The sequence below is a fragment of the Manis pentadactyla genome, chromosome X (genome assembly GCF_030020395.1).
Source record: "Manis pentadactyla isolate mManPen7 chromosome X, mManPen7.hap1, whole genome shotgun sequence".
In the NCBI taxonomy this organism is placed as follows: Eukaryota; Metazoa; Chordata; class Mammalia; order Pholidota; family Manidae; genus Manis; species Manis pentadactyla.
The window spans coordinates 41,142,573-41,264,468 of NC_080038.1; the positions used below are offsets into that span (position 1 = coordinate 41,142,573).

A 121,896-nucleotide genomic window follows, 5' to 3' on the forward strand; every position below is an offset into this window, starting at 1 on the left:
TCAGTGGTTGCATAGGGATTAGAGATGGAAATAAGGGGATATGATATCTGTCAAAATTCACTGAATTACACACTTTTGATAGGTATAGTTTATTGTACCTAATAAAGTAGCTTTTAACAAATCTACTGCTATTACCAGTAATGCTGAATAACCTTAATGTATGTGGCCATTCTCTCATCTCCACCTGTTTTTTTCTCAATTAGTTATTATGATTTCACAGTATTTAATTTTGATTCCTTTTGAAAAGAATGATTTAGGTACAAAATCCGAAAAGATACTCATTTCATTTAGTTATTCATTTGTTTTTCATCTGTCTCCCTACTCCCAGAAGAGAATGGGACCCTTGTCTATTTCATTCACCACCTTATCTCCAGAACACAGAATGGTATTCAATACAGAGTAGGTGTTCAATAAAATTTCGGTTTTATTCAAAGAGCATTTAAATGTATATTTTCAGGCTTCAATACTAGGGATTCTGATTTAGTATGTATGTAATAGGTTCTGGGAATCTATACTTTTAATAAGCTCCCCAAGGCAATTCTGCTTTGTCAGCCAGGTTTAGAACAATGCTCTAATTCAGGCCACCCAAGTTCTCTAATCCAGGTAACTGCAGCAGCCTTCTTTCTCCTTCCTGCTGGCCACACCCCTTAAAATATTGCAGCATTATGCGAGGTTGTTTTCAAAGAGTGCAAAAACAATCCCTTCCCTCCTGAAGGCCTTTCTCAATGCGATTTTTTCAGCTCCTCCTATAAAGAGGCGGAGCCTATTTTTCTTGCCTTAAATCTGGTCTGGTTTTGTAACTTGCTTTGATCAAAAGAATGTAATGGAAATGATAACAGTTCAAGCAAGGCCTAAGCCCTAAGAGGCCTTGTGGTCTCCATTTATTGCTCTGTTGGAAGCTATGTGGGGGGAGAACTGAGGCACCCAGCCAAAAGCATCCATCAACACCTCAGACATATGAGGGAAGCCATGTAGGATCCTTCGGCCCTTGTGTGGTCATCCCAGCTAACTCCACACAGACAGGAGTCCAGCTGCCCCTGCCACGTTTTGCCCAAATTCCTACCCAACAGAATTGTGAGCAATTAAAGGGTACTTGTTTTGAGCCCCTAATTTTTGGAGTGGATTGTTAGTTATAGAGCACTGTAATGTAATGTAAAAGCAAATGTTATTACATTTGCTTTCAGGATAAAGTCCAAAGTCCTTAAAGGGCTTGAAAGGCCTGTGATGATCTGACCCCTGATCATCTATCCAACCTCACCTCCTGCTAACTAATGTGCCCCAATGCAGCAAACCTTACCTAAGCCCCTAGGCTTCAGTGGCTGTTTCACTGGGCTCCCGACTTTGGAGTAAGATAGCCCTGGGATTGTCCGAATTTTATGACCTTGGTTAAGTTACCAAAATGCTTTTGGTTTTATTTTTTATTTTATTTTTCCTGGTTTTATTTTTCTCATCTTTGAAATAAGACTAATAATAACACTCTTCACAAGGCACAAGACTGTTGTGTGAATTCACCAAGGTAAAGCATGACAAGCATTTAGGATAGCACCTAGCATATAGACAACACACAACATGTTAGTAATAATAGCTATATTGTCTTGTAACTCTGTTTATGTGTTTTCCCCTGTAGACTATAAGCTCTGTGAGGACAGCAGAGACCATTCTTTGTCCATTCTTATATCCCCAGTGTCAATAAATAATTGTTGGAAACATGAATGAAAGAATCAGCAATAGAGTAGATAAACTTATTTTTGATATGATATAAATGACCGAAACTGCTAAACATATGTCGATTGTTTAGCAATTGTTTAGCGACCTCTCATTCCTTAAAAACAGAGTTACAGGTGTTACCTAATGCTACAATGGTAATCCCTACACAATATTATATATCAATTATATCTCAAAGCTGGAAAAAAATTTAAAGAGAAGAACAGAGCTTCAGGCATTTGTTAGCTCTGCTTACTATAAAAATGTGGTGAAGTTGTCTCAGGATCCCAATTAGATAGGCTCATAGAGAATGCTGAACTTGATTCTTTGATAGTGGGGGTTTTTGTTCTGACTTCTCCTTCAGCATAAATGCTATAGGTGGGATCTCAGTTAATTCTTCCTCTGAAGGGGCCACACAAATCTCTTTATTTTGTTGTTTGTAAGGGCTTTGTCTTTAATGTGTATTATTTATCTGTTTATAATAAATTGAATTGTTGTGATTGGGGGGAAGGCACTTTAGTGGGGTTTTTTGTTTGCTTTTCGCAGTGGAAAAGCAACTTTCTCTTTAACATTTCTGCTTTACGCTTCTGCAAGGCTCTTCATTTTTGTTTTTGACGACCAGCAGGAACAACTGCTGGTCGTCAAGGAGATAGGCTCATTACTGCAATCTGAGAACTGAAAACATTCAGATGTGTCACATTATTAATTAATCTGCTGCATTATTTTTCCATCTTCTGTTCATACACAGTCTCTTGCTACCCTGGTTATTAACAAGTAGTATAATTTGTCCCTCAGAGGCCCTCAGAGGGACATAATGGTATTATTAAAAACAGAATTACAAAACAAGGCAGGAAAATATCATATATTTTATAACATCAGAGCCTACTTATAAAGTTAAATAATCCAGTGTTTTACGGCAATTTAATGGCAACTTACAACTTATTATGTAAAATGAAAAAAAATCCTATGAGATGGAAATTATTGTTTTTGTTTTTATGAAAAGAATCTTAACTTTTCCCACACTATAATCATTGTTCTCACTTCCTCTCCCTCTAATTTCTCTTGAACACACTTCTGTCCCTATTTCTATACCAAAAGTGTCCATCTAAGTCTCTGGTGGCCTCCATGTAACCAAATCCCTGTGGTCACTTCATTCCACATGAAAGACTCTCCCTTTGGCCTCTGGATTCTTTTCCTACCTCTCTGGTTATTCCTTATTAGTTTTTTTTTAATTTTTAATTTTGAAAAAAGTTAGGATTCACAAGAAGTTGCAAAAATACTATAGAGAGGATGCATGTACCTTTCATACTTTTCCCAAAGACAGCATCTGACATAACCATAGTATATAATCAAAACCAGGAATCTGACACTGGTATAATGAAACTACAGACATTATTTGGAATTCGCCAGTTTAGATGTGTTTATTTTGAAGGGTGGGTTATTGTATAGATTTACATAACCACCAACACAATCAGGACACAGAACTACTTTATGGCCACAAAGAAAATCCTCCCTTCATAGCCATACCTTATGCCTAGCCCTTGACAGCCAGTAATCTTTATTCATCACTGGAGTTTTGTATTTCGAGAGTATTACATAAATGGAATCTTTTGAGACTAGCATTTTTTCCTTTAGCATAGTACCCTCGTAACACGGATTGGGGGGAAATTTCAAGCTGTTATGTATATCAAGAGTACATTCCTTCTTCTGGATAAGCAGCATTCCATTGAATGGATATACCACAGTTTGCTGATCTACTTGCCTATTAAAAGGCTTTGGCTTTTTAGTGTTTTTGACAATTAGAAATAAAGTTGCTATGAATGTTACCTATAGGTAGTGTGTTGTCTCTCTATGGATGCTTTCGAGATTTTTTCCTTGTCATTAGTTTTCAGAAATTTGATTATGATGTGTCTGATTATGAATTTCTTTGGGTTTATCCTGTTAGGATTTGCTCAGCTTCTTGAATTTTTAGGTTTATGTCTTTTACTAAATTTTGTTACTGTCTTCAAGGTCCCTAATGCTTTGTTCATTATTTTTCAATCTGTTTTCTCTATCTTGTTTATATTGGATAATTTCTTTTGATCTGTTTTTATGTTCACTGGTTCATTTTTCTGAAATTTCGATTCTGCTATTGAGCCCATTGAGTGAGTTCTTAACTTCAGTTATTTTATTGTACAGTTCTAAACTTTCCATTTGGTTCATTTCTATATATTTCATTTTTTGCCGAGACTTCCTATTTTTTCACTTGTTTCAAGGGTATTCATGATTGCTTGTTAGAGCACATTTATGAGAGCTGCTTTAAAACTGTCAAATAATTTCAACATCTGTATTATGTCAGTGGTGGAAACTGTTGTATCTTCTCTTTCCAGTTGAAATTTTTATGGAGCTTGGTGTGATGTGTAATTTTTGCCATATACTGTACATTTTGAGTATTATTTTACGAGACTCTGGCTCCTATTCATATCTTCTATTGTAGCAAGCAATGAACTTGTTTAGGTTAAGACACACATCTTGACCTACTTTTGTGGGTTGTGGTCCAAATATTCAACTAGTTTCAAAGCCTTTGTAGGACTGTGTTGGTCTGCTCATGTGTGTGCTAACCAGAGGTCACTCTGAAAGCTGGGTAGTATTCCAGACAGTGTTTAAATCTGAAACTTTTTTCTGTGTTGTTTCTGGCAAGTTTCATGAATGGGCTGCTCAGAGGTCTGTCCAGGATTTAATAATTTTTTAAATAATTTTCTTTAGTTCCCTTCTATCAGTAATCCTTCTTCTACTTTCTAGTTGGGAGGGGAAAGGGTGTGCCTTTATTGTGGTGCTCACCTGGAATCAAGCAGGTGTCATCAAAATGTTTCTGTTCTGTTGAGCCACCCATTTCCTGGTCCTTTGTCAAGAGAGAATGAGCTTTATTTGGGGTCTTTTTTGTCCATTAACATTTCTGGATTACGGGCCTCTCCAGTGCCCAGGCCATGATACATAGGAGATAAAATTAAAAAGACCCACAGAAATCACCACTGGATTGCTTCTTAGGTCCTGAGGTTCCCAATCGTCTACCTTCTTTTCTCTACCTTTCAGAGTCTTTTAATTGTTGCTTTACCAATTTTTTCCAGGCTTTTTTAAAACTAATTGCTTGAATAGGGTATAAGTTGCTTACTCCATCTTGTCTGAAATGGAAAGCCCATTATCAGTTTTTGTTGCTGGTTCTTCCTCATATTCCCCAAGGCTCCCTCTTCAGACCTTTCTTTTCTAGATCCTTGGTTAATCTCATCAAATACTGTGACTTTAATTACTATAACAAGTCACTCTCAAATAAATACCTGCAAACATGAGTGCTCTCCTGAACCCCATATTCACATATTCAAGCACCTTAGATGTGTTAATAGATACCTCAAACCAAGCATCACTAGAACCAAATTCATTATTTTTCTGTCTGAACTTACTCCATCCTCATTCTTCCCCATCTTAGTAAATAGCAACCTTATTCTGTCAGGTACTTAGATAACCTTTGATTCCTCTCTCTTTCTCTACCTCAGTCTAATCCATCAGTCCATCTTGTTGACTCTACCTTTATAATGAAACAAAAACCCAACTCATTATTTCCACAGCTACCTTCCTGGTCCAACCCAATATCACCTCTTACCTAGATGATTGGAATAGCCTTCTAACTAGTTGTCCTGCTTCCATTCTTGCCTTCCCTACATCATTCTGTTCTCCACTCCAAAGTAACCCTTTTTACATGTAAATGAGATCATGTCACACCTCTGCTCAAAACTTCCTGAGTCAAACTCAAAGCCCATATCATGTTCCTACCTGATCTGGTGCTGCCTTCCTTCTTGCCTAGACCTCCTGCCAATCTTCTTACTGTACTCTACCCACACTTGCTTTTGTGCCATTCTGAGAATGTGCCAAACATTCCCCTGCCTTTGGGCGCCAGCATTTGCTGTTTCATCTGCCTGGAATGCATATTTGTTTTGGAAAATCAGATGGTCTGGCCCCTCACTGCCCTCAGGTTTCTGCTCAAGTGTCTCCTTATCAGGGAGCCACTCCCTGATCACCCTGTCTAAAATACTACCCCTGCCTCTCCCTGTCTGTTTGCCCTGACTTATTTTATTCTCCTGAGCATTTGTCACAGTTATCTATTGCACAGCAAACCACCCCAAAGTTTAGTGGCTTAAAACAACAACCACTTTATTTTTCACAGTTTTGTGGGATGGCTATCCAAGCATTCTGGAGCCTCAGCTGGGATGGACATAATGGCTTGGAGCTTGTCTCATATGTATAGGACGTCACTTCTTGCTGTTATCTGGGTTCCTCTGTTTCTCCTCCATAATGGACTTGCCATGTGGCTAGCTTGGGATTCCTCAGAAAGGTGATCTCAGGGGAGTTGGATTTCTTACATGTGGCTATCTTTTCCCTTAGATAAAGGAGAAATTGCCAGGATTTGTAAAAGCTAGACCCAGAACTGATATGACAACACTTCTGCAACATACTCTTGGTCAAGGAAAGGAACAAGGCCAGCCCAGATAGGAGAGAGAAAATAGACTCCACCATTTGGTGGGAAGAACAGCATGCCTGTATAGGGAGGGCATGAATTGATGATGTCCATGGCTATATTAGAAGGTTATTTACCACAGCACTTATCACCACCTAACATTATTCATATTTGTTTACACCTCTAGGGTGTAAGCTCCATTAGAACAAGAAGTTGTCTGTTAAGTTCACTATTATATCCCCAGTGCCCAAAACAGTACCTGGCATATAGTAGATACTCAATAATTATTTTGTTAGTTAATTATGTTCAAGAGCTTAAGTTAGGTGACTCCTTACTCAAAAAAAAAAGAAAACAGAATTACTAGCCCTATAATGCTAAGGTCTTCTGATACCTGGTCCAACATTTTACTATATATCTTTAATTACAAACTCACAACACAAAGGGAAGTCTACAGATTTTACCTGTAGTGAAAACATATACCCTGTAACAGAGGTGGTGTTCTCAGAGGTCCATGGACCTGGAAAGAGCACTCTACTGCCCATGCCAAAGCTTTAGGATATTACATGGTTGTTATATAAGCCTCCCCTTCATCAAAGTAACATCCAGAGTCAATGGGAACTTTTCCTGGCCTAGAAAATAAGCCAGTTATAGTCCCTACTCATTCTTAACCTTTCAAGAGGTCCCAGAGCTTCTAAGACAATTAAAGCCAAGGAAAGAGGCTATATAAGATATTTGTAGGTGAGATGGTAGGTGAACAGTAACTGAGTCAGCCAGTTAATTGAGTTCCAAGAGGCATGGGATTTTGTATACACATGCCAAGTGTACTGTGGATCCCGCCCACAGCTCTGACACAAGAAGCAGCCCTTGGGAAGGCACTATTCAGCCAGATGATGACCCACAAACCATATGTGTTTAGATAGAAGGCTAGGTACTCATCTGGCCCAAACACAACACATCAATAGATGGGCCAGCAATCTAGGGTTTCACGTGTCAAGAGAAGATTAGCTGGGTCATATTCCACTCAGAGGAATTTAAGTGGGAAATGTCAAAATAATTGGACTATTAATGGCTCTGATGGGTTGTGTATAAGGAGAAATGAGAAAGGAGAAATGAATAATGAAAGAAACTATGAGGTACTGAAAAATAAAGATTGAGGGGGAAAACTGGTAGTCAGATAGAAATAAGCAGACATGCAGAGAGTACCTTAAGCATAACAAGAGCAGAGCGCTAGGATGAAGGGCTACCAACTCCTGCTGTCCCTCCTGCCATCTTAGATTTCTCCCACCCTAACCTCCAATAGAAGCCTTAGGTTAATGCTTTAATACTGGGTTTGGAAGGAGCTTTTCCTATGTTCATAAACAATGCATGAGGAACTTTTTTGTTATTATGACTATGATAATTAATTCTGTGATCTTTTCTGCTTATTTTCTAACCCTGCTAAGAACCAGAAGAGGAGAAAAAAGGTTTATCCTCTTGGTATAGTTCCCAGGAGTTAGGAAAGAAAGTGCAAGTCAGACTGTATCCAGTAAACTTCAAGCCAACAAAGAGAAATATGGGATAAAAATAAAGTTTAGGCTTGTTGGATTATAGACAATTGTATTTACTTGATTCAGTTCTTCCCTTTTAGTGACTCTTAAGGTGATAATACCCCTACAGAGCTACAGAGGGAGAAAATACACTCCTTTCATAGGTGATATGAGAGGATTTTTCCCTGGCCATTCCACAAGAGAACTCTGGCTACCATTGTAACTGTAATGCCAATGGCCCAGAGGTCAAGCAGAGATGCTTTTGTGCATGGAATGCTGATTCCCAGAAGAGCTGGCTCTGGACTGGGATATGTGTACTCAGTTCCTCTTCCCTCAAACTTCCTCCTTTTGCAAACACCTCAGAGATGTTGGGAAAGGAGTGGCTATTAATCAGTGATGAACCCAAGTCTTCTGGGTCTTGTCACTCTGAATAACAGCATATTCTGCCTTTTGTTGATGCTCAAAATAAATCTACTAAGATTCAAAAGTTCAAAATCATTTTCAAACCTCAGCTTAGAAAACTGAGCAGGGAAAAATTCTCTATTTTATATCTACTAGAGAATGCTACAATATTATGGAGTAGAAATAGCTAATTGATCAATATACACCAGAAATCTAGGGTTTTCTAGAGTTATAAAGGCAGAGATGGGGATAAGACACAACTGTCAACAAGTATAGACACACACACACACACACACACACACACACACACACACACACCATAAAGCCGCTATGAGAGAAAGGTCTCTGTGGGGTCACTCAAACTGAGGTAGTCATCACAGGCCTCCCATTGCCAGCTCCCACTTCTGACACCCAGGACAAGAAAGTGGGAAGCTGGGAACAGGGAAGCTTCTGAGGCAACAAAGGTATGGGCTACCTGGCTCCAGGGCCCTCTTCCCATTTCTACCCACACTGCCCCTTGGGAATGCATGCCATCTTCTTGTGGTATCACCGTGCATCTTTTCCCTTGGGCATTAGTTTGCTGGGACTGCCATAATAGAATACCACAGAGTGGGTAGCTTAAACAACAGAGCTGTATTTTCTGATTTCTGGAGACTGGAAGTCCAAGATCAAGGAGTCAAGTGTCTCCTGAGGTCTCTCTCTTTGGCTTGCAGATGGCCACCTTCTCATTTTGCCCTCCCATGGTCTTTCTTCTGTGCAGGAACATGTCTGTATCCTAATCATCTCTTCTCATATGGAGACAGTCCTATTAGATTAGGGCCCACTAATACGACCTCATTTTACCTAATTACCTCTTTAAAAGCCCAATCTCCAAATAGAGTCAGATTCTAAGGTACTGGGATTTATGAGTTCAACATTATGAATTTAGGGGAGATGAAATTCAGCCCCTAACACGTTGCAGGAGTGTTTATTTCATGCAAGGATGTCAGAACCCTCCTGCTACCTACTTCTTGACTCAAGACCAGCAGCTTCCCAGCCCTGAAGCAAGAGTGTGAGGGGCCTTTTTGTGGTTTGTCAAAGTTAAAACCCTCTTAATTCTTGTTGATGTGTGGATCAAATTCAGCTTTGGCTCTCTGAATTGGATAATTGAGAACCTTGTTGTTCCAGACCTGGGTGACTCCAATTAAGAATTGCTTATGGGAAAGGACACCAATGATCCCAAGAAGGAACTACCTGGGAAAAAAAGGAGAAATTGGAATGAAAACTGGACCTACCACTACAAGGTAAAGTTCAGTGAGACTGAGGCTTGCAGGTGTAGTGTTCCATGGGGGAGAATGCTCACATGTGAATGTGAACCACTGGAGCCATAGACTTTGAGCCCATGGGGCAGACATCACTGAGGCCTGTACAGGGACCCACCCAAGTGTGAGCAGCCTTGCAGAGAGGATAAATGTCCACGTGACTGGGCCAGACCAGACATCAAAAGCCACTCTGGGGAACTTTGGAAACATGAGCAGCAGGAAATGGACTCTACTTTCCAGTTCTTTTCTGGAGGCATCTTATATCGTAGTTTAGAGCAAGCTCAGATCCCTCTTGCCAGGGGTCAAAGCCCAGCTTAGCCACTTACTATATAGCCTTGGACAGGTTATTCTCTGTACTTCAATTTCCTCATCTGCAAAATGGGGATAATAATAATAGTTCCTCCTCATAGAGTCTTCAGGAAGATTAAATCACTTAATAACTTGGAATTGTGTTTGGTATATTAAGAGTTCAATAGGTAATAGTTCTTATTACTATAACTGGTTTCATAGTTTTTATTATTTCTACCTAGGTTGTAGCACACAGGACAAATGCCCTTCGATCTGAGTAAGCTTCAGGATTCTTGAAAGAGGAGAGCCCAAAACTGGAATGCCTGCTTATAAGGACAGAGGAAAGTTCACTAAAGTAACTGAAAAATAATTTTAAGGTGTCATTTTGACTTAATCTGGTAAAGTAGATTATACCTATAATCCATACCCATTTTGACTTTGAAAAAAATAATAATAAAATAATAATCTCACAGATGGACCTACAGACATCTACAAAACTCTCCACCCAAAAGCAGCAGGATACACATTCTTCTCAAGTGCACATGGAACATTTTCCAGAATAGACCACATACTAGGTCACAAAAAGAGCATAAGTAAATTCATAAAGATTGAAAATGTACCAACCAGTTTCTCAGACCACAAAGGTATGAAACTAGAAATAAATTATGCAAAGAAAATGAAAAAGCCCACAAACTCATGGAGGCTTAACAACATGCTCCTAAATAATCAATGGATCAATGACCAAATTAAAACAGAGATCAAACAATATATGGAGACAAATGGCAACAATAATTCAACACCGCAAAATCTGTGGGATGCAGCAAAAGCCATGCTAAGAAGGAAGTATATTGCAAAACAAGTCTACCTCAAGAAAGAACAATCCAATATGAACAGTCTAAACTCACAATTAATGAAACTAGAAAAAGAAGAAGAAATGAGGCCCAAAGTCAGTAGAAGAAGGAACATAGTAAAGATTAGAGCAGAAAAATAAAATTGAGGAGAATTAAACAATAGAAAGAATCAATGAAAGCAGGAGCTGGTTCTTCGAGAAAATAAACAAAATAGATAAACCCCTAGCCAGAATTATGAAGAAAAAAAGAGAGTCTACACACATAAACAGAATAAAAATGAGAATGGAAAAATCACTATGGACACCACAAAGAATTATTAGAGAATAATGTGAAAAATTATATGCTAACAAACTGGATAACCTAGAAGAAATGAACACCTTTTTAGAAAAATAAAACCTTCCAAGGCTGACCCAAAAAGAAACAGAAAATCTGAACAGAACAATTACTAGCAATGAAATTGAATTTGTAATAAAAAAACTACCTAAGAACAAAACACCTGGACCAGATGACTTCACCACTGAACTTATCAAACATTTAGTGAAGACCTATTATCCATCCTTCTTAAAGTTTTCCAAAAAGTAGAAGAGGAGGGAAGAATTCCAAACTCTTTCTATGAGGCCAGCATCAATCTAATACCAAAAGCAGGCAAAGACACCACCAAAAAAGAAAATTACAGACCAATATCCCTGATGAAAATAGATGCAAAAATACTAAAAAAAAATTAGCAAACAGAGCCAAGATGGCAGCATGAGTAGGACAGCAGAAATCTCCTCCCAAAAACATATATATTTTTGAAAATACAACAAATACAACTATTCCTAAAAGAGAGACCAGAAGACACAGGAACAGCCAGGCTATATCTACACCTGCGAGAACCCAGCGCTTCACGAAGGGGATAAGATACAAGCTGTGGCCCAGCAGGCCCCAAGTGCCCCTCACACCAGCTCCCCAGTGGAAGGAGAGGAGTCAGAGTGGGGAGAGAGAGGGAGCCCAGGACTGCTGAATACCCAGCCCTAGCTATCCACACCAGGAGCACAGATACACAATGCATGGTGTGATGGATACTAGGGAAATGGGACAGTGAAATCTGTGAGTGAGTCCCCACAGCCGGCACCCCTGTAACAAAAGAAAAGCGAGTGCTTTTTGCAAGTCTTAAAGGGACAGGGGCCTCACAGCTGGATGGCAGCATGCTGGCGCACACAGCCCAGCAGCTGGGAAACCCAGGGAACTCCAGGTGCACAAACCCCATGGGCGGCAGCGCAGCTTGGAGGCCCCTCATGACAATAAACAGCCTCCTGACCATTCCCCTTCAGGCATGGCCCCACCATAGTGGAGCAGGAGCCTGAAAGCAGCAACTGCCACAGCAACCACGTGGAGCTCCACAGCGGCCCGGGCAAGAATCAGAGACCCCATCTGCACGCAACTGCCCAACACAAGCCGCGAGGGGTCACTGTTCTCCAAGGAGAGGAACCAAGGAGCAAACAGGAAGGGATTTTGTTCTCCCAGCTGACATACGTCCGATCTTCCCATCACTATGAAAGGGCAGAAGAATTTGATTCATACCAGAATAACACAGACATCCCCCCTGAGAGGGAACCTGGAGAGAGAGACCTAACCAATCTTCCTGAAAAAGAATTCAAAATAAAGGTCATAACCATGCTGATGGACTTGCAGAGAAATATGCAAGAGCTAAGGAGGGAGAATACAGAAATAAAACAATCTCTGGAAGGACTTAAAAGCAGAATGGATGACATGCAAGAGGCCATTGATGGAATAGAAATAAGAGAACAGGAACACAGAGAAGCTGATGCAGAGAGAGATAAAAGGATCTCCAAGAATGAAAGAATATTAAGAGAAATGTGTGACCAATCAAAATGAAACAATATTCGCATTATAGGGGTACCAGAAGAGGAAGAGAGAGAAAAGGGGATAGAAAGTGTCTTTGAAGAAATAATTGCTGAAAACTTCCCCAAACTGGGGGAGGAAACAGCCTCTCAGACCACAGAAGCACACAGAACTCCCAACACAAGGGACCCAAGGAGGACAACACCAAGACACATAATAATTAAAATGGCAAAGATCAAAGACAAAGAGTATTAAAGGCAGCCAGAGAGAGAAAAAAGGTCACCTACAAAGGAAAACCCATCAGGTTATCATCAGAGTTCTCAACAGAAACCTTACAGGCAAGAAGAGAATGGCATGGCATATTTAATACAATGAAACAGAAGGGCGCTGAACCAAGGATACTGTATCCAGCATGATTATCATTTAAATAAGAAGGAGAGATTAAATAATTCCCAGATGAGCAAAAGTTGAGGGAATTTGCCTCACACAAACCACCTCTACAGGGTATTTAGAGGGACTGCGCTATATGGAAGCACTCATCAAGCTGAACAGATGTCACCAGAGAAAATAAAATCACAGCAAAGAAAGCGGAACTATCAAATACTAACTAAAGGCAAAAATTAAAAACAACTACCCACAAAAAGAGTCAAAGTAAACAAAAAAGAGCACACACACACACACACAAAAAAAAAAAAAACACCTAACATATAAAGAATGGAGGAGGAGGAATACGAAGGGAGAGAAATAAAGAATCATCAGACAGTGTTTATAATAGCTCAATAAGCAAGTTAAGTTAGACAGTAAGATAGTAACGAAGCTAACCTTGAACCTTTGGTAAACATGAAGCTAAAGCCTGCAATGGCAATAAGTACATATCTTTCAATAATCACCATAAATATAAATGGACTGAATGTCCCAATCAAAAGGCACAGAGTAATAGAATGGATAAAAAAGCAAGACCCATCCATATGCTGCTTACAAGAGACTCACCTCAAACCCAAAGATATGCACAGACTAAAAGTCAAGGGATGGAAAAAGATATTTCATGCATACAACAAGGAGAAAAAAGCAGTGTTGCAGTACTAGTATCAGACAAAATAGACTTCAAAACAAAGAAAGTAACAAGAGATAAAGAAGGACATTATATACTGATAAAGGGGTCAATCCAACAAGAGGATATAACCATTATAAATATATATGCACCCAATACAGGAGCACCAACATATGTGAAACAAATACTAACAGAATTAAACGAGGAAATAGAATGCAATGCATTCATTTCAGGAGACTTCAACACACCTCTCACTCCAAAAGACAGACCAACCAGACAGAAAATAAGTAAGGACACAGAGGCACTGAACAACATACTAGAACAGATGGACCTAATAGACATCTACAGAACTCTACATCCAAAAGCAACAGGATGCACATTCTTCTCAAGTGCACATGGAACATTCTCCAGAATAGACCACATACTAGGCCACAAAAAGAGCCTCAGTAAATTCCAAAAGATTGAAATTCTACCAACCAACTTCTCAGACCACAAAAGTATAAAACTAGAAATAAATTGTACAAAGAAAGCAAAAAAGGCTCACAAACACATTGAGGCTTAACAACATGCTCCTAAATAATCAATGGATCAGTGACCAAATCAAAATAGAGATCAAGCAATATACGGAAACAGATGACAACAATAACATAAAGCCCCAACTTCTGTGGGATGCAACGAAAGCAGTTATAAGAGGAGAAAGTATATAGCAATCCACGCATATTTAAAGAAGGAAGAACAATTCCAAATGAATAGTCTAAAGACACAATTACTGAAATTGGAAAAAGAAGAACAAATGAGGCCTAAAGTCAGCAGAAGGAGGGACATAATAAAGATAAGAGAAGAAATAAATAAAATTGAGAAAAATGAAACAATAGAAAAATATCAATGAAACCAAGAGCTGGTTCTTTGAGAAAATAAACAAAACAGATAAGCTCCTAGCCAGACTTATAAAAAGAAAAAGACAATGTACACACATTAACAGAATCAGAAACGAGAAAGGAAAAATCATGACGGACCCCACAGAAATACAAAGAATTATTAGAGAATACCACAAACATCTATATGTTAACAAACTGGAAAACCTAGAAGAAATGGACAACTTCCTAGAAAAAAACAACCTTCCAAGACTGACCAAGGAAGAAACAGAAAAGCTAAACAGACCAATTACCAGCAAAGAAATTGAATCTGTAATAAAAAAACTACCCAAGAGCAAAACTCCGAGGCCAGATGGATTTACTGCAGAGTTTTATCAGACATACAGAGAATATATAATACCCATTCTCCTTAAAGATTTCCAAGAAATAGAAGAGGAGGGAATACTTCCAGACTCATTCTATGAAGGCAGCATCACCCTAATACCAAAACCAGGCAAAGACCCTATCAAAAAAGAAAATTACAGACCAATATCCCTGAAGAGCATAGATGCAAAAAAACTCAACAAAATATTAGCAAACTGAATTCAAAAATACATCAAGAGAATCATACACCATGATCAAGTGGGATTCATCTCAGGGATGCAAGGATGTTACAACATTCGAAAATCCATCAACATCATCCAACACAGAAACAAAAGGAAGGACAAAAATCACATGATCATCTCCATAGATGCTGAAAAAGCATTCAACAAAAGTCAACAGCCATTCATGATAAAAACTCGCAGCAAAATGTGTATAGAGGGCAAGTACCTCAACATAATAAAGACCATATATGAAAAACCCACAGCCAATATCATACTGAACAGCGAGAAGCTGAAAGCTTTTCCTCTAAGATCAGGGACAAGACAGGGATGCCCACTATCCCCACTGTTAATCAAGATAGTACTGGAGGTCCTAGCCATGGCAATTAGACACAACAAAGAAATACAAGGAATCCAGATTGGTAAAAAAGAAGAAAACTGTCACTATTTGTAGATGACATGATATTGCACATGAAAAACCCTAAAGACTCCACTCCAAAACTACTAGGGCTGATATCAGAATACAGCAAAGTTGCAGGATTCAAAATAAATACACAGAAATCTGAGGCCTTCCTATACACTAACAATGAACTAATAGAAAGAGAAACCAGGAAAACAATTCCATTCACAATTACATCAAAAAGAATAAAATACCTAGGAGTAAACCTAACCAGGGAAGTGAAAGACCTATACACCAAAAACTATAATACATTCTTAAGAGAAATTAAAGAGGACACTAATAAATGGAAACTCATCCAATGCTCTTAGCTAGGAAGAATTAATATTGTTAAATGGCCATCCTGCACAAAGCAATCTCCAGATTTAACGCAATTCCAATCAAATTACCAACAGCATTCTTCAACAAACTGGAACAAATAGTTCAAAAATTCACATAGAACCACCAAAGACCCCAAATAGCCAAAGCAATCCTGAGAAGGAGGAATAAAGTGGGAGGGATCTTGTACTCCAACTTCAAGCTCTGCTATAAAGCCACAGTAATCAAGACAATTTGGTACTGGCACAAGGGCAGAGCCACAGACCAATGGAACAGAACAGAGTCTCCAAACATTAACGCAAACATATATGGTCAATTAATATACAATAAAGGAGCCATGGACATACAATGGGGAAATGGCAGTCTCCTCAGCAGATGGTGCTGGCAAAACTGGACAGCTACATGTAAGAGAATGAAACTGTATCATTGTCTAACCCCATACACAAAAGTAAATTCAAAATGGATCAAAGACTTGAATGTCAGCCATGAAACCATAAAACTCTTAGAAAAAAACATAGGCAAAAATCTCTTGGACATAAACATGAGTGACTTCTTCATGAATATATCTCACTGGGCAAAGGAAACAAAAGCAAAAATGAACAAGTGGGACTACATCAAGCTGAAAGTCTTCTGTACATCAAAGAACACCATCAATAGAACAAAAAGGCATCCTACAGTATGGGAGAATATATTCATAAATGAAAGATCCGATAAAGGGTTGACATCCAAAATATATAAAGAGCTCATGCACCTCAACAAACAAAAAGCACACAATCCAATTAAAAAATGGGCAGAGGAGCTGAACAGACAGTTCTCCAAAGAAGAAATTCAGATAGCCAACAGACACATGAAAAGGTGTTCCACATTGCTAGTCTTCAGAGAAATGCAAATTAAAACCACAATGAGATATCACCTCACACCAGTAAGGATCCCCACCATCCAAAAGACAAACAACAACAAATGTTGGCGAGGTTGTGGAGAAAGGCGAACCCTCCTACACTGCTGGTAGGAATGTAAATTAGTTCAGCCATTGTGGAAAGCAGTATGGAGGTTCCTCAAAATGCTCAAAATAGAAATATCATTTGACCCAGGAATCCCACTTCTAGGAATTTACCCTAAGAATGCAGCAGCCCAATTTGAAAAAGACAGATGCACCCCTATGTTTATCGCAGCACTATTTACAATAGCCAAGAAATGGAAGCATCAGTAGATGAATGGTTAAAGAAGATGTGGTACATATACACAATGGAGTATTATTCAGCCATGAAAAGAAAACAAATCCTACCATTTGCAGCAACATGGATGGAGCTAGAGGGTATTATGCTCACTGAAATAAGCCAGGCAGAGAAAGACAAGTATCATATGATTTCACTCATCTGTGGAGTACCAGAACAAAGGAAAAACTGAAGGAAAAAAACAGCAGCAGAATCACAGAACCCAAGAATGGACTAATTGTTACCAAAGGGAAAGGGACTGGGGAGGATGGGTTGAAAGGGAGGGAGAAGGCCATTGAAGAAGAAAGGGGGCCTTATGATTAGCATGTATAATGTGGGGGAGGCATGGGGGGGAGGCTATGCAACACAGAGAAGACATGTAGTGACTTTACAGCATCTCACTATGCTGATGGACAGTGACTAATGGGGTATGTGGGGGGGACTTGGTGAAAGGGGAAGTCTCATAAACATAATATTCCTCATGTAACTGTAGATTAATGATACAAAAATAAAATAAAACCAAAAAAAAGGACCATGGGACTAGAAAAAAATACTTTGCTTTCTCTACTTAATACCTATCAAAAATAATTTGACCAGATATGCATGGGTCTATTTCTTTCCTCGCTATTCTGTAACATTGATGTATTTGTCCTTTTACCAATGTCACACTGTTTTGATTTCCTCAGCTTTATGGTAACACTTTTTTTCCAAGGTTATTTTGAGTGTTCTATGTGCTGTGTAGTTCCATAAAAATTTTGGGGTCAGCTTGTCAGTTTCCATAATAAAGCTTTCTTGAGATTTTGAAAAAAAAATAGCAAACGGAATTCAAAAATACATCAAAAAGATCATCCATCATGACCAAATAGAATTCATTCCAGGTATGCAAGGATGGTATAATATTACACAAACCATCAACATCATCCACCACATCAACAAAAAGAAGGACAAAAACCACATGATTATCTCCAAAAATGCTGAAAAAGCATTTGACAAAATTAAACATACATTCATGACAAAAGCTCTCAACAAAATGGGTATAGAAGGCAAATACCTCAACATAATAAAGGCCATATATGACAACCCACAGCCAACATCATATTTAACACTGCGAAGCTGAAAGCCATTCCTTTAACATCGGGAACAAGACAAGGATACACACTCTCTCCACTTTTATTCAGCATAGTTCTGGAGGTCTTCACCACAGCAATCAGACAACACAAAGAAATACAAGGCATCCAGATTGGTAAGGAAGAAGACAAACTGTCACTGTTTGCAAATGACATGATATTGTACATAAAAAAACCCCAAAGACTCCACTCCAAAACTACTAGATCTAATATCTGAATTCAGCAAAGTAGCAGGATACAAAATCAATACACAGAAATCTGTTGCATTCCTATACAGTAATGATGAACTGGGAGAGAGAGAAATCAGGAAAACAATTTCATTTACAATTGCACCAAAAAGAATAAATACCTAGGAATAAACCTAATGAAGGAAGTGAAAGACCTATACCCTGAAAACTACAAGACACTCCTAAGAGAAATTAAAGAAGATACCAATAAATGGAAAAACATCCTGTGCTCATGGATAGGAAGAATTAATATTGTCAAAATGGGCATCCTGCCTAAAGCAATCTACAGATTCAATGCAATCCCTATCAAAATACCAAAAGCATTCTTCAACCAACTAGAGAAAACAGTTCTACAATTCATATGGAACCGCAAAAGGCCCCAAATAGCCAAAGCAATCCTGACAAGAAAGAATAAAGCTGGGCAGATTATGCTCCCTGACTACAAGCTCTACTACAACTCCACAGTAATCAAGACAATTTGGTACTGGCACAAGAACAGACCCATAGACAGATGGAACAGACTATAGAGAGCCCAGATATAAACCCAAGCATATATAGTCAATTAATATATGATAAAGGAGTCATGGACATATAAGGGAGAAATGACAGCTGCTTCAACAACTGGCATTGGCAAAACTGGACAACTACATGCAAGAGAATGAAACTGGATTATTGTCTATCCCCATACACAAAAGTAAACTCGAAATGGATCAAAGACCTGAATGTAAGTCATGAAACCATAAAACTCTTAAAAGACAACATAGGCAAAAATCTCCCAAATATAAACATGAGCAACTTTTCTCTGAATGCATCTCCTTGAGCAAGGGAAACAAAAGCAAAAATGAATACATGGGACTACATCAAACTAAAAAGCTTCTGTACAGCAAAGAACACCATCAGCAGAACAAAAAGGCATCCTACAGTATGGGAAAATATATTTGTAAATGACATATCTGACAAGGGGTTAACTTCCAAAATATATAAAGAACTCACACGCCTCAACACCCAAAAGGCAAAGAACCTGATTAATAAATCGGCAGAGTATGTGAACAGACAATTCTTCAAAGAAGAAATTCAGATGGCCAACAGGCACATGAAAAGATGCTCCACATAACTATAAGGGAAACGCAAATAAAAAACGCAATGAGATATCACCTCACACCAGTTAGGATGGCCTGTATCTAAAAGACTAAGAACAACAAGTGCTGGCAAGGATGTGGAGAAAGGAGAAGCCTCCTACACTGCTGGTGGGAATGTAAGCTAGTTCAACCATTGTAAAGCAATATGGAGGTTTCTCAAAAAATGAAAAATAGAAATACAATTTGACCCAGGAATTCCACTCATAGGAATTTACCCAAAGAATATAATTTCTCAGATTCAAAAAGACATATGCACCCCTATGTTCATTGCAGCAGTATTTACAATAGCCAAGATATGGAAGCAACCTAAGTGTCCATCAGTAGATGAATGGCTAAAGAAGATGTGGCACATACACTCAATGGAATACTATTCAGCCATAAGAAACAAACAAATCCTACCATTTGCCAGAACATGGATGGAGCTGGAGGATATTATACTCAGTTAAATAAGCCAGGTGGAGAAAGACAAGTACCAAATGATTTCCCTCATTTGTGGAGTATAACAATGAAGCAAAACTCAAGGAACAAAACAGTAGCAGACTCATAAACCTCAAGAAGGGACTAGAGGTTACCAAAGGGGAGGGGTGGGTGAAGGTGGGTGGGGAGGGAGGCAGAAGGTGATTGAGGAGTATTATGATTGGCACACATGGTGTGGGGGGATCATGGGGAAGACAGTGTAGTACAGAGAAGGCATCTTACTATACTGTTGGGCAGTGACTGCAATGGGGTATAGGGGGACATGATAACATAGGTGAATGTAGTAACCGCACTGTTTTTTCATGTGAAACCTTCATAAGAGTGTATATCAATAATACCTTTAATAAATAAATATAAAAATAAAATAATAATCTCTACATTCCCACCATCCACAGACAACCAGTTAATATTTTAATATAGTTCCCTGTACATTTTTAAATTCTTATATGAATTTTACATTGATTTTTTTCGTGTCAATATGCAATTGCATTCTATTTATCACATCATGTGAGTATTTTCACAGACATCTTAAAAACTTTTGTCAACATAATTTAAAATACCTGAATAATATTCCATCAAATAGCTATGTCCTAATTTCCAATGATCTCAAGTTAGTGAACATTTAGTGTATCCATTTTCAATTATTGTAAAAAATATCACACTAAAAATTTTTGTTCATAAATCTTTATCCCCATTTCTGGTTATTTCCTCAAGTCAGATTCCTATAAATTAAGTTATTGGATCAAAGGGAATAGATGTTTTCAAAGCTCTGTTTACATATTGCAGGTGGTACCTAATTGCCCCCTCTCTATACTCTTGGCGGCATGTTTGTTGCCAAGCAGCTGCATCTAGGAAGGTCTCTCCCTGCATACTAGGTGAAACTTCAACCTTGATGAGGGAGGGCTCTTGACTCTGATCAGGAAAGAATTCCTTATCAGGACAAACAAGTGCCAGCAAGAAAGGAATTCATACAGCAAGAGCAGTAGCAAATGGCAGCAACCATGCAGGCAGTAGAAAGCAAGGAAGACCAGAGAGAGGAAAGGGAAGCTCACTGAACTGCTCAGCACGGGACAGATCCCTTGCCAACTCCTAAAGCCAGGGTCGCCTACCATCCAATGTCCTTGGTCTTAGGGTGCATTGAGGATATTAGGACTTCTCTTGAAGGAGGGTGGCACATTTAGGCTAGCCTGGCTAATGTGCTACCTGCCACATTTTTCATTATAAATGGAATGGAACAGGAGTTCATAAATTGAAGCACAATCCTTATTAGGTGTGTTTTGTTTGCAGCCCTGTTTCTTCCGAGCTAAAAGCCAGTGTTAAAATATGTTTCTTGTCCTCTGGGAAACTTTTCAAACCCAGCAGGCCAGTCTAAAAGGTCCCATGACTCATCTGTTGATAACTGGTACTACACCTACCACACAGGAAGATGTTGCATTCTGATCACAAGCCTGAACAAAATCAAATCATCATTCCACATGAGTGCAGAAAGAAATTTCTACAATCAGCCTGTATTGGTTTGCTAGGGCTGCCATGACAAAATACCACAGACTAGACTAGCGGGCTTAAACAACAGATGTATCATTTCATAGTTCTGGTGCCTAGACATCTCAGATCAAGGTGTTGGCAGGGCTGGTAGCTTCTGAGGGATGTGAGGAAAGAATCTGTTCAGGTCTCTCTCCTTGGTTTGTAGGTTGCCATCTTCTCCTTGTGTCTCTTCACATTGCCTTTTGTCTATGCATGTCTGTGTCCAAATTTCCCTTTCTTATAAAGACACTAATCATATTGAATTAGGATCCACCCTAATGACCTAACTTTGACTTGATTACCGCTGTAAAGACTATCTCCAAATAAGCTCACATTCTGAAGTACTAGAGGTTAGGACTTCAACGTACACATTTTGAGGTGACACAATTCAACCCATAACAGAGCCTAATATTGTATTGATTGTTCTGTCACCAGTTGATCAGTTTGGCTAATTTGGCAGTACACTCTTAGACCAAGAGGTCAGAACAATGAATCATAAAGGAACACATTTTTTGCAACTCTGAAACCCAAAGAAGAAAACCAACAAGGTTTCAAATCCCAGACCAAAATTCATGAGGGACACATTAATGCCAAACTTCAGATCTTCTGATTTAGCTGTAGATTGCTGGTAATCACATTGCCCTGGAATAATGTTAAGAAAAATTAGATGAAATTTAGAAATATGCAAAATTATTGCATGGCCTTCTAATGTGTTCTGGAGTACTGTCCAATAAGCCCAAATAAGATGCAGCTGACTCTCTAAGGGAATGTAACTTCTTTGACATACAACTAATATTGTACTGATTGTTCTGTCACCAGTTGCTCAGTTTAGCTAATTGGCAGTACACACTTAGATCAAGAGGTCAGAACAATGAATCATGTCTTGGTTAGGACTCAGATATTTTATAAGTTTGTAAAGTTAGAGGTTAACTTATAGGAAACTGGTAAAGTATGATGATTTTCTTTTCTGCCCAGTAGAAAAGATCCCAAAGCTTATGAGTTTTTTTTTGCCCTTAGGACATTAATCAGTTTGTATACATGGTAGCAATCTTATTTCAACATTCCTTTTTCTTCACTGACTATATAAAGCCCACTTCTTGTACCCTCTTTGAACAAGCTTGTGGACCTTTTGGCTCTCTTTAATGAATTCAGTCCATATTTGATACTGGGTCACTGTATAGGAATTACGTTTTTAATATTTTGTAAATTAAACATTGGTAATACACTTGTCAAGCAAAGGTTTCTTATCAATTAGGAAGCAACTGGGTAAGTAATTATAAAATAGAATGTTATCATCATTAAAACAAAAGGCTAGACAAAATATGTAGGAACTAAATTTATTTCTGCTAGCAAAGAAGAACAACATGACAGGTTTGATAACAGTTTACACTATCTCAACAGGAAGTTTAAGTATCTGAAGTATCTGTTTTATAAACAGTTAAAGAAAAGGAAATTTTATAGTCATACTAATTTAGAAGTTGAAACATTGGGCACACATATAAATGTCAAGATCCTAATTTATCTTTCTCATTGGAAAGTTTTAAAGAGTTTGGCCAAATTTTTACTTCTGGTCACCTGAATGTCTGGTTATGTAGTTGTCTCTGTGGGTTGTTAACAGGTCAGTACAGTTTGTATTAGGAATTTTGTCCTCTGCATAACTGACTGAAGTAGCTGATTCTTGATTGGTTTTCAGCAGCCTGCACATATTGGCTTCTCTGTTCTCACTGATGTTTTTCATAATTGTGCAAGATCTATGACATTGCCAAGAAAATATGTTCTTGATAGTCCTTTATATGTATAATGTACTGTCATATATGCATTCTGAAGCCAATTAGTAAATGAAAACTATGCAGTATGTGCAATTTTGGACCCTGACTGTCCAGGAAGAAATATCCCTAATGCCTTTGAACAAGCAGCTCATAGTATAGCTAGTGAAACATAAACTTTAGGACTTCTTCTTTTGCACAGGTCCTGTATATACCTCAGGAGGGAAACTAGAAATTTTGTATCTATAATCTTGTATTATTTTTCTTTAAAAAGGTCCAACCCAATATAAATTGGTATAGCTACTATGGAAAATGGTATGGAGGTTCCTCAAAAAGTTAAGAATAGAAATACCATAAGATTCATCAGAGACGGCTCAAGAAGGCAGAGTGAGTAGGGTGGTGGAAATCTCCTCCAAAAACCATATATATTGTTGAAAATACAGCAAATACAATTATTCCTAAAAGAGACACCAGAAGATACAGTACAACAGCCAGGCTATATCTACATCCATGAGAACTCAGCATCTCACGAAAGGGTAAGATATAAAGCCATGACCCAGTGGGACCAAGCACTCCCCCTACCAGAGCTCACTGGTGGGAGGAAAAGAATCAGAGTGGGGACAGAGTGAAAGCACAGGACTACTAAATAACCACCCCTAGTAATCTGCACTGGGAGCACAGACACACATTGCACGGTGTACTGGATATTAGAGAAATGGAAAAGTAAAATCCGAGATGGAGACTGCGAGCGGGTCCCCACAGCTGGCTCCCCTAGGAAAACAGAAAAGCAGGCACTTTTTAAAGGTCTTAAAGGGGCAAGGGATCAACAGTTGGACAAAATCATCCCGGCACACTCACCCCAGCAGGCTGGAAATCTTGAGGAACTTCAAGAACCCTAACTCCCTGGTGGGTAATGGAGCACCAAATCCCTCATGGTGATAAGCAGCCTGCCATTCATTCCCACTGGCTGGTGCTGCGAGCAAACCATCTGACCTGCCACAGCTGCCGAGCAACCGGAGTACAGCCCCGCCCACAGCAACCACACAGAGTCTCCTCCCAGCACGCAGCTAACCAGAACAGACAGAGGAAGCCAGGGAAAGGTCCGGAAGGCACGATGGGACGCTGTTCTCACAGGAGAACATGCCTGGTGTGGCTGTGACCCCCAGCAGTGTCCTTGGCCATACAGAGGGCCGTACCACCAACAGCAGCTCAGGAGATTATCCCAGAGATGGTTTCCAGTGTGTGGTAGCCAGCACAGGCAGCGGAAGCTGAAGAAAGGTCCAGAAGGCAAAAAAGGCACCGTTCTCACAGGAGAACATACATGGTTCAGCTGTGACACACACAATGTGCTAGATTAACATGAGGGCCCCCCACACATGGCAGCTCAGGAGATTATCCCAGAGACTGCTCCCAGTGTGCGGGTAAACGGAACAGGCAGTGGAAGGCAGAGCAAGGTCCGGAAGGCATGAAGGGGAGCCGTTCTTGCAGTAGAACACAACCAGTGCATCTGCAACACCCCGCAGTGTGCTAGGCTCTCCCAAGGGCATGCCGCCTACTGCAGCACAGGAAATTATTCCACAGCCTGCTGCCAGTGTGTGGGTAACCAGCACAGGCAGCGGAAGCCTGAGCAACCTCCAGAAGGCATGAAGGGGTGCCTTTCTCACAGGGGAACACACCCAGGAGAGCTGCGACCCCCTGCAGTGCACTAAGCTATTCTGAGGGGCACCCTGCCCATGGAAGATTATCCCAGGAGATTATCCCAGACACTGCTCCCAGTGTGCAGGTATATGGCACAGGCAGTGGAGAAGGGCAAGGCAACCAACAAGCAGGAAGGGACTTTGTTCTTCCAGCTGACACATGCACCACCTGCCTGCGAACACGTCTAACACCATGAAAAGGCAGAAGAATCTGGTCTAGTCAAAAATCACTCAGACAACCCCAGAGAGAGGCCCTGGTGAGATAGATAGAACCAATATTCCTTTATAGGAATAAACAAAATAGATAAAACCCTAGCCAGACTTATTAAGAGATAAAGAGAATGTACACACATAAACAATCCCAAAAAATTCAAAATAAAAGTCATAACCATGCTAATGGACCTGCAGAGAAATATGCAAGAGCTAAGGGAGGAAGTCCGGAGGGAGATAACATAAATGAAACTATTGATAGAAGGTCTTTAGAGCATACTGGACGAGGTGCAAGAGACTACTAATGGAATAGAAATCAGAAAACAGGAATACAGAGAAGCTGAGGGAAAGAAAGATAAAAGGATCTCCAGGAATGAAAGAATGTTAAGAGAACTGTGTGACCAATCCAAACGGAGCAATACTTGCATTATAGGTGTATCAGAAGAAGAAGAAGAGAAAAAAGGGGATAGAAAGGGTCTTTGAAGAAATAATTGCTCAAAACTTTCCCAAGCTGGGGAAGGAAATAGTCCCTCAGACCATGGAAGACCACAGATCTCCCAACACAAGGGACCCAAGGAGGACAACACCAAGACATGTAAGAATTAAAATGGCAAAGATCAAAGACAAGGACAGAGTAGTAAAGGCAGTCAGAGAGAGAAAAAAGATCACCTACAAAGGAAAACCCATCAGCCTATCATCAGACTTCTCAAAAGAAACCTTACAGGTCAGAAGAGAATGGCATGATATATATAATGCAATGAAACAGAAGGGCCTTAAACCAAGAATACTATATCCAGCATGATTATCATTTAAATTTGAAGGAGGGATTAAACAATTACCAGACAAGCAAAAGTTGAGGGATTTACATCCCACAAACCACCTCTACAGAGTATTTTAAAGGGACTGCTGTAGATGAAAGCACTCCTAAGGCTAAAAGATGTCACCAGAGAAAATAAAACCACAGCAAAGAAAGCAGACCAACCAAATACTAACTAAAGTCAAAAAATAAAATCAACTATTTTCAAAAGCAGTCAAAGGAAACAGAAAAGAGCAGAGAATAAAATACCTAACATATAAAGAATGTAGCAGGAAGAATAAGAAGGGAGAGAAATAAAGAATCATCAGACTGTGTTTATAATAGCTTAACAAGAGAGTTAAGTTAGACGGTTAGATAGTAAAGAAGCTATGCTTTGATCCTTTGGAAACCATGAATCCAAAGCCTGCAATGGCAATAAGTACATATCTATCGATAATCACGCTAAATGTAAATGGGCTGAATGCAGCAATCAAAAGACACAGAGTAATAGAATGGATAAAAAAGAAGACCCATCTATATGCTGCTTACAAGAGAATCAACTCAAACCCAAAGACATGGGCAGACTAAAAGTCAATGGATGGAAAAAGATATTTCATGTAAACAACAAGGAGAAAAAAGCAGGTGTAGCAGTACTAGTATCAGACAAAATAGACTTCAAAACAAAGAAAGTCACAAGAGATAAAGAAGGACATTATATAATGATAAAGGAGTCAATCCAACAAGAGGACATAACCATTATAAATATATATGCACCCAATACAGGAGCACTGACATATGTGAAACAAATACTAACAGAATTAAAGGAGGAAATAGAACTCAATGCATTCGTTTTAGGAGACTTCACAACACCACTCACTCCAAAGGACAGATCCACCAGACAGAAAATAAGTAAGGACACAGAGGCACTGAACAACACACTAGAACAGATGGACTGAACAGACAACTACAGAACACTACACCCAAAAGCAGCAGGATACACATACTTCTCAAGTGCACATGGAACATTTTCCAGAATATACCACATACTAGACCACAAAAAGAGCCTCAGTAAATTCAAAAAGATTGAAATTCTACCAACCAACTTCTCAGATCACAAAGGTATTAAACAAGAAATAAATTGTACAAAGAAAACAAAAAGGCTCACAAACACATGGAGGCTCAACAACATGCTCCTAAATAATCAATGGATCAATGACCAAATTAAAACAGAGATCAAGCAATATATGGAGACAAATGACAACAACAGCACAAAGCTCCAACTTCTGCGGGATGCAGTGAAGGCAGTTGTAGGAAGAAAGTATATAGCAATCCAGGTCTATTTGAAGAAGGAAGAGCAATCCCAAATGAATAGTCTTAAAGTCACAATTATTGAAATTGGAAAAAGAAGAAGAAATGAGATCCAAAGTCAGCAGAGGTAGGGACATAATAAACATCAGAGAAGAAATAAAATTGAGAAGAATAAAATAATAGAAAAAAATTAATGAAACCAAGAGCTGGTTCTTTGAGAAAATAAACAAAATAGATAAGTCCCTAGCCAGACTTATTTAGAGAAAAAGAGAATCTACACACATAAACAGAATCAGAAATGAGAAAGGAAAAATTATGACAGACCCCGCAAAAATACAAAGAATTATTAAAGAGTACTATGAAAATCTATATGCTCACAAGCTGGAAAACCTAGAGGAAACGGACAACTTCCTAGAAAAATACATCCTTCCAAGACTGACCAAGGAAGAAAGAGAAAATCTAAACAGACCAATTACCAGCAACGAAACTGAATCTGTAATCAAAAAACTACCCAAGAACAAAATCCCCAGGCCAGATGGATTCACTGCACAATTTTATCAGACATATAGAGAAGACGTAATACCCATTCTCCTTAAAGTTTTCCAAAAAATAGAAGAGGAGGGAATACTTCCAAACTCATTCTATGAAGTCAGCATCACTCTAGTACCAAAACCAGGCAAAGACACCACAAAAAAAGAAAATTACAGACGAATATCCCTGATGAACATACATGCAAAAATACTCAACAAAATATTAGCAAACCGAATTTTAAAATACATCAAAAGGATCATACACCATGATCAAGTGGGATTCATCTCAGGGATGCAAAGATGGGACAACATTTGAAAACCTATCAACATCATCCAACACAACAACAAAAAGAACGACGAAAATCACATGGTCATCTCCATAGATGCTGAAAAAGCATTTGACAAAATTCAACATCCATTGATGTTAAAAACTTTTAACAAAATGTGTACAGAGGGCAAGTACATCAACATAATAAAGGCCATATACGACAAACCCACAGCCAACATCATAATGAACAACGAGAAGCTGAAAGCTTTTCACGTAAGATCAGGAACAAGACAGGGATGCCCACTCTCCCCACTATTATTCAACATAGTGCTGGAGGTCCTAGCCACAGCAATCAGACAAAACAGAGAAATACAAGGACTCCAGATTGGTAAAGAAGTCAAACTGTCACTATTTGCAGATGACATGATATTGTACATAAAAAACCCTGAAGACTCCACTCCAAAACTACTAGAACTAATATCTGAATTCAGCAAAGTTGCAGGATACAAAATTAATACACAGAAATCTGTTCCTTTACTATACACTAATGATGAACTAGCAGAAAGAGAAATCAAGAAAACAATTCCTTTCACAATTGCATCAAAAAGAATAAAATACCTAGGAATAAACCTAACCAAGGAAGTGAAAGACCTATACCCTGAAAACTACAAGACACTCCTAAGAGAAATTTAAGAGGACACTTACAAATGGAAACTCATCCCATGCTCTTGGCTAGGAAGAATTAATATTGTGAAAATGGCCATCCTGACTAAAGCTATATGCAGACTCAATGCAATCCCTATCAAAATACCAACAGAATTCTTCAATGAACTGGAACAAATAGTTCTAAAATTCATATGGAAATGCAAAAGACCCCAAATAGCCAAAGCAATCCTGACAAGGAAGAATAAAGCAGGGGGGATCTCGCTTTCCAACTTCAAGCTCTACTACAAAGCCACAGTAATCAAGACAATTTGGTACTGGCACAAGAACACACCCACAGGCCAGTGGAACAGAATAGAGAGTCCAGATATTAACCCAAACATATATGGTCAGTTAATATATGATAAAGATGCCATGGATATACAATGGGGATGTGACAGCCTCTTCAACAGCTGGTGTTGGCAAAACTGAACAGCTACATGTAAGAGAATGAAACTGGATCACTGTCTAACCCCATACACAACTGTAAATTTGAAATGGATCAAAGACCTGAATGTAAGTCACGAAACCATAAAACTCTTAGAAAAACACATAGGCAAAAATCTCTTGGACATAAACATGAGCAACTTCTTCATGAACATATCTCCCCAGGCAAGGGAAACAAAAGCCAAAATGAACAAGTGGGACTATATCAAGCTGAAAAGCTTCTGTACAGCAAAGGACACCATCAATAGAACAAAAAGATATCCTACAGTATGGGAGAATATATTCATAAATGACAGATCCAATAAAGGGTTGACATCCAAAATATATAAAGAGCTCACGCACCTCAACAAAGAAAAAGCAAATAATCCAATTAAAAAATGGGCACAGGATCTAAACAGGCACTTCTCCAAAGAATAAATTCAGACAGCCAACAGGCACATGAAGAGATGCTCCACATTGCTAATGATCAGAGAAATGCAAATTAATACCACAATGAGATATCATCTCCCACCAGTAAGAATGGCCACCATCCAAAAGACAAACAACAACAAATGTTGGCGAGGTTGTGGAGAAAGGGGAACCTTCCTACACTGCTCGTGGGAATGCAAATTAGTTCAACCATTGTGGATAGCAATATGGAGGTTCCTCAAAAAGCTCAAAATAGAAATACCATTTGACCCACTCCTAATAATTTACCCTAAGAATGCAGCAGCCCAGTTTCAAAAAGATATGCACCCCTATGTTTATCACAGCACTATTTGCAATAGCCAAGAAATGGAAGCAACCTAAGTGCCCATCAGTAGATGAATGGATAAAGAAGATGTGGTACACATACACAATGGAATACTATTCAGCCATAAGAAGAAAACAAATCCTACCATTTGCAACAACATGGATGGAGCTAGAAGGTATTATGCTCAGTGAAAGAAGGCAGGCAGAAAAAGACAAGTATCAAATGATTTCACGCATCTGCAGAGTATAAGAACAAAGCACTATTTATAGACTTTCTATCGATTGTTTCATTTCTGTTATCTCCCTCCAGACTTCCTCCCTTAGCTCTTGCATATTTCTCTGCAGGTCCATCAGCATGGTTATGGCTTTTATTTTGAATTCTTTGGGATTGTTTATGTGTGTAGATTCTCTTTTTCTCTTAATATGTCTGGCTAGGAGTTTATCTATTTTGTTTATTCCTATAATGGAAGATTGGTTATATCTACCTCACCAGGGCCTCTCTCTGGGGTTGTCTGAGTGATTTTTGACTAGACCAGATTCTTCTGCCTTTTCATGGTGATAGAGGTGGTCACAGGCAGGTGGCGTGTGTGTCAGCTGGGAGAACAAAGTCCCTTCCTGCTTGTTGGTTGCCTTGCCCTTCTCTGCTGCCTGTGCCATCTACCTGCACACTGGGAGTAGTGCCTGGGATAATCTCCTGGGATTATCTTCCATGGGCGGGTCCACCCTCAGGATAGCCTCGAGCACTGCAGGGGGTCGCAGCCACATCACGTGTGTTCTCCTGTTAGACCGGCACCCCTTTTTGCCTTCTGGACCTTGCTCCAGCTTCTGCTGCCTGTGCCGGTTACCTGCATGTGAGGAGGCAGTCTCTGGGATAATTTCCTGAGCTGCCGTGTGTGGGGTGCAGGAGGGGGGATTCACGGCTGTGCTGGGTGTTTTCTCCTGCGAGAACAGCTCCCCTGCTGCATTCTTAGGGTAAATTCCTAGGAGTAGAATTACTGGGTCAAATGGTATTTCTATTTTGTGTTTTTTGAGGAACCTCCATACTGCTTTCCACAATGGTTGAACTAATTTACATTCCCAGCAGTGTAGGAGGGTTCCCCTTTCTCCACATCCTCGCCAGCATTTGTTGTTTGTCTTTTGGATGTTGGCCATCCTAACTGGTGTGAGGTGATACATCATTGTGGTTTTAATTTGCATTTCTCTGATGATTACCGATGTGGAGCATCTTTCAGTGTGCCTGTTGGCCACCTGAATTTTGGGTATTGAGTTGTGTGAGTTCTTTTTCTTTTTCTTTTCTTTTTTTTATTAAGGTATTATTGATATACACTCTTATGAAGGTTTCACATGAAAAAACAATGTGGTTACTACATTCCCCCATATTATCATATCCCCCCATACCCCATTGCAGTCACTGCTCATCAGTGTAGTAAGATGCCACAGAGTCACTATTTGCCTTCTCTGTACTACACTGTCTTCCCCATGATTGCCCCCTCACCATGTATGCCAATCATAATATCCCTCAATCCCCTTCCTCTCTCCCCATCTGCTCTCCCCGACCTGTCCCCTTTGGTAACTGCTAGTCCCTTCTTGGAGTCTGTGAGTCTGCTGCTGTTTTGTTCCTTCAGTTTTTGCTTTGTTCTTATACTCCACAGATGAGTGAAATCATTTGGTACTTGTCTTTCTCCACATCTAGTAGGGATGTGGTGTAGGGTTTGTCTGAAGATTTAAAAAATGCATACACACTAAATATTAACATTCATTATACTTGCGGGCTGAATTACCTACAGTACACATGGCTTATTTCACTGAGCATAATACCCTCTAGCTTCTTCCATGTTGTTGCAAATGGTAGGAATTGTTTTCTTCTTATGGCTAAATAATATTCCATTGTGTATATGTACCACCTCTTGTTTATCCATTCATCTACGGATGGACACTTAGGTTGCTTCCATTTCTTGGCTATTGTAAATAGTGCTGTGATAAACTTAGGGGTGCTAAACATAGGGGTGCATATGTCTTTTTGAAACTGGGCTGCTGCATTCTTAGGGTGAATTCCTAGGAGTGGAATTCCTTGGTCAAATGGTTTTCTATTTTTAGTTTTTTAAGGAACCTCCATACTGCTTTCCACTCTCGGTGCTTTCTTAATACTTCCAAAATCGCACAAGTACTTAGTAAAATAATTGTGTGTCCTCTCCCCATTGGAACTGTGAATTTATTGGAACCGAAGTGCCTAAAAGGGCATGTACTTTTGAATTGCCTAGGCTTGACCCGGTTCCCTACTAGATGTTCAATAAAACATCTGTCAGTTGATTGCACGAAGGAATGCTTGCACGCTAGTGAATGAAGCATTTATAAGCTTTTCCATATTCCTTCCCTAAGGAAATAACTGAAGTGTGTGTGGGATGAGGGGAGGATAGTTATGGTAAATGGGTTCTTCTCCTCATGGCATTTATAGCCTTGTTGAGGACATAATCATTGCCACATAAACAATCAGATCTGTTCTAAGTAAATGGTGTAGGGTTTGTCTGAAGATTTAAAAAATGCATACACACTAAATATTAACATTCATTATACTTGCGGGCTGAATTACCTACAGTACACATGTATTGCTTATGTAATAGAAAAGTTGTTGATTTAATTCTATGAGCACAGTATTTTGACATCTCTGAGGGACATCAAATGCAGATAAGTTCAAGCTCAAATTTGGTTGTCTTCTTAATTTCCCACACTTATTCACGTCTAGCGAATATCCTAAATGAGTCTCTGACTTAAAGTGAGCATTAAGAATGTTCCCTTTTTTACTTCCTGTCCTTTATTGCTCAATCAGGAAGAAAAGTACATGTGCTCAAGTATTAGAAATTACTGAAAATTTAAGTTCCAGGTCATAAGCAATAGGGTCTTTACCCAGTGCACATTTTTTTCTTCAGAGAAATGAAAGGTCTATGTGAAGATGTTTTAGATAAGAGCCTTAGAGATTTCATATTTATAGAATGTTAAAATTGTGACCACCATGTAGTACAGTGGAGGAAACTGGTCCACAGAGGTGGACACAATGAGAGCGGTTAACAAGGACTAGAAAACCCCAGAGCCTGCATTGTCCAGTGCTATCTCCTATGCTAAATTTGTTTGTCTCTGCTTCATCTGAAGTAAAAGAGTAAAGAAGTATGTGCTTAGGCCTTCTGATGCCTGTGGGAACTCTGTCCGACAGTCATGCTGTTCCTCCAAATGAAAAAACAACAAAATTAATTTTAGAATAACAGTCCCTAAAACTCATAGTTTTGAAGTATTCATTAATGAGAAACTCAAACCTAAAACAAAATCTATATCCAACAGTGATCCAGGGACACTGAAACAAACATAAAGTCCCCTTCTTGTTAAATTCCATCCCACCATAATCCCTGACCAAAAATAAAATAAAGGAAAATTGAATTAAATTTCAATTTAAAAACTGGGGGCCAGAAAGCTAATGAACAGAGCTAGTGCTACAGCTCTCTCAAGCTCTTTCATTCTTAGTCTTTCTTTCCTCTCTCCTCCTCTTTACTTTTCTCCTACCCTATGGGTTCTCATCACCACTATTTTTCTGCAAACCAGCTCTCTTTACTTACTCATTGACATATATATGGCTGAGAACAGCCATCCCACCCTGATTCCTCATGGCCTTTCTGTCCAAGTGCATGTTACAGTCTCTTTATATCATATTTCAGATTCTTAAGGGAGATAACCAGATCTAACTGCTTGCCAATCAATAATAGAATGGTTACCTATTGGTCAAGTGTACACTCTTAGTCTAACTGCGACAGCTTCAAGGATGAGTTCCATATTACAAACATGGGTGAGGAGCGGATCCTGAAAAGGGAACATGTGTTGGTGGCTCTAACTCCACACAGTCCAGGCAGAAATTGGTTGTTCTTTCTGCCTATACCTCTCCTGCTACTTACACTCTTGTGACTTCTTTTCTGTGGGAAGCTGCCCTTCATGTTCAGCTTGATAGATATATTTAATTATATTAAAAATTGGGGGAGGGGTTCAAGATGGCCACGTGAGTAGGGCAGCAGAAATCTCCTCCCAAAACCAAATATATTTTTGAAAATACAACAAATACACCTATTCCTAAAAGAGAGACCAGAAGATACAGTACAACAGCCAGGCTACATCTACATCTGTAGCACTCCCCACACTCTAGTACACCGGCAGGAGGAAAACAGTCAGAGTGGGGAGGGAGTGGAAACACAGGACTACTAAATAACCAGCCCTAGCAATCTGCACCAGGGGCAGACACACATTGCATGGTGTACTGGATATTAGAGAAAAGAAAAGTAAAATCCGGGACTGAGACTGCAAGTGGGTACCCACAGCTGGCTCCCCTGGGACAAAAGAAAAGGGGGCACTTTTTAAAAGTCTTAAAGGGACAAGGGCTCAACAGCTGAACAAAATCATCCCAGCACATTCAGCCCAGCAGGCTGGGAATCTAGAGGAACTTCGAACCCCCTAACTCCCTGGGGGGTAGCGATGAATAAGAATTTCAGGGCCCCTTTCCTTTGTCAGCAGCAATTCCTCCTCACATACCACTTGCATCATAAAACTGAAGTCCACTGTTTGACTGGCGACCCCTCCCACGCCTAAAACTTGGAAACTGAGAACCAAGGGCAAAAAGGTAGAACGGCCAAGCCGGGACTCTCTGCAGCTAGAACGCCCTAAGGAGTCCTAGGCGGGGCGGGGTCGACGGTGAGGGTGCCCGAGCCAGCGGGGGCCCGCTACTGGGGGCTTGCGCGGGAGCCGGGCATGGATTGGCTGTGTGCGTACGCCGACCTTTCTTCATAGGCCTCGCCAGGCTGCTCGCACGGCTTTGATTGGTTCACCGGGCCCTGAGCGGTCATTGGCTGCGGTGGGTCGTTAGGGCGACTGTGAGGAAAAGAAGAAAGGGTGCTGGGCCTGGCTGGCGAACCTAGGCTGCAGACGGCCAGGCAGTTCCGCAGGGCGGTGTCCGGAGAGTTGAGGGGCTCGGGCACCCGGGGTTCACAGTGCACGCCAGGACGTGCCGGAGTAAGCAGCCCGGCGAGGAGCAGCAGTCAGCGAGACCCGCAGGCTGGGACCATGGGCTGCTGCTTCTCCAAGAGGCGGAAGGCTGAGAAGGAGTCGCAGCCCGAGGGCGAGGAGGAGCGACCGAAGCAGTACAGCTGGGACCAGCGCGAAAAGGTAACCAAAGTCGCGTAGCCGCAGTTTTCAGCCCTCCCGAGTTGCTCCGTGAGGGACGCTGGCGGCCGGGAAGGGCTGACAAGGCAACTGCTGCTCGCGCGCGCGCTCTCCCGCGAGTAGTTAAAGTCAGGGGGAATGACTTTGGGGGAACAGCGCTAGAGACGGCGCCACGGAGGACTGTGAAGCGCTGGAAGGGGCCTTACAGCTAGCTCATTGTCCAGGTAGGTGGGCCCCTAGGGGCTTTTCCTCCGGTCCGAGGGTGAACTCGAGGAAAGGAAGAGCGGGAATGCCCTGAATGTCAAAACTGCTCATTTCACCAGCAGCGCCCAAGCAGGGTTTTGTCCAGTCTTCGAGTTACACACGGGACTGATTCTCATCTCTTTCTCGGCTCATGTTCTTTCTGTGGCTGTTTTCTCTTTTGTCTGCCGTAGCTGGTACATCTGTTTGGTGTCGAAGGGTGTATTCCACTGCTGAATTTACTGTTACGAAGTGGACTGCTTTAACGTACTGCTTGGCTTTCCCTTCTCTTCCACTTACCCTAAAGGAATCATGAAAATCCAATCGGACTTGAAAAGTGTATCAAGACTGTATGGTAAAAACAACCAGCACAAACCAGGCAATATCTTACTCTTGCTTTAAACGAATGAAAACGCCCTTATTTTTACTTTTGCATATAGCCAGAAAACTTTGAAAATGTCCACTAGCCTTGCACAAAACAGTCAAATTTCATAATGCTTCCTCTTTCTACTAAGTTCTCCTTTTGTGTTTAGTAAAATAATTTGATAGACTTACCAGTTGTTTCTCTTCCAAACAGAATGAGATTTTAAAAATGAAGGCTATGAACAGCTAACTCCTTGCTTAATGCAACAAATCTTTACCCATGAATACTTTATAGTAAATTTCTTATTAATGTTTTAATTTCATAGACCTTCCTGCATGATCTCCAATCCCCAGCAGAATTTATTCATGTAAATTCGGTTCTCCAACTTTCAGGTTTAAAAAATTGGAAGCTTTTTGCAGAATTCTTAGCCCCATTTTTCTGTCCCTGCTTGTTTCTTGGGTTGCCTGGTATACTTATTAATTCTCTCTTATCCATACTTGATAGCATCATTTTATTATGTAGGAATAGAAAATACTGTACTTCTGTTGTACAAGAATATCACACCTATCATTTAAAGTTACTCAGTGCACGGTTTTTAAAAGATTGGTTTCCTCAGCCTTAGTATTTTCTTTTTTTAATTTTTTATTAAGGTATTATTGATATACACTTCTATGAAGGTTTCACACGAAAAAACAATGTGGTTACTACATTTACTCATATTATCAAGTCCCCACCCATACCCCAATGCAGGCACTGTCCATCAGCGTAGTAAGATGCCACAGAGTCACTATTTGCCTTTTCTGTGCTACACTGTTTTCCCCGTGATCCCCCACAACATGTGTACTAAACATAATACCCCTCAATCCTCTTCTCCCTCCCTCCCCACCCGCCCTCCCACACCCCTCCCCTTTGGTAACCACTAGTCCCTTCTTGGAGTCTCTGAGTCTGCTGCTGTTTTGTTCCTTCAGTTTTGCTTTGTTGTTATATTCCACAAATGAGGGAAATCATTTGACACTTGTCTTTCTCCACCTGGCTTATTTCACTGAGCATAATGTCCTCCAGCTCCATCCATGTTGTTGCAAATGGTAGGATTTGTTTCTTTCTTATGTCAGCCTTAGTATTTTCTAACAATGCTTTTCACCTCAAACTTGTCTGCCATAGAGGAGGTTGTTGTGTATTTTTATTTTAGCTTTTTGGTTTGAAATCATAGGCTAAAACTAAGCTAAAATGCTTTTGCTTTTTATTCCAGGTAGTCTTAGTTGCCCTCTGACTCATTTCTTCTTAATAAATTGTCTTACAGTTAACCTTTATTAACAACGTTCAGGTTAGTTGAAATCTCCCATGTTAATCTTTCTCCTTTTTAAATAAATGGATGTGTTCTGTGTTTTTTTTTTTCTTTTGCTCTTTGGTTAAGTAAGCACATGAAAAATAGAATAGTGGACACAAATATCTAAGCTTTTTACCCCAAATGAGCATATAGTAAACTTTGAATTGTAGACATTGTTTGGTGTTTACAGGGAGCATTTTTGGGGAGCACTACTAGGTAGTTGTAGAAGTGGAAGAGATGTTACTAATTATTTAAAATAAGCTATGCTTCTGGGTATGTGTATAATGAAAGTTAAAATCTTGATCAACTCAACTAATCAAAATTTTTCTAATTAAAATGGGCGTTATATTTTGATAACAGCCCAGTTTTAAAATCTTTTGGACTATTAGAGTAAGAAAATTACCAGATTACATTTTGAGACAGTGGAGATACCATACCACATTTTCCAACACTGCATTTTCTTTTTGGAATTACTAGGAATTTACACTAGGAATTGCCTCATTTATGATAGCTTGCTAAATTTTGCATGATTTTAAAGTTTTTTTTCTAGTTCCTTCCTTACTTCTGATGAGGCACATATAGACTAGTGTACAAATGTTCTGTCAGTGCAGTGATGCTTTGCTTGCTGCTAGATTTTAGTTGTACCTTAAAAAGGAATAGAATGCAAATACAGCCAAAAGAACATAAATGAGATATGTTATGTGTATATTAATAGAATGGTTTGTATTAAAAATTCACACTTCTGTAATGTGATCATGAAGTGCAGCATATACAGTTTTAAAGTTACACAATTACCGTTCAACTTTTAAGATTTTAGGTGTAAAAACAAAATATATTGCCTGAAGTTTCCTTTTAACTTGGATAAGTGGTGTTTAAGTTTTTCCTTAGGTTGTGTAATCAGAATGTCTTTACAGAGAGGCACCCTCTGGGTTTTGGGTTTTGAGTTGTGTAATTGGGTCAGTCTTAGGGGACTGAAGCTGGGAGAAATTGTCTCAGAATGTCTGGGGACTAAGTGTTGTCATGGCAACTCATATACTGTAATCAACAGTGTAAAAAGCTCATTTTCTACTACTGCTGATTTTGAAGAAGAAAAAAGCTTACTGTACAATTACTACATTGACATGAGGAATATTTTTGGATTGTAAGATTTGTGTTTAAATCATTTGGAAAGAAATGCTTTTATCCTTATTATCTGTATGCTGCCTCCCATAGCTAGGCAAATTATTCAATATATATATACTCAAACACCAAGGAAGACTCAGAATTATAAGAATTATTCCTGCCCTTGTTGAACTGACTGGTTTTATTGAGTTAAAAAAGGAAATATTTAAGTACAAACAAGGGGAAGATAAGTGGTAGGAAAGGTAGTTTTCATTCTCCAGGTATTCATACCAATACTCTTTCTCCTAGGTGATAGAAATGAGGATTAGTCTTCTAAACAATGATGGCATAAATGTGAAAGTCAGGATTTTGAGTATGGACATTGCTCATATTTAATAGAAAATAATACTAAACAGAAGCTGTATACCAGAGATTCAAGTAACTGCATTTTATTCTGTGTCTGTTGTGTGACTTTGGGTAAAGCAGCCAACTTGTGTTTCAGGCTCCTTGGCTATAAAATGGGAGAATGCTAAAGATTTCTCTTCTATTTAGTAAGGTAAAAGCCTGCCCTGAGGAAGATCAGTCAGATAGTAATGATCACCTCTGAGGATAGAACTTAGACAAGATATTGGGCAGGACAGAACCGGTTTTAATATAGGGCACATTATAATTCCCAGAGTTCATCAGTGGAAGAGGTGGCTTCATGAGGAACTGATCTCCATGTCAGTCAAAACATTCTTATAGAGGTTGGATGGCACCCTACTAGAAAGAAGTGTCTGCATCGAGTAGGGGGCCAGGTGCTGTTTTTAGCCCTTTAAGTACATAAGGTGGGCTAGTTATCCATTGCAGCACGCCAAACCACCCCAAAACTTAATGGTGTAGAATATTGGCAAGTACTTATTTTGTTCACAACTCTGCAGTTTGTGTAGGGCTTAGCAAGGTTGGCTGCTTGGTGCTCTATGTGGCATCAGCTGCAGCAGCTTGACTAGGGGATGGAGGATCTGCTTTCACTATGGCTCAGTCGTCTGGCTGGCAAGTTGATGTTGACTTTCGGCTGGGAACTCAGCTGGGGCTGAGGGCCAGCGGCCTCTTCATGTAGCCCAACTTCTACACAGGATGATGGCTGAGTTCCAAGGGTGAGTGTCCTAAGAGAGACTGGCAGAAGCTGCATAGCTTTTTCTAACTAGCCTCTTAAGTGACATAGCATTACATCTGTCACATTCTGTTGGTTGAGGCAGTCACAAATGCCCACCGATGTTCAAGCGAAGGGGACCTCTTGATGGGAAGAGTATCAAAGAATTTGTCAACATGTTTTAAATTCTTCACATAAAGCTGTTGTTTTTTAAAGGAAATAACTAGTTCTTTGTTTATTCGTTTAAAAAATATCCTTATTGGGCTATAATTTGTATACCACACAATTCACTCATTTAAAGTGCACAATCAATAGTTTTAATAAGTTCACACACTTATGTTATCATCACTATGATCTAATTTTAGAACATTTTCATTCCCCACAAAAGAAACCCATGCCCATTAGTAGTTATGCCCCATTTCCTCCCCCCAGCCCTGGAAATCACAATTTTGCTTTTTATATCTATTGACCTGCCTATTTTGGACACTTTGTATCAATGGAATCATATAACATGTGGTCTTTTGTTACCGGCTTCTTTGATTTAGCATTTTTTGAGATTCATCCATATTGTAGCATGTATCAGTATGTTATTCCTTTTTATTGCTGAATAACATTCCATAGAATATTTTACTTATAAATATATTTTATTTATCCATTTATCAGTTGATGGACATTTGGGCTGTTTCTACATTTTGCCCAACACAAATAATACTGCTATGAATATTCATGTACGAGTTGTTATGTAGACATACGTTTTTATTTCTCTTGGGTATATATCTAGAAATGGAGTTCCTGGATCATATAGTAACTCTCTTTTTAACTTTTTGGGGATCCACCAAACTGTTCAAAATGTCTGTACCACTTTGTATTTCCACCAGCAGTGCCTGAGGGCTCCAATTTCTTCACTCATATAAATGGGGTTTTTTTAATCTTTTGTTTTTGAAGTGTAGTTGATCATACAAAGTTTTGATACAGGGAAAAAGCACAGGGAGTAGAAAGTGTATAGGACTGGGATTTTAATTTATATTCTGCACTCCATTCCACCTCACTGGTAAAGTCATTTAGCTTTTCCATCCCTCAGTTTCCTAAGATCCCCTCCAGTTCTCTAGTTCTTTTGAGTATCTCATGAGTGAAGGTAAGCATTGCTAGAAGCATCCAGTCAAATCTGGGTGAACAAAGGTAATATGATAGGATGTAAAATTAAGATTAGATTCGATGAGATGAGGTGGAAAATTCTTTCCAATCTAAAAATTTCATAATTCTATTTTGTGGTTATGTATATAGCAACACGGTGAGCTGATATAGAGGTAATACTTAATCTTCTCTCATCATCAAGGTATATATAGGTCAAGGTACTAGTATTTATTATTTCTATAATTACATGGCACTGCCATTTTCATTCATGAAGTAACCTTTCAGCTACATAGCTATGTAGTCCTGAAACTGACTTAACAATATTTAAATTTAAGTAATTTTATTTTAATTGAAGTATAATTTACATACAGTAAACCTTACCCTTTTTAACTGCACTTTTTTAAGTTTACCCTTCTTAAATGTACATTGACAAATGAATACAGTCATGTAACTGTCACGACAGTCAAGACAGAACAGTTCTATCATCCCAAGAAATTTCCTCATATTCCTTTTTAGTCACTTCTGCTCCCATTGTCTATCAGCTTTTTATCCCAATAGTTTTATCTTTTTTGAGAATGCCATATAAATAGAATCATATAGTATGTAGCCTTTTGAGTTAGCGTTCTTTTACTTAGCATGATACATATAAGATTTATCCATGTTGTTGCATGTATCAGGAGTTCCTTTTTATTGCTGAGTAATAGTCCATTATAAGGATGTACCACTTTGTTAACCCTTTCACCTGTTGGTGGGCATTTAGATTGTTTCCAATTTTGGTGATTTTGAATAAAGCTACCATAAAATATTTGCATAGAAGTGTTTGAGTGAACATACATTTTCATTTCACTTGGGTGAATACCTACCTATGAATGGGATTGTTGAATCATATTGAAATTGTATTTTAAACTTTATAAGAAACAGCCAAACTATTTTGCATCCCCACCAAAAATGTATGAGAGACCCAGTTGCTCTGCCACTGTTACTTGGTATGGTCAGTTTTCGTTTCTTTTTAGCCATTCTAATAGGTTTGTAGTGGTATTTTATTGTGGTTTATTTTACTAATGACTAGTGATGTTGAGCATCATTACATGTACTTATTTGCTATATCATTATATTTTCTTTGGTGACGTGTATATTGAAATCTTTTGCCCATTTTTTAGTGGGTTGTTTTCTTACTGTTAAGTTTTGAGAGTTCTTTGTATATCCTGGATACAAGTCCCCTATCATATGTGTGTTTTGCAGATCCCCACCACCACCTCCACTTAATGACTTGTCTTAACAGTGTCTTTTGAAGAACAAAAGTTTCTGATTTTGATAAAAGTCCAATTTTCAATTTTTTCTTTTATGAATTGTGTTTTTGGTTTCACATCTAGAAATCTTTGCCTAACCAAGATTATGGAAGTTTTCTCATCTGTTTTCTTCTAGAAGTTTTAGAATTTTTGGTTTTATACTTAGATTCTATGATCCGTTTTGAGTTAATTGTTATACAGGGAGGAAGATATGGGAGATTCTTTTTATTTATTTTTTTACATGTAGATGTCCAGTTGTTCCAGCCCCATTTGTTGAAAAGACTGTCCTTTCTCTATTGTCTTGCCTTTGCACCTATGCCAATACATATATAAGTCTATTTTTGAACTCTCTTCTATTGGTTTATATGCCTAGTAAACATTGGTTTCTGTTTGAATTGGTTAAATGTGAAGAAGTAGCGAAGAGAACATACTTAGGAGTCAGACTGCCTAGGTCTGAGACTCAGCTCAAGCACTCAGTAACTGTGTGTGACCTGGGCAAGTTATTTAACCTCTGGGATGTCTCCATTTTCTCATCTGTAAAGCAGAGATAATTACAATACACAACCCTCATAGGGGTTTTTATGAGGTTTGAGTGAATGATTATAAAGCACTTAGAATGGTGCCTGGTACCTATATAATGCTTCTTATACTCCTGAGTCTTATTTTAGGCTTTACACAGACCAGCTTTCCATTAAAATTAACAAAGGCCATTATTTCATCTCATATCATCATTATGAAAGTTTAACTGTGGAGATGAATTTTAATGAAAAATTTTCTCAGTAAAAGAATAAGATGTTCACTTTTGTTTTCTGTTAGGAAAATAATGCTTAATTTAGTTTAGTTAGCTGTATCAAGTGAATTCCAGCTCCAGAAATGTTTCTTTCATTTGAAAGTATATTCTCTACTTTTTATGGATTGTAGTAAGAAGTATAGCCTTAAACAAAGTTTACTTCACAAGTGGCTCTTGCAAAAAAGTTGTTTAAAACATGAACTTTCCATGTTGTTTTTAGGCACCTTATTTGAGAAGTAGAAACTTTCATAAAATTATCATGGTACTAAATTTTAGGTTATTATTTTTTGTTTTAAAGAACTTTCAGGAATTGTTGAGAAAGCACAGCAACATAAATCCCAAGTTTCTCCTTTGTAGAACATATTGACAGTCCATATAATTTTATACGACAGAACTCTTCAGCTATAAAATTTTTAACTATGGGATTAATTTCTCCCAATGAACTAGGAAAGCCAAGGTGTCTGGAGAAAATTTTTAGAAAAATAGTAAATTACATTTGAGTCCTTAGCATGGGTAGTTGTTAAGGATTGAATGTCCCCCCAGAAGTCATATGTTGAAGCCCTAACACCCAGTGTGGTTGTATTTGGTGATGGAGTCTCTAAGGAAGTAGTTAAGATTAAATGAGGTCATAAGGGTAGGGCCCTGATCTGATAGGATTAATATCCTTATAAGGAGAGATACCAGAGAACTTGTTCTGCACCTACCCAGGAAAGGCCATATGAAAATATTGTGGAAAGGCAGCTGTCTGCAAGCCAGGGAGAGAGATTTCACCAGAAACCAACCCCAGTGACACCTTGATCTGGGACTTCCCATCCTCCAGAACTGTGAGAACTGAATTTCTGTTGTTTAAGCCCTCAGTCTGTGTTATTTTGTTATGGCAACCAGTCTTAGTCGGCTGAGGCTGCTATAACAAAATACTGTAGACTGGGTGGCTTAAACAACAGAAATATATTTCTCAGAGTTCTAGAGGCTGGGAATCCAAGATCAAGGTGCCAGTGATGCTGGGGTTCTTGTTCACGAAGCCGAAGAATGAGCTTCACAAACACCCAAGGTAGGAGAGCCAGGGTAGAGGCTTTTATTTAGAAATAAGTGAGAGGAAAGAGCTCCTGGTTCATGCCAGAAGGGGACAAGAGAGCCCAGGGTGGTGCGTTGTCAAGGGGATTTCTAGGCAGTTGAGGATTTGGGGGAACTGAGGGCGTAGGGTGTGGACTTGTACCACCTGCCCTGCCCTCAAGGTAGGCTGGGTTGTTGTCTGTTTGCTAGGGCTGTTTACAGTGAAGTCAGGGGTTATGCTGAGATACCCTTACGGAACACTCAAACATTCCAGGCCAAGTTGCTCCTGGCCTTTGACCTTTAACTGATTTCAATGAAGATGTCTATATTCTTAGTCTGGTATCTTTACCCTAGAGAATTAGTGTAACCTTGACTTTGCATAATACTTAACAGTTTCAATAGGGACTTCTTTGCCCATTGTTACATTGCTCTGACTGTAAATATCCCATACAGCTTTTGCCGGAGGCCCTCACCCTACTCTGACTACACCCACAGTCCCTGTCTCACCAGCAGATAGAGTGGTGTCAAAGATAAATACAGCCAGACGTTAGTTCAATCGGTGAAAACAGATTTTATTCAGTAACTACTGACAGTAGGGGAAAGAGCTAAGCTCTGTTTTAATTTGTTCAGAGGCAATTTGGGCAATTTAAGGGGAGAATGAGGGGGTGGGGGAGAGCAGGGGCTCAGGAGAGTCAGCGAAGTATAAATTACAAAGTTGGGTCAGTGTAAATGTGATTGATTAGGCTGGCTGTGTTTGTTAATTGGCAGTTATCAAAGTTAGGATTCTATCTTCCCACAGAGACTGGTAAACAGGCCTTATCCTTTCTGGTAATTATATTTCAGAGGAATGGCTTTGGGGTCCTTAAGAAAGGTACTTCTGAGTTGTAAAAGATTTATATTCACAACTGTAAAACCCTTTTGGTAAGGGTTGTTCTAAGAAACGGAAGTCATGGGCCTATCTTCAGATGTTGGCTAGAACAAATAGTAAATTTTCCTGACAGGATTGAACTTTCTTGAGCAGGCATTTTAATCCATGACTGGCATCCTCTTAGGGACACAGCTTTGCACTGCTAGAAGCCATGCCAGAGGTTTGGTCAAATCTCCTAGTACAGGATTTGCATGGAGTTGCAATGTGCCAAGAGTTCTGCAGTTCTCCGTGGTGAGGGCCCACTTCCTGGCTTTAGTCCATCACCTTCTTGCTGTGTGCTCACATGGTCTTTCCAGTATGCACATTGGGAGAGAGAGGTGGGAGGGAGGGAAGGAGAGATTTCTTCTCTTTCTCTTCCTCCTCCTCCTTTTCTCCTCCTGCTAATCTCATCATGAGGCCCCCACCCTCATGACTTCTTCTAAACTGAATTACCTCCAAAAAGCCACACCTCCAAATACCATCACACTGATGGGTTAAGGCTTCAACATAGGAATTTTGAGAGGATGCAAACATTGAGTCCACAACAAAGCCCGAGCAGACCAAGACAGCAGTTAAGCAGTTTTAAAGTTAACAGTAGATTTTATTTCTGCATTTGAAAAAGTCATAACTACAACTACTGATATAGTACTAATTATGTTGTAATTAATAGAGTTGAAATTTCTCAGTTAAATACTATATATCATATATATATATATATAATTTCCCATGCAAAGAAAAAACAGAGCTAAATTCCTTTAAGTAACCAGTATTTTAAAAAATTTTATCCAAACATTGGTTTGCTGCCTATTTAATTCTCCGATAAATGTACTTCAAATGTTTGAACTTGTTGTCTGTGTCTTAGGCAAAGATGATTTGTCCAGAATCTTAAACCCCAAATCAATTCCCCAGGAAAATATACACAAAATGTTACATAAAATTTTAAGGAGTTCATGGTATGGTGAGATAAACCACAAACTAAAGCATGAGGATTTCACTTGCCCAGGAGTTTGAGGCCTTGGTAGGACAGGCCAACTCATGGGCTCCTTTTTCCTATACCTATTCATGCAGCTCTTGATTTTCTCACCCCCACTTTGGGAGGTGGATTGGTGCCCAGAAGAGAAGCTGAAGAAAACCAAAGAATGTTTTACCCTCCTTAAGGCCTAAAGCAGAACTGACTTAAACCATAATCTTGCATGGTCCTTTTTTCCACTTAAGGCCTGGATTAGATCAAGATCCCATTAGCCTGCTCCATGACCTCATTCCCATCCCCTTTCACTGGAAGACAGCCTCAGCTTCCTTTTACTTCAAGTATGGGAGAGAAGAGACTGTGAAAGGGAGAGACCCAGGGATGTAATTAAAAGGAGTGCCTGTCCCTGGCTTTGTGTATAATTATCTTTCTACTCAGGAGTCTGCCAACTTGAACAGTGTCCTAAATGGTAAGAATATCATTTTGTTCTTGATCAATATCAGAGTCTCTCTTCTTTGGAGATAGAGTGGAAAATGGGGTGTACAAAACTGTATGTTTATCAAACTCACTTAACCCTTCACATTTGTTTATTCAAGAGACATCTAGAGACCACCTGCTTCAAGTTTCACTCTGTGGTCCTGAAGATTAAGGAGTTCAGATGGAGTCAACAAGGATGTGTGGAATGTCTCTGTGGTTCCAGGCACTGTTCTAGGTTGGAGTAAAATGGGGATGAACAAAACAGATAATCCTTTCCCTTGTGGAGCCTATGTTCTAATGGAGGCAGGGGGAAGACAGACAATAAATGTAATTTATATGTAGTGTGTTTAAAAGAAGCTAAGTGCTTTGGAGAAAACTAAAGGGTAAAGAGGTAGTATGGAGGAGGTATTTTAGTTTTAAATGGATTGTTTACAGGATTCCAGCCCAAAGCTTACCATACAGTAGGGACATAGACTGGTATTTAATGTAATGTAGGTACTCCAAAGAGGAAGAGCAGATTTCTGGTTGAGTGATGGAAGCCTGACAGAAAAAAATTGACAGGTGGGCAGCTATAACCAGGAGAGGGCCTTCTGGGCAAAGAGTCAGAGATCACAGACAAGTCACAGCAAGTGCATCAGATCTGCTGAAGAAAAAGTCTCATAGGAGTTAAGACTAAAATCTAAGTAGGTATTACATAGTGTTGACTTACATTGAAAGATTTTCTAACACTGAACCATTTTCACACAATGTGGGATAAATCCTGCTTGGTTGTGGTGCCTTTTCTTTTTATAGGATTGATTTAATTTGCAATTTTTGTTTTACATCTATAGGCATAAATGAAAAGGACCTAAAATTTCTTCTTTTGTTATGTCTATCTTATTAGGGTCTCACTGGGCAGGCCAGCAGCATGAGTAGTTGGGACTGTTCCTTCTGTTTCTATTTTCTTTAAGGGTTTGCATAAAACTGGGATGAATAAAGTTGCAGTCTGTTTATAAAAGCATCAGGGCCTGGTGTTCTATTTGTGAGAAATATCCACTGCTTCTATTCCTTCAGCAGTAATAGATTTTTATTTAAGTTCTTAACTTCTTGAGTCAGCTGTGGTAACTTATTTTTTAAGAAATTCGTTCATTTAATAGATAAAATCTTTTAAAATTGTTCATATATAGTTGATATTATTCCTTTAACCTCTACTTTATAGCTTTACCTGCCTTTTCATTCATACTGATTGTGTTTTCATTCTTCTTTTCTTGATAGTTCTTGCCAGATGTTTGCCTATTTTTTAGTTTTATTTCCTCCCAGAAAAGCTACTTTTGGCTTTGCTGATGTTTTCTAAGTCATTAGTTTCTGCTATTAGTTTTATCTTTTTTCTTCTACTTTCTGTACATTTATTTATTGTCTAATTTTTTTTATTAAGGTATCATTGGTATACAATCTTATGAAGGTTTCACATGAAAAACAATGTGGTTACTACATTCACCCTTATTATCCAGTCCCCTCCATACCCCATTGCAGTCACTGTGCATCAGCACAGTAAGATGTCACAGAGTCACTACATGTCTTGTCTGTGCTACACTGTCTTCCCCATGACTTCCCTCACACCATGTGTACTAATCATAATACCCCTCAATCCCCTTCTCCCTCCCTCTCCACCCTTCCTCCTCTACCTCCCATTTGGTAACCGCTAGTCCCTTCTTGGAGTCTGTGAGTCTGCTGCTGTTTTGTTCATTCAGTTTTGTTTCATCGTTATACTCCACAAATGAGGGAAATCATTTGGTACTTGTCTTTCTCTACCTGGCTTATTTCACTGAGCATAATATCCTGTAGCTCCATCCATGTTGTTGCAAATGGTAGGATCTGTTTCTTTCTTATGCAGAATAGTATTCCATTGTGTATATGTACCACATCCTCTTTTTCCATTCATCTACTGATAGACACTTAGGTTGCTTCCATATCTTGGCTATTGTAAATAGTGCTGCAATGAACATAGGGGTGCATATGTCCTTTTGAATCTAAGAACTTGTTTTCTTTGGGTAAATTCCTAGGAGTGGAATTCCCGGGTCAAATGGTATTTCTATTTTTAGTTTTTTGAGGAACCTCCATATTGCTTTCCATAATGGTTGAACTAGTTTACATTCCCACCAGCAGTGTAGGAGGGTTCCCCTTCTTCTGCATCCTCACCAACATTTGTTGCTCCTAGTTTTGATGTTGGCCATCCTAACTGGTGTGAGGTGATATCTGATTGTGGTTTTAATTTGCATTTCCCTGATAAATAGTGATGTGGAGCATCTTTTCATGTGCCTGTTGGCCATCTGAATTTCTTCTTTGGAGAAGTGTCTGTTCATATCCTCCACCCACTTTTTAATAGGGTTATTTGCTTTTTGGGTGTTGAGGCATGTGAGTTCTTTATATATTTTGGGTGTTAACCCCTTATCAGATATGTCATTACAAATATATTCTCCCATACTGTAGGATCTTTTTGTTCTTTTGATGGTGTCCTTTGCAGTACAGAAGCTTTTTAGTTTGATGTAGTCCCATGTATTCATTTTTGCTTTTGTTTCCCTTGCTCAAGGAGATGCATTCAGAAAAAAGTTGCTCATGTTTATATTCAGGAGATTTTTGCCTATGTTTTCTTCTAAGAGTTTTATGGTTTCATGACTTACATTCAGGTCTTTGATCCATTTCGAGTTTACTTTTGTATATGGGGATAGACAATAATCCAGTTTCATTCTCTTGCATGTAGCTGTCCAGTTTTGCCAATGCCAGTTGTTGAAGAGGCTGTCATTTCCCCATTGTATGTCCATGGCTTCTTTATTGTATATTTATTTACCATATATGCTTGGGTTTATATCTGGGCTCTCTAGTCTGTTCCATAGGTCAGTGGGTCTGTTCTTGTGCCAGTATCAAATTATCTTGATTACTGTGGCTTTGTAGTAGAGCTTGAAGTCAGGGAGCGTAATCTGCCCAGCTTTATTCTTCCTTCTCAGGATTGCTTTAGCTATTTGGGGTCTTTTGTGTTTCTGTATGAATTTTAGAACTATTTTCTCTGCTTCGTTGAAGAATGCTGTTGGTATTCTGATAGGGATTGCACTGAATCTATAGATTGCTTTAGACAGCTTGGTCATTTTGACAATACTAATTCTTCCTATAATGAGCATGGGATGTATTTCCGTTTATTGGTATATTCTTTAATTTCTCCCATTAGTGTCTCATAGTTTTCAGGGTATAGGTCTTTCACTTCCTTGGTTAGGTTTATTCCTAGGTATTTTATTCTTTTTGATGCAATTGTGAATGGAATTGTTTTCCTGATTCCTCTTTCTGCTAGTTCATTGTTAGTGTATAGGAGTGCAACAGATTTCTGTGTATTAATTTTGTATCCTGCAACTTTGCTGAATTCAGATATTAGATCTAGTAGTTTTGGAGTGGATTCTTTAGGGTATTTTATATACAATATCATGTCATCTGCAAAGAGGGACAGTTTAACTTCTTCCTCACCAATCTGGATGCCTGTTATTTCTTTGTGTTGTCTGATTGCCATGGCTAGGGTCTCCAGTACTATGTTGAATAGAAGTGGGGAGAGTGGGCATCCTTGTCTTGTTCCCGATCTTAAAGGAAAAGCTTTCAGCTTCTCGCTGTTAAGTATAATGTTGGCTGTGGGTTTGTCATATATGGCCCTTATTACGTTGAGGTACTCGCCCTCTATACCCATTTTGTTGAGAGTTTTTATCACGAATGGATGTTGAATTTTGTCAAATGCTTTTTCAGCATCTATGAAGATGATCATGTGGTTTTTGTCCTTTTTGTTGATGTGGTGGATGATGTTGATGGATTTTCCAATGTTGTACCATCCTTGCATCCATGGCATAAATCCAACTTGATCATGATGGATGATCTTTTTTATGTATTTTTGAATTCAGTTTGCTAATATTTTGTTGAGTATTTTTGCATCTATGTTCATCAGGGTTATTGGCCAGTAATTTTCTTTTTTGGTGGTGTCTTTGCCTGGTTTTGGTATTATAGTGATGCTGGCCTCATAGAATGAGTTTGGCAGTATTCCCTCCTCTTCTATTTTTTGGAAAACTTTAAGGAGAATGGGTATTAGGTCTTCACTAAATGTCTGATAAAATTCAGCAGTGAAGCCATCTGGTCCAGGAATTTTGTTCTTAGGTAGGTTTTTTATTACCAGTTCAATTTCATCACTGGTAATTGGTCTGTTCAGATTTTATGTTTCTTCCTTGGTCAGCCTTGGAAGGTTGTATTTTTCTAGAAAGTTTTCCATTTCTTCTAGGTTATCCAGTTGGTTAGCATATAATTTTTAATAGTATTCTCTAATAATTCTTTGTATTTCTGTGGTGTCCGTCGTGATTTTCTTTTCTCATTTCTGATTCTGTTTATGTGTGTAGACTCTCTTTTTTTCTTGATAAGTTTGGCTAGGGGTTTATCTATTTTGTTTATTTTCTCAGAGAACCAGCTCTTGCTTTCATTGATTCTTTCTATTGTTTTATTCTTCTCAATTTTATTTATTTCTACTCTAATCTTTATTATGTCCCTCCTTCTACTGATTTTGGGCCTCAATTTGTTGTTCTTTTTCTAGTTTCATTAATTGTGAGTTTAGACTGCTTCTATGGGATTGTTCTTCTTTCTTGAGGTAGGCCTGTATTGCAATATACTTTCCTCTTATCACAGCCTTGGCTGCATCCCACAGATTTTGCAGTGTTGAATTATTGTTGTCATTTGTCTCCATATATTGCTTGATCTCTGTTTTTATTTGGTCATTGATCTATTGGTTATTTAAGAGCATGTTGTGAAGCCTCCATGTGTTTGTGTGATTTTTCATTTTCTTTGCGTAATTTATTTCTAGTTTCATAGATTTGTGATCTGAGAAACTGGTTGGTCCAATTTCAATATTTTTGAATTTCTGAAGCTCTTTTTGTGGCCTAGTATATGACTATTCTTGGACATGTTCCATGTGTACTTGAGAAGAATGTGTATTCTGTTGCTTTTGGATGTAGAGTTTTGTAGATGTCCATTAGGTCCATCTGTTCTATTGTGTTGTTCAGTGCCTCTGTCTCCTTAGTTATCTTCTGTCTGCTTGATCTGTCCTTTGGAGTGAGTGGAGTGTTGAAGTCTCCTAGAATGAATGCATTGCATTCTATTTCCCCTTTTAATTCTGTTAGTATTTGTTTCACATATGTGCGTGCTCCTGTGTTGGGAGCATAGATATTTATAATGGTTATATCTTCTTGTTGGATTGACCCCTTTATCATTATGTAGTGTCCTTCTTTGTCTCTTGTGACTTTCTTAGTTTTGAAGTCTATTTTGTCTGATATAAGTATTGCAACTCCTGCTTTTTTCTCTGTATTAGTTGCATGAAATATATTTTTCCATCCCTTCACTTTTAGTCTGTGTATGTCTTTGGGTTTAAAGTGTTTTATCCATTCAGTGACTCTATGTCTTTTGATTGGTACATTCAGTCCATTTACATTTAGGGTGATTATCGATAGGTATGTACTTATTGCCATTGCAGGCTTTAAATTCATGGTTACCAAAGGTTCAAGGTTAATTTCCTTACAATCTAAGAGTCTAACTTAACTCACTTAATATGCTGTTACAAGCACAATCTAAAGGTTCTTTTCTTTTTCTCCTCCTTTTTCTTCCTCCTCCATTCTTTATATATTAGGTTTCATATTCTGTATTCTTTGTCTATCCCTTGATTGACTTTGGGGATAATTGATTTAATGTTGCATATGCTTAGTAATTAGCTGTTCTACTTTCTTTACTGTGGTTTTATTTCATCTGGTGATAGCTATTAAACCTTAGGAAAACTTCCATCTGTAGCAGTCCCTCCAAAATAGACTGTAGAGATGGTTTATGGGAGGTAAATTCTCTCAGCTTTTGCTTATCTGGGAATTATTTAATCCCTCCTTCAAATTTAAATGATAATCTTGCCAGATAAAGTAATCATGGTTCCAGGCCCTTCTGCTTCATTGCATTAAATACATTATGCCATTCCCCTCTGGCCTGTAAGCTTTCTGCTGAGAAGTCTGATGTTAGCCTGATGGTCTTTCCTTTGTACGTGATCTTATTTCTCTCTCTGGCTGCTTTTAATAGTCTGTCCTTATCCTTGATCTTTGCCAATTTTATTACTATATGTTTTGGTGTTGTCTTCCTTGGGTCCCTTATGTTGGGAGATCTGTGGATCTCCATGGCCTGAGAGACTATCTTCTTCCCCAGACTGGGGAAGTTTTCAGCAACTGCCTCCTCAAAGACACTTTCCATCCCTTTCTCTTTCTCTTTCTATTCTTCTTCTGGTATCCCTGTAATGCGAATATTGTTCCATTTGGATTGGTCACACAGTTCTTTCAATACTCTTTCATTCTTAGAGATCCTTTTTTCTCTCTGTGCCTCAGCTTCTTTGTATTCCTCTTCTCTAGTTTCTATTTCATTTATCGTGTCCTCCACCGTATCCAACCTGCTTTTAATGCCCTCCATCATGCTCTTCAGCGATTGGATCTCTGACCTGAATTCATTCCTGAGTTCTTGGATATCTTTCCGTACCTCCATTAGCATGTTGATGATTTTTATTTTGAACTCCCTTTCAGGAAGAGTCGTAAGCCCTGTCATTTCAATCTTTCTCCAGAGTTACATTAATTTTACTCTGGACCAGGTTTCTTTGGCATTTCATATTTATATATGGCACCCCCTGGTGTCCATAAACTCTACTCTGGAGCTGCTCAGACCCTGAAGCAATGTCGGGGGTTGAAGGGGAGCAGTATTGGTGCCTGGGGGGAGGAAAGAGCTGTTCCCTGCTTTCTGCCTGCTGTGCCTGTCTCCACTGCCTTAACCAGTGGGCCGAGCACACAGGTGTAAGCTTTTGTCCCAGAGCAGCTTCATATGGATCCCTGCTTTCCACAAGCGGCTGGAATCTCAGTCTCTCCAGGAATTCTGCCTGTATTAACTTTCCAACCCGGTAGTCATGCGAGTATCATGAAAGCACCATGAAATGTAGGTTTGTGCTCCCAGAGCAGATCTCCAGAGCTAGGTATTCAGCAGTCCCAGGCCTTCCACTCCCTCCCTGCTCCATTTCTCTTCCTCCCGCTGGTGAGCTGGGGTTCGGGAAGGCCTTGGGTCCCGCCTGGCCACAGCTTTGGTACGTTGCTCTGTTCCATGAGGTCTGCTTTTTTCTCCAGGTGTATGCAGTCTGGCACCATCCTCTTTCCTGTTGCTCTCTCAGGATTAGTTGTGCCAACTATATTTTCTAATTGTATCTAGTTTTAGGAGGAAGCCTCTGTGTCTCCTCTCATGCCGCCATCTTTAATGCCTTAGTCTCCTTTTCTTTGACCTATGAATTTTATCAGACATATGGAGAAGACATAATACCCATTCTCCTTAAAGTTTTCCAAAAAATGGAAGAGGAGGGAATACTTCCAAACTCATTGTATGAAGCCAGCATCACTCTAATAACAAAATCAGGGAAAGACTCCACAAAACAAGAAAATTACAGACCAATATCCCTGATGAACATAGATCCAAAAATACTCAAGAAAATACTAGCAAACCAAATTCAAAAATACATCAAAAGGATCATACACCATGATCAAGTGGGATTCATCTTAGGGATGCAAGGATGGTACAACATCCAAAAATCCATGAACATCATCCAGTCCATCAACAAAAAGGAGAAAAACCACATGATCATCTCCATATATGCTGAAAAAGCATTCGACAAAATTCAGCATCCTTAACAAAATGGGTATAGAGGGTAATTACCTCAACATAATAAAGGCCAAATATGACAAACCCACAGCCAACGTCATACTTAACAGCGAGAAACTTAAAGCTTTTCACCTATGTCTGGGAACAAAACAGGGATGCCCACTCTTCCCACTCTTATTCAACATAATACTGGAGGTCCTAGCCACGGCAGACAACACAATAAAATAAAAGACATCCAGACTGGTAATGGAGAAGTCATACTGTCACATTTGCAGATGACATGATATTGTACATAAAAAACCCTAAAAACTCCACTCCAAAACTACTAGAACTAATATCTGAATTCAGAAAAATTGCAGGATACAAAATTAATACACAGAGATCTGTTCCTTTCCTATACAGTAACGATGAACTAGCAGAAAGAGAAATCAGGAAAAAAATTCCATTCACAATTGCATCAAAAAGAATAAAATACCTAGGAATAAACCTAACCAAGGAACTGAAAGACCTATACCCTGAAAACTACAAGACACTCTTAAGAGAAATTAAAGAGGACACTAACAAATGGAAACTCATCCCATGCTCTTGGCTAGGAAGAAGTAATATTGTCAAAATGGCCATCCTGCCTAAAGCAATCTACAGATTCAATGCAATCCCTATCAAATACCAATAGCTTTCTTCAACGAACTGGAACAAATAGTTCTAAAATTCATATGGAACCGCAAAAGACCCCGAATAGCCAAAGCAATCCTGAGAAGGAAGAACAAAGCAGGGGGGATCTTGCTTCCCAACTTCAAGCTCTACTTCAAAGCCACAGTAATCAAGACAATTTGGTACTGGCACAAGAAGACACCCACAGACCAGTGGAACAGAATAGACAGTCCAGATATTATTCCAAACATATACAGTCAATTAATATATGATAAAAAAATATGGACATACAATGCAGAAATGACAGCCTCTTCAATAGCTGGTGTTGGCAAAACTGGACAGCCACATGTAAGAGAATGAAACTGGATCATTTTCTAACCCCATACACAAAAGTAAATTCAAAATGGATCAAAGACCTGAAAGTAAGTCATGAAACCATAAAACTCTTAGAAAAAAACATAGCAAAAATCTCTTGGACATAAACATGAGCAACTTCTTTATGAATATATCTCCCTGGGCAAGGGAAACAAAAGCAAAAATGAACAAGTCGGACTGAAAAGCTTCTGTACAGCAAAGGACACCATCAACAGAACAAAAAGGCATCCTACAGTATCAGAGAATATATTCATAAATGACATATCCAATAATGTGTTGACATCCAAAATATATAGAGCTCATGCATGTCAACAAACAAAAAGCAAATGATCCAATTAACAAATGGGCACAGGATCTGAACAGACACTTCTCCAAAGAAATTCAGATGGCCAACAGGCACATGAAAAGATGCTCCACATCGGTAATAATCAGAGAAATGCAAATTAAAACCACAATGAGATATCACCTCACACCAGTAAGGATGGCCACCATCCAAAAGACAAACAACAACAAATGTTGGCAAGGATGTGGAGCAAGGGGAACCCTCCTACACTGCTGGTGGGAATATAAATTAGTTCAACCATTGTGATAAGTAGTATGGAGGTTCCTCAAAATCTTAAAATAGAAATACCATTTGACCCAGGAATTCCACTCCTAGGAGTTTACCCTAAGAAAGCAGCAGCCCAGTTTGAAAAAGACATATGAACCCCTATGTTTATCACAGCACTGTTTACAATAGCCAAGAAATGGAAGCAACCTAAGTGTCCATCAGTAGAGGAATGGATAAAGGAGATGTGGTACATATACTCAATGGAATATTATTCAGTCATAAGAAGAAAACAAATCCTACCATTTACAACAACATGGCTAGAGCTAGATGGTATTATGCTCAGTGAAAGAAGGCAGGCAGAAAAAGATGAGTATCAAATGATTTCACTCATCTGTGGAGTATAAGAACAAAGCAAAAACTGAAGGAACAAAACAGCAGCAGACTCACAGAACCCAAGAATGGACTAACAGTTACCAAAGGGAAAGGGACTGGGGAGGATGGGTATGAAGGTAAGTTCAAGGGGGGGAAAGGGGGCATTATGATTAGCAGACATAATGTCAGGGGGGCATGGGAAGGGCTGTACAACACAGAGAAGGCAAGTAGTGATTCTATAGCATCTTACTATGCTGATGGACATTGACTGTAATGGGGTATGTGGTGGGGACTTGATGATGTGGTGAAGTCTAGTAACCATAATGTTGCTCATGTAATCATAGATTAACGATACCAAAATTTAAAAAAAAGTCTTTAGTGAGTGCTTAAGAAAAGTGTGAATTTACTTGTTAGATGCAGAATTCTAGTTTATTCTTTGTGAGGTTCAGATCATCTATATTCTTGTTGATTTTATTTATTTTTTGTCTACTTGACCAATCATTAAGTGAGAGAAGCAGCATTAGAAGATACTCCTTAGATTTTAATTCACCAGAGTTCATGAGCAACTGTCATAGTCCCCACCTGTTTTTCCCACCTCTCCACTAGCACAGGGCTTTTGCCCTGCCCTGAATTCATTCCCAAGGAAGTCTGGACAAGTGGTCTGAATCCCAGCAGGTGTAGGGGAAGCAGATTGTCTCAAGATTTGGGAGGGTGAGAAGCAAGAAGCAAGGAACCAGAGGTCCCATTTTCTATTTTACCTTCCCACACCCCACCGCAGGATTTCTCATCATGCCCTCTTTTCTTGGTGTTTCTCACTTGGTCCCTTTGGGAGTTGATTTTTGGCAATGGGAAGCCAGCAGTTATGCTAGTTCAGTATCTTGGTAGGGAACAAACTGGAACCACGGACCTTTATAAATGTGTGTCACTTGTAAATCCTAGAAATGAAATTTCTTGAACACCTCTTCCCACATTAAACCTGTGTTGCCTGCTGTATTTTCTTTTTTTTGGTTGGTGAACTACCAACATTAATCACATAAACCACAGAAGTGTTTTGTCAAACCTGTGGGTGTAATTATAGATAATATTATAAGGCTTAACACAAAATAAGGGTAAGTATTATTTTGTGAAGCTTTTATTTCATTGGTATGTGTATGTGCACAGATACTCGTAAGTATGTGTACTGGACTGTGCTGAAGAACTAACTAATATGGTTTGTGGTCAAAAAAGTTGAAAAACACTGGTAGAGAACTAGAGATCATTTTTGACCCATCCTTGTCTTACATCCTACAGTCATTGAATTACCAAATCTGCAGTCTACTTCTTCGTTATTTCTCAAAGTCATCCCATCTTCCTCTTCCCTACTAACCACTGCTCTACTCCCAGTCCTTTCTGACTGCTCCAGCCTCTTAGATCCATGCTCCACTTTTCCTTATTCTTATCAGAATAATCTTCCTGAAATGTACATTTTGCTTATTTAAATCCTTCTGTGGTACCATATTGCTCATGGGTAGCTTCTGACCTTTATAGTACGTCCCATGCCTACCTCTAGCTTCATCTGCTCCCATTCCAGTATCACTGGTAACAACAAATAACTTTCTGTTTTCCTCATACTCCCTTGAAGAGTCTTATTTTGTTCATTCTTTCACTTTTGCCTGATGTGGGTAGGGAGAATCCTTTACTCCCACCCCTTTTACCCAGTGAACTGCAGCTTATTCATTCTCTCTTTGTACAGGAAATCTTACACCCCTATCTCCCCTACCCCTGGTGTCCTTCATCTGTGTTTCCAGAATATTCTGGACATCTCTTATTACATAGCCAGGTTGTTTTTAAATCATCTGTTTAAGTTAATGTTTACTTCTTTTATGGCAACAGCTGGTCATATTCATTCTGGTACCTAAAATGATGGCTCATATTGGGTGTTCAGTGTTGGTTGAATGACTGGAGATCCAGAAAGTTAAAGTGCCTTTTTCAAGATCATGTTGCTCATAGGTGACAAAATTGAAATTGGAAAATAAGTTCGTCCTTTATTGCCTCATGCTGTAGTCTGGCACTCCTTCTAGTACATTATATATAACTGGATAAGTACATTTATTGTTCAATCCTGAATAAGTCACTTTAGCTTACTAATGATTAAGATGATTAAGTTTTCCTTTGTAAATAATCGTATAATCAATTTTTTATATACTGTATCTATGGGAACTTGTTTCCAGTGCATGAATAATTTTGCTTGAAATTTAATATTTACAAAGCAGCAAAACTGTTCAAGTAGATTCAAAAGTAATTTGGAAATATCAAGATGGCCTTTTAGTAACCGTATTTTAAGAGGCCAGTTTAAATTTAAAAAAATAATGTGACAGATTCCAGGCACACTGTTAAAAAAATTATGTGAACTTCAGCTTAGAATATCTAAAGATGGAAATGGTGAAATTTGAAAAATTACATTGTAGAAATAGCTCAGTAAATGTTTGAATTAAATTTGTAGATGCAAGTTCTGACATACAGTGGGTGGGTTTTGTGCCTTCAGGTTCTTCCATTTTCTGTAGCATATTGCAGAAATCAGTTGTGGTTTAGAAACTAAGACTCATGCATCAATTTATGGAAGGATAAAAAAACATATTTCAATTTGGGTGTATTTCCAATTTCAGAAGTTTTTAAAGAAGCAGAAGTTGTTTTGAAAGTGAATTTTAAAGTGAACTAAGCATTAGAAGAAGAAAAAGGGCTAGAGCTGAAATATTCTGTAATATCAACCAATATCTTGTGTGTATGTGTGAGAATTTCCCCAGTTGTTTCAAGAAACTAGGTTTCTTTTCAGTTGGTAAGTTGAAACGGTATCCAAAAAACACCCACACATTGTTTGGTTGATGTGTCCTTGAGTCCTTCTTTATCTAAAACAGTTTCTGGCCCTTTTTTCCTCTCATGCCTTTTATTTATTTTAAACAAAATTTGTCCTGTTCCATTTTCTTACTATGTTGCAAAGTCAGTGAGAATAGGAGCATACTACTTTAGCACTAAGAATTGTGCCTAGCACCCAAGAGACAATGAATATTTGTTGAATAATATTGGTAATACTTAAGGTCTGTGTTTTGTCCCTACAGGTTGATCCTAAAGATTACATGTTCAGTGGACTGAAGGATGAGACAGTAGGTCGCTTACCCGGGAAAGTGGCAGGGCAACAGTTTCTCATTCAAGATTGTGAGAACTGTAGCATCTATATTTTTGACCACTCTGCTACAATTACTATTGATGACTGTACTAACTGCATAATTTTCATGGGACCCGTGAAAGGCAGTGTGTTTTTCCGGAATTGCAGAGATTGCAAGTGTGCATTAGCCTGCCAACAGTTTCGTGTGCGCGATTGCAGAAAGCTGGAAGTCTTTTTGTGCTGTGCCACTCAACCCATTATTGAGTCTTCCACAAATATCAAGTTTGGCTGTTTTCAATGGTACTACCCTGAATTAGCTTTCCAGTTCAAAGATGCAGGGCTCAGCATCTTCAATAATACCTGGAGTGACATTCATGACTTTACACCTGTGTCAGAAGAACTCAACTGGAGCCTCCTTCCAGAGGACACTGTAGTTCAGGACCATGTTCTTCTGCCTACTACCGAAGAGCTCAAAGCTGTCCGCATTTCCACAGAAGCCAATAGAAGTATTGTTCCAGTATCCCGGGGTCAGAGACAGAAGAGCAGTGATGAATCATGCTTAGTGGTGCTATTTGCTGGTGATTATACTATTGCAAATGCCAGGAAACTAATTGATGAGGTAAGGAAAAAGAGAAGAGAAACAGACATACACCTAGTTGGAAACACAACCAATCCTTAAGTTATAGTCCTCTGCCCCTTATAGAGCTATCTGTAAGATGATTGCTTGGGCCTCAAAATACTTCCCCAAAGAAACTTTTAAAGGATATAATTCAATTCAGTGAGCATTTATTAAAAACTTATTTACAAGCTATTCTGTTACCATTTCATTGATTATAGATGCACATCTGTTTTGCACATTTTTGCTTATCTGAAATACATCTTATAATGTATGGCATCTTATAATGATGGCAACTTAGAGCTGATGAAATATAGTATATGCTGGGGGTGAAGATACATACACAAAATTTTCTGCCCTCAACTCCCATTCTTTCTAATAAATGATTTCCGTGGAAGCTCACAAAAGTTAGGACTCCATAGTAAAGCATGAATTTTTACAGTTATTTAATTTTTTACAGAAATTTATTGGGAGTTTTAGTTGGTTAGGGGGTGGGAAAGACATTTAGGAAGATAGCTTCTGGACTCCCTTGTGACTGAGAACAACTTCCATGTACTTTCCTAATTTTCTTTTACCCTATTGCCATGAAGGGGAGGCTGGTGCAGAAGAAAAGTGGGAGCTGGGGTAGCAGAAGTTGTGGGCTCTGTGTTGGTTGGTGCTCCAGTGGGGAGGCAGCAGTAGGACATAGTGATTATCCATTAATCAGATGTTCTTCAGGAGGAGTCTGCTTGAATTTAAAAATCAAATTTCCAGAACTAGAGAAGTGAATGGAAAACTTCATCAAGTCTCTTTAAAACTTAAAAAATCCAAAGAGACTTTGGATTTTTTAAGTTTTAAAAGTTCTGTCAAAAGGGATGATTTTAGGGAAAAAAAAAAACTAAAAATGACTCTCTCTCTGTAACTATACATTTTACAATGTAGAAAAACCCATGTCTGAAATATGCAAAGTATATCTAAGGTCTATTTCTCAAAACAACAGAAGCTGAAGTATAATTTTAAGACTTTGATATTTTGTTTTTTGATTATGCAAATCTGATAAGTAACATGCTATGGATCTGGTAAGATATAGAAAAAATGCTTCTGGCCTTTGAGCTATCTAATCACATGTTAATCCAACATCTGAGAGATAAATATTTTTATTATATTATGTAATGATTTTTTTAAAATCTACATACAGCTTTGAAAAGATGTCATTAATCACATGAAACTGCTATTTTGTAGGTAACAAGGAGTGGACATAAAGAATGTATAACATATTTAAAGAATAAAGCCATCAAAACAAACACCATCTTCATGAGCCATCAGATGATCTTGACTTTTTAACTTTTGGTATCTGATGTGCAAAATGGCTTTTTGAATCCAGGGAACTGATGTTCTTTAGATGTCCTTCTGGCTTACAAAATAATTTAAAACAAAAATCCCACAATAAAAATAGTAATAATAGCTAACACTTAACATGGTATGTATTATATGTCAGGTACTGTTGTGAGGGATTTAAGTGAATTAACTCACTTAATAATAACCTATAAAATAAATGCCGTTATTCCCCTTTTTACAGATAAGGAAAATGAGCCACAGAGAGGATAAGTAATTTGCAAAAGGTCACTCAGCTGCCAAATAGCAGAGCCATGATTTAAATCTAGGCCACCATCTCAACCCTTAAGCACAATGCCACTATGCTGCCTCAGTGGTAAGGGAAAGCTGGTGAATGCCTGGTGGAGCAGGAATGTAACTGAAAGTGCAGAGAGTAAAGGCAGATACTGCCCTCCAGCCTAGAAGGAAAAACCCTGAGACTTTGGGTAGAGTTACCCTAATTTTGAAAACACAGAATTAAGGAATGAAAAGAGAACAAAAAGAAGAAAGTGCCAAGTACATATGAAAATATGCTGAAAGACCAGTGACTTACATAGCAAGAGAGCAATTACATATTTAAAAAAAAATGAAGCTCGAGTTCCCAGGAAAATATATGTAGAAGCTAGTTAATTCTGAGATGAAAAAAAAAAACTTGAGTCTTTCTCATAACATAACACAAATATCTTAGGACAGCTTAGACTGGAACCATGATTGCTAGCTCTGGTTTTCTGAAACCCCTGAAGTATCACAGAATTTTGTTCCACATTGTTTTTATAAGTTAGACATATAATGATATTTTGGGGAAAGGAAGTGTAAAACTTGAGAGGTAGAAATCCAGAAAAGCTGGGTAAAGCAGAAAGCACATTCCATAGAGAGTCAAGGGAGTTACTGGGCCTCAGTTTTCTCACCTAAAAATCAGATTCCTCTCTTCCTTGTACATATATCACAGATAGGCACAGAATAAATGAGAGTAAAGTGTGAGAATTGCTTGGTAGTAAAGTACTGCATAATTTAAGTTGGGTATTTACCACTATTTTCAAGTCTTTAAAAATAGAAAAATCTTCATGAAAGAGTCTCTTCACATATCTGCAGTGAAATATCAACATGGATATAGTTACAAAGTTTATTATTTGTTTTTAGGTAATGGTATTTTGAATTAATCATCTTTTATCAGTTTATGTGTCTGACTATAAAATGAGTGGTAATGAGCAGTCTGGAAAATTAGAAACAGATGTCAGATTTTTTCTGATATTTTAAGTAACTTTGCAGTCATTATCTGGCAGTAATGTCCATGTAATTTTGTGCTACTTTTTTATGTATGTTTCTTTTTTCTGGGGCAGCACTGAGGGCTCTGAAAAAGGATTTGAGTTTGAATCAATTTGATGCAATAGTGTGGAATAGTGTAGCCATAGCACGAAATGCTATCAGCCATTAAAACTGATTTTATAGTAGAATACTGGGGAAGTGTTCACAGTCAAGTAGTGAAAATTCATAGAACATTATGCAAGTTTCTGATTTTTTCCTTGAGTAGAATAAGTCTGGAAAGTTACATATGCTAAAATATTAAGTTGTGATTATTCTTAGGAAGTAGATTAAGAGCAGGGTTTTCTTTTTTGCAGTTCTATGGATTTTATAATGAACATAACACTATTTCTGTAATGGGAGAAAAGAAAAATGAAGGGTGAGAAGAAATATACTTATTGGGAGTGGCATCTTTGAGTGGTAGCATCTTGGTTGATATTTCTTTATTTCTATTTTTCAGGTCTGTGTTGAGCATATATGTTACTTCTATAGTTAAAAACCCAATAGGCTTTGCAAAAAAAAAAAATTAGGTGGTTGAATGACTTTGTGTTCTAGCAAACTACTTTCATAATTATTTTCAAAATTAATGTGTACTCTAGAGAACTGTAGAAATAAGTTTGAAAATCATCCATAATGTATCTTGAATAGTCTTTTTAGGAATAATTTTAAATTGATGTAGCCTATAATCAGATTAATTGGGTTTGCATTACAGTTCTGTTAGTTAATAGTTATATGACCTTGGGAAAGTTCCTTAATTGCTCAGTGCCCTAGTTTTTTTTATCTGTAAAATGACGGTAACAATAGTACCTACCTCATATGAGGGTTAAATGTGTTATACATGTAAAGTGCATAAAACTGCCTGGCACATAGAAAGTGCTCCATAAATGTAGTCTGTCATTATTGGGCTATACTGTATGTGTTTGTATCGTGCTTTTTAAAATTAACATCATTAAATATGCTTTCCCATTTTATTATTTGTTATATTTCATCATGTAAATGTACCCTAATTTACTTAACCATTCTCTTCTCATTGGACATTGCAGCAGCACCAAACTAAAGCTTCCATCTGTTAGTTTCAGTCAAAAACATTTTTTAATTGTTTTAAATTTTGAGGAATAATTCACATTTATTTGACCCTTAATCTTCATGGTAGGCATTGCAGTACTAATTCTTAAACAGAAGCACCGATCTGGAAGAAAGACTCTTGTATATATGAAAGCTTGTTATAGCAAATGCCTTGAATTAGAATCATAACTAAAACAAAGAAGTTCATCTTAAAATCTAAATGAAATTTTATTTTCTACAGATGGTCATTAAAGGCTTTTTCCTAGTTCAGACAAAGGAAGTATGGATGAAAGCTGAGGATGCCCAAAGGGTTTTTCAGGAGAAAGCACCTGACTTCCTTCCTCTTCTGAACAAAGGTACCTTCTGGATGATTGGTGTATTTTTGCAGTTATTCTCTTGATATGCTGATTAGATTTACTCTTGCCGTTAGTGTTTCTCTTACATTGCCTTCTCTTTCTCATTTGTTCTGTTTTTCCTCTTAGTATTAAGAAATAACAAAAGTTCGTATCATTCAAAAAACTCAAACTAGAAATTAGGCATTAGGGGGGTTTTTTGGTAGTCCATCATCTTAGTACTTGAAAGTCACATTTTATTATGTATTATATTATTTTTAATTATTACTTTTTTAAATTCTTATTTTATTATTGTTGGATTATTGTACTATAGTGAGGGACAGTTTCATTCTCTCTGCCCAAAGTTACAAAGAAGTTGATAAGGATTCTTCCTGCCTTCAGTGTGCTTTGACCATACTGGAAAAGAAGTAAGAAATATAAATAAAATGGTATACTATTTTATATGTTTAATATGATTGATTAACTTCCCATGCATAAGTAGAATTGTCTTACTCACTGGGCAGATGCCAGCAATCAATTTCAGATACTGGGAATATGTCTGCAAACAGAGGAACTAGAGTTCATGTACTCTCCTGAAGAGTTGCTGTCTGCCTATAAGTATTTGAAAGTATACAGATTATAGAGGACAGAGTTCTATTTATCTGTCAGAGTAGAGACGTTGTTTGCTCAAGGCTTAGCAGATTTGTCCTGACTGCCTGAGCATATATGTACAGTAATACCCAATGTTGATTGGGTATACCCTACAAAGGGGGCATATCTGCATTTACATGCTCTTTATATATAAATAAATTATAATAAACTGCAAAAGCTGTAGCAAAATGTTGGAGGGTTGTTAGGATAATTTTAATAACTAATGCTGGGTCTGACTCAGCCATTACATATTAATATAGTATTTCATATCCCTTTGTGGTTATTTTAGTAGTATCAAGGACTTGCTCCAATCCAGTGTAGGAATCTGCCCTAGATTATATGTAGGAAATTGTGACCTGGCTCCTCTGTTGCAACTCTTCTGACATGGGAACATTCTGATGGAACCTTGAAAACGAACCTTTAAATTCTCAGCAGCTTTCAGAATTTGAATCAAGTAATAAGTGTAATGGACATCCTAAAGTGTGAGGATTAGGGATGAAGTGAGCATATGAGTAGGTCTAAAGTAATGATTTAGGTACTCATGTGATGTTAGGTAAGTGGTTTCATAGAATTGCTCCATCTCCATTATAATAATTGTGTTTAAGTAACAACATCCCACGTGGAAGGAGTAAAGTGTTCTCACTGCAAAAACTACAATCAAAACCAATAGGCAGATGTTACAGGAACTTCAAATAAACATCATATAATAAACATCATATAAATAACTTCTAAAACCAGAGATAACCGTAGGAGGTACTCAAAGACTAATGAGATCATGTCAAAAAGTCACAGGAGCCAGCTTCAAGCAGTTTCTGCTGACCAAATTTGGGATAATTTGAGCATCAGAAAGAGTAACGCAGGGAACTCATTTAACAATAACAGAAATCCATGCATCATACTGATAATACAAGAGTGGGGAGGAGGAAATAAAGGAAAGCTCTTCTGCTCTTTACAGGGTACTGTGAGTTAATAAATGGAGAAGGAATGATAGACTTCGGAATTCACTATTTTCCAGCACCTGATTAATAATTCAGGTAAAAATTATCAGTGTATGCCAAAACTATTGGGGTAAAATTTGCTAAGAAGTAGTATATTTATACATTCTAATTTCAAGGGGAAATGTACCTTTATGGGAGAGATTTGGTGATCACCCCAATCAAACTTGGCATCACTGATGGCAGGACAGACTAACATGCATTTCTTCTGATGTGATGCAACGAGAAATACACAACATCACCTATGAAGTATTCTCGCCAAGAAAAATTTAACCTGAATATAATCAAGCCAAGACTTAACTTTTAGTTTATAGGAAAGAAAGGAAATCTAGGGACATGTTAAATGACACCATGAGGAAACAATGACTCAAATCCAAAATCAAAGCCATTCTGTCAGACAACTGGCCAGGATTCTTCAGACATTCCTAGAAAATAAACAAAAGTGATGGGGGACTATTCTGGATTAAAAGAAACAATAAAATGCAGTAAATGAACCTTGATTGGATCTTGGATTGGGATGGGGTGAGCTATAAAGCTGTAAAAGACATTTTTTGGGAAAACCGGAGGAGTTTGGGGATGCTATTATGGAATTATTGCTAGTGTCCTTTAAGTATGATGATGGTATTGTGGTTATGTAGGAAATGTATGCTGAGGTGTCATGGTGTGTGCTACTTTCAAGTGGCTCAGCAAAACAAAAACAAAGCATGTGTGTGCGTGCACACGGTGCGTAGCATGTGATAAAGCAAAGATGTCCAAATGTTAACATTTGATGAAGGGCAAATGAATGATTATACTATTCTTTAAACTTTTCTATAATGTTTGGAATTTGGGGAAAAATTTAAGCTGCCCAATAGTGCATTGATTGATGTGGAGATCAGTCAGTGGAGATATTCCAGCAGAAGTGGGGTGGATTGAGTCCTTAATCTAAAAGTGGCCATCGTCATTCTAAGGAGGGTTTCTCAGCTTCAGTGCTGTTGACACTTTAGGACAGACAGTTCTTTGTTGTGGACACTGTAGGGTGTTTAGCACTGTCCCTAGCCTCTACCCACTGGATGCCAGTAGCACTCCCACACATACAGTTGTATTTCAAATAGTTTATACCTCAGAGTCTCTAAATTTTCCTCTTTGGTTAAATGAGTAACAGTTACTTTCAATTAGTGAATCTTTGACTCCTTTATGACAGAATACATTGTGTTTTCCATCTTGAGAATCTTCTAAACCTGGCCAATCCTCAAAACCATCTAGGGTGCTTTTAAAAATACTAATTTCTAACTCTCCCCCCCACAAAAAAAATGGATTAAAAAATTCTGAGACATATACCCCTGGAATATGCTTTTTTTTTTTAAAGTTCCCTAAATGGTTCTGATGATTAATCAGACTTGGGTTCCTTTGTTTTAGAGGCCATTCATTCACTTATTCAAACATAGTAGATGGGGTTTGAGAAGTAGTAGAGGACTCAGATAATGTGGGGACTTGCAGGCCACTGTAGACTTTGGCTTCTAGTCTGAGGTGAGAAGCTACTAGGCATTTTGTTTTTGAGGCATTATTGACATGTAACATTACATTAGGTTCAGGCATACAACATAATGATTCTGTATTTGTATATATTGTGAAATGATCACTACAATATGTCTAGTTAACATGTCACCATACATAGCTACAAATTTTTTTCTTGTGAAGAGAACTTTTAAGATTTATTCTCTCAAATATGCAATACAGTATTATTAACTATAGTTACCATGCTGTATATTACATCTCCATGACTTTGCACTTATCTTATACTGGAAGTTTGTACCTTTGACCCCCTTCACACATTTCACCTGCTCCCTGCCTCTGGTGACCATTATTTTGTTCTCTGTATCTTTGCACTCATTTTTTTGTTTTTTTAGATTCTACATATATGTGAGATCATTTGGTATTTGTCTTTGTGTGTCTTATTTCACACAGCATAATGCTCTAAAGTTCCATCTGTGTTGTCACAATTGGCAACATTTCCTTCTTTTCTATGGTTGAATTCCTGTGTGTGTGTGTACACCACATTTTCTTTACCCGTTCATCAGTGGACACTCAGGTTGTTTACTTCCATGTCTTACCTATTGTAAATGATGCTGCAGTGAACATGTGGATTCATATAGCAAGTTAGTGTTTTCATTTTCTTTGGATAAATATCCAGAAGTGGAATTGCTGGACCATACGGTAGTTCTATTTTTAATGTTTTGAGAAACCTCCATTCTGTTTTCCATAGTGACTGCACCAATTTACATTTCCACCAACAATGCAAGAGTTCCCTTTTCTCCACATCCTTCCCAACCTTGTTATTTCTTCTCTTTTTGATGATAGCCATTCTAATGGGTGTGAGGAGATACCTCAGTGTGGTTTTGATTTGCATTTTCCTAATTATGAGAGATGTTGAGCACCTTTTCATGTGTCTGTTGGCAATCTGTATGTCTTCTTGTAAGAAATGTCTATTCAAATACTCTGCTAATTTTTTAATTGGATCATTTTGTTGTTTTTCTACTGTATTATATGAGTTCTTTTTATATTTTGGATATTGACCTCCTATCAGATATAAGATTAGGAAATATTTTCTCCCATTTATTTATATTTTTTAAATAAACTTTTTATATTGGAATAATTCTAGATTTACAAAAAAATTGTAAAGGTAGTATAGAGAATTTCCATATAACTTTATCCAGCTTCCCTTCATGTTAACCATGGTACATTTGTCAAAACTAAGAAAATTATTGCAGCATTATTTACAAGAGCCAGGGTATGGGAGCAACCTAAGTGTCCACCAATATGTGAATGGATAAAGAAGATGTGATACATGTACACAATAGAATATTACTCAGCCATGAAAATGAATGAAATTTTGCCATTTGTGACAACATGGATGAACCTAGAGGGTATTATGTGAAGTGAAAAAAGACAGACAAATACCATATGATTTAACTTACATGTGGAATCAAAAAAACAAAATAAATGAATAAACAAGTAAAACAGAAACAGACTCTCAAATACAGAGAACGGACTGGTGGTTACCATTAGGGGAGGGGGGTTGGGAGATGGGTGAAATAAGTGATGGGGATAAAGAGGTACAGATTTCCAATTATAAAATTAACTAGTCACAGGGATGAAAGTAAAAAAGAAAACTAAGAAATTTACTTAAGGTAAAAGACTATTACCTTAAACTATTGACTTTATTCATATTTCACTAGTTTTTCCACTTAGGTCCTTTTTCTGTTCCAGAATTCAATCCAAGATCCCACACTGCATTTAGTTGCCATGTATCCTTACTCTCCAAGTAATGTGTGATAGTTCCTTAGTCTTTCCTTGTTTTTCATAATCTTGAAATACTGTAACAATACTGGTAAGTTATTTTGTAGAATATTCCTCAGTTTGGATTCATCTGATATTTTCTCTGATCATACTGCAGTTATGGCTTGGGGGAAGAGATGAAGTGCCCTTTTCATCACGTCACATCAGGGAGCACATGATATGAACATGACTTATTGCTGGTGATGTTGAACTTAATGACTTGGTTCAGGTGGTATTTGCCAGGTTTCCCAGTGTTATGTTCCTACTTTTCTCTTTCCATATTCTGTCCTTTGGAATTTGAATCACTAAGAGTAGCCTACATTCAAGGAGAGGGGAATTAAGCTCTACCTCCTGGAGAAGGTAGCATCTACATACATTATTTGGAATTCTTCTATAGGAAAGATTTGTCCCTTCTTCCCCACTCATTGATCCAATCATTTATTTCTGTCAGTAGGGACTCATGGATATGTATTTTATTCTTTGTTTATAATCCAGTACTGTCAAATTGTTCCAGTTTTAGCCATTGGGAGCTCTTCTATGTTGGTTCTTCTGTCCCTTTGACATGCCTTTTATTTCTTTTTCTTCATTATTATTCTGACCAGGACTTCCACTATGATATTGTATAGAATAATGAGAAGAGGATATCTTACCCTATTGCTGATATTAGGGTGAAAGTGTTCAGTCTCACCATTAAGAATGATGTTGGTTGTAGGTTTTTCATTTTATTAGGCTAAAGGAAATTCATTTTGTTCCAGTTAAAAAAAAATTTTTAATGCATGGATGTTGAATGCTTTTTCTGTATTTATTGAGATGGCCATATGTTTTTTATTACTTAGTCATTTAATCTAGTAACTTTTGATGATTTTCAATGTTGAACCAGCCTTGTATTCCTGAGATGAACTTCCCTAATCATAATGTATTATCTCTTTAATATATTGCCAGATTTGATTTGCTTATATTTTATTGAGGATTTTTTGCACCTTTGTTCATGAGGGACATTGGTCTGTAGTTTTCTTGTAATATTTTTGTCTGACTTGATATTAGAATAATGCTGGCCTCATAAAATAAGTTGGGATGTGTCCTTCCTCTTGTATAATCTTGAAGAGATAGTAGAGAGTTGGTATCATTTCTTCCTTAAATGTGTAGTAGTACTCACCAGTGAAACCATCTGGGTCCATAGATTTTGGGGGGAGATATTAAGGTATAAGTTTAATTACTTTATTATATGTAGGGCTCTTGAAGCTATCTTTTTCTTGAGTGAGTTTTGATAGTTTTTGTGTTTCAAGGAATTGTTTGATTTCATCTAAGTTATCAAATTTATGGGCATAGAGTTGTTTATAGTACTTACTTATTGTCCGTATCAGTAGTGATGACCCACTTACATTCCTGCTATTCCTAATTTGAGTCCTCTCCCTTTCCTATCAGCCTGGATAGAGATTTATCTTTTTATTGATAATTTCAAAGAAGCGAGTTTTTGTTTCATTGATTTTCTGTATTATATGTCTCTTCGGTTTCATTGATTTCTGCTCAACTACTTAGTATTCCCTTACTTTCACTTGCTTTAGATTTGATCTGTTTTTTCTCTAGTTTCTTAAGGTTTAAGCTTAGTTTACTGTTTTTAGATATCTCCTCTTTTCTAATACAGTTGATTCTCATTATTCAGAATACTTCTATAAAGTCACTGTAAACACTGAAAATGTAAGGCAGTGTGGCCCCCAAAGCCTAAAATATTTCCTATCTGGTCCTTTATTGAGACAGTGTGTTGACCCCTGATGTAGTTCAGAATATTTTTTAGTTTCCCTGAGACTTTTCATTTGATCCATGAATTATTTAGAAATATATTGTTTAATTTCCAAACATTTGAAGATTGTCCAGATGTGTTTTCTGTTATTGATTTCTAGATTAATGCTGTTATGGTCTGGCGTTTCTTTAACTGGCTAGGTTTGTTTTATGGAACAGAATATATACTATCTTGGTGAATACTCTATGTACATGTGAGAAGAATGCATAATCTGCTGTTGTTTGGTGGAATGTTCCATAAATGTCCACTATGTCAATTTAGTTGACAGTGCTATTCAGGTCATTATACCCTTACTGATTTCTGGCTACTTATTTTTTTTTTTTGGTATCATTTATATACACTCACATGAGCAACACTGTGGTTACTAGATTCCCCCCCATTATCAAGTCCCCACCACTTACCCCATTACAGTCACTGTCCACCAGTGTAGTAAGATGCTATAAAGTCACTGCTTGTCTTCTCTGTGCTATTCTGCCTTCCCCGTGCCCCCCATGTTATGTATGCTAATCGTAATGCCCCTTATTCCCCTTATCCCTCTCTTCCCACCCACCCTCCCCAGTCCCTTTCCCTTTGGTAACTGTTAGTCCATCCTTGGGTTCTGTGAGTCTGCTGCTGTTCTGTTCCTTCAGTTTTTTCTTGTTCTTATACTCCACATATGAGTGAAATCATTTGGTACTTGTCTTTCTCCACCTGGCTTATTTCACTGAGCATAATACCCTCTAGCTCCCTCCATGTTGTTGCAAATGATAGGATTTGTTTTTTTCTTATGGCTGAATAATATTCCATTGTGTATATGCACCACATCTTCTTTATCCATTCATCTACTGATGGACACTTAGGTTGCTTCCATTTCTTGGCTATTGTAAATAGTGCTATGATAAACACAGGGGTGCATATGTCTTTTTCAAACTGGGCTGCTGCATTCTTAGGGTAAATTCCTAGGAGTGGAATTCCCGGATCAAATGGTATTTCTATTTTTAGTTTTTTAAGGAACCTCCATACTGCTTTCCATAATAGTTGAACTAGTTTACATTCCCACCAGCAGTGTAGGAGGGTTCCACTTTCTTCACATCCTCACCAGCATATGTTGTTCCTAGTCTTTTAGATGGTGGCCATCCTAACTGGTGTGAGGTGATATCTGATTGTGGTTTTAATTTGCATTTCCCTGATAAATAGTGATGTGGAGCATCTTTTCATTTGCCTGTTGGCCATTTGAATTTCTTCGTTGGATAAGTGTCTGTTCATATCCTCTGCCCACTTTTTAATAGGGTTATTTGCTTTTTGGGTGTTGAGGCATGTGAGTTCTTTATATATTTTGGATATTAACCCCTTGTTAGATATGTCATTTACAAATATATTCTCCCATAGTGTAGGATGCCTTTTTATTCTGCTGATGTTGTCCTTTGCTGTAGAGAAGATTTTTAGCATGATGTAGTTCCATTTGTTCATTTTTTATTTTGGTTCTCTTGCCTGAGGAGATGCATTCAGGAAAAAGTTGCTCATGTTTATATTCAAGGGATTTTTGCCTATGTTTTCTTCTAAGAGTTTTATGATTTCATGACTTAACATTCAGGTCTTTGATCCATTTTGAGTTTACTTTTGTGTATGGGATTAGACAATAATCCAGTTTCATTCTCTTGCATGTAGCTGTCCAGTTTTGCCAACACCAGTTATTGAAGAGGCTGTCATTTCTCCATTGTATATCCATGGCTCCTTTATCATATATTAATTGACCATATATGCTTGGGTCTATATCTGAGCTCTCTATAGTCTGTTCCATTGGTCTATGGGTCCATTCTTGTGCCAGTACCAAATTGTCTTGATTACTGTGGCTTTGTAGTAGAGCTTGAAGTTGGGGAGCATAATCCCTCCTGCTTTATTCTTCCTTCTCAGGATTGCTTTGGCTATTTTTGGTCTTTTGTGGTTCCATATGAATTTTAGAACTATTTTCTCTAGTTCATTGAAGAATGCTGTTGGTATTTTGACAGAGATTGCATTGAATCTATAGATTGCTTTAGGCAGGATGGCCATTTGGACAATATTAATTCTTCCTATCCATGAGCATGCGATGTGTTTCCATTTACTGGTATCTTCTTTAATTTCTCTCATGAGTGTCTTGTAGTTTACTGGCTACTTATTCTGTGAATTAATGAGAGAGGTGTTGATATCTCCAGTAGTAACTGTGGATGTCTCTATTTCTCTTTTCAGATCCTATTAGATTTTCCCTCATGAATTTTGAAACTGATGTTTTAGATTGTTATGTCTTCTTGGAGAATCCTTTATCATATCTCTTTGTGAAAATAATCTTTCTCTGAAATATACTTTGTTTGAAATATAGCTACTCTAGCTTTCATTTGGTTATTAGTGTTTCATCATATATCTTTATCTCTTTTCTTTTAATTTATCAGTCTGCATATCTAAAGTGCATTTTTGTAGATAGCATGTTGGTCCCTCCCTGCTTCTGACCTGCAGATAAGGGAGGAGACATGATGAGATATGGAAGATCTGAAAGGACCAGCCAGGGGATTCAAGGCTTAACAGCGCAAGAATGGTGCTAAGAAAGCACCCTTCATATTTATTGAGCAAATACATGTTATTAACAATAGAATTCTGTGTGGGAAACTTAATAGACAACCATTGACTAACTCTAAACTTAATCCTCAGCAGTCTCAAGTCTCCTGGGGTGCAACATCTTACATGGTATTCAAACAATAGCAAAGGCAATTAGGTCACAGAAACTGTTTTGGTCTTGTTTGTTCTGTTCTTAATCACTTATTAGGAATTACAGGAAAAATAATCAAGTCATATATGATTATACATTTGATTTCTATACTTGATTTCTATATTAATCCCACATTTCCCCCTTTTTAAATAAAATGTTTAAGTAGTAGGTAGACATAATAAAGATTACAGTTTCTAATAGAAAGCTTTTTAGCACACTTTAACTTTTCATAAAAGATAATATATTTTTTAAATCTCATGATGTAAAATAAAAATGGAAAGTAGAGTTTAGTGCAGTAGGAAGGCAAGTGTAGGCGGTCAGGTCCATGCCTTATAGATTAGGTATTGATCCGAGCTAGACAAGGACAACAAAACAGCCATGGGTGCAGAAGATTTCTCTCAAAACTGGAGGGGTGAGGTTCTAAGCCTCACCTCTGTTGACCCCCAATTTCTCACCTGATGGCCCCCCTGCGACTGTGCCTGTCTTAGGTTGTTCCTCCCTTGAGGAATCTTACCCACCTCTGGCTAACCAGCCATCTTCCAGGGCCATACAGGGAGATGTAAAGTTGGTAAGTGAGAGAGAAGCAATATTCTTTGAAAAGGTTAGCTTTTTACTTCTTTGCAGATTTATGCCCCATGGCTTCTATGTCCAGCACATGTCTTGAAGTATCTTTACCAGCTGGAAGGATTATGATACACAGTAATTTTAAGTATGAGGCACACATTCTAGTAAAGGGCTATATTTAGGAAGGAAGGAAAAAGCAAAGCTATAGAAGTAGCAAAGGAAGAAAATATGAGAAGATTGATTATTTCTTTGACATAACTTCTTATAGAGTAATGTAACCATGTATAGGTTTTAACAAACTACTAATTAAATTACGTACACACATTAACAGAACAAGAATACAGATACATAACAAAAGCAGACCTACAATTACCAGCCATATCCATGAAACCAAGAAAACCAGTTAGGTAACCCAGGCATTTGTGAAAACTTATTAATAATATGATGAATTTTGTCTAATTGATTTTGAATAGTTTGAGAAAAATAAGACAAATTAAAACAACACATTCCTGGAAACTGTTCACATCCCATATGTTCTTTTAACAGCAGACAGTCTATAGTAGCACAATTCTGAAGCACTGCAACTCACATTTCTCCTAGCTCTTGATTGAGTTCAGATAATACGGAAGCAATCAAATTCGTTGTCTTATTGTATACACAAGATAGCTTAGATATCTCTTTTTGCATTCCACCGACAAGTCCAGGAACCGGTGGGATGAATGCAGCTGCAACTGCAACAGAGGTGGGATCTAAAAGCTTCAGGTTGTCGTCACAATCAGATGGCAGAGCTCGGAGAACTCTTTCATGACTATTTCTGGGATAATCTATTAAAGCAGGAAGGATGCCTCCCACACCACATATACCTTGATAATGTGAAGAGAGGGCTTAGGGTGTGGACTTGTACCACCTACCCTGCCCCTAAGGTGGGCTGGGTTGTTGTCTGTTTGCTAGGGCTGTTTACAGTGAAGCCATGGGTTATGCTGAGATACCCTTCTTTATTTGCAGAACACTCAAACATTCCAGGCCAAGTTGTTCCTGGCCTTTTGAGCTTTAACTGATCTCACTGAAGAATGATTCTAGAGCTTAATGTTTAACACAGAGTTTTGGGAGGGGGTTTCCTTGCATTTAGTTGCATTGCTCTGACTGCAAATATCCCGCCTTGCTTTTTCCAGAGGCCCTCACCCTATCTGTCTAAGCTCAAGGTCCCTGTCTCATTCCCCCCTCTACAGATAGAGACCCTAACTGCTGCTAGGGAAAAGGGGAAACGACCATTCTGGCTGCTTCTTGCTGAGAGGGGGTGCATAAAGGGTGTAGTTAGGTCTCCATCAGTGGTCAGTCAAGAGGGCCTTGGAAGATTGGTGCTTTATTCCAGGTTCCATTTCTATTACTATTTGCAGTTTTGTGGCTTCTAGGCAAGCTAGAACAAATAGTGTTATTAGGTTAAGTAGCAACATCTGGAGTTGGATTTTCCTTTTTGGAGCAACTTGACAAGATTAAGAATGCATGGCTGAATATGAGGACTAGAAACAGTAAAATTTTAATTGAAATGATGGGAGAAAAGTAAAACATCTGGAGAATCATAGCTAGATATTTTAGGGAAACTAGAATTCTGGATCTAGTCTACGTCCCAATGACTAGTATTAGGATTTAGTATAGATAAGGCTGCATTATTGAAACAATACTTTTCTCTAAAATCACCCTCATTTTTATTAGAAGTAACTAGATTAAGAAAATAATTAACACTTGGCTTGACTATTTCCATAAGTGGAGCAAGAAGAGCAATTGATTACATAGGATCTTTTAAATGTGCTTTGCTGGAACTTATTATAAGGAATTTCAGATTGGACTCTTAAAGGCCTCTCGAGGCCAGAAAGCCAAGCCAGATTTCCCATCAGGTTGTGCCTGCAGTACCTGTATATTTGGTCCCCTCTCTTCTTGAGGTCCCAGCGACATTTTGAGGTTCCTGCACCTGCCAGGAAGTGACTTTCCTTACTCACCTGGTAAGGCTGCTGGGAACCTTGTAAGCAAGGTACCAGGCCAGTTCTTCCAAGGGGCTTTGTTGGCTTTATTAAGTCAACCTTAGTTCCTTAAAGCTGTTCATATCTGAGTTTATGCACGTGTCTCTCAGGTATGACATTCCAGTCAAAGCCTTGGTAACATAACCAATGTTTTTAATTGGTCCTGTTATAAGGAAACCAGATTCTCACTGAGCTTATGCAAATAAAGATACTGCCATAAAATATAAAAATACTGAAAGCTTTTAAATTCTGGATGGGTCAGGTAGACAGAAACATAAATGTTTCAATTCTGCTTATAAAGGTATTGTCATTTACTAAACTGTTGTCAGTCAGCTTAAGAGAAAAAGCTTAAAACACTTTATCAGCAACATTTGAAACAAAAAGCCACAAAATAATTTCCCTAGTTTACTTAATCTTATGTAACCAATACTTGTTCTGCTGAAATCCAGTTCTTTACTAGTTTAGGAGTAATAAAACAGTGCCTATAAATGACAAAAGACTTACAAATGACAATGGTTAAAGATCTGATGAGAGCTTACTATAAGACAATTAACATAAGAAAATTTGGATATTTCTATAACATAAAACATTCAGTAACAAAGTTAAGCATCATTCCCTTTGACAGTGCTTTCCAGGTAAATATATATCAGATAAATAAGCCAAATTAGCCAAATATTTTCCCCAATGAGGAGAAAAAGTTCCTCTGACATGTTCCAGGGGCCCTCTGGAAAATATCAGAGTGAACTAGAGGTAAAAAGCACCTTTTTGAATTTGATTTTGGGAAGCTGTCAGAAAATTTTTAAGGCACTTGCCTAAATAGCCTAAATAGAATCATAAGTCACTATGAAACAATACTTATCTATTTTACCAGAATGACAGTAAAAGATTTTAAAGGCAAATACAGAAGATGACACAGTTGTTAGCAAAGCCTAGCTTTTAGTCCTTTTAATATTAAGATTTCATTTTCTTAAATACTTAAACAACTCACTGAGACTTTAAGCATGAGAAACCGTTTTGATAAAACAATTAGAAAGCCCTTTGCAATCTTTCAATATTAAGAGCAGGCTAGACTAACAGTTTAAGAAAACTTTGTCCTTTTAACTGAAAATAAAATTCTAATTTTGCTGTGTACTTGATATCAAGACCTATTTGCTTTAATTTCACACAGCATGACCATATCAATAATTCTTCTATAAACTTTCTACAACCTTCTTTTTACATTCAGTGTTCTCCCTCTTTAAATAAACAGCTGTACTTTAGAACAGTTACCTTCTTTTACCCTCAACAAAACAAATTTCCATTCCTTATACCTTCTCTTATTAAAACACACATCTTCTTTAGCAAGTAGAGATGTTTTCTTTATTACTTTAAGTAGCTTTAATTAGACCTTAAAACCATTAGGAACTTTAATTTTCAGTGAACACTGAGAAGTGGGCTATTGTAAACCATTGCACTAGCATTCTTTAGATTAACAAATTTATGAATACACTTAATAATTCCTGGAACTAGGTGCTTTACGGCATAATCTCTAAGCACAAAATATGTCTACTTAGCAAAACATTAAGATTTTAGGTTACCACAAAGATTCTCAGGCTGTTTGTATGTATACACACTGTAACACACTATAATACATTAACACCCTATTATTAAGATGTTTACTTGCTACACTTATTTAGTTTACTCATTCCTAATAACTATGCTCACAAAACTTTTATCAAACAATGGACAAAGTCAGGCCTCTCTTTAAGCATTTTTTCTTTAAAGATTTAACAGATAACATTAACTTCAATGACTTTAGGTAAACTTAGGCAGCTGATAACCATAAGGACATGTCCATTTTAGTTCAACTTAAATTAGCATTAATGCTTAATATCTTCTAATAGAATTTTCTGGAAGTTTTAGAATGCCCAGTTTTCACAAGCGCTTGTCTTTAAATCAATTTTTATTAATAACCATCCAGAGGTAGAAAAATATTTTTCATTTATACACTTGGACACACAAACATACAGATTGAGATGTAATGACTACAGTTAGCAACACTTTTCCTAAAAGAACATATACACAGACAAACTGATACAAAGATTTGATACTAATATTCAATTGCCTTCTCTCTTTTTAGCTTACTTGATTAAAAGTATATCAATTGTCAAGAATACACTCTAAGGATGAGTAGTTTACATAACTGGGTTAAGGTTCAGATGGCCCCAGACTAAAAGGGCCAGTAAAGGCTCTGTACCGATAGTGACTGTGTGTGTCTAGGGAACTGGAAATGGAATGCAAGTACAATTCTAGCACCAGTTATTTAAAATCAGGCTGTATTGCAGAAGATAAATTTCTTCCATTTCAGTGAGTCTATTTAAAAAACTCCCAATTTTTGAAGATAATAATGAACCCAATAAGAATAGATTTCCACCAAAATAATTTAGAAAACTAGTTCCATATTGTAGTCTACAGGATTTTTGACCATTTCCCTTCTTTGCATCAAAATATATTTAGCTGCATAATCTTTTTATTACTGTATACGTCTCTCGGGGGCCAAGTTTTTCTAATCAGAGACTTAAGACTGGTAGCCGACATTAATTGTCTTTTAAGTGGCTAATGGGTACTCAGACACATTTTATGAGATAAAGAGTACAGCATTTAGTCAGGAATAAGAGCAATCTCTTACCTTGCAGTGGTGGGCATCAGGTTCCGTGAATCTGATGAAGTTTCTTGAAGAGAGTTAGGAATGCCCCCTGCCTTACTCAGAGGCCAGGGCGGAAGTCAGTGAAGAGAGGAATGCCTCCTGCCTCACTCAGAGGCCAGGGCCTGAAGAAGCAGGCTGGAAGTCAGAGACAGAGAGACACTCCTCCTGGATACCCCATCAGGCTGTCGGGGTCTGATTCCAGACATGCGGACCTTTGAGAGGCTGCTGAAGTGTAGCCTCAGCCTAAACTCTCACAGTTGCCCATGGCCTTCCTCAGTCCCTCGCATCCAAGGAGATGCCTCTGAAAGGGAATCCTGGCCTCCACTCAGGAGACTTTCCCAGCTCCCAAGGGAGACGAGGGATCCACTGAGGGAGACGCAGGGGAACCTGTTGCTCGAGTCTTTGAGAATGGCAGCCGGGCTAGTCCCACTTAAGTGGCTGACAAGCGCTTGATGTTGTGTGCCATAGACGGCTTCCTTCTATAAGGACAGAGAAAGAAAACGCAGGCATGGATGCCGATACTCACCTCCGAAGTTATCCTGGATGAGTTCCCGAAGATGATGCTGGGGTTCTTGTTTTCAGAGCTGATAAATGAACTTAGCAAACAGTCAAGGTAGGAGAGCTAAGGGGAGGCTTATATTTAGAGACACAGTGAGAGGACAGACAGCTCCTGGCTCATGCTAGGAGGAGATAAGAGAGCCCTGTGCACATAATTTTGACAAATTGTAGGGCTGTTTAACATTCCTTGAGGAAGTACTTTCTAGGAATCCTTCTGAAGGAGCTTGTAAATTTAAGGAGGGTACAGTAAAAGCAAACTTTTCCCTATCTGCCACGGCTAAAGGAATTTTTAAAAAAAAACAATCTTTAAGATCAATGATAACCATGTCCCAGTCTTTCGGAACCATAGCTGGAGAAGGGAGGCCTTCTCGTAAAGGACCCATAGGTTTAAGGACTGCATTGATTTGTCTTAAGTAATGTAAGAGTCTCCATTTTCTGGACTCTGTTTCATAATGAATACAGGGAATTCCACGGGCTTGTGGAAAATTCTAATCTATCTAGCTGAAGCTGTTGTTGAACTAATGTGGGTAAGGCTGCCAGTTTTTCTTTATTGAGGGGCCATTGATCCACCCAAACAGGTACAGGGATAATGTTTCCCTGTCTGTGAGCCTTTTTGAAATCTCTTAATACATTACTCCAATCAGTTTGTCTGAGGGTTCCTTGTGGCGGCAACCAGTAACAATGTTTTTTAATATATTTGTGAAGTTGAGCAAAGTCTTTTTTAGAAGTTTTCACTCCTGAGGTTTTCAGGAGGGCACGGAGTAATTTTAAGTAATCCTCCGGTTTATATGCTTTAGTTTCATGTTGGCCCATTATAGTGTCCCTGACGTCTCGACCCTATCCCTACGTACGCTTTCCAGGGAGTCTTAACAGATTAATGATCTTTGGAGCTTCCCTGCTTTGAGTTTGAGTGTCCCTGTTTGGGCACCACTTGTCAGTCCCTCCCTGCTTCTGACCCACAGATATGGGAGGAGACATGATGAGAAATCAAAGATCTGAAAGGACCAGCCAGGGAACTCAAGGCTTAACATCGCATGAGCAGTGCTGAGAGGGCACCCTTCGTATTTATTGAGCAAATACATGTTAACAACAGTAGAATTCTGGGGGGGGGTACTTAATAGACAGCCATTAACTAACTCTAAATCCTCAGCAGTCTCCAGTCTCCTGGGGTACAATGTCTGACATGGTATTGAAACAATAGCAAGGGCAATTAGGTCACAGAAACTGTTTTGGTCTTATTTGTTCTGTTCTTGATCACTTATCAGGAATAACAGGAAAAATAATCAAGTCATATATGATTATACATTTGATTTATATACTTGATTTATATATTAATCCCACTTAGCATATACTTGGTTCTTGGTTTTCAATCCAATCTGGCAATCTTTGTCTTTTAACTGCTGCATTTAAACCACTCACATTGAAAGGAATTGATATAGTTAGATCAACATCTAACATCTTTCTTTACAATTGTTGTTTGTTTCTTGTTATCTCTCATTCTGTTTGGGCATTTTTTATGATTCCATTTTGTCTCCTCTGTTGACTTACTATTTGTACATCTTTTTCTAAAACTTATTTAATGGTCACCATAGGTTTTACTGTATACATGTTTAAATAGTTTGAATACACCTAATAATATTATAGCTCTTACATAATATTATGTAATATACAATACATAATAGAAAATATTTATTTTATATTACCAATGTTATAATATATTCTATATTAGTATATAAGGGCCTAATAACAATCTCAAATCCTCCTTCCCATCCTTGTATCATTGTAGTTTTATTATTACATATGCTATAACTCCTAATACATTATTAATGTTACTGCTTTAAAGCATCAGTTATTTTTAGGACAATAAAAATAAGAAAAATAGAGATCATATTTTGCTGGCAGTTCTAGAGCAGAGAAATATCATGGTGCCTTTAAAGTGTAACTCTTATCACAGGTTGCCCTAAGGAAAAAGCAGAAAGACCACCTGAGAGGCTGTTGCTGTAATCTAACTGAGACATATTAGTGGCTTGTTCCAGGGTCATGTGAGATAACACAGAAGAGTTTGTTAGAACATCTAGAAATGTTTTTTGTTTACTTCAAAGTCTCACAATTTTTCATGATGGCTCAAATATTTAGATATAAAATTACTGCAAACAGAGGAGCCAAGATGGTGGCGTGAGTAGGGCAGGGGAAATCTCCTCCCAAAACCATATACATTTTTGAAAATACAACAAATACAACTATTCCTAAAAGAGGGACCAGTGGATACAGTACAACAGCCAGGCTACATCTACATCTGCAATAACTCAGCATCTCATGAAGGGGGTAAGATATACAAGCCGCGGCCTGGCAGGACCCGAGTGCTGTCCCCACCCCAGCTCCCCAGCAGGAGGAAAGGAGTCGGAGCAGGGAGGGAGTGAAAGCCCAGGACTGCTAAACAACCAGCTCCAGTAATCCACCCCAGGAGGGCAGACACGCACTGCATGGTGCGCTGGATAATAGGGAAACGGAACAGTAAAACCTGCGAGCAGGACCCCCGCCCACCCCCGCAGCTGGCTCCCCTGGGACAACAGAAACGCGAGTGCTTTTTGAAAGTCTTAAAGGGACAGGGACCTCACAGCTGGACAGAAGCATCCAAGCCACTCAGCCCAGCAGGCTGGGAATCCTGAGGAGCGTCAGGTGCCCCAGCCCCATGGGTAGCAACACAGCCCTTAAGTCCCTCAAGCGATAAGAAGACTGCCGGTCATTCCCCCGGCTGGTGCGGCCCCCAGCGCAGCAACCCAGTAGCCGGAGAGGAGCCACGTGGGCCCGGCGGGAAGTGGCTGCACACACCCAGGTGGCGAAGGAGCAGCCCGGGAGTGGCCATGCCCCCAGCAGCCGCCCAGAATCTCTCCCAGCATGCAGCTGCCTGGGCCAGACCCAAAGGCCGCCGCCGGCATGCAGCTGCCCGGCACAGGCAGAAGAAACCGGGGAAAGGTGCAAAGGAGTGCCACTATAGCAGGAGAGCACACCTGGCGTGCCTGCCACTTCTCGCAGGGATCTGGGTGACCCTGACGGTGACCCAGCCCATGGCAGCTTAGGGGATTAATCCGGAAGCTGCTCCAGGAGTGCGGGTAACCGACACAGGCAGCGGAGAAGGTCAAAGCGACCAGCAAACAGGAAAGGACTGTGTTCTCCAAGCTGACATATGCGCAACCTGCCTACAGCTACTTCTATCACCAGGAAAAGGCAGAAGAATTTGGTTCAGTCCAGAATTACCCAGAAAACCCCCAAGAGAGGGCCTGGGGAGATAGATTTCACCAATCTTCCTGAAAAAGAATTCAAAATAAAGGTCATAACCATGCTGACGGATTTGCAGAGAAATATCCAAGAGCTAAAGAGATGGAGAATACAGAAATAAAACAATCTCTGGAAGGACTTAAGAGCAGACTGGATGAAGTGCAAGAGGCCGTTAATGGGATAGAAATCAGAGAACAGGAATACAGAGAAGCTGATACAGAGAGAGATAAAATGATCTCCAGGAATAAAAGAATATTAAGAGGACTGTGTGTCCAATCTGAATGGAACAATATTCGCATTATAGGAGTACCAGAAGAAGAAGAGAGAGAAAAAGGGATAGAAAGTGTCTTTGAAGAAATAATTGCTGAAAACTTCCCCAAACTGGGGGAGAAAATAGTCTCTCAGACCATGGAACCCCTCAGAACTCCCAACACAAGAGACCCAAGGAGGACAACACCAAGACATATAATAATTAAAATGGCAAAGATCAAAGACAAGGACAGAGTAGTAAAGGAAGCCAGAGAAAAAAGGTCACTTACAAAGGAAAACCCATCAGGTTACCATAAGACTTCTCAACAGAAACCTTACAGGCCAGAAGAGAATGGCATGATATATTTAATGCAATGAAACAGAAGGGCCTTAAACCAAGGATACTGTATCCAGCATGATTCTCATTTAAATGTGAAGGAGAGATTAAACAATTCCCAGACAAGTAAACATTGAGGGAATTTGCCTCTGACAAACCACCTCTACAGAATATTTTAAAGGGACTGCTCTATATGGAAGCACTCCTAAAGCTAAATAGATGTCAACAGAGAAAATAAAACCACAGCAAAGAAAGAAGACCAACCAAATACTAACTAAAGGAAAAAAATAAAGTCAACTATCCACAAAAGCAGTCAAAGGAAACACAAAAGAGTACAGAATAAAACACCTAACATATAAAGAATGGAGGAGGAAGAATAAGAAGGGAGAGAAATAAAGAATCATCAGACGGTGTTTATAATATCTTAGTAAGAGAGTTAAGTTAGACAGTTAGGTAGTAAAGAAGCTAACCTTGAACGTTTGGTAACCATGAATCTACAGCCTGCAATGGCAATAAGTACATATCTTTCCATAATCACCCTCAATGTAAATGGACTGAATGTACCAATCAAAAGACACAGAGTAACAGAATGGATAAAAAAGCAAGACTCATCTATATGCTGCTTACAAGAGACTCACCCCAAACCCAAAGACTCACACAGACCATAAGTCAAGGGATGGAAAACGATATTTCATGCAAACAATAGGGAGGAAAAAGCAGGTGTAGCAGTACTTGTATCAGACAAAATAGACTTCAAAACAAAGAAAGTAACAAGAGATAAAGAAAGACATTACATAATGATAAAGGGCTCAGTCCAACAAGAGGATATAACCATTATAAATATATATGCACCCAATACAGGAGCACCAACATATGTGAAACAAATACTAACAGAATTAAAGGAGAAACTAGAATGCAGTGCATTCGTTCTAGGAGACTTCAACACACCACTCACTCCAAAGGACAGATCCATCAGACAGAAACAAGTAAGGACACAGAGGCACTGAACAACACACTAGACCAGATGGAACTAACAGACATCTACAGAAATCTACACCCAAAAGCACCAGGATACACATTCTTCTCAAGTATACATGGAATATTCTCCAGAATAGACCACATACTAGGCCACAAAAAGAGCCTCAGTAAATTCAAAAAGATTGAAATTCTACCAACCAACTTCTCAGACCACAAAAGTATAAAACTAGAAATAAATTGTACAAAGAAAACAAAAAGGCTCACAAACACATGGAGGCTTAACAACACGCTCCTAAATAATCAATGGATCAATGACCAAATCAAAATGGAGATCCAGCAATATATGGAAACAAATGACAACAACAACACTAAGCCCCAACTTCTGTGGGACACAGCAAAAGCAGGCTTAAGAGGAAAGTATATAGCAATCCAAGCATATTTAAAAAAGGAAGAGCAATCCCAAATGAATGGTCTAATGTCACAATTATCGAAATTGGAAAAAGAAGAACAGATGAGGCCTAAGGTCAGCAGAAGGAGGGACATAATAAAGATCAGAGAAGAAATAAATAAAATTGAGAAGAATAAAACAATAGCAAAAATCAATGAAACCAAGAGCTGGTTCTTCGAGAAAATAAACAAAATAGATAAGCCTCTAGCCAGACTTATTAAGAAGAAAAGAGAGTCAACACAAATCAACAGTATCAGAAACGAGAAAGGAAAAATCACGACGGACCCCACAGAAATACAAAGAATTATTAGAGAATACTATGAAAATCTATATGCTAACAAGCTGGAAAATCTAGAAGAAATGGACAACTTCCTAGAAAAATACAACCTTCCATGACTGACCAAGGAAGAAACAGAAAATCTAAACAGACCAATTACCAGCAAAGAAATTGAATCGGTAATAAAAAACCTACCCAAGAACAAAATCTCCAGTCCAGATGGATTCACCGCTGAATTTTATCAGACATATAGAGAAGACAAAATACCCATTCTCCTTAAATTTTTTAAAAAAAATAGAAGAGGAGGGAATAGTTCAAACTCATTCTATGAAGCCAACATCACTCTAATACCAAAACCAGGCAAAGACCCCACCAAAAAGAAAATTACAGGCCAATATCCCTGATGAACATAGATGCAAAAATACTCAACAAATTATTAGCAAACCGAATTCAAAAATACATCAAGAAGATCATACACCATGATCAAGTGGGATTCATCTCAGGGATGCAAGGTTGGTGCAACATTCGAAAATCCATCAACATCATCCACATCAACAAAAAGAAGGACAAAAACCACATGATCATTTCCATAGACACTGAAAAAGCATTCAACAAAATTTAACATCCATTCATGATAAAAACTCTCAACAAAATGGGTATAGAGGGCAAGTATGTCAACATAATAGAGGCCGTATATGAAAAACCCATAGCCAACATCATACTTAACAGCAAGAAGCTGAAAGCTTTTCCCCTAAGATCGGAAACAAAACAGGGATGCCCACTCTCCCCACTGTTATTCAACATTGTACTGGAGGTCATAGCCATGGCAATTAGACAAAACAGAGAAATATGACGCATCCAGATTGGTAAAGAAGAACTCAATCTGTCACTATTTGCAGATGACATGATATTGTACATAAAAAAACCTAAAGACTCCACTCCAAAACTACTAGAACTAATATCTGAATTCAGCAAAGTTGCAGGATACAAAATTAGTACACAGAAATCTGTTGCTTTCCTATACACTAACGATGAACTAACAGAAAGAGAAATCAGGAAAACAATTCCATTCACAATTTCATCAAAAAGAATAAAATACCTAGGAAAAAACCTAACCAAGGAACTGAAAGACCTATACCCTGAAAACTATAAGACGCTCTTAAGAGAAACTAAAGAGGACACTAACAAATGGAAACTCATCTAATGCTCTTGGCTAGGAAGAATTAATATTGTCAAAATGGCCATCCTGCCTAAAGCAATCTACAGATTCAATGCAATGCCTATCAAAATAACAACAGCATTCTTCAACGAACTGCAACAAAAAGTTTAAAAATTCACATGGAACCACAAAGGACCCCGAATAGCCAAAGCAATCCTGAGAAGGAAGAATAAAGCGGGGGGAATCTCGCTTCCCAACTTCAAGCTCTACTACAAAGCCACAGTAATCAAGACAATTTGGTACTGGCACTAGAACACACCCACAGACCAGTGGAACAGAATACTGAGTCCAGATATTAACCGAAACATATACGGTCAATTAATATATGATAAAAGAGCCATGGACATACAATGGGGAAATGACAGCCTCTTCAACAGCTGGTGTTGGCAAAAGTGGACAGCTACATATAAGAGAAGGAAAGTGGATCATTATCTAACCCCAGACAAAAAAGTAAGTTTGAAATGGATCAAAGAACTGAATGTAAGCCATGAAACCATAAAACTCTTAGAAAAAAACATAGGCAAAAATCTCTTGGACATAAACATGAGCAACTTCTTCATGAACATATCTCCCTGGGCAAGGGAAACAAAAGCAAAAATGAACAAGTGGACTACATCAAACTGAAAAGCTTCTGTACAGTAAAGGATACCACCAATAGAACAAAAAGGTATCCTACAGTATGGGAGAATATATTCATAAATGACAGATCCGATAAAGGGTTGACATCCAAAATATATAAAGAGCTCATGCACCTCAACAAACCAAAAGCAAAGAATCCAATTAAAAAATGGTCAGAGGGTGGAGAACCAAGACGGCGGCGTGAATAGTACAGCAGAAATCTCCTCCCAAAACCACATATATTTTTGAAAATACAACAAATACAACTAATCCTAAGAGAGAGACCAGAAGATACAGGATAACAGGCAGACCACATCCACACCCGCGAGAACCCAGCGCCTCGCAAATGGTGTAGGATACAAGCCGCAACCCGGCGGGACCCGAGCGCCCCTCACCCCAGTTCCCAGCGGGAGGAGAGGAGTTGGAGGGGGAGGGAGAGGGAGCCCAGGGCTGCTAAACACGCAGCCCCAGCCATCCGCACCAGAGTGCAGACACACAGTGCGTGCGTGTGGTGCTGGAAACTGGGGAAACAGGACAGTAAGACCTGTGAGTGGGTCCCCGCAGCTGGCACCCTGGGGACAAAGAAAAGCAAGTACTTTTTGAAAGCCTTAAAGGGACAGGGTCCCCACAGCTGGACGAAAGTGCCTGAGGACACTTAGCCCAGCAGCTGAGAATCACGGTGAGCTCTGGGCACCCGAACCCCTGCAGCGTACCGTGGAGGCCCCTCACTGCGATAAACAGCCTCTCGCCTGTTCCCCCTCTGACGCAGCACTGCCATATTGGAGAAGCAGCCTGAGGCAGGCCACGCCCACAGCAACTGCAACGCTAAACTCCATAGTGGCCGGGCAAGATCAGAAGCCCTGTCTGCACGCAGCTGCCCAGCACAAGCCGCTAGAGGCCGCTGTTCTCCCAGGAGAGGAAGGCCACAAACTGGCAAAAACAGACTTTCTCTTACCCAACACACACGCCAGCTCCCCACAAATATATCTATTGCCATGAAAAGGCAGAAGAAATTGATACAGACCAAGATCACAGAGGCAAACCCTGAGAAGGAGATAGACCTCACCAGTCTTCCTGAAAAATAATTAAAAATAAAGCTCATAACCATGATGATGGAGCTGCAGAGAAATATGCAAGAGCTAAGGGATGATGTCCGGAAGGAGATTACAGAAATGAAACAATCTCTGGAAGGATTTATAAGCAGAATGGATAAGATACAAGAGGCCATTGATGGAATAGAAACCAGAGAACAGGAACGCATAGAAGCTGACACAGAGAAAGATAAAAGGATCTCCAGGAATGAAACAATATTAAGAGAACTGTGTGACCAATCCAAAAGGAATAATATCCGCATTATAGGGGTACCAGAAGAAAAAGAGAGAGAGAAAGGGATAGAAAGTGTATTTGAAGAAATAACTGATGAAAACTTCCCCAAACTGGGGGAGGAAATAATCGATCAGACCATGGAAGTGTACAGAACTCCCAAAAGAAAGGACCCAAGGAGGACAACACCAAGACACATAATAATTAAAATGGCAAAGATCAAGGACAAGAACAGAGTTTTAAAGGCAGCTAGAGAGAGGAAAAAGGTCACCTACAAAGGAAAACCCATCAGGCTATGATCAGACTTCTTAACAGAAACCTTACAGGCAAGAAGAGAATGGCATGATATATTCAATGCAATGAAACAGAAGGGCCTTGAACCAAGGATACGGTATCCAGCTCGATTATCATTTAAATATGAAGGACAGATTAAATAATTCCCAAACAAGCAAAAGTTGAGGGAATTTGCCTCCCACAAACCACGTCTACAGGGTATCTTAGAGGGACTCTTCTAAATGGGAGCACTCCTAAGGCTAAATAGATGTCACCAGAGAAAACAAAATCACAGCAAAGAAAGCAGACCAATCAAATACTAACTAAAGGCAAAAAATAACATCAACTACTCACAAAAGAGGAAACAAAAGAGCACAGAATAAATCACCCAACATATAAAGAATGGAGGAGGAGGAATAACAATGGAGAGAAATAAAGAAACATCAGACAGTGTTTATAATAGCTCAGTAAGCGAGTTAAGTTAGACAGTAAGATACTAAAGAAGCTAACCTTGAACCTTTGGCAACCACGAATCTAAAGCCTGCAACGGCAATAAGTACATATCTTTCAATAATCACCTTAATGTAAATGGACTGAATGCACCAATCAAAAGACACAGAATAATAGAATGGATAAAAAAGCAAGACCCATCTCTATGCTGCTTACAAGAGACTCACCTCAAACCCAAAGACTATAGGAACAAAGAAAGACTGAAGTAACAAAACAGCAGCAGAATCATAGAACCTAAGAATGGACTAACAGTTACCAAAGGGAAAGGGACTGGGGAGAAAGGGAGGGAAGGGAGGGATAAGGGTGGGGAAAAAGAAAGGGGGCATTATGATTAGCATGTATAATGTGGGGGGGGCATGGGGAGGGCTGTACAACACAGAGAAGACAAGTAGTGATTCTACAGCATCTTACTACGCTGATGGACAGTACAGTAATGGGGTTTGTATGGGGGATTTGGTGAAGGGGGGACCCTAGTAAACATAATATTCTTCATGTAATTGTAGATTAATGACAACAAAATTAATTAATTAATTAATTTTAAAAAGTGGTCAGAGGAACTGAACACATAGTTCTCCAAAGAAGAAATTCAGATGGCCAACAGACACATGAAAAGATGCTCCACATCACTAGTCATCAAAGATATGCAAATTAAAACCACAGTGAGATATCACCTCACACCAGGAAGGATCACCACCATCGAAAAGACAGACAACAACAAATGTTGGCGAGGATGTGGACAAAGGGGAACCCTCCTGCACTGCTGTTGGGAATGTAAATTAGTTCAACCATTGTGGAAAGCAGTATGGAGATTCCTCAAAAAACTCGAAAAGAAATATTTGACCCAGGAATTCCACTCCTAGGAATTTACCCTAAGAATTCAGCAGCCCAGTTTCACAAAGACATATGCATCCCGGTGTTTATTGCAGCACTATTTACAATAGCCAAGAAATGGAAGCAACCTAAGTGTCCATCAGTAGATGAATGGATAAAGAAGATGTGGTACGTATACACAATGGAATATTATTCAGCCATAAGGAGAAAACAAATCCTACCATTTGCAACAGCATGGATGGAGCTAGAGGGTATTATGCTCAGTGAAATAAGCCAGGCAGAGAAAGACAAGTACCAAATGATTTCACTCATATGTGGAGTAGAAGAACAAAGCAAAAACGGAAGGAACAAAACAGCAGCAGAACCACAGAACCCAAGAATGGACTAACAGTTACTAAAGGGAAAGGGACCGGGAGGATGGGTGGGAAGTGGGGGGGAAAAAAAGGGGGCATTATGATTAGCATGCATAATGTGGGGGGTGCATGGGGAGGGCTGTACAGCGTGAAGAGGACAGGTAGTGATTCTACAGCATCTTACTACGCTGATGGACAGTGACTGTAATGGGGTATGTGGCGGGAACTTGGTGATGGGGGGAGTCTAGCAAACATAATGTTCCTCATGTAATTGTAGATTAATGATACAAAATAAATAAGTAAGTAAATAAATAAATAATAAAATTGCTGCAAACTATTTGATAAGATGTTTACACTAAAAATATGACCGGTGATCCTTTTTGACCTCATGGTTCAGTTTGAAACAATCACAATAATTGTAGTGATCATCAGTAGCTAAAGAGACAAATAGACTGCTTAATCATTGTCAGCATTGTAGATTTTTTAAAATTTAGAATTATCTACACACGTTAATCAAAACTGATAGATTCATTCACCTATTTTGTTAGTGTTTTCTTGCTGGCAAATTATTAGGTCACTTTTTGGAACTTCATTTTATTCTGCTCAAAGAATATCAACCAAGTTACATGCCTGAGTGATTGTGGATAAAGTGAAGGTTCCTGTGGCCCGGATTCTTACCTGGCCCTGGTTGGCTAGCTCAGTACTCACACGTAGGTAATATGTCATTATTGACTCTATATAAAGAGCTCTGCCCAGTGGTCTGGGCAACACAGAGGCACAGCTGCAAGGCTGCAGGAGAGCAGAGCAGAGGCTGGAGTGGAGACAACGCTGAGGACAGAGGCCCAGAGGACAGCTGTGTGAGCAGAGAGGCCCAGAAGACAGCTATGTGGGCAGAGAGGCCCAGAGGACAGCTGTATGGGTAGAGGGGCCTAGTGGCAAAGACAGGCTTGCTGCATGCAGACTCGCTCTGAGTGAATGAGATTTTATTGATTCACCTGCCACTGTGGAAATAAAGTTGGGTATAACCCTTTGTAGGGACCCCCCGCCTCAGTTTCCTTACTGTTCTATGAAGACAACTGTCTGCTGCTTCACCCCAAATATGTCTGGCCTTGTATGGACCCAGGTATGTCTGGCCTTTAGAGACCTGAAAACACAGCATGTTGTACTTATAAAAAAGCTAGATAAGGGCCCTAAAGGCTAGGCGCCTGGCCATGAAGGCCACATGCATGTGCGTCTTCAATACTGTAACCATGAATTAGTACTATAGCAGTTTAAGAAGTACAGCTGTATGCAGAATAAAGTGGCCTCTTTGAGCACCCTCCATGATGACTCCCACTGCCTTCTTTGTTCTTCACATTGCCCCAAAACCTCAAAGGCAATCCCCGGACCCTGACACTTGGCACTGTGAGCAGGATGAGGTAGGTTATCATGAGAGCAATAGTACTTCAACTTTCCTGGACATGGAGGGGCAGGTGGAGTGGGTGTGGCCCCCAGCCTCTGTTTGGTACCTGGTGGCAGCATGATTGACTGCTTATGCAGCACTGGAGGATTGTGATTCTATATGGCTGACCCTAGAAGCTATACGGATGGCATTGGAAACGCTAGAGTCCCTAGTCCCTCTGGCCCACTGGGAATCTGCTGGGCAAGTGGCATGGATGTTCCTGACTGTCATCCACCATGCCGCTCACGAAACTGTGGAGTTGCAGTAGTGAGTGCAGGGTCTCTCCACTGGAAGGAGGAGGACTTAGAGCAATGGCAGGCCTAAAGCCCCAAGTGTGGTGCAGCAATGCATGGAGATGTAGGAACTGGTAGCCACAGGGGTGCAGCCGGGTGTCCCCCCAATATCTACCCAGGAAATGATGTATACGCGTGGAATTGCAGAATTTGGCCAAGCAGTGTACACAACATTTGGGGGAATCTTTGCCTGGCTGCTGTGACTGTGAGGTGAAAGCGCTGAGAACACAAAGCAGTGTTGGCTTTAGCTTGCTTGGGAGACGTGCGAATAGAGCGACCTCGCGCGTCCAAAGTGAGAACTACCACACTAAAGCAGCACAAGGAAAAAATATACATAGCCAATGTGAAAACAGCGCTAAAGATGGCTGCGGTAGGACCGCCGAAAAGTGAGCAGCAGACAGGTATGAACTAACCCTTTGGCTGCTGGTTTGGCTCGTGAAAAGGTTAATGAACAGCCTTAGAAAGTCTTAATGGGGCTATGGAAACAGTTGTATCCAGACCAAGGCTATCGCTGACTGCCCGTGAAGCAGGTGCAGGCAAGTGCTGTGGCAGACCAGGAACTCGTACCTTGTGCGCTGACTGATTTCCTCCCCAACTAGGGGTGGGGCTGAGATACCCAGTATACTGGGACACCAGAAGACTGGAGCCCATTTGTTAAACTTGCCATTCACTGGTCCCCACAGAATATACAGTGGGTGTTGGCACTGGTAGTGTGGATGCTGACTCCACTCTCCTTCATGGCAATCCGGATAGGTTCTGGGGCCCCTATGCAGTCATAGAGGAGTATAGTGGGCAAACAGTGTGGGTGTGGCGAGTAACTCTAATTTTGAAAATTGGGTGCTTGCCCTCACATCAATATGTAGTTTATGTATCTCCAATAGCAAAATACATCCTAAGGGTGGATGTGCTACATGGTCCTACAACATAAACAACTCTGAGGGAGTTTTGGTTGCGTGTGCATGTTGTGAGAACAGTGTGGCAAGGTCATCCCCACCACACACCTTTGGTGTTGCCACAAGCCACCCGCATAGTAAACATTAAACAATACCACCTGCCTGGTGGACAGGAGGAAATTGGCCAAACCATTTTGCAGTTGGAGGAAGCACACATCATCTGCCCAGCACACAGCCCTTTTAATTTACCCATGTAGCCTGTGAAGAAGCCTGACGGCACTCAGAATAACAGTGGACTATCAGAAACTAAACAAAGTAACTCCCCTACGGCACACTGCAGTACCGAACATTACTAACCTGGTAGATAAACTGAATGTGACTTTGGGGACCTATCACTTTGTGTTGAATTTGGCTAATGCCTTCCTCCATTGACATTGCACCAGAAAGCTAGGAACAGTTTGCCTTCACATGGGAAGGCCGGCAGTGGACATTCACTTCCACAAGGATACTTGCACAGTCCTACTTTGTGTCACAGCTTGGTGGCTAGTGACCTGGCCACATGGTCCCATCCACCCTCAGTTCAAGTGTTCCATTGTATAGATAATATAATGTTAACATCTAATTCTCTTCCAGGTCTAGAAGCTGTGGCTTGCAGTTTGCACCAGGCCCTCCAGGGGTGGGGATGGGCCGTCAACAAAGACAAGATGCAGGGACTGGTTATTCTGTCAAGTTCTTAAATGTTGTCTGGTCAGATAAAACAAAAGTTTACCTGAAGCAGTGATTGATAAAATAAAACAGTATCCCCTCCCAAAAACTGTTAGGCAGCTATAAACATGTAGGCTTGTTGGGGTATTTGAGAACATTTATCCCTCACTTAGCCATGCTATTCAAGTCACTGCATTGCCTTGTAAAGCTATGGGAAACGTGGGACTAGATGCCAGAAGTAGAAAAGGCTTTTGCTGAGACAAAAAGAGCAGTGGCTCAGGCCCAGACAGTGCGAGTCACTTACGCCTCCATGCCATTCCTGCTGGTGGTGTGTGCCAGCACGGATGGGTATGGGTGGGGATTATAGCAGAAGCACGAGGCATGCAAAGTCCTGGTAGGATTTTGGTCTCAGTTGTGAAAGGGAGCTGAGACTCACTATTTGCTGTTGGAAAAAAAGCTGGCAGCAGTGTATGCTGCCTTAATAGCTACTAAAGGAATCACTGAAATACAAGCAGCACAGGTGATTACTGCCCTCCCAATTGAGGGGTGGGTGCAAGCCTGGGATACAGCTCCCCAGACTGGAGTTACCTAGACACCCACCCTGACCAAATGGGGAGCCAATTTAGAACAATGGGCTAAATTCTCCAAAAGCCCTCTCTCACAGGATTTGCAGCAAGTCCTGGGACTGTTAACTTTTGCAGTTGAAGCTGCACCCACCTTGCCAAGCGTGGAAGTGCCAACGGTAAGCCCCTATGAGGAGGAAACAGGGATGCCACCAGCACAGGCCTGGTATACAAATGGATCCACAAAGGGCCACCCATTGACATGGGTGGCTGTCACCATTCAGCCCTTACAGAAAGAGTTCTGGTGTAAGTCTAAAGTAGGGCAATCCAGACAATGGGCTAAATTACAGGCAGTGTGGCTTGTTTTAACTAGGAGATCAGGTCAGAATAACATGGCTGATACCTTGGTCAGGGCTTGTATGTTTCAGAAACTGCCTCCTGTGGACATGGGGCCATGGTTGCATAAAAAACTAGGGTATGTAGGCCCTAGAACCATGTATAAAATTTCCCAAAGATGGCACATTCCACTGACGTTTGCTGATGCAAACCAAGAGGTGCAAGCATGTGCTCAATGCACTCACTTTTACCCACATCATCGTTGGGTACCCATTTTTCAGAGGGATTGAAACATTTAGGATAGATGCAGTGGGTGAAGCACTTACCTGTAGCATTATGCTTGCTGAATGAGCAACCAAGGAAAACTGGAGTTAGTCCCATAGAAAAGTTGTTCGTGGCTCACCCGTGCCTCTTAAAATATTTAAAACAAGGCCCCAATGAGTTGGAGCCACAGTTGCTGGAAGAAACATTGCTCCTTCCTGCTCCATGTACACTGTCTCCTGGCTGTACCAAGGAGTGGACATGGCTGTGCACCTGGGTGTTTGAAGGACACCCATTGGTTGCATTGTATAAGGTATGGGGAGAGGGGCTGACCCATGGGTTACAAGCTACCCCATGGATAGGAAAGTGGCCTTTTAAACTGACTGCTTCCTTGCTGGAGAGGGCAACAGCCATATTGGCAAGAACTCTGGTAATGCAAGTATAGCCAATACCACAATTTCTGGTAAAGGCTAAACCTAATGCTCTGCCAGTGCCTTCGGGCACTCTGGTCTGGTATCACAGACCAGGAAAATCGCCCCTGGCAGCCACTGTTTTGTCACAACATGACAAGGTCGCTTATATCCACCCGGAGAACCAGGACTTGCCATTTATGGTGTCTTTATTTGCCCTGTCTTTCCACCCAGGTTGACAGAGAGCAGTAGTATGGTGGCATGGACCCATACTTTTGCCCAGGTACATAATGTCTCACACTGCTGGGTGTGTATAGAACTGCCTACATGAGTCACTGCCAGACTGCCATAGAAAATTGCTCCTGCCAACCTGTCTGCATGAAAACACCTTCAAACATGGAATCACAGTGATGCCGAAGGTGAAGCAAAACGGCACACAACTAAGCAGTTGATCCAGCAATCAGCACATGCTCTGCCTGGAGAGAATATCATGTATAATGGGCAGGGATGGATGTCTAGTATACATGTAACCTTGCAAACTATAGCTCCACTGTGCATTAAACAGCAGGTTTCCATACCCAGTCACATGGTTGGCTGGTTACCCAGAAAACTGTGTGCCAATGTCAGTGTTAATTGCACCCCTAAATGCTGATGGGATGGTTGCGCCCATGTGGGCATTGTGCCGACCGACCCCCTGCTGGGAGAAAACATTTGGATATGTGGGGAATATGGCTGGTCCTATCTCCCTGCAAATTTGACAGGCCGTTGTATTTGGGGCTGCCCCTGCATATCAGGACAGATATTGCAAACCTTGCCATGGCTCACACATAATTGGGAGATGCTGTATATTCCTGCTGGCATTGACCCAAATGGACGGCATGGTGGTTTTACCCCCTGGCTCTCTTCCAAGAGCCAGCACTATACATGTAGAATTACAAATAGATGCCCTGGCACAGCATGTTGCTCGTAACAACATGCTGTTTGTCTGTAACAAGGTCCTTGCTAGCCCTATTGCGAAATAAAGTCACCCAAATGCGGAAGGTGACTTTACAAAACAGAATGGCTCTGGATATACTCACAGCTGCACAAAGGGGTACCTTTGCTTTACTGCACGTTGACTGCTGTGTGTATATCCCAGACCACCAGGAGCAAATACAAGCTACGCTCCAAAAAGTGGATAATGTAGTGTCTCAGATACAAGCCTTATCCCAAGACACCCTGTGGGGAAGTTGGGGTTCCTATGGTCAGGATCCTCAATGAACTTAAACCACTTGATGAGGTAACTGGCCTGTTGCTGGGCTACCACTTCCACACCTTTAGGCAATAAGCTATTATTGCACTATGTAGAGAGTTCAGCCCAGTGCTCTGGGCAGAGGCAGAGACGCTAGTGCTCGACCAACCACCAGGAGAACAAGCCAGGTAATGAACCCTTTCACCCCAAAGAAACGTTCTACTGTCATTTCTTTGGTCACACTGAATGCATAGCAAACTTGCCGGGGGATGACACCCACTGGCAAGACAATTGGCAAAGTCGGCAGGGTTCATTGTTGACCAATGAAAAAGACAGGCGGCCCTTATGGGAGGGGTGCATCAGCGGGCTGCGCCTATGAATGGGGAGACAGTCAACTGTCCCCCAGTGGGTATGTGGTCTGAGGTGGCTTGCCTCCCAGAGGGCTGGGCCCCACCACAGGACTGGAGGCAAGTGGAGGTGATACCTGAGGCAGTAGGGGTGGCTCTTGGTATAGTAAGTAGGTCTTTTGAGAGACAGAGTGCCCATGAAGCAGCGGGGACTATGGGTTGGCTGCTTCTCACAGTATTAAAATAAGTCTACAGAAGAGAAGGACATGCTCCTGAAAAAGACCCAAGATATGGCAGCATGAGAATGCGAGCTGCAAACTTCTGTGAATTCCCTGAAGAAGGAAATGGCATTGATGCGAAAGGAGGCAGCACAAGAATGCTGGCAGCAAGTAGCCATTGAAGGGGTAAAAGATTGCTTACAGAATAAGACAGCAGTGCTGCCAGGTGCTCTGAAGGAAAAAGATGAACTCCTGAGGGAAACACAGGTGGAGGTGGCACAAGAACGCCAGCTGCGAAGCATTGAGGTGAAGGTAAGAGCTGCTGAGGACTGAGCTAGCATTGCTACGAGGCATAGTAGAAAAGGTAAAGGTTGTAGCAGAGGAGGCACTCAGGGCAGGGGAGAGAAAGGTGCCATCAGTCCTGGAAATGGAGGAGCTGGGGAAGGATGAAGAGGTGGTGCTGGAGGCACTGTCCCCTCCTGTACTGAAATCACGCTCAGTGGTTGTAACAAAAATAAAGACCCAGCAGCTGAATGTTCCCCAAGGAGAGGAGCAGCCCCCTCTCCAGGTCGTGGAGCACTCTATGGTCTGCCCCTATACTCAGGCTGAGCTGCTGGATTTGGGCTCCCAGTTTAGGCAGAAGCCCTCGGAGTCAATATCAGCTTGGCTCCTGCATCTGTGGGACTTAGGGGTGGATCAAGCTGTTCTGTTGTGATCAGAGATGGGAAAGCTAGCTTCCCTGCCTTGAGGCAGAGGTTACAAAGTGCACATCAGACCCCAGAGAATCACTGCTTCCTCAGTTGGCTTATGGCTGCAGTTCATGCTGTGTGGCCCAATCCAGGTGATCTACCATCCTGTCCTGTTAAATGGCAGACTATGCTGAGCTCCAACAGGTGTTACAAGAGCTAGGCACAAGAAATGCCATCTATAGTCCAGAGAATAATGGCCCAGATGAAGAGATTTTCACTACTGGGATGAGAAATATTGTGCTTCAAATGGCTCCCACATCCGTCTTTAGGTCTCTAGTTGCCATTCTTTCCCCTCACTTAGGGCAGCCCATAAAAGAGGTGGTGACACATACAGTAGCAGACTTAGAAGAGGCTGAAGCAGTGAGAACATGGAAAGAAATAAGGTCTTCTCTCACAGGAAGGATTTAAAGGACCCTATGAAGGTTATGAGGACCCAGATGTGGGTTGGTTTAATACGGGCATGAGCAGATGGAAGGAAATTAGATGGGAAGTCAAATAGGATCTTACTAGAGCTATGGCAACAACTGAAACCAGAGCAGCAGTTCCAACCATTAAGATCAAAGAGGCAGAGGTCAGAGACAGAGCCACAAGTCCAGTCTGTGTGTTTGCAAGACTTCGTGCTGGAGAGAGAGCTAACCTCACTCAAGCCCACACAGGAATATGATTGGGGATCATGGTTCAACTGAGGGGAAGGTTGAGTACCTGCCCTGAGGGACACGGGGGGACCAGAAACCACATGTTGAAATAGCTGTCCATTGGTCCCCAGTGAGCATACGTGTCCTGGCTCTCATGGACACAGGGGCTGAACGTTCACTGATTCATGGTAACCCTGAGTGGTTCCCAGGGACCCCTACTATCATAGATGGATATGGGGGTAAGGCTATCAGAGTGAAACAAGCTCAAATCCCTTTGGGAATAGGGCATCTACCCCCCAAAAGAGTATACTGTGTATATATATCTCCTATCCCTGAGTATATTTTGGGGATTGATATCCTGCAGGGTCTATGGTTGCAGACCACTGCAGGTGAGTTCAGACTCAGAGTACGTGTGGTGAAGGCAGTTCTGAGGGGACATGCTAGGCACCCACCCATAGCTTTGCCTGTGCCTCAGCGGGTGACTAATACCAAACAATACAAACTGCCTGGAGAGCATAAAGAGATTGGAGAAACTCTCCAGGAGCTGTAAAAGGTGGAAATTATGAAGCCCACCCATAGTCCTTTCAATTCCCCAGTGTGGCCAGTAAAACAGCCAGATGGCTCCTGGCATATGACTGTGGATTACAGAGAATTGAATTGTCATACCACCTATGCATGCTGCTGTCCCCTCTATTGCAGGCCTGATGGATACCCTCAGCCATGAACTAGGAACATACCATTATGTGGTAGATCTTGCTAATGCCTTCTTTTCCATTGACATTGAGCAGGAAAGTCAGGAACAGTTTTCCTTCACATGGGAAGGATGGCAATGGACGTTCACTGTCCTTCTACAGGGATACCTCCACAGCCCCACCATCTGCCATGGACTTGTAGCCCAAGACTTGGCTGCATGGGAGAAACCACCAACAGTGTGGCTGTACCATTATATTGATGATGCCATGCTCATGTCCGATTCTCTTTCAGATCTAGAATGTGCAGCACCTAGACTGCTGCAACATCTGCAGGAGAAAGGATGGGCTGTGAATAGCACCAAGGTTCAGGGACCTGGTTTGTCTGTCAAATTTTTGGGGGTCGTCTGGTCGGGTTAAGACCAAAGTTATACCAGAAGCAGTTATAAAATCCAGGCCTTTCCTACCCCTACAACTGCAGCATTGCTACAGGAGTTTTGGGGTCCTCTAGGCTACTGGAGAGTGATTATCCCAGATTTGGCACAAATTCTAAAGCCCTTATACTCGTTGGTACGAAAGGGCGTCAGGCGGGACTGGGATGAGACATGTGCATCTGCCTTTACTACAGCAAAATGAGGAATCAAGGCCATGCAGGCCTTGAGTGTGATAGACCCATCAAGGCCCTGTGAGCTGGATGTTCATGTGACTGAAGATGGTTATGGCTTGGGTCTCTGGCAGCAGCTTGAACAAACTCGCCAACCCATTGGATTCTGGTCGCAACTCTGGAAAGGGGCAGAGGTACGATACACTTTGATAGAAAAACAACTGGCTGCTGTGTATCACACCTTGCTAGCTATAGAATCCATCACTGGAATGGCCCTGATAAAGGTAATAACCACCTATCCCATCTTGGTGTGGGTACAAGACTGGACCCAAAAGCCAAGGAGCAGTGTAGCACAAACACCCACACTGGCCAAGTGGGGTGCTTACCTACAGCAGCACCATGCCCTCTCTAGTAGCCCCTTGAGTGAAGAACTCCAATGCTTATTGGGGCTGGTGACATATACTAGTGAAAAGTGGGAAGAACTTGATTTTGAACCATTAGTAGCAGAGAGTCCCTATCGGGAGGGAAGAGCCCCTATACCCGAAGATACATGGTACACAGACAGCTCCAGCCATGGGCAGCCCCCCAGAATGGAGGGCCATAGCTTTCCATTCTAAGACTGAGACAGTATGGATGGAAGATGGTGAGGGGAAGAGCAGCCAATGGGCAGAGTTGTGGGCTGTGTGGCTTGTGATCAGCCAAGAGCCCTCCCCCATAGCTGTCTGCACCGACAGCTAAGCTATTGGGGTTTGACCCTGTGGCTACCAACCTGGTACCATGCCAACTGGCTGGTTGGTCACTGACCCCTTTGAGGGTAAGAATTGTGGCAAGACTTATGGGCCTGTTGTCAGACTAAAATAATTACACTATACCATGTGACAGGACATTTGCCACTGGCATCCCCAGGAAATGATGAATCAGATAAATTGGCCCAGATATGTTGGTTAGAAGGAAAGCCTGCCTCTGATGTAGCCCAATGGTTACATCAGCGTTTGTTGCATGCAGAGCAAAAGACAATGTGGGCTGTATCCTGTCGGTGGGGCTTGCCTTTGACCTTTGAAGAAGTTAGTAAAGCACGGCAGGAGTGTGTCGTGTGCTCCAAAAGGGACTTACACCGAGTTCTACAGCAACATGGGACAATAGCTAAGGGACCTATACCCCTCATCAGGTGGCAGATAGACTATATTGGGCCTCTACGTGTGTCAGAAGGATATCAGTATGCCATGACTTGTGTGGACACAGCTAGTGGACTTCTGATTGCTTTTCCTACCCGTTGTGCAGACCAGCAGATGACCAAAAGAGGCCTGGAGCATCTCTTTGCCGCCTATGGCTGACCACAGGTAGTTGAGAGTGATCAGCGCTCCCATTTTACTGGACATACACTGCAAGAATGGGTGCAACAGCTGGGAATCAAATGGAAGTTTCATGTGCCATACAATCCTACCACAGCAGGCATGATAGAGAGGCACAATGGCTTGTTAAAATCCGGACTAATGTCAAATACCCATAGTTTGCGGGGATGGTCAGTCTGCTTATGGACTGTGCTACGGCGTTTGAACGAGAGACCCCGAGAGGGAACCCTGAACCCAGTAGACATGTTAACATGTATGGCTGCCTCCCATATACAACTGCAAGTACAAACCAAAGAAGAATCACTGAAGCCAAGGTTTGGCCACCAGAATAACATCTTGCTGCCAGCACCAACTGCACTGAACCCTGGAGACTCCACGGAGTGGATGTGGCCTTGGACCTTTCGACACATGGACTGATGACGGCTGGCTCTCCTGGCACCTTGGGAACAAGGCCTGGAAGCTGGCCTCCTGTGTATTCCTGGAATAACAGCAGAGTGACTCCCAAAGGTCACAGTAGTATATCCGGAATGGCCAGAAGGTAGAAGCATCTTAGCGGGGAGTTGTGTTCTGTCATCATGGCCAGTGCATGCACCTCCAGTAGCACTATATATAGACCCTTCAGTAACCCCCACTGGGAAAGGAGTAAAAGTATGGTATACTAGACCTGGAAGGGACCCCCTTCCTTCTACAGTCCTATCACAGGACCACTTTCTTGCATGCATCCTGCCTGATGGACAAAGTTTGCCTATGTTGGTGTCATTAAAACATGTGTCTTATTGCCCTTAAGGTCTTTGTGGATTGGGAGCTTCCTCTGGCTTGAGGATTATTATAATTTTTGTTACCTGTATCAAAATGTTGTTGTATCGTAATTTTTGTTATTATCTCTAAGTTGTTATCCTGTTGCTGTTGTGGAATCTGGTTACAGTGCTCCAGTTTTCTCGCCCAGGGACCATTGCAGAAGATTGAGAGCATGTAGATTTTAAGGCAAGAATTCTGGAGGGGTGGAGTGTGGTGAAGTTGGGGTTCGTATGGCCAGGATCCTCACTGAACTTAAACCACCTGATGATGTAACTGGTCTGTTGCTAGGCTACCGCTTCCACACCTTTAGGCAATAAGCTATTATTGCACTATGTAGAGAGCTCGGCCCAGTGCTCTGGGTGGAGGCAGAGACGCTAGTGTTCGACCTCCTGCCGGGAGAACAAGCCTGGTAATAAACTCTTTCACCCCAAAGAAACGTTCTACTGTGATTTCTTTGGTCACACTGAATCCATAGCGAACTTGCCAGGGGCTGAAACCCACTGGCAAGACACCCCCTGTCTACTTGGTGGTCACAGCTTGGTCCCACTTGGTGGTGGTTCCTAACCATAGTGGCCGCTGGGGCATGTGGCCCCCTTGTCTGTTGCTGTTCTTTATATTGTTTCTGTGGGCTCTGGGCACAGAGCTCTGCTTTGTGTGCGAGGAAGAAGCAGACGACTGCTGTCCTATAGAAAGGGGTGGGATGTAGGGAAGGCCCCCTCCCCCACAGTTTCCCAACTGTTCTATGAGGACAGCTGTCTGCTGCTTCACCCCAAATATGTCTGGCCTTGAGAAACCTGAAAACACAGCATGTTATACTCATAAAAAAGCTAGATAAGGGCCCTAAAGGCCAGGCACCTGGCCATGAAGGCCACACACATGCGCATCTTTAATACTTCTGTAACCCTGAATTAGTACTGTAGCAGTATCAGAAGTACAGCTGTGTGCAGAGTAAAGCGGCCTCTTTGAGCACCCTCCATGATGACTCCTGCTGCCTTTGCTCTTTGCATTGCCCTAAAACCTCAAAGGCAACTCCCAGACCCTGATACCCTTTCACCCCAATAACATTCTACTGTCATTTCTTTGGTCACATTGAATCCATAGTTAACTTGCCTGGGCCTGAAACCCATTGGCAAGACAACAAGTCTTAAACAAAACAAAATAAGGGATGTTTTCTTAAGTAACCACAATGTAATATCACATCTATCATAATTAACAATTCCTTAATATCATCTAATACCTAGTCCATATTCAAACTTCCCTAATTGTCTAAAAACATTCTTTATGTATAATTTTAGAGTTAATTTAATCCAGATCTGTTATTGGCCCACTAACTGTATGTACTTGTTTTATCTTCTATTGCTCTTAACCAGAAACAGGTGTTCCCCCTCTCCTTTTTGTCTTGTAAAAAAAACAAAAACAAAAATGCCCGGTCATTTGTCCTGTAGTGTGCATGGGTTTGTTTCGTTTGTTCCTCTATAGTTCTTACAGACTGAAAGTTAGATCAAAGCCTTGTTTACATTCAGGTTTAGTTATTTTGGGGCAAGAATATTTTACAGGTGATACTGTTTCCCATAGCATTAAATGAGAAGGCATATGATATTTGATTGTTGCACTGTAATGATGCAAAGATTGATTGGTAGGTTCCCGTGGTGACAGCCTTATAGTTTCATCATGGTTTCCTGTCAGTCTTCCCTGTGGGATGCTAAAAACATTGATGATTGTTACCTGATCCAATTATTTTATTAGGAGTTGCAAAATGATGCTTTTCTAATCAAGTTACTACCTCTGCATTTACTTATGGATGTGTCTTGCCAATGGGTTTCAGCCCCAGGCAAGTTCACTATGGATTCAGTGAGAATGAAAAATGGCAATGGAATGTTCTTGGGGTGAAAGGATTTATACCCAACTTTATTCCCACTGTGGCAGGTCAATCACAAGAATCCTGTCCACTCAGAGCAAATCTGCATGCAGCAAGCTGGTCTCTGCCTCTGTGCCTCTCTACTCCCACAGCCATCTCAGTCTCTGTCCTTGGCACTGCCACCACTCCAGCCTCTGCTCTCCTACATCCCTGCAACTGTGCAGCAGCTGTGCAGCCCAGAGCACTGGGTGGTATATAGAGTCAGTAACAACGTATTGCCCACACGTGTGTAGTGAGCTAGCCGACCAGGGCCAGGTGAGAATCCTGGCCATAGGAACCTTCACTTTATGCACAGGATGTTAGCAGAACTTCTCATACACCAGAGCTGTTTGGTTAACTTGAAATATGCTTTGTGTCAGAAAGCAGAATGTATAAAGGGAAAATAATTAAGCATCAATTTTCGGAGTAATGAATTGGTACCCTAACAGCCTACAGTGGTGTCCAATTTTGTTTTCTTCTCTTTTCTAAATATTATGAGCTCATGATTTTATATATTCAGTATGTTTTAATAAATTGCAGTTATTAGTCCTTCTGATCTTATCTCATCTTTGGCCATTGGGCTCCCTTCAAGCTGGCTCATATGTCCTTTTGATATAGTTCCATTAGCCTTTGATAGCATCATTGTTTTTTGGCTCAACAGGACGTTCCAGGTTAATCTTACCCATTGCTTGCCCCACACATAGAATCATCCATTTTTCTGTGAAAATGTTCTCCAGTTACTTTCTTGTCTTTACTCAACTCCTATCCTGATCTACACACTCTGAGGCTGAAAAACTCACACTTCAATTTGTTCTCTGTGTCTAATTTCACAGCTGACTGTTACATATCCTGCCTTTTCTGTATTTGTCTGTATTAAATCACAAGCCTCAGTTATTTCGTTGCCCAGCGCAGTGTGATCTTTTCTCTTGTTCTCTTGTGCTTTGTCCTAGGGCATGTGACTACATTCAGCTTAGTGTTTCATATTCATTCACCTTAGTATTTTATTACTTTTAGTAATTCATTATTAATGCTGTATTTGTTTAATGGATTTATATCTTTTTTCAAGAAATTTATAATTTCCTGGAGGTCAGAACTTCTCCATTACTGTAGGAGATTAAAAAGCAAATCTATTAGGAATATAGTGACAGCTGAGTAAGGATTAATTGAATTGAAGGGCATAGTTCACTTGGGTAACTTATGGCTGTATTTACCAACAGGTTGACACCAGTAGTGCCAATATGACATTTAAATCCAAGCCAAATTAAACCCTAAATATGCCAGAATTTAAAGTACAGGTGATTTAAAAAGTATTCAAATTAATGTATGGGAAAGGAGGCACAAATAACCTGTTCAGACAATTTTTTTTTTAAACTTGGTCTTTGGTTCTAGAATGTAGTTTTAAGGCACACTCAAGAAAAATATTTTCAGATGGCTATTACTTTTGGCTCCTGGCCTCAATTCCTACTTGGCTTAGTTTCATTACTGGTGGCTCAGAACTTGCTACATGGCTGGTAAATAGGAGAGTTGGGAGCAAGGCTGGCTGCCTGGCAAAACCTACTTATGTTGACTTTAATTGCTTTTGATCTTATTTGTCATCTTATCAACTATTTTTTGTACTGCTAAGTGAGTAGACTTTTTATGGTTTTTATAGAAGAATAAAAACCAGAAAAGCCAGACTATTTACAACACTTAAACATGTGACACTAGTCCTAATAGCAGTGAAGTTACTCATCATATGATGAGAGTCTATGTTAATTTGTTTTATGATTAGAGTAGGAAAAAGTAGCTGAAGTGATGTGGCCCATCTGTCTACTTCCTTTTTCCTTTTATTTTATCCCCAAGGAAGATGCCAGAGATTCTTCAGGGAAAAGTAAAAAAGTTTTTAGAATGGTTTTGTATTCAATTATAGGTCCTGTTATTGCCTTGGAGTTTAATGGAGATGGTGCTGTAGAAGGATGTCAACTTATTGTCCATGAGATATTCAATGGGACCAAGGTACAAGATTTTATTGACTATATTTCAGTCAAACCTTTTCATTTTATCTCCTTTTCATTACAGTCAAATAGTATTTTTATCCCTGTTGTTGCTTAGAAATAAAAAAAAAAGCAGATCATGATTTTTAGAATCTATGGTAAATAATTGGGAGTTAACCTTTGGTTTTTCCTTGCCAAACTAAAATTTTAATTGCTTAAAAATGTACAGAATATGAATGTACTTACTAAAAACTTGAATAATATGTATGTTTTTAAAGTAAAAAGTCTCATCAAATGTCTTAAATCTTTCCTTTTTTAAAAATAGTGAAATAGTGAAAATGTTATATTTCTAAGATTATATACATTAGATTGATGATCCTATTGCCCACGTTCATTTTTATTTGCTTCACTAATGCTTCATCAAAAATTGATCTTGAGCTATATCTAGAAATCATTAATGTAGGTATTTTTTAGATATGTTGATGAGGTTGCCATAGCTAAGAATTTCAGGCTTCAATAACTTAATGTAACTTAAAAAACAAATACATGAGGATTAAATGACTTTATGTAATATATATATATGTAACTGATTTTTAAAAAATAAATATCTCAGGAAACTTTTGGTTTTGTAGTCTGATTTGGTTTATGGTTACTTGAATTTGTATAATTTAAAGTACTTTGTCTTGTGCTCGCTTCGGCAGCACATATACTAAATTGGAATGATACAGAGAAGATTAGCATGGCTCCTGAGCAAGGATGACACACAAATTCGTGAAGCGTTCCATATAAAAAAAAAAGATAAAGTACTTTGTCTTTTTTCTCCTTTTATTATCACAACACTACTAAGGGAGAGGGTAGATATAATGAGACTGAATAGAAAAGGAAACAGAGAATGGTTATGATTTGGAGTTTTTAGATCTGAATAAGTTAAAGATTATCGAATCCAACATTCTCATTTTACAGGTATGGAAGCTGAGCCCAGAGAGGTTTATTAAGTTGTCAGCATCATACAGCTAGTTTATGATAACTAAATAGAACCCACGTATCCTCTAATTCCTGGCTAACATTAGTGGAAGATATTTTTGAGGGGGTCTGTTGAATATTTCTTTATTGATACTCATTTAAAATTAGTAATATATGTTTAACTGCTTTAGAAAAGATAATCTCAAGGTCTGCTTCTCAGCCTATTGAAATTATTAGAAAATAGAAGAAACTATTTAAATAAACCTCTTTATTCAGTAGCTTTCGTAATGACTGTTGTATATTTAAAAACAGCAGTAAAATTCCAAGTGTAATAAACTACAACTAAAGTAGTATGAAAGTAAAGACCTTAATTATATCACAAGTGCTTTTAAAAGAACTCAATTTACATTATAGCTATTGAAAGTATATTGCATGGGTTCTAAAGAAAATTTACAGATTAAATGTTACAAATGATGAGCTTGAATCTCTTTAAAATAGCAAGCTTATGACTTTGTTCTTTGAAGAACATGGGTTTTAGAATTTGGGGATTACTAGTATTTATTTTTTGTTTTTTTTTATATTTAAAATAGATGTTCGTATCAGAAAGCAAGGAGACAGCATCTGGAGATATAGACAGCTTCTACAACTTTGTTGATATACAGATGGGGATATGAAATCAGTGTGGAACAAAGGCCTTGGGATTAAGCTCTTTTTAATTTGTATGGTAGCAATGGTTTTTACTAATGCTAAAATTGTTCAAATTTATGTTTTAATAAATTGTTGAATACTGCAACATTTGCTTGAGGTTCAAAAATAGTTCATTTTAAATTAAGTAGTTTCAATCAGCTTAAAAACTATTTAACCCACCTCAACAAACTTGCAGTTTTTCTCTGCATATGATACTATTATTAGAAAATAGAAGTGACTAATGGTTCATTATTTTAATCCTAATTTAACATTCTTTCAAATCTCTAATAATTTAAACCTTCCTCAGTGCTCCATGATACTTGCTTGAGAATACATTCCATTGCTTATTTTTTAAAATATAGATGGATTTACTAGTTGATTAATTAGAATGAACCTTTGCATATTTTTTCATGTATACATATCCAGTTAAATAATTGCTTCCCAGTTGCATAGCATGGCAAATGAGACTTTGTACACAGAGTTGACACGTTTTGTAAATTGAATTTTTTAAATTAATAGGTATTTGATAAGCAGTTTTGCAAGTGACTCTACTAACTGATGTTGGTATAGCTGTTTAAAGACTATTTTGTGAGTAGTATGATTATTTGAATAAATTCCTCACTGTTTAGTTTTTTAATACAACTGCTAGATGACTCTTCTGCGTCCTGGTAAGAAAGGCATATGCAACACTAAAATGATAGAAGCACAATCACTGCAGTTTTCAAAGAAGTGATGACTGTTTTATCAGCTCTGTAGGCTATTAGGAGAATTAGATAGAACAAAACCTTGTGACATTTAGCTAAGAAATACTCAGGCATGGTGATAAGCTATGCAGATTATTAAAAAGTTAGATAAGTTTGATTTTTCATTAGACATGCCACTCATATCAAGTAATGCGCAAGTATGATAAAATTATTTTGGTTGCTTTAAAGCATTAGTTTCCAAATCAATCTGACCATAATAGTTTACCAGGAGGCAGGGGAAAGCTACTTGTTTAAAAATCCACTCTCAGACCCAGTCCCCAGATGCACTGATTCAGTCTCCAAGGGAAACTGTGTTTTAAGGGATTTGTTGTAACTAAGGAATGAATTCAGAAGATGCTGGTAGGTTGATCTTGCGAGAAGGGACTGAATATGCCACCTACATCACATGCAACAGCTAATAGGAAATTTTGATAGGTCTGCTTTTAAAAGGAACTTTAAATCAAATTCTATTTTGGTAAAACTAAGGCTGAAAATAGCCACTTATAAAAATTCATCTTGTGATTGTTAATAAAAATGTATTTTCATGTTTACTGTTTTTGGCTATTTTCAGATTAATTATAACAACTACATTGAAAATATGTGGTATTGTTCAGAAATAATACATTATTAGACTGTTCATATTAAATTACTAAGTAATCTTGACCACCTACCCTGTGCCTGGCCTTGTGCTAACCATTAGCATTAGATCATTTCAGCCTTCTTTGTAACAGCTGTCTCTATTACATAAGTCAATCTCTCCTTTAAATCAAGTCCATTTCATAAGATGCAAATAAAACTGGTGACAGGTTTAATATAATTTTGATCATAATCAACAAATGAGCTTTGCAAGCAATGGTCAGAAGGCATTAATTTTTCCCGTAGTTAAGCTAAATTAAGCATGGTCCTTCTGATTATGATCACATTATTAAACCCCATTATTCACATTTAAAATAATCACAATACTTTTTGGTTTTCAGAAATGTAATACAATGTTTTGCAAAGCTCTAAATTGAAATCTTTATGGTATTTTAGCAAAAACTCAGGAATGTAACATGTGAGGGATGTAAATTTAAAAATTTCCACTGATGTTAGTATCTATTAACCAGAGCTTAAAATTTTATATTCTTCAGTTAGATTAGAGCTTTTACCTATGCTTAATTTGTCTTTAAGGACAGTCATTTGGCTTCTGAATGCTTGAAAAGATTTTAAATAACTAGTACTATGGTTGTTTCTATAATTCTAAACTTTGATAAAAATTACAGTATACATTTTGTTGCTGAATAGCTTTTGAATTCATGAAAAATTATTAGCAGTGAAAAACTAGTAATTTTATTAAGTTATACATGTTTAAACAGACTAGCTCATTTCTCGTGTTAATAGTACTGCTGTTTTCGCTTCTGTATATTTACATCTAGCTTTTGTATGTAATTTATCTAGTGTTTATAAAATGTGATTTGTAATAAATGTTAAAATGAAAATGGCTTAACACTAATTTTTGAAGAGCACTTCTGTAACATACATTTACTCATATCTGTGACAAAATTTGACTATGACACAAATTTTTTAATGATAAATAAAATGGTCTAATCTCTGTCTCATGTTAATGAGAAATGAGGTGTGTGTGTGTGTGTGTGTGTGTGTGTATACAAAGCACACTGGAGAAATGCAGAGGTAGAAAACCTATTTTAATCTAAAGAATTTCAAATATAGTGGAAAATGTATCTTGTTAAAAATACTTTTTATTATGATTGAATACTTACTAAGATTAGGCATCTTTCTCTTCCATATTTAAGAAAATAATGAATTGTTTGTGATATGCTTTCTTTCAGGTTTACACAAATGGACGTTACTTTTTAATTACTACCAAACTGCCAGCCTTTTACCCAACTTCTCCCTCTCCTAGCCCATAAATCAGAAGTACTGAAACCGCAGATTGGTTAGTTTTTAAAATTATATTTATTATCATTATTTCAATGTATAAAGAATACATTTGTATTTAGATTTAGAGCATTGGGGGGAAAAAAACAAAGACAGTAGCAAAAATAACTTTCCGTTTATTGGATAATTCTTTCTATGCAGAGTTTAAAATTTTTCTCATTTAAGAAGGACTTATTTAACTCTGTTCTCTACAGAAAGAAAAGGTACTGTAATTAGGGTAGGTAACTCCTTCAAAATTCATTGTAGAAAACACTTTATTCTTTAAATGTAACACTAAGAAAGCCAAACTTCATTTGAATTTTAATAATGAAAACTTTTTTTGTGAAAACGGAGTCATTCACTGTTGACTTGCTTTTCCTTTCTGGTAGATAGAGTGTTGTTGCAACAGTCAGGCCTACTCAGGTGAGAAGGCAACAAGCCTTTCTACTACTTCATCTCTCTCCTGTGACATTTTGACTTTAGTGCCAAACTTCCAGCAAGATATTCAGAAACAACACATTCTTCCTTCTATAGTGTTCTGGTGCTTTCCTGGTGAGGGCAGGTTCTCACCTATAAATAGACTTTGAGGGAGCCATGAGCACAGGTAGCAAAGAGTCCCAGCATTTTCCCATTCTCACCTAGGCTCCAATCCTCTCTGCGGGGCCTGCCTTCACCATTTCAGTTTAATGTGGTCCACTTGTAATTGGACTGATGAAAAGCAGCTTGCAAGTGGTGTGACAAGTAATTAACTGATGCTTGTAAAGTGCCTTGAAAATAAAGGTACTTTATGAATATTAAGTATTATTGTGCCAAGCAAAGTGAGTATGGTGTTCTTTTAAGGTAGGGCAGCTGTGTTAGCCATACACCCACCTACAAATAGGCAGCTGAACAAGAGAAAACAAGTATGAGAGGCTGTTTTCTTATTGATTGATGGACTTCCATTTGTCAAATGTACGTCAGTTTTTTAGGCACATTAATAAAACCTAACTTCTAAACAGATCATATATTAAGTGATTTAAAATTTTATCTCATTAGAGTGTTCCAGTTTTAGGACTTTGAAGGGTCGGGACATTTTTTAATGCCTCATTTTACAGATTAGACAGTTGAGGGACAGAAAGTTTAGATGGCCTGTGCAACTCACACCAGGACCACTGAATTAAAATGTAGGCCTCTTGACTTTGCCCCTGTGGTCATGGGAGAATGAGACAGCTCATCGATATTCTCCTATATGAAGTCTTTACTACCACTCTCAGAAAAGTGTGTTCCCTCCTTGGTCCTCTCACTGTACTCTGTGTAGATTTTCAAGTACCTGCAACACTTTGTTCTACTTCTTTATCCATGCCTCCCTTGTCACTGGCAACATCAGCATCACCCAGAGCTTGTTAGAATCTCAGGCCTCACTCCAGATCTGTTGAATGAACTTTTACATTTCACTAGGTGTGCATGGAATTCATATGTACATTAAAGTTTGATCTGTCCTAGACCATTAGTTCCTCAAGTGCAAGAATCAAGGCTTAGAAGTCTTTGTCCTCCTAGAGAGTAGTTTAGGGTCTGATAATGTGATCTGTTATTTAATAAATGTTTCTGGTTGAATGACACAATCCAGGCTTCATTCTACTCTCCTTGACTGGCTTTGGAATAATAAATATTCTACAATATTTTCCCCCTGGTTTGTGTTGAAATAGTAACCATGGTCTCTGCCCGTGAGGCTCCTGGGAGTTGAAGAACACCTGTGGTATTCACTGGAAACAGATAAGAGCATAGCAGTTTCTGACACACATTTTCTTCTGATGTGTTTTCATATTCAAGTTTGTTTTATTCTATTAGGGAACATGTTGCATAAAGTCAGAGTGGTGATTTGTTGATGCTGGAACTGAATTAAAATGAAAAAACAGCTACTTGCTTTAGGCTTGTAGAGAAGGTTAGTAACTCAGTCCCTCGCAGATCTCTTACCCTCCCTCCTTATCTCTTGACATCTTCTCTGGTCTGGTGTTCAGGGATGAGCTTAGCCTCCATTGATAAAACATGTACAGGATTGTCCAGTGAAGTGTTCAGTGTTGCTCCAAATTTGGGAGGGAATATGGTGGTGACAGTGGCTTTTCTTTTCTGGAACAAAGGCTTAATTGTAAATCAAAAATGTGAAAGAAAAGCAAAATCCTAAATGCATACTCTACCTTTATTTACTTTAAATGATTTTTCTTTCTGTTCCTTCAGTATAAATATATTGGTGTCCTCATACAAGACTGAATTGTAATTTCTTATTCAGAGTGTTTCTTTGCATTTAGTCAGTGGCAGCCATAGACAAACTTCAGGTGGCAAGTGATCACTTCCTTACTGTTTTAAAGGTAACATAACAGTAAAAAGAAATGCGTAATGTGCTTAGGTTCAAAGAGTCAGATGTTTCTGACTGGAACCAGGGCTCAGCTTCTTGAAATAAAATAGAAATGCTGACTTTTACACATCTTGTATTGTATTACAACTCCTTTGGTGTTAATCTGTACTTATAAAGCAACTAAATGATCGAAGGCTATGGCAGTTGTTAGGGCAGCATTTGAAGCCTATGTGGCATTCTTCATACTGAATCTGATAACAGTATGTATCGAAGCTGTCCTGATTATTTGTATATTTGCCAAGTATAGGGAAAAATGTAGGCCACAGGACACATGGAAGTTGATCAGAGTTAGAGTGCCCTTCCTTCGCCCTTATAAAATTCATTTCTCTAAGCAAATTCTTTGAAACTGTGGTGAATAAAAACATAACATCAGATCTGCCCTCTTAAATGTTAAATGAGTGCATTTTTATGGGAAAATGTTACATTCCTCCCCACTTAATTATATGGGAAGAGGTACCTCCCACCTCATCTGAGGGGGCAGAATCATTTTGTTTAGTTGGGTTTGTGTTTTGAAATGCTGTTAGAGCAGCTACTTATTATGTCAGGCTCTGTGTTAAGCACTTCCCATGTAATATCTCATTTAAGCAGCTACTTATTGTATCTCAGGTCTCTGTTAAGCACCTTACATATGAAATCTCATTTGATCTTCTCAGCAACCCTAGGAGTTACTACTGCTATCCCTATTTTTTCTGATTGAGATAACTGAAGCTCAGAGAGGTTAGCTAACTTGACTGTGGTCAAACATGCTAAGTGCAGAGTCTGGACAAAGGCCAGTGACAGTAGTTCCATGCTCTTAACCATTGCACTATACTGCTCAGCAATAACAATAAAAATAACAGCAACTGTTTACGGAGCACCTGCTATGATAGCCAGGCACTGTGTTAAGTATCTTGCATACTTTAAGCCATTTAACCTTCACATCAAATGTATGAAGACTATATTATTGGTCCCACTTTGCCTGATGAAGAAATTGAAAGTTAGGCCTAGGACCTTATTTGTTTAGGGTCACATGTTCGAGATTGGTAAGTGGGGATCTACTGAAGGATGAGATCATTATGGTTCAGGATGTGTTTGGCCAGGATAGACCAGAAGCTGAATCCTTCCCTGATTAGCTGGTTCCTGGAGATCTCCGAGGGAAATCTATGCCCAGAGTATTAAAACAAAACCAAGTGAACCTTTTATATTAGCTGGGGCTTTGGCCTCAAACTACACTGTCCCACCGTAAGGAGTGAGGCTGGTCAATCTGGAAGACTTGATTGCAGGTGTGGGTGAGTAGCCCTGAGCTTCCCTTCCCCTAAACAGCAGCATTACTGTAGCAGGTTAAGTGGTAGGGCTGGGGTTTACAACAATGTCTTGTCTCTTAACCAGACATTGTTCTTATTCCAGAGGAAGGGACATATCAAAAATTACTTGTAGGTATTCTTCAAAATACATATGACCCTCCAGACAGTTGGAGAGCCTACTCATGGTGATTGTACAAAGCATTAAAGGTGAAAGAAAAAATGTCAAAGATGAGTAGAAAACCAGCATTCAAATAACATGAAGTTAGAAACAACAGCAAAATACAAAGATCTGTTTGTACTGTTAAGGAGGAATGTTACTTTTTGGTTGCAAAACCAAGGTCAAGAAGAGTGTACCCACTACGCTACTTATGTATAAGAAAAGGGAAGATAGTACGTGTGTGTTATGCTTAATTTTGCATAAAGGACAACGAAGAAACCAATACAAGTTACCTGTAGGAGGCAAGAGGAAACAGGAATGGGGTCAGAAGTAGGAAAGAAATTCAAATGTGCACCTTTTTACAGTTTTGATTTTTGAACTTTGTAAATACATTATCTGTTTTTAAATAAAAGTTGGGGGTAAAGAAGCTGAGCACAAGAAGAACTTGGAGGAAGTTATCAATGCCAATGGTAATCTCAGGAGTACTCACAGAAATGTAGGCCACAGAAATGAAAATTGTTGTTTCTGCTCATGTCTTCTTCCTTGTTCTATGTATATAATAATACTGTTTTTCTTCTTGTTTCCCTAGTTTTAAAAAAATTAATTAATATTAATTTTTTAAAAGTTGGGGGTAAGGAAGCAAAAAGGTGGTGGTAGAGAAAAAGAAAAAGAATGAAAATCATGGGAATACTTTTCTGAAAACTAATTGGGTGATTTTTTTTTTAAACTTGGGATAGAATTCAGGAAAAGCAAAACAGTTGATGCCCAGAGATGGCTGGGAAGAAATGACCTTTGACTTGATAGCACAGACTAGACCTGAGTCCAGATAGAAAGATGTTTCCTGAGTAACTGATCTTGTTGAGGAACAACTCAATTAAGGAATAAGAACACAGTACCTATCAAGTCAGAGGCACATCTTTTGTTGCTGTTCATGTGTATTACTCTTCCTTTTCTCCTCCTAAGAATGTTATCAGTGTCAATACTCCTTATCCTTCAGAAGAGCACTGTGAAATTTTCTTGTCAAGATCCATAGGCTGGTTTTATACACTTTTTCCCTGTGGCATTTCTTACTGACCATCATTCCCTTGATCTCTCAAATTTCTGCTACTTTGGTTCATGCAGTAATGAATGCAGTTCCCCACCATCCATGAATTCACCAAGCACTGCTTTGTGGGCCAGACACTATGCTAGACTCCATTTTTCCTGCTTCCTTGAGACTAAGTCTCTTCAGACAGTTCCTCATTTATTTTTTTCTCTGCCCTTCCTTTCCCCTCTTACACCTCAGTTGTCATGGCACAAGGTTCAGTCTGGAGTCCTCTGCTTTTATCTCTCTGTTTTTTCCTTTAGGCACATGAACCCTTCTCACACTTCAGCTGGCACCAGTGAGCACAGCCGTTCATCTGCCTGCCATTCCTCAGCTATCACCTCTACCAAAGACATTTGCTCAAATAGTTAAATAATTGTTCTCATCTTGCCATGTACTAAACAGAACTCATCACATTCCTCCTTCCTGTCCTGAACCCTCTTTTCTGTTGATGACACACAATTACCTCAGTTACACCATTGACATTGTTGGGTCATCTTAGAGATTTATTTTCTTCACTGTCACTAGGCAGCTCTTAAATAGCCCTGTTGTTGAAGTGTTCCACTTCTCCATCCTTTCCTTTTCATGCTCATCCTGGCCCCACAGTTACTAAGTGACCTCCTCACTGGGACCCCTACCTGAGATCTCTGCTTGCTTCCTCCCAGACATCCCCTCCATTGCCCAGCAAAAGGACCTAGTAGAGCGTAGCCTCTGTGGGTGGCTTCGTTATCATTAGACTCATATCATCTTGTGACACTTTCTATTTTGGAACTCTTAAATAATTTCATTCTCTCCCAAGCTAGATTGTCAGCTTTTTGAGTAATCCAAATGATAAGACCTTTGTTTTCAAGTCTAGGACCACTTTCTTAAAGAAGAAAAACACCACCAAAAACTGAGCAGCAACTACATGCCAGGTGCTTTCACAAAATAAACCTTGGTATAGCCCACAGTGACTATCACAGGATGTTGAGATAAGTCAACAGATACTTATGTGTTTGAGGAACTTAACCTTCCACTCTAGCCCTTTGATCTCCTGACTATTGAATAGGGCATAATTGATGAAAACTGGTCTTTGCTTATTATGTTTCTCTCCATGCCTTGGAATCCCCTGACCACTCTCCCACTTTTTCCTACTCCCTTGCCCCAAAGCTTCAAATTCTGCCCTTCCTTTAGGACTGGCCCGTGTTCCTGATCATTTGGACTGGTCATGTCAGAATTGCCAAGAACAACAAGCATGGATTTGAGAACCATCAGACCTGGATTTGATTTACATTCCACTACGTGCCACCCATGTAGGCCTCTGCAGGCTGTGTTATGGCTTTAGTTTTCTCATCTGTAAAATGAAAATTATGCCTGCTTTGCAGTTTTTTTGAATATTCAGTGAAATAAAGTCAGTGAAAGTACTAGCACCTCAGTGTTACTTCCTCTCAGTCACATAAAACCTTGCTGTATCGATCACCTTTCTTGTTTCTTATTTTTCCAAAATGACACAAAACTCACTGTGGACAGACACCAAGACTTCTGTACCTGCCCCCTGTTGGCCTCAGGCAACCAAAACTGGCTGAGGCAAATAAATGCTGGTTGGATGAGTACAAATATGAACATGTTTGAAGGGGCTCTAGTGCTCTAACAGGTACCACTCAATCAGTAACTCTTACTGAGTACCTATGAGTATTGAACCTATGAGTGGAACACTGTAGGATGGGGGTAGGGGGACAGAAGGAACTGTCATTGGGGTACCCAAAAAGAAAAAGAAGAAGATGCTGTATCTCACATAACACAGAGTTGGCAACACGTGCAGGCAAGATGGCTCTCCTACCTCTGAGTATTGTGACTGCATTCTGGTGGAAAGAATGGAGAAGGTTAATTGCAAAAGGCCAGAAAACTCTGTTTGTTTTCATTGGGAAAACAATAACTCCCCGGAAGCCTCATTCAGTAGACTTCAATTTCTCTCTCATTTGCCAGACCTGGATCACATGGTCATCCTACCTTCTAGGGATTCTGCGGAGATGAGTATTCTTACAAGGCACATTGTCTCCTTGAAAAACTAAGGTCCTAACAATAAAGATGAAAAGAAGGATATGGGGTAAGCAACTACCAGTATTTGCCCCATGAAGCTTACAATATGTTAAGAATATACCATAAATAGATGGGAAGGGAAGAGCTTAAGAACATTTCCAAAAGTAACCCAAAAGTTTCTTCACAGGGATAAAGAATGGGATGAGATCATTTGGATAAAGTCTTCCAGAGAAGCAAGAAACTCCCAAGAAATTTCTAAAGAACTTCAGGAACACAATTATTGCTGTTTTGATTAAAACAAACTGGTTCTTGTATCCTGTTAGACATGCAGGATTTATGGATGGACCAGGACACAGCATGGAAGACCTGGAAGAGTTTTCATAGGTTTCTGTCCCATGTGGTTGTAGTGCTTCTATCTTCAGAAAGCTGAATACAGAGACTTCTAAGAAATCAGATGGTGGTTCCCAAGAGAAACCACTCTCTCTTAAGCCACACACACAGTGCAGGTTACTTCTAATATGGGAAATGATGGTTAGGTTCTAAAGTTGAGCATTCTCTGGAATCAGACACTGTCTTAATCCCCTTTGAAATTTCTGATTTAGAAAAATCCAATCTAAAGAGAAAATACCAAGTTCAGGGAAAATTAATATTTTTTCTTAAGTGTATATAGTAAAGACTGTGGTTATATCATCAGTATACTACCACAAAACAGAATCATTAGGATAGATACATATATATTAAGAATTTTACTGCCATGAATTGGATTAGGTGATTGTGGAGGCTGGCTAGGCAAGTCCAAAATCTGAAATCTGTAGATCAGGGTATCAAGAAGGATAGGCTGGAACTCTAAGGTTCAAGCTGATGCTGCCATCCACAGGTGGAATTTCTTCTTCAGAGAAGCCCCAGTTTTGCTCTTAAGGCCTTCAACTGATTGAATCAGGCCCACCCAGATTATCCAGGATCATCTTTCTTTCTTAAAGTCAACTAATTATAGACTTAAATCACATCTACAAAACACCCCCACATAGATTAGTGTTTTGATTGAATAACTGGGGACTATAGCCTAGTCATGTTGACACATAAAACTGACCATTATACCAATGGTTGGTGTGTCATTTTGTTTTTAATCTCCATCAGTGAACACTTTGTTCTTTGTGAAAATAAGTCACAAGCCCAGACAAGCTTCCAAGAAGGGAGAGAGTCAATATTTTCAATCTGTGGCATCAACATTAGTACATGTTTGGTCTATGAAGGTCATTAATCATCTGGTAAAAGGAAGCTTCATTGATTATAACTCATCCATTGTGTGTATATGATTGCCTGTTTCCACTAAACTGCTTTCAGTTTATTGGTAAGAAAATTAGTTCTCCAATTCAACTGAAGCTAAACCCCTAAGAAAAAAAGAAGTATTTCAAGGAACAGGTGTGTATTTCTTCATTTGTAAATCATTTCCTCATGCCACAAATGTTTAATGAATACTGGGTAGGGTAGTTTGCTATTTCCACTCTCCCTTGGGATAAAAATGGTTGATGCTTTAAATACTGAAACTTGCACAAGAGTAGAAAGCATTTTGTTTTGAAGTGTACCTACTGTCTATTAATGATGAGGGGAAAGTCATTTTCTCTCTGTGCTTCGGTTTACTTACCTGTAAAATGGGAATAATAATTATTATCTAAAGGGCTTGGGGAAGATTAGACAAGAAAATAGAAGTTCAGTATTTGGAATAATATAATAGATATTCCACAAATTTTGATTTTCTGCCTCCTTCCACAAATACAGCCTTCACAGATGAAGTCTTGTGAATTAAAAGTTCTCTCCAGTTTTTTTGCAGATTATCTCTATTTGATAGCATTATTTTGGATATCAGTATATGGAAAAGAATCAAATGGGGTTGCCAGTGCTCATGAAGTTATTACACTGACTATATTCTCTCACTGTAGTTTCCTTTGTATTTATTAATGTGTGCATGAAAGACCATTTTTACATGTCATCATCTCAACTATGAGTACAGATAAACTTGCCATGTGGTTACAATTGTTTTTTTGTTTGAAAAAATCAGCAACCTTCCAAATTTTATCTGAAAATGTTCCTGTGAATCATATTGGTGAAGTTCTGAACAAATGTTAGGTGTCACCAGATTTCACAAGTTTGAAGTAATTTTTGACTGAGGGAAAATGGTGCATACCTTACATTCTTTTCCATATCAGACTATCTCATGTGGCTTGGCAGATACACAGGTTGCTTTGTTTTATTATTGTTAATTACACAAATAATACCATTTTATTTTCCCTAAAAAAATTGGAGATAAATTAAATCCTCTTTGATCCCTACTCCCCATTGGTACCATTATAAATTTGGTCTGTATTCCTTCATATTATTTGTCTATGGATTTACATAGATATTGTAGTGCACAGACAGATGAACCTATGTAAAAAGTAGCTATTTTACTTGTGTAAGGAAAATGGGACCCATTATTGATTTTTTTTCCATTATTGATTTTTATCATGCAAAATGTGGTGTGATAGAGAAGTGAGAGATTGGAGAGAAAAGAGAAGGAAGAGAGGTCTTGCCAAGAGTAATAATATAATTCTCTACATTTCTTTGGCCTTTTCGCATTGGTCCCTGTAGCCCACTTCTGGCAAGTTACACCACCGTAGAATCTACACAACAGCACAAGCAATTTGAAGATCTTGCATCCAGTCTCCTCAACGGGTGGCCCAACAAAGACAGATGCAGTCTCTTCTGCCTTCTGAAAGTATCTGTCCACTTATGTGCAAGCATCATCAGTTTCATTTTCCAAACGAAAAAGAAAACCAGTTTGGGCTTTAAAGTGCAAACTGAAGTCAACATGATTCCCACCTACAAATTCTTTCTGTTTTCCAACAGAAACAAAAATCTCTTTGTTAATCATTTCGTCAATGTCTTTTAAAATATGAGGTAACTTGGAGCTCCAGACAAGATGGTCTAAACCCATTTCTCCTTGCTCCTCCCTGCTACGTATAACTAAAATCCTCAGAAATAATACTGAAGTCCACCATAAGGAGACGTGGTGGAAAGAGAAATGTGGCTGGCTGGAGACCTCAGGACTTGGGAAAACAGGACAGGGCAGTGAGCTTCCTGGTTTTTCAATATCCCACACTGGGTGCTGGAGAAGCATGCAACCTAGAATCTCCCATCAGAGCAGACAAAAACACAAGCAAACAAAGCCAACAAAACCAAATTAAAATCTGTTCTTTCTGGTCAAAGGACCCGGGAAAGGAGAGAAACCCTTAGAGAAACCCCAGTAAGAGAAAAAAACCTTTTTGACAACAGCCGCCCTACCCCAGCCAGAGGTGTCAGTAGAGACGCAGTATGGACTATGGACTTTGGTCCCCTATTCAGTAGCCTCAGGTGGCTGGGGGGGATGCCTTCCTTTCCCTCTGGGCAGGCAGCCTGGGGACGCACTTTCCTCCCCCATGGGCAGCAGTGGTGGAGGGTGAGCTGGAACCGCAGCTTCACCACGCAGCCAAGGAAGGTGTCGTCTGCCCGCATAGGTGGCGTCAGTGGACCCCAGCAAGGACTACATACCTCCGCACTGCAGGCCTGGGTTCACACCATCCTCCAGTGGAGACACGGATGGTCTAGGGAGGCACAGGATCTCATGACTCCCACAAGTGGCAGGCGCTTAGGGAGGCACTTTCCTTTCCCTCCACTGGGGTCTGCTGAGGGCTCGTGGGGGAGTTTGGACATCTGCCACTCCCCTCACAGCTGGTAACAGCAGAGCATCTAGAGAAATGCTCCCTGTTGCCCGTGTTGCCATGTCAGTGGAGACAGAGTGAGGAGTCTGGACTTTCACCCTTGTCTACCAGTGGCAGCTGGTGCCCCTCACCCTCCTAATTAGGGAGTGAAGGAAGGATCTCAGAGAGAAGGGAGCTGGAGAAAGGGGTTCTTTAAATCTGCATAGGAGCCCTGGAAAGGCACCTGACTCACCCAAAGGTAAAACTAACTCAACATGCCTGAAGGTCTGAGAACTGAGCTACAGTGTAGAATATCACCTAAGTTTTCAAGGTGGCTTCAAGTAGCACACAAAGCAGAGCATTGCAAGTGTTCTAAAAACTAAATTGTCTGTTTATTGCAGCACTATTTACAATAGCCAAGAAATGGAAGCAACATAAGTGTCCACCAGTAGATGAATGGATAAAGAAGATGTGGTACACATACACATGGAATATTATTCAGCCATAAGAAGAAAACAAATCCTACCATTTGCAACAACATGGATGGAGCTAGAGGGTATTATGCTCAGTGAAATAAGCCAGGCGGAAAAAGACAAGTACCAAATGATTTCACTCCTCTGTGGAGTATAAGAACAAAGAAAAAACTGAAGGAACAAAACAGCAGCAGACTCACAGAACCCAAGGATGGACTAACAGTTAGCAAAGGGAAAGGGACTGAGGAGGATGGGTAGGAAGGGAGGAAGAAGAGGAATAAGGGGCATTACGATTAGCACACATAACATGGGGGGGCACGGGGAAGGCAGTATAGCACAGAGAAGACAAGTAGTGACTCTATAGCATCTTACTACCCTGATGGACAGTGTCTGTAATGGGGTATGTGGTGGGGACTTGATAATGGGGGGAATCTGGTAACCACAGTGTTGCTCATGTGATTGTATATTAATGATACCAAAAAAAACACTAAATTGTCACTCAGACCACAGCCCACAGATGTAGGCCAGGACCTGTACACTAAACCTAAACAAGGTAACGGCCTGCTAAAATAGATTAAGGTGGGGTTCAGAGTCTCCTAACATCCAAAATGTCCAGGAAGAGAGTGGAAAAGCGCTCATCATAACCAGAACTAGTAAAATCACAACTTGAATGGGAAAGGACAATTAACAGACATACCACTGAGATGAATCAGATGTTGGGATTCATTTACAAGGACTTTAGTGCTACCATCATAAAAAATGCTTCAGTGAGCTATTACAAATTCACCTGAAACAAACAGAGAAAAATATAAAATTTCCGCAAAGAAATAGTAGTTAGAAAAAAGAAAAACAAATTACAGAAGTGAAAAATACAATAATCAAAATTAAAAACTCACTGGAGGTGCTAAGTAGTAGTGTGAGGAAGACAAAGGATAGAATCAGTGAACTTTAAAGCAGAACACTTGACTTTCTCCAATCTGAAGGAAAGAGAAAAAATAGTTGAGGGAATAATAGCCCAGAGTCTCAGCGATCTGTGAGACAATAACAAATGTGCTAATATTCCTATCATTGAAATCCCTGAAGGAAAGGAGAAAGTGGGACTGAAAATTAATTCAAAGAAATAATGGCTGAAAATGTCCCAAATTTGGCAAAAGACATAAACCTACAGATTCAAGAAGCTCAGTGAAACTCAAACAATAAAACCCAAAAATATCCATACCAAGACACAGCATAAGTGACTTCTGAAAACTAAAGATAAAGAAAAAAATCTTGAAAGCAGCTAGAGAGAAAAAATGTATTACCTATAAAGGAACACTGATTCTGATGGTAGCAAATTTCTCATCTGAAATCATAAAGACTGGAAGGAAGTGGTGCATTTTCAACTGATGAAAGAAAATACTTGGCAACTCTGAATTCCGTGTTCAGCAAAAAATGTCCTTCAGAAATGAAGGGAAAATAAAGACATTCTCAGATGACAAAAAATTTACAAAATTTTCACTAGCAGACTTAACCTTAATGAATGGCTAAAGGAAGTTCTCCAAACAGAACAGAAATAACAGAAGGAGGCTTAGGACTTCAGAAAGGAAGGAAAACAATGAAATGTATAAAAATAAGTATAAGTAAATGATCCTTTCCCTCATGAATTTTTTCAATCATGATGGATTGATGAAGCAAAAATTATAACACCATCTGATATTGGGTTCAATGTAATAGATAAGAATATTATATTTAAAAACTAGGAGGTAAAGAGACTTAAATGAAA

General features: G+C 39.3%; 1 protein-coding gene and 1 non-coding gene across 4 annotated transcripts; both read left to right on the top strand.

The window, feature by feature from the left end:
• The first annotated feature begins 34,747 nt into the window (after positions 1-34,747).
• RP2 (RP2 activator of ARL3 GTPase) lies at positions 34,748-115,329 on the top strand. 3 transcript variants are annotated; one of them, XM_036907454.2, is made up of 6 exons: positions 34,748-35,048; positions 58,583-59,248; positions 63,207-63,321; positions 104,637-104,722; positions 108,923-109,029; positions 114,778-115,329. In XM_036907454.2, exons 1-5 carry the CDS (start codon positions 34,947-34,949, stop codon positions 109,001-109,003), a joined length of 1,050 nt encoding a protein of 349 aa, XP_036763349.2. In that variant the 5' UTR covers positions 34,748-34,946; the 3' UTR covers positions 109,004-109,029; positions 114,778-115,329. The 3 variants fall into 3 exon arrangements, with proteins under 3 accessions (XP_036763349.2, XP_036763350.2, XP_036763348.1); XM_036907455.2 differs by having other exon boundaries at positions 115,100-115,329; XM_036907453.2 differs by lacking the exons at positions 108,923-109,029; positions 114,778-115,329 and adding an exon at positions 106,254-107,124.
• LOC118923534 (U6 spliceosomal RNA) lies at positions 105,386-105,491 on the top strand. Its single transcript, XR_005029222.2, has one exon. It is a non-coding gene; the product is annotated as a U6 spliceosomal RNA (small nuclear RNA).
• Positions 115,330-121,896: the final 6,567 nt, after the last annotated feature.

Bases quoted from the DNA above. Each gene is read 5' to 3' on its own strand.
- RP2 (XM_036907453.2), top strand. From the start codon at position 34,947: ATGGGCTGCTGCTTCTCCAAGAGGCGGAAGGCTGAGAAGGAGTCGCAG. The intron at 35,049-58,582 runs GTAACCAAAGTC...TTGTCCCTACAG, and splicing joins GCTGGGACCAGCGCGAAAAG to GTTGATCCTAAAGATTACAT. The intron at 59,249-63,206 runs GTAAGGAAAAAG...TATTTTCTACAG, and splicing joins CCAGGAAACTAATTGATGAG to ATGGTCATTAAAGGCTTTTT.